This window comes from Dendropsophus ebraccatus, chromosome 1, assembly GCF_027789765.1.
Source record: "Dendropsophus ebraccatus isolate aDenEbr1 chromosome 1, aDenEbr1.pat, whole genome shotgun sequence".
Lineage (NCBI taxonomy): Eukaryota > Metazoa > Chordata > Amphibia > Anura > Hylidae > Dendropsophus > Dendropsophus ebraccatus.
Genome location: NC_091454.1, coordinates 179,950,225 through 180,094,403, shown reverse-complemented (window position 1 = coordinate 180,094,403; position 144,179 = coordinate 179,950,225). Strand labels below are relative to the sequence as shown.

Here is a 144,179-nt window from a genome sequence, read left to right as displayed (position 1 = left end):
TGTGGAACCAATTGTCTGCATATCAGTAATTTCTTATGGGAAAATTTGCTTTGGTTTAAAAGTGGATTTGGATTACAAGCACGGTCCCGGAACGAATTATGCTGGTAATCCAAGGCACCACTGTATAGGGGGGGATTTATTAATAAATCTTAGATAAAGCCCCACCCCTATTTACTCCGCCAAATTTACTAACAGGCACAGGCGGGGACAGAAATCTACCCCTGATCCTGAGCAGGTGTAGATTTCTGCCATGGTTTACACCTGTTTTCCGGCGTAAACCATGATAAATTTGGCACAGGAGGAGGCCACGCCTTCTCCTAGCCTGGCCATGCCCCCTGCCTTTCTGCATCCAATCAGGCGAACGGGCTTACACCTGGCATATGCCACAGAAAAGGGTAAAATCTGCCCCTTTTCTGTGGTGTACGACGGGGCGTAGATTCATAAATATGCCACAGAGCTAAGTAGTACCATTCCGAGCTAAGTAGTCAAGTGGGCAGTCTTAGTCAGTTATCTGTGTGTAAGTGTACATATAAAGCTGTCAGTCACTGGGTAGGACCACCCACATGTCTACTTGGCCAGTATAAGCGGACATATAAATAGATGGCTTTCTGGTGCCAGAGATTTGTAATTCTTTAGAAAAATTCTCAAGTACTTATCAGCTGCTGTATGTCCTACAGGAAGTGGAGTATTCTTTTCAGTCTGACACTGTGCTCTCTGCTGCCACCTCTGTCCATGTCAGGAACTGCCCAGACCAATACCAAAGGAAACCTTTCCTGCTCTCCAAAATGGAAAAAATACCACTTCCTGCATGACATACAGCAGCTGATAAGTACAGAATACTTGAGATTTTTCGATAGCAGTAAATTACAAATCTTTGGCACTTTCTGGCACCAGTTAATTTCAAAGAAATGTTTTTTTTTTATGCTAAACTACCCTTTTAAGCAACATGAACTACTTTGATCAATCAGGCACATTTGAAGATTGTCTTTGTTTGAAATAAGAATTAGAGGTTATTTGTAAATCCACCAAATAAATGTTGCTGCGTGTTTTTGCACAAAATGATATATTTGGGTCACACCCCTTTCCAAAAAGTAGACATCATACCAGTACTAGGGTTTTCATCAATTACACTCATCAATTATCCAGGGATAAAAAAAAAAAAAACTAGCAGGACATAGTACAAAAAAATAAACACAATAAAAACTTGATCGATATCTTTTATTCAAATTAATCTAATTTCTGAGCGTGTTTTCTGTCTCCTGTAAATATTCTGCCCTCAGTAGGAGGAAATCAATCCCTATTTTTTCCTTGATTAATGATGCCCTCAAATCTTTATGCATTAATGACCTTCAGATTTTGTCATCATTACGTAAAGCAGGAAGACGGCTTTAATTGTGGACCGAGGGGCTCCACAGGCCTCCAAATGATTTCATTTTCCTGCATACAAATGTGTGAACTAATAATTTCAAGCAACGCTTAATGGTAATGCGCACATGTAACTTCATCTTACGCCAGATCTGTGCCAACAAGGAGATAATAAAATGGCCCCTTCTTTATCTACCACAATTTTGGCTTAATAGAAGAAGGTGTTAAAAAAGAAATTATTATTGGGACCTCTGTCTAATAATTATTTGCAAAAAAAAAAAAACACAAAAAAAAAAACTTGAGTTTAAAGTTGACTTCCCTTACGTCCTGTTGGCCTCACAATAGATGGGGTGTCTCCGCCCCTGTGAGACCCCCAGGACGAGAGGAAATTTTAATAAATGTTTGCTCCACCCCCTCCCGGCTATAAGATGGCCTCCTGCCCCCATACCTCCAGTTTTTTTCTTTCGTCCTTGTGGACCCAGATGAGAGGAAGGCCGGGGGCTTGCTGCTCCTGGTCATTACTTCGGGGCCGGGCGCGGTGGTATCCGGAATCAAGCAGAGTGGATCTTCCGGTCCGCCGCGTCCAGCTTCCGGTCTCCGGATGGGCGCCGCCACTTTGTTGTGGCCGGCGTCCTCCGGTATTATCTAGCGACGGACGTCCTTGTGGACCCAGATGAGAAGAAAGCCGGGGGTTTGCTACTCCTGGACATTGCTTCGGGGCTGAGCGCGGCGGTATCCGGAATCAAGCAAGGTTGAACTTCCGGTCCGCCGCGTCCAGCTTCCGGTCTCCGGATGGGCGCCGCCATCTTGTTGTGGCCGGCGTCCTCCGGTATTATTAGCGCTGCAGCGCAGGTCAGGTAAATCGGCCGGGGTTTTTTCCGGGCAGGACCTCCCCTAAGGTGTGGCTGAGAGCGGCCGGTAGGGGGAGGGGCTTATTTTTGGCGCTGAGACGCCATTTAAAGCAGACTAAGCAAGGGGGCTGGCTTCCCTTGGGAGTGAAAGCCAGAGACTGCTGTTACCCCTACTGCGTGGAGTTACTGCGGCAACTACCTTGTAGGTATTCTTTATGCTCTGTTCTCTGAAGATTATTGTTAGGTAAAATTTTTTTTTTTTTTTATCTCTCTTGCCTGGTTATAGATGTCTTCCAGGGAAGGATCTGGGGGTAAACATCCCTCTAAGAGGAGGCACCTTACATGCATCCAGTGTGGTGAGTTTTTTTCCCCCACTATTGGATTTGTGTGTTTCTGCTGTAATTATAAGCAGATTATATGTTGCAGAAAACCCATTACCTGATGGATGGGAATACCTTAAATGTCAACTATGTCGTCAGCCACCGCCGAGCGCGCCTACCCTCTCAAATCCGGATAATGAGGAGCCCACAGTCCAAGATGTGGTCATATGGGTAAAAGACTATGTACATCACTCGGTATCCGGGATTAATAGATCCATTACTGACCTGAAGGAGACGATACTGCAAGAGTAAGTTAAATTGATGCCCTTAGGACTGGTGTAGACAGTGCTTAAAAGGGGATTATTTGTTTCTCGTAGTAGAAAACGTACAAGGAGGAGCCCGTCGCCTATGCAATATTCCCCTGCTGGACATCGCGGTGAGAAGTCTACTCAGGAGGTTTGATGAATTAACTTACCTGTAGCTTATTAGCGTTTCTTTCCAACAGAGTATACTGTTATTGATGAGGTGGAGTCCTCACTTTCTGAAGATGAGGAACCAGACCCGGGCAGATGTTATTTTCCGGTAGAAAAGTTCCCTTGGCTCGTTAGAGCCGTGAAGATTCAAAATCATCCGGATGATGGTGAGAGGCCGTCTACGTCCAAGAAAGCTTTTGAGGTCAGTGAGGAATTACTGAACTCAATGAAGGCCGAGTGGCTGAAACCTGAGAAAGCCCCAGTTCTTAGTCGGAGATTTAAGACCCTCTATACACTCTCTGAAGAGAAAGTAAAGGAATGGAAGGCGCCTCCAAAGGTTGACGTGGCGGTAGCCAAGCTCTCCAGAAGAACACTTGTTCCGTCTGATGATGGCAACAGCCTAAAAGATCCTATGGATCGCCGTATGGAAACATCACTCAAGAGAACATACTCTTCTGCCTCGGCTCAGGCTGCGGTTTCCATAGCGGCAGCGGAAGTTAGCGTGGCACTTAGGAAGTGGTTAATGACCCTTCAAGAAGATGTCGAGTCAGGAGTGAGTCGAGAAAATATTCTTTCCTCTTTCAGGTACATCAATATGGGGGTTGATTACCTGTGTGATGCTGCTCGCCAACAGGTACGCCTATCTGCTAGATCCATGTCTCTTGCCACTGCGAGCCGTAGAGCTCTGTGGCTTAGAGCTTGGAATGGGGATAACTATTCCAAGAATTTTTTAAGTAGTATAGAATATATACCTGGACGTCTCTTTGGATCCGAACTCGATAAGCTGATGCTAGATCTCTCAGATAAGAAAGGGAAATCATTACCCCAGCAACAAAGATCCTTTCGGAGGCCCTTTCGTAGGGAGAGAACCCCCCAAAGAATGCGCCAGTATAGATACTCCACCAGAGGAAGAGGAGCATACTCAGGTAGAAGAGGCTCTAATAGACAACCCCCCAAGACCCCAACTAAAAAGCCCGATTTCTGACTATGCCGTCCTACCCGTGGGGGGTCGTCTAAGTTTTTTTGCAGACGCATGGGATTCCAAAGTCAAGGATCCCTGGGTCAAGAATTTAGTTCGGGAGGGTTACTCCCTTTCTATGGATCCCATACCTCCGGAGAGATTTCTAATCTCCAAACCTCCCAGGGCTCCCAAAGACAGGATACTTCAGGTAGAGATCCAGATATTAATTTCAAAAGGGGCATTGGAGGAAGTACCCTTCAAGGACCAGGGAAGAGGTGTGTATTCTCCTGTGTTCCTTGTACCAAAGCCGTCCGCAAAGTGGAGGCTTATCATAGACCTAAGATTTCTGAATCGCTTTATAATAAAGAAGCATTTTCGAATGGACACCATTCGGTCTGTTCAATTTGTGTTACAAAAGAACGATTTTCTTGCGACCCTAGATTTGCAGGACGCTTATTTTCATGTCCCCATTTGGCAACCTCACAGGAAGTACTTGAGGATCGCAGTGACCATAGAAGGGACTCTACGCCATCTCCAGTTCAGAGTGTTACCCTTCGGAATCAGCACCGCTCCGTATGTCTTCACCAAGGTAGTCTCTTCGATAGTGGCAGAGCTCAGACTACAGGGAATCCGGGTCATTCCCTACCTGGACGACTGGTTGATCATGGCAGAAAGCATCAACCTCCTACACACACATGTTCGTACTGTCCTCCTTTTTCTTCAACAGCTGGGATGGATTGTCAACTTGGACAAATCGAACCTAATACCAGAAACCTCCAAAGTTTTCCTCGGTTTTATAATAGATTCCAGTCAGATGCGCCTTTTTCTTTCACCACAAAGAAGACTCAGAATTTATCAAGCATGTCTGTTTCTGTCCAGACCCAGACAAGTCCCCATAAGGACAATCATGAGAATCCTGGGGCTCCTATCCTCCACGGCAGACGCAGTTCATTGGGCGTTATGGCACATGCGCACCTTACAGACAGAGATGCTTCAAGCCTGGGACAGGTCCCTATTATCACTGGACACCCGGATCACCCTCTCAACCAACAGCAGGAGATCGTTACTTTGGTGGAAGGACCTAAAGGATGGGAAGGAATTGGACGAACCAGAGTGGATCTTCCTCACCACAGATGCCTCAGGGACCGGCTGGGGGGCACACTTAGAAGATCTCCAAGTTTCAGAGAGGTGGACACCAGAGGAGATACAGCTCCCCTCCAACACGAGGGAACTAAGGGCCATATCTCAGGCCCTTCGTCATTTTGCTCCTCTTCTTCGCGGGAAGGCAGTACGGGTCCGGACGGACAATATAGCATGTGTGTGGTACATCAACAAGCAGGGAGGCACCAGATCCCAATCCCTTCTGAGAGAAGTGGCAAGGATCTTCAACTGGGCAGAGGGGAGGATAACCAGGTTATCCGCGACCCACATCAAAGGGGATCTAAACATCCTAGCAGATCGCCTCAGCCGAGGACTCACCATTCCGGGAGAGTGGTCTCTGAACGAGATCCTCTTCAAGATGCTTGTGGAGAAGTGGGGTCTACCGCTGATAGACCTGATGGCAACTCGGGACAATGCCAAATTAAGCAGGTTCTGCTCCCTTTATGTCGCAGACAGCCCAGAGGTGATAGATGCCATGACAATACCATGGACTTTCAGACTGGCCTATGTGTTTCCGCCTGTTTCCATGATACCGCGAGTATTGATGAAGATCAGGCTGGACCAAGCTTCAGTCATAGCCATCATTCCGTTCTGGCCGAAGAGAGCTTGGTTCCCGGTGCTCATGGCAATGAGCAGAGGGAATTATTGGAGACTACCACTGTGGCCGAATCTCATCACTCAGAGATCACAGCCTTGCCAGAATCTGAAAGCGTTCAACCTCACAGCGTGGAGGTTAATGAGCCCATACTGACAGGAGAAGAGCTCTCACAAAGAGTACTTCAGACCTTGTCCCACTCAAGGAGTGCGGCCACAAACAGGTCTTACACAAGAGTCCATAAGGTTTTTGCTGCTTGGGCAGCAGCCAGAGATGTGGATTCACGGTCACCTTCGACAGCACAGATCCTGGAGTTCCTGCAGGACGGGTTCGACAAGGGCTTAAGACCTAGCTCTCTTAGGGTCCAGATCGCGGCCCTATCCGTCCTGTTGAAGATAAAACTGACGCAAATTCAAGAAATTAAAGATTTTTCCAGAGCCATAGATAGACTTAGACCTCCCATTATTAGACCTACTTCCCCTTGGGATCTGTCGACAGTTCTTAGGCAGCTATGTGTACAACCGTTTGAACCTCTAGAAGAAGCTGAGTTAAAATTTTTAACGCTCAAAGTTGTCTTTTTACTCGCAGTCGTCACAGCAAAAAGAGTCGGGGAACTCCAGGCACTAGGTTCAAACGAACCATATATAACTTTGTTGCCAGATAAAGTTATTTTAAGATATCTTCCGGAGTTCAGACCCAAATTTTCCTCCTTCAGTAATCTTAATCGACCCATTGTCATTCCGAACTTCGTTCCCACAGCTGAGGAGGCCTTGGAGAATTCGGCATCCCTAGATGTGGTTCGATGTTTAAGGATATACCTTACAAGAACACAGACGTTCCGGAAGGACGAGAATTTGTTGGTTCTCTTTCAGGGTCGATTTAGGGGGAAAAGAGCTTCAAAACCGTCCATATCAAGATGGATCTGCGATTGTATACGGACATGTTACACCTTAGCAGACCTACAGCTCCCGGATTTTCTAACGGCCCATTCCACGAGGGCCGTGTCTACTACATGGGCAGAAAGATGTGCTGTTCCCATAGAGGATATCTGCCTATCAGCCACATGGACTACGCCATTAACCTTTATAAAGCATTATCGCTTACACTCCCTCCTGACCGACAGGACGGCTTTTGCCAGTTCAGTCCTTAATGCTGTGGCGTTTGAGGGCCCTCCCTATGGGGGTACTGCTCGCTAACTCCCCATCTATTGTGAGGCCAACAGGACGTAAGGGAAGTTAACATTAAGTATGTTAATATGTTTTCCCTGAGTCCTGTTGGCATCACAAATTCCCCCCCTAAGTAATAGTTATTTTTATTTTTTCTCCTTGTGATATAACTGGAGGTATGGGGGCAGGAGGCCATCTTATAGCCGGGAGGGGGTGGAGCAAACATTTATTAAAATTTCCTCTCGTCCTGGGGGTCTCACAGGGGCGGAGACACCCCATCTATTGTGATGCCAACAGGACTCAGGGAAAACATATTAACATACTTAATGTTAACTTACTGACATCTATGGGATAGTGCAAAGGTTATTGCACAGGGAGGGAAAGCAGGTGTGGTATGACCATCACTTATTGTGAACTCCCTGATCCCATCCTATGTATCGGATATGTTCACATACCGTCAAAATGAAGGACGTTTTTTAATTGGAAAACCATTATTTAACGACAAATTATTAACGCCATTTTATAAGAACAGACGTTATTCGTATCATTTGGCGGCAAAATGATGGCCGCCTGAAAACACGGCCATAAAACGCCCAGGATAAGATGTTGTGTGAACATAGCCATATACTGGCATTACCTTTCTTTGTAATCCTGCAGGTAGCGAGAGTGCTGCAAAAGTCTACAAAATAGGAAGTGTCAGCTCATGTGTAAGCGTTGTGGACAATATGACTATCTGCGGCTTTAGTTTTATTTCTTGAAAAGTTGTTTTGATAGACAAAGCAGTTAGACACTTTTGCTTTCCCAATTTTTCACAAGATTTTATGGAGATAAAGATTAGGAAAATATAAGATTGACAGGGGAAGATGGGAATGATCTGGAAGAAAAAAGAGGAAACTGTCTTTACAGAGACTAGCCCCTTTCATTCCTAAATGTACTTGTCAATTTACCCAAGTAAAGAACAAACTGTTATATTCCTGAGATGAATGCAGCAGGTGACGTCCTTCACATGTTCCAAGATACAGGATCCTTCAGTAGCCACTTGTAACACAGACACAACAGCATTAGGTAGGCATCTACTACACTGTGTAGCTTAAATATTTTGCCCTAATGGAGAAAGAACTCTGTGGAATCCATAGACACTTAATGACGCACATCATGTCCATACCAGACGAAGCATAGTACCTTGTGCTTTGTCACAACCCCAGTGTCAGCTGCTATCTGCAGCTCACGTCCATTATCTGTGGCCAGCACTGTGTTTAGCTCCCTCAATGCCACAGTCAAGAGTGACTGTGGCATCTAGGGGGTTATTTGACAGGTGACATCCTGTCTGGGGTCCATCTGGTACCTTTCATTAGATGTTATGGCAGCCAAGGGCCTTCTGAATAAATTTGGGGTAACCATGCTAAATGCACTAGTACAGTCTGCTGAGCACCAATAAGATAGTACACTGCAATACAATAGTATACTGTAAAAATAATTGACTGACTGTCTTTACAAGTCCCCCAGCCTGGAGGAAATAAGGGAAAGGGGAGATAAGAATGAAACCTTTAAATATGTTAAAGGCCTAAATAAGGTTGAGGAGGAAGAGGTTTTAATAAGAAACTGAACATAAGAACAAGGGGACACAATCTGAGGTTAGTTGGTGGAAAGCATGAACCATTGCTGTATTGATGCTAGCATATGCAATAAAAGTTTGAAACTTTTTGCACACCAATGGATGCTGCTGCTCCCATCAAATCTAAAGCTTTGGTCTCCAAGCATGATAGAAGTTTTGCAACAGCTGGAGAGCCAAGGTTCCCTACCCCTGCCTTAGGGACATGTTAAAGGTTTTGATTGGCCAGGGTGTTTAGATGGAGAATTGTTGAGCTGTGTGCTTCACTCCCTGGCTTAAAGGGGTTGTCCAGCAAAAAAAAATTTCTTTCAAATCAACTGGTGTCAGAAAGTTATAAAGATTTGTCGTTTACTTCTATTTAAAAATCTCAAGTCAAGTCTTCCCATACTTATCAGCTGCTGTATGCTAGCAGAGAGGATTGTTTCTGAATGTAAATAAAACAACACTTCCTGCAGAACATACAGCAGTTGACAAGTATGGGAAGACTTGAGATTTTTAAATCAAACTAAATTACAAATCTGTGTAACTTTCTGACACCAGTTAATTTGAAAGAAAATATTTTTCGCTGGACAACTACTTTAATGCAATTTCCATCTCACTGCAGGAGATGGTCTCTATAGTGTTACAATGGAGAACGTCCACCGCAGCAAGAGAAGGCAGTGAGTTGGGGAGTGAAGTGCTTGGCTGAGTGTTTCTTCTAGCTCTATCCAATGATCGGTGGCGATCTGAACTGGGCATCAAAACTTTTGACATGTCTGTTAAACATGTCAAGTTTGTTAAAGTGACTAGAGTGAAGAGAAAACACCAAGGCGCACATTGTGCATTACCACAAGCTAGACATAAACATGAAAGTTGTGGCTAAAAAGATGCTCATGTCGGATGGTCGTGCTATGAGCGCGACACCGCCAATTGCTTGATCAATAAAAACACCACTAGTAGCCAGTAAGTTTAAGTGACAGTGCTTCACAACTATCTCATGCCTTTGTCCTAAAGTTAAGATCACAACATACAGCGCCCTCTCTACCGCCTTCCTTCAATAGAGGCTTTCAGTCAGATGGTAATTTGTATGCAGCTCCTTACGATATAACTGGAAGGTACTGTATATGCAGTTTGAATGTACCTAAATATAGTGACCAATATATCATTATGTGGTTATGTGGAGCACACAGCCAGCACTAACTGTACTGTCTGCAGACTCCTTACAGAATAAAAATAGTGCGGCCATTCATGGTTCCTAAGGTGTTTCAGTCACTGTGGTGCTACTATCCCAACATTTCCCCAAAGACAGCTTTTGATCTATGATTTGACATTTTTCAGCGGTATTTGCTTTCTGGTTGTTTTAGCATAAACCGTACGTATACCACACACATCCCGCAGGACCATTCTTTGGAAAATCTCATAGCACTGATGTATAAAAATGTCAATGAAGCAATGAACCTAATTCTGCGTACTACCCTAGTATTATGTGGAAACTCTGGACCATAATAATTTTCTGCATGGTCAGGTCTTCAATACATGACATGTCAAAAGATTTTTTTTTTATATAGGACAGTGCTGGCTGCATGCAGTCACCTGTGGGGAGGTCACCGAGCAGGGAGTTGTGCTGTTGTGAACCGTTTGAACCTGTGTTATCAGTATGTATTACCCCTCATTTTAATCCCGCTTCTGATGATAAAGGGATAATTACAAAACAGGATGCATCAGGCTAAGGGTCCATTTAGACAGAAAGATTATCTGACAGATTATCTGCCAAAAATTTGAAGCCAAAGCCAGAAACAGACTATAAACAGAGATCAGGTCATAAAGGAAAGCCTGAGATTTCTCCTCTTTTCAAATCCATTCCTGGCTTTGGCTTCAAATCTTTGGCAGATAATCTTTCTGTGAAAATGGACTCTTAGGGCGACATGCATCATCTGGCGTACTGATGATTTTTGGCGTAAAGTGCCGTTATACGAATGATTTTATTAGCAAATGGCTGATTCGCATATCAGCACTTCACGCGGAGTACGCCGGGGGGGCCGGGTAGGGGGCGCGGACTCAGTCCGTGCGATTTATCATTTTTTCAACTCAAAGATACGCCAAAAACCTACTCCACCTTTCAGGTGGTGTAGGTTTTCTGCTGTGCGCACCGATGCGCTCGGGATTTATGTAAAGGCAGTCCGCCTCTACATAAATCTCGGTAGCGCCGGAGATGCAGGGACATTTATAAATCCGGTGTAAAAAACGCTGGACTTAATAAATGTCCCCCTCAGTGGCTAAAGTAATAAATAGAGTGACATTGAAAAGTAAAAAAACAAAAAGTCATACAATGGTCCTAGTTCCATAGATTTTAAGCACCTAATGGTTTTTCCTTGGCTATTGAAGCTCAAAATCACATTCATCACAGATACTGCCATTATTTGGAATGAGCGGTTAAATAGAAGAACCGGACAATGTTTTTTTTCCCACTGGTAACCCATATTACTAAAGTGCATGCACCGATTGGCTGTACAAGTAGAGCATTGTATGGTTCTAAACTACTCACTGCCTCTAACACAGGTGATGATGCTTAAAGGGGTTATCTAGCAAAAATCTTTTTCTTTCAAATCAATTGGTTTCATAAAGTTATATAGATTTGTAATTTCATTCTATTTTAAAATCTAAAGTCTTCCAAAATTTATCAGCTGCTGTATGTCCTGCAGGATGTGGTGTATTCTTTCCTGTCTGATACAATACCACCTCTGTCCATGTCAGGAACTCTCCGGAGTAAGAGATTTTTTTCTGTGGGGATTTGCTACTGCTCTGGACAGTTCCTGACATGGACAGAGGTGGCATTGTGTCAGACAGGAAAGAATACACCACATCCTGCAGGACATACAGCAGCTGATAAGTATAGGAAGACTTTACATTTTTAAATCGAAGTAAATCACAAATCTATATAACACCCTGAAACCGCTTGATTTAAAAGAAAAAGATTTGCGATGGATAACTCCTAATTTTATTTTTTTGGTTCTGTGTTATCAATACAGGACTCCTAAGAAGTTCCTGTAGTTCTTTCTGACTTACAGATAAAGCAACTCTTTACATTTATATTACCTCTAAAGCATGTTCACACAATGTGAAAAAAGATAAGCTCTCCAGACAAAAAATTAGTCACCCTAGTGCGCAAGCACAGATGAATCAGTAAAGGCCCTAGTACACAGAACCGCATTCGGCCGATAATCGCCCCGTGTAGTAGAAGGCAACGATCAGCCAACATGAACAATGTCGGCTGAACGTTGCTGTCATTTGTCTTTCAACATGTTGAAAGATAAACGACTGTGATAGCAGCAATCTGTCCTCTATGGGCGCTCATTTGCCCCTCTATGTCACCCTGTGTAATAGGGGCTTAAGCCTGTGCAGATGGGGCAGCAGTTGAGTCACAGTGTTTGGCCGTGCCCAAGGTCATACGCTGAGTGAAGTTGCTGGATTTATTGGTGCTTTGGCAAAGAACTGTTTAACATGTCTAAAAGCAGTGGTGTAATACACATGGCCACGAAACACGTCAGAATTGTCATTGGAAAAGGATCCTAATATAAGATAGAATCCTAAGATACAATGTGCCCCATTGACTTAGAGCACTTTATATTTTTTAAATTATGGCCATTGTACGTTTTCTTATTTTAGGTGAATAATGGCTTTCCTGGAACAAATGAATAGTTAAATGGGCACTGTCACCTAAAAAAATTTCAACATGTCCTAGAGACATGCCAAAAGTTTTACTAGGATGGAGTTTGAGTGTTCAGACCCACAATAATGCTGAGATCAGCCAGGAGAAGTAATCGGCCAAGCACTTCACTCTCTGGCTTGCTGCCTTTTCCATCTCACTGTAGGAGATGGTCTCTATTATAAGTCTATAGTGACTATTCTGGATGAGCGAATTACCATAATAGTGAAGTGAAGCACTTTGCTAGTCTTGGCGGTCGGCTTTGCTATGTACAGTAAATACGCTCATCTCTAGTGACTATCTCCTGTAGGAAGATGGACACAGCAAGCTAGGGAGCAAAGTGCTTAGTGCAGGTCTCTAAACTATGGAAACCACAGAACATATAGGATTGTTCTTTTTGACAGAGCAGAAAAATGCACATGTACTTCAACTACTAAGCAGCTGAAAACTCAAATAATAACATTTGTGTCATACTACTGTACAAAGTTACGCGCACAGCATCGTAAGTTTGAAGAGTATGTACGATATGGCGTTTAGTCTCTTTACCGCTTATATAGTTAATGTGAGGTGGAAATAACTAAACAGGCTGGAGTTTCACATAAAAAGCAGCTTTATTTCAGTCCATATTTTGTTGAGAAGTTTCTGGGATGAGATCATTAGAAATGATGATCTATTCCAGTGCCTTTAATAAGATGTCTGGTCAGCAGCCATGGCGTTCTATTAACAAGCAGCGTTGAGAGATTTGCTGTCGGCACATGTGATCCAGAAAACATCTGCAACCCTTCCGATCCCAGGTAAAAGCTATGGTGTCATGACGTACATCCACACAGAGGACTCCCCTCTCTCTTAGTAGCATTGGTGATAATGGGTTTGCTTATTTGTGGCAGTGAAACAGTAAAAGTTCTAAGAAGAAGCACCATTGTTACCGTCAGGATACGGGGGATTCAAAGGCCGTCCTGGTACTAGAAACAGGGCTGACGCATTACCTGCTGGTGTTTGGTGTGCTAGTTCAGTAAAGACTTTCTTCAACCTTGTGTTCTGGTTACAGAAACATATTAAAATATCTATACTATCGAAGAGATAGTCTACTCTAGTTGTAAAAATTAAATATGTCACCATATGGCAATGTTTTTTTTTTTTAAACTTTATATCACATGAATCCTGGCCCAATTCTTCATTTAATATTTATGGTGTCAGTTTTGAGTAACGGCTAAGGCCAGCGTGGGCCTGCTTGTTAAATCACATCTTTCATAAGTATTTTGGATGGCAGATGCGACTCCCTGTGGTATGTATGATTCATCCAAAAACGCACAAGGAAAAGAGAGTCTTTATTGAAGAATCTACAGGAAATGACAGTAAAGTGTGGCTAGGAGCGTCGTCAGCATGAACCAGTCCCCAATTCACTCTAAAACTTGCACATTTAGGATATATCACTGCTGGTCGTTGATTGTAACTTGAATTATAACACAATGGGGCAAGATGGGATAGTCCAATATTGCCGGTGGAAATAAATATCAACTTAGTAGATCGAATGTCTGGAGACATTGGGTGGAGCAGCAGTATGCCACAAAACTGACAGCTGTTCTCCTGCCAGAAAAAGCATAGGATGTGTTAGGTGTCTGACATTTTAACATTACATACATATATACACTTTTCCTTATCTCTAACAAAACCTTATATAAGAAATCCTCAACTTACTATGATGTAATAAACATCGGCCCAGATTCATCAATTTGTCCGAGATAGCAACCAATCACAGCTCAGCTTTCATTTCTCAAAATGGGCTAGGGTTGGTTGCTAACTATCATAGGCAAAAGTCAGATACATTGATAAATCTGAGCCCATGTTCCCAGGTCTTTATTTAAAATTTTGCTCAGTTTCTCTTCTGCAGCCTGCATGTTTTCACATATGTGCATGCTGCTTCATCTAATTTAGAATTAAATCTGTCAGAGAAGCTTCCTGATGACTCCTGATGTTTATGAGCATATCATAGGTCAACTTTCAACTGGTCATAACTTAGCTTAGAAGCTTGTTCAGAAGCTGACAGAGAGGGGTTTGAGACTGAGCTATTGGGAAGGGTCTCTGATTAATTTAAATCTGAATGAGATAGAGGAGCCTGCCTATATGTGAAAACACACAGGCTGCAGAAGAGAAACTGAGCAAAGATCTTAATAAATTCCTAAGGGAACAATGTTTTATTTTTTAATTTTACTATTCCTCAAACCATATCCTGCACCATCTACCCTTATTCTTGCTACACTCTGACATGTATACCTTGTGGGTAAAGGTCTGAGGACCAAAACATCCTGTGGTGGTACACTAACAAACTGAATAAATTTACTAAAGCTATTATGCGTTATTTGCCGATTCTTGTGTTATAGAACTGTTAATGTTAACCTGAATAATCCTTATGGCCTAGAAGCATTTTGCAAAGAGTGCAGTTGATAATTTATTCTATTGGATTACTATAGATGTACATGGTGGACTCAGCAGACCACTCACTAAGGGCATAATAACGGTGAACGATTCAAATAGCTAACTCACATGTATAGAATCCATATACTCTTATCTTACTTCTACTTACTTCTGTACTCATTCTAATACAACTAATGACTATTACACCAAAAACCATTTGAACATCTATAGTCAACTAATATTGTGCAAAACATAGTTCTCATACTGCCCCTACACCATTGTGATGTAACTGACCACACTGTAAATTTTGGAACCATTATGGATTACCCTTGATGTAGTCCAGCCATAGGGGTCTCTCTCAGAGGGAAGAGCTTTGGATAAACAATAGTAAACATGGACTGGCTGCAGCGATGGCAGTGCCCTAGAGGACACTGTAGTAGCTGTAACAGACTTCTGGGTAATGAGATGTGGGAAAGGCAGCTTACATCTAATAAAAGAGACAAATAGTTATTATTCCTAAAAGAAAATGCAGGAAATACCGATACTGTGTTATCACTAATATTCCAAATTAGTGATATAAAGGAGTTGTACTGTCTGGAACAATGTTTTACATATTGCCTGGTCTGGAGGGAACATAACAAACAGGTATACTTACCCACAGCTCCCCCACCACCGATGGTTTGCCTGCCACCTGGTCTCTCCCGTGGTCCTTTCCCTCGCTACTTCCACTGATGTCCTGTGGGGTCAGTAAATATCCACTTAGCAGCTAATTATGCTTTCTAAGCTGAGCAGCCATTTTTTGTCTGCTTAGCATGTTTGCAGAAGTATTGAAGAAAAGGATGATGACCGAGACCAGGGTGGTCAGCAAACCAGCAGTGGCAGAGTAGAAGGGCAATTAAAGGGGTAGTGCGGCGCTAAAAAAATTATTCACAGAATAACACACATTACAAAGTTATACAACTTTGTAATGTATGTTATGTCTGTGAATCGCCCCCTTCCCCGTGTCCCACCACCCCCACCTGTGTACCCGGAAGTGTTGGTGCATTATACATTACCTGATGCGTATCGAGGGCCGTCCGTCATTTTGTGCCAAACGTCATCTTCGGACGGACGGTCGAGTTGCTGCCACCCGTCCCCCCTCCGCCTGCTCAGTCGCGATTGGCTGAGCACAGTTATGCTCAGCCAATCACGGCTGAGCATCGGATGACGTTGCAGAGGGCGGCCGGCATTCGGAACAGACGGAGCTGTTCGCCGGCCGAAGAACACGTCACTGAATGAAGATCGGAGACGGATCGGAATCGGCACGTGACAGGTGAGTATAGCGCACCACACTTCTGGGTACACGGGTGGGGGTGGTGGGACACGGGGAAGGGGGCCATTCACAGACATAACATACATTACAAAGTTGTATAACTTTGTAATGTGTGTTATTCTGTGAATAATTCTTTACCGCCGCACTACCCCTTTAAGTATACCTGTTTGTTATGTTCCCTGCAGCCCATATCATGTTTTACAGAAACCGTTCCAGGCTGGGCAACCGTATAGCATAGTGTATAATTTTTTTTCTGGCATAGTGCACAGTAAAAAATATACTGCTATTGTGTGAAACAATCAGATCCATTCAGATCTATAAATCTCTTATTCTATCATGTATAAAGTGCTACATTATGCTTCATTAGAAGTACATTGGCAATACAGGGCCTTATAATAGGTCATGCGGGAAAGTAAGAAAGTAGAAAAGGAAAGATTCGGAAGACATAATGTGAAGAAGCTGTACTTGAAGGAAAATGAAGACTAGTAGCTAGTAAGGAATATGCTCTATAATGGCTTTTAGTTACTATGGTACTTTAAAAGCAAAGCAGACTAGGACGTTATATCATTGCACTGGCCCCAGCAACAGGGTCAGTGTCCAAGGGTGACTAATGAGCAGACAGACTTTCTATGATCCTCTACACATATCTATGTCGGCCAGAGATTTGCTACATGAACACTTCCTGTGTGTGGACACGAAAACAGGAAGTGCTGCTTAGCTGGGACTGGTCGCCGTTGGGATGGACGCAGAAGAGTATCACTTGTTTTGTATTTTAATACCAGCCTTAGCTCTTACCTTAATATTATCTGGGGCCAGATGAATGGATAAATGATTGTTTACTATGTTAAGAGAACTATAATAATTTTTTTAAAACAGAATACGTTAGCTCTATATCATGCTCAGAGCTGCAGACATGGCCAGATAGGGTAATAAAGCAAACAATACCTGACTATTAACGGATGTCTGAGAGCAAAGTTATCAAGTGTTGTAGAGGTTGTGCCAAGCTGCTGCATGCATGCCTCCTACCTCTCCCATCCCTGCCCTGAGGCTCAGTTCTGAGAGCCAAATCCTGTTCATCAATTAAGCAGAGCAGGGAGGGAGAAGGCACATGCTGTAGAGCGGTACAGCCTCTGAAACTGGAATATAAAACATGATTTTAGAACAAACAGCCTAAGAAACAGGTATCATTTGTTTTGTCAGCTCTCTTTCCAGGTCTGCAGCTCTTAGCATGATATAGATCTGGCAAATTCCCTTTAAATAATAAGATTAATATGATGCACTAATATTAAATATTATAATGCACTCATGAATGTGCCAGACAAATGCGGGGTTAGGTTGACAAGAAACATCTTTGTCTCTATTGGTATCATATAATCTGATCCAAACTAGTGCTGCTGGCTGAGAAATGTTTCTTTATAACCCCCCACCCTCCCATACCAGGTCTCTTTGGGGTTCACTAAGTCAATACGGGGAGGCAACTATAAGCACTCTTCCAACTCTATTAGGGAAACATGTTAATGTTCCTAATCCTAACCTGTCACATCAATAAAATGTCATAGATTTTCATTAAAGTTGGAACAGCTGGGTGATTGAACACATGGCAGACTTTTATAGAACCACAGGGCAGTTGCTTTACAGCACTACCGTATGAGTCATCTTCTTAAAGAGCACCAGTCCTAAGCATTTGCCAAGATCTGCACACAACCACCATCCTGTCATAAACTCATTCTCAATGTTTAGCATTTAGGAACAGAAGCTCTGTTCCAGAGTGTAGGTGCTAGAACATACAGGTAGGAGCTGCCCGGAACAACCCCCATACAAAAATGGATTTGCCGTCTCAAATGAATCCCTTGTCTAATCCGCCGTAGGCAGCCATGTTTCCAGCTAAGATAATATTTGTGACCATGATTTCCTGTTTTGCTAGTAACAGTATGCAAAAAAATCACCTGGTAAGACCGAGCAGAAAGCAGCATGGAGAGAACGCAGTGCCAGTTCTTGTAGAGGCAAAACTGAGTCAGTGGCTAAACCAATGGACTTCACCTCGGCGGGGAGGTGGACACTTAGTGGCCCAGAGGTGAAAGAAAGCAGCTTTGTTTCAGACATGGGAATAGGCGAGCCACAGCTGTGAGGATGGAAGGAAGGAAACTGTTAACATCACAAGGTGTCTTTCTTTCCTGGAATTCTCTGACATAGACTTCTACATGTCTAGAGCAGCCAAACTAGAAGAAAATATAACCCAAGCCCCTAGCAGGCAGCCATTTCCTTACTTCACAATTTTTTAAGTTATTTTTTGATAAAATGGAATGGTTTTAATTAAATAACACAAGCTCCAGCTCCATAGAACAAGTCAGCAAAAGAAACTAAATATACTCGCAGGAGGCACAGGAACAGTCTTTATAAAGAGGATTAAACAACATATGTGAAGGTATAGGTATTATCCCCAAAACAATACAATACTGGTTCGGTGGAGCAATCAAAAGACTAGAGGAAGGAGGAGAGCTAAGACTAATAGGAAAGAGGGGGAGGAGACATTGGTGGAGGGCAGATCAGCAGCTAAAATAAGACAAGATAAGTATACAAATAGGTAGTTAAAGAGACTATGTCACTAGTTTATGCTACCCCTAGGCAGCATTCACACATTCCATGTTCTGCACAGAACACGATTGTGGAATGCTTGTAACCGAGTCCCCCCTGCCCAGGCAGCATCTGTGATAAGATACTGGGAGCGGGAAAACTGTATAAATATGCGCTGTGCTGTAATGACAGCGCCACACAGAACATGTGAATGCAACTTAGGGGTAGCATAAACTAGTGACAGAGAAGCTGAACAGAACGATGTATCACTTACATTGTTCTGTGCGGCTGATTCGAAGATATCCTCCTGAATAACATGGACACTAAGTAGTTCTCTCCATTATGTGCATGAGCCCAGTAGTCCTGGATATTCATGAGAAGCCGAAAACTCTGCCCACCAGCTGCTGATTGGCAGTTATCTTTCCATGCGGTGTATGGGCAACTGTCAATCAGCTGGAGGGTGAAAAGACTGGTAAAGCAAGAATGCCATTCTCTATTTTATTTAACCATTGTACAAATGTAGGGCAAGGACCTTAAAGCGACTCTGTACCCACAATCTGTCCCCCCCAAACCACTTGTACCTTCGGATAGCTGCTTTTAATCCAAGATCTGTCCTGGGGTCCGTTCGGCAGGGGATGCAGTTATTGTTCTAAAAACAACTTTTAATCCTGCAGCGCTGTGTCTAACGGCCGGGGCTTACATTTGTATATGCATTAGGCTGGCACCAACTCTCCGTCCTTTCTCCCCACCCTCCTCAACATTAGGAATACTCCAGGAACATTGTTCAATATGCACACAGCCCATTTTCAGTATGCACACAGGTGGGGAATAGGAAGCAATCTGCCTGGAGCATTCCTAATGATGAGGAGGGTGGGGAGGAAGGACAGAGAGGGTGTGCCAGCCTAATGCATATACAAATGTAAGCCTGGCCTTTAGACACAGCGCTGCTGATTAAAAGTTGTTTTTATGACAATAACTGCATCACCTGCCGAACGGACCCCAGGACAGATCTTGGATTAAAAGCAGCTATCCGAAGGTACAAGTGGTCAGATTGTGGGTACAGAGTCGCTTTAAAATTTAGAGGTAAGTGCTCTCTGACATGTTACATCTTCCAACAATCTTCTGAAACCTTGGGGAACCAAATATTATCTTTGTCTTGAGTAGTATACTACCCAGACATGAGCTTAAAGCAGGCAGCCATTTCCAATCTCTTAACAGTGGAAATTAGTGATCATATCCTGGCCTGCATCCAGAGGGCCTCGGTGCTGAGGTTTAAACAAGACAAGATATATGCAAGGAAGAAGGGTTTTATACTTTTTAGTGAAATAAAATGAATAATTTTTATTTGCTGTAACATAAAGGAACTTTTTTTTTCCTTTACCTGTCTGGTTCCTCATGTACTTTTTATTACACTGAGAATATTTGATTTATGTGGCACTTGGAGACGTCAGAGATCTGGTTAACATTTGATACAGCTTTATCTAGGAAGCGTCTTTGAACTGTGCTGTAAGCAAACAACATTACACTATTCTGTCTGATCAGAGAGCAGTCAGAGAAATGCCAGGATGAGGCTGACTGTCTACTGTTCAGCTGATCACTTGCATCAACCAATGATTTGTAGGTCAATGCAATTTTGCTATGGAAACAGGGCTGGACTTACCCACTGCAGCCAATCACTTTGTTGTACAGATAGGAGGGGAGACCCTTCAGCTGAATATTGTTGTCTACATATACGTACTGGAGCTCCCGGGATCTTCCCAAGTCTGGATTTACAAGTATATATAACAAAACTATTAACAACAAATACATAAGCAACAGTTTGTTTTTAATTTTTGCAAAAAACAATGAATAGAAATGTAAGATCAACTTTTACTTAAAGGGTGCCTGTCATTTAAAAAGATTTTTAAAAACTTGCATGGTTTCAATCAAAGTGGGGAGCTCCTAAAATCCCTTTCATGGTGTCAAGCTATTTCTCATGCAGGAAGCAGGAACAAAACTGGATTGTTTGCCACCTTTTTCTTCTCTGGCCAAGCACAACAAAGCATATAACCTACTGCTGTGCCTCAGTTTGCTGGGGTATGACGTACAGTACACTACTATAAATGGCATGTGATGGTAGAGGGGGTTACTGATGCATTGTTTTTTTCAAGTTGCTATGTGAGCAGAAATGAAAGCAACTTCAGAAGCACAACAGGATAAAAGGGAAGCTTTCCTTTACCTTTCAGGGACAGTGTAGATCCTCTGCAGGATGGAGAAAGTCTCACAGAGTCCAGAGTTGCTCTGCCCTTCTCCTGCACATACCAGAAGCTATGCCCCACCTTTTCCATGTTGCTGTCTCTGTTACTTCAGAAGTACTAACCTTACAACAAGCAGTGAACAGCAGATTGCAGAGAAGTAAGACACCTATCGGTGCAATCTTTGGAGATTTTTTTTTTTTTCCGGGCCAGTAAATATTTTTGGTAAATAAAGTGACTTACAAAATTGTTACAGACCACATATGCTATCATAGCAGGGAAGATGTTTGAAACGACAGCGACCATTTCATATTTTGATACAAAAAATACAAAAATTGTTTTCCTTTAATAAAGTGGCGTATTAATGGAGGTTGTGACCTGCCCTAATTATTAAAGGTAGACAGGTGAATTTTTAACATTCCTGGTTTATATGTCTGCTGCTTGCTGGTCCATGAGTTCACGGAATCTCAGCCAAGCAGAAACATTAATGTCATTCTCTTATACAACATTCTCTCGAAGGTATCCACCATCTTTCGGCTGGGGGGCAAAGAGTTCACTCTCTCAGCTGCTTCAAGGCACGGCACAGGCTCTCTCACCTTAGTGTCCTGTCAGCAATGATATAACATAGAATTAACCCTGTGCATACGTTTTACCAGCTCCTCCTGTACAGGGAAGGTTCCCTTGCTCTACAGCATGCTGTCACTCTGCTGGCCCCTTGGCCGTAGCCCAACACATTATTTTTTATCACCGCGGCTCAGATGTTGGCAGCTGTAGCACTATTGTCTGGAGAGTAATGCTTGTGATTTACATTGAGCCATGGACTGGACGAGCGGTGATAGCCAAACTCACACAAAGTCCAAATATGGGAACTTCTGCTAACTGTGCAGAAGGGACAAAACTGAATGATGTTTGTACAGAGGCAGCACCTTGCCAAGAGCACATTGATGTGGTACAATAGACATTTCAGGGAGAAGGAGAAGATAGCAATGAAAAATGACTCATGTGTTAACTCCTGCATTTCAGGGGAAGAGGATCACACGTCACGGTAATGGTAAACGTCATTGTTTAACCCTATCAGGACAGATAATATTGCAATCTTATGTTTTTATCATAGTATAGCATATTTTTCTCTTAATCTAAGTTTGCTTTTAGCAGCTTATGCATAGTGCAAGAAAATGAGCATAAGGCACCATACACATGCTACAGCTCTTTGTTTCAGAACTGCAGAACTAACAGAAACAGTCTCCCAAAAGCAATAGCTAGAATGTATATTTGTTGCATAATTCTTACAGTAAAAAATAAAATCACTTTGCCCCCAACATTATCCACTTTGATCCCATAGACTGATGTTCAGAGCCAAAAGTACCCATCTGTAAAAGAGTACCAAACATCCTACGGATAACATAACTGGGGGTACAGAATACAAGACACTGGTATAGTATAGTAATAATCATTACTTTTACATTAGGTTCAGTCTGAATACTGCATAGGTTAATGTCCTTGACACTCTATAGTGTATAGATGCCAAATTTTATGACTACATAAACACTATTTTAAATGACTGTTTATAGACATCTGAGGCAAGATGTCTCACATAATGTTGACATTTACAAGATTACAACTGGCAGATTAGTTTATAATGAACATATACAGTACAGGCAGAGCGTAGATAGAGTCTCTTAGTACTCATTGACTTCCATCTTTCTCCATTACACTCACCCAAAGGCAGAGATGCCAGTCGATTCCCAGCCATGGAGAGCTCGTTCAGACTAGCTAACTGGCAGAGGTGGCGAGGAATGCTGCACAGAAAGTTTCGATCCACGGTCAGGTAACGCAATGACTGGCATAGGTGCAGCTTTTCTGGTAAAGTGACCAAGTGATTGGTGGAAAGATCTAATGTCTGCAGTTCTTTCAATTTTCCAATTTCTATACATTAAACAAAAAAAGGAAATGTCACAATCCCACAGCAAAGAAGCCTGCAAGATTTAATTCACAAAAGAAGCAAATGTAACCCCTCTTGTAATCTTTTGATTCGTTCTTTGAATGTCCACCTAATGCATCCAGTGCTGGTGGTCACACATGCTTAGTAGCTCAGTTCCACCACCAGGACAGCACAGGAATGGCTTATCATGAGCACTGGATATGATAGATGAACATTGTGATAGGGGATCAAAAGAACACCAGGGGGCACAATAAAAAAAGGATCCAATATCTACTTAAGACCCAACCACTTTCATAGTGGGGTAGAAACAAGTAATAAAAAAGCAAGGCTGCACATGCACATCGGATCTATGATATATTTTAGTGCTGAAAAGTTTTGTTTATATTGCAAGCAGGAGAAAAATAAGCTAAATAAGCTGCTGCCAGAAGACTAAGCAATTAAGTATATAAAAACTATTTTTATATACACTTTAGGATGCACAAACTGCCTGCTAATAGAACCTAAGAACTAATGCCACCTTACTAATGTTTTATGGCAAGGTAAGCAAAATCCTTTTCTATGGCTACTGCTTTGGGCTGGTTTCACATCACAATTTTAGTGTATGCTTTGTGTGTATGTAAAAAGCATACCTTTAAAATTGTTAACAAACATAATTTTTTTGTATTAAAATTTTTATGCTTTTCCCATAAGGTCTTAAAGAAGAATTCTGGCCATTTTTAAGATCTAGCAGCCCGCAGGGGCAGGGGAGAATTTGATAACACGTACTTACTGAGCTCTCTGTGCCATGGTGATGGGTGAGACCGGCCCCAGGACCCCCACCGGAAGGTATTTTCCCCGAGTTGTGATGACGGAAAAATGCCGGTCCTGCTTGATTGACAGATCGTTCAGTCAGTCAGTGACTGGAGTAGCGCCCCCCCCTCGTCACTGACTGGCTCAACAGCCAGGTCATCAGCTGGGTTATGATGTGTGCAGTGTTGAGATTCGGAAGCCTGGTGGAGGTCCGGAGGCAAGTCCCACCGCTCACCGCAGGCACAAGGAGAGGTTAGTTCCTACTTGTTATCAAATTCCCCCCTGATGGCTGCCAAATTTTAAAAATGGTCGGACTTCTCCTTTAACAGCTATGTAAACATAAGCAAACCGAAGAAATATTTGGTATGCTATGCCATCCAATAAAGAATAAAGGATACAAACATTAATAAGGCAAAACACAGTCGAAAGCTACGCATTGTGTACTATGTTCTGCCAATAGAAATCTATGGGTACATCTATGTTTCAATACATTTTTCATTAACTGAAATGTATCCGTTCAACATATTGCAAAATTGTGATGTAAACCCATGCTCCATAACTCCCAAATATGTAAAAAAGTTCTCCTCTACAATGGAATTACTTCAAACCATTTAACAGAGTATTCCCTAAAATAAGGCTGATCTTAGGCTATCTTGAGCACAAGCTCTACAATCTCCAGGGGGTCTTGATGTGTGACAGCAAACGGCACCTTTTTTCTGCCTATTGGAGGACAGCTAAGCCAATGCCATTTGTAAAAGAAGAGATTCCGAGCAATAGAAATATTATTAAATAAATGAATGTAAAGCGGTTCTGAGACAAAAGACAACTTTGAGACCTTGAAAATATGTTTTAATTCCTGGTAGAAAAAAAAAGTTTCATTTTACTAAATGCTGCTATAGTTCAGTCATTTTGCATTGAATGCCCCTTTGATGTGGTTAAAACCAAATTTTTCAGAAAAATAGTATGTAAATTTTAGTACAAAGATATTACGCTATCGCTCTTTTATTCTTCTCCTGCCACAGTGAACAACATATCAGGGTTACAAGAACATCCAGGAAATCAGCCCGTACCTGGACAGTTGCAGTATTAATCACACAGCATTTCCTTTCACTACCACTTCAGCATTACAAGAAAGACTCTTGGTTCTGACTGGCAAGATGTGAGGGGTCTCAGACACCTGCTGGCTGTGCGAGACAGATGTTCACGCAGATCACAAGTTACCTGGAGGAAGGAACTTCAGGCGGTTGTTTGTTAGCCGTAAATGACGCAGTGATCGAAGTCTTCCAATGTCGGGGCATAGGATTTCAAGTGCATTATCACTGAGGTCCAAAGACTGCAGCTTCACCAGGGAACCAATGGCTGCAGAGAGCATAGATTGGTTATGTTGTGTTGCACTTCTTTTAAACTTTGCACATGCTTAAAGGGGTTATCCAGTGCTACAAAAACATGGCCACTTTATTCCAGAGACAGCCCCACTCTTGTCTCCAGCTTGGGCGGGGTTTTGCTGCTCAGTTCCTTTGAAGTGAATGGAGCTTAATTGCAAACTGCACCTGAACTGGAGACAAAAGTCTTGTTGTCTCTGAAAGAAAGTGGCCATGTTTTTGTAGCACTGGATAACCCCTTTAAACTTACATAGTAATAGTTGCATTGAGCACACCAATTCTCTGCAAACTTTGAGCCTGGAGTCCACCATATTCATGAGCTGCTAGTTATACCCAATAGTATCGGCAAAGCTGTCAATCAGCAGCTGGTGGGGGCCCGCAGCTCATGAATATGACACTCAACGGCCTCACATTTGCAATTCAAGGTCTGAAAAAAGCTGGGAGACGACCGACAGCTCTTGTGGGAGCTGAAATGGCTGCCATCGGCGGTTGTCACTTATGAAAAGGAGCAAGATTCACATACAAGAAACTGCTGTACAGAATTTATGAATAGGTGATTTTTTTTTTGAAGGTAGGTACAAGTACATTATCCAGGGTTGTCACATTAGAGACACTTACCTTCTGGGACAAAGACAATGTTATTCGAGTGGAGATACCTTCAGAAACAAGGAAAAAAAACAGAACAGCTGTTACCCTGAAGGACTTGTGCTAGGACACACATTTCCAGACATGGTAATGTACTAGAAGCATCAAGGGCAAAGAAGAGATACTGTGCCTGTATACTATGGAGAGGCAGGCAAGGAGGAATAAAAGCCGGCACTTCTTTGACTCATTTTTGTCCCTTCTTATTTTTAAGAATCAAAAGTTACGGATACAATCACTGACCTGTAACAGCATATAAACGTTTCATGTATAATGTTCAGAAAATATATACAACCAATATTTAGGTGTTGGCGCTCCCCTGACTCCTATATAGTCAACATGGTTTGATGCTGTCAGAAAAGATTATTGATCGTCCTTACTATGATACACACTAGATTCGGTTGCAGCTAAAAATATAAAGTAATAAAAAGGTAACCCTTCAGTACTTTTCTGATGCTGTAAAATAAGGGCAACAGTTAGCTTTAAGACCAGCCAACACCCAGCACATACATACATACATGTTTACCTATTTAGGTCCTAATGCTTGCAACAGAGTGAGGACCTGAGGGACTACGTATGAGGGTGGTTTGGTGCTCTCCCCACTAGAAGACACCCCTTGGCAACAGGCTTCCTTCTCTGGAGAGAGTGATATCTGGCTATTCCCGTGTTTTAAGACTCGTAACTGAGGCTCCACGGACCCCTTTTTTGCATATACAGTGGTACCTTGGTTTTAGAGTAACTTGGTTTAAGAGCGTTTTGGTTTAAGAACTCAGTTTTTCAAAATTGTGACTTGGTTTAACAGCATTGCTTTGGTTTAAAGCTCCCAGTACTGGGTGGGAGCGCGAGTGGAGAAGTGGCATGGTCTGCATTTCTTATGGTAAAATTTGCTTTGGTTTAACAGTGGATTTGAATTACAAGCACGGCCCCGGAACGAACTATGCTAGTAATCCAAGGCATCACTGTATATATATATATATATATATATATATATATATATATATATATATATATATATATATATGCATCTATAAGAAGGAGTTTACAGATACAAAACAAAAAAAAAACCCTTCCCATTTTCTATTCCATGAACACATCTAGAATGACACAGCAAAGCCAGGTAATGGGAAATGACTTTTACAGCAGTCTGTGCGTGGTGCCAGATGCGTCACAGTAACTTTTCTGCTCTGCTTACTGTTGGAGAGGGTGTCCAGACACTGTCCTCTCCCGCCCGCCTGCCTGCAGAGACCGTGCCCAACAAGATACCCAGGGAGGCTGAAGGGCACATTGAAAACCTAGTGTCTGGGAACTGGCGTACTTCCTGCTGGCGACAGTGCCATGTTCAGATACTCGATCTTGCCTGCCCTTCACTTGTCTTAGGATGGGACAAAGCTGACTGCTGTTTGTCCCACCAGTCAGAAGGACAATCTACCATCCTCAATCCCCCTTGTCTACAGTAGACTAGGATTTTAACTCCTTACTAGTCAAGACGCTAGTGTTCCAGCTCTACAGTACCTTGTCTAGACACAGCCCAGATTAGTCTCCAGCAAGTTTCATTTTTATAAACTGTAGTCTGAAAATCTAGGATTTTTCTACACTTGTGTATGGAAAGAAAAGCCCAAACTCTAGGTCTGAATGTTACAAGCCTTATAAGATCCAGAACTCATTAATAATACGCTTTATGTGTTAATGTAAAGTGAGTCACTACAAGGCGCCAATTACACCTATTCCAAGGTTATAGCCATGACCGACAATCATAATGAGCAATAAAGGGATTTTTTATAGAAGACTCAAAGTCATCAACCTTTATGCACATGGCAGGTACAATTTTGGGCTGTGTAAAAACATACTATGTAAATACTAAAAGTAAAGTAAACTTTAGACAGTTCCATATGCATGTCTGGATTATATGCCCTATGAATCTTATAGCCCAATGCATAATACTCATTTATCCAGGTGAGTAAACAAGTAGGGAAGCAGCAGTCCACAGATACAAAGCCGCACTCCTCCTTCATTCACCCATTGCTGTGCCAACCCCACAATAGGATTTCTTTTCCACCATTAATTAATGTGGTATCGAAATGTTGCACATAGATGGGTGATAAAGAAGAACTGCAATGATTTCTTACTTATTGTTTTGGACATGTGGAGTTGGTTCTTGTGGAGCTTTGCACCCAGTCTGAGCTATAAACCCCTATCACACTGCCATTCTGCTTTTGCATATTGATTTATCCAGGTACATATGGTCCCCTGATGAGATCAGAATATATAGAATGAAGACATTTCTTTTAGGGTATTCAATAAGGTCTTTTATTGTTAAGACAAGGTACTGATGCAGCGTCCCTTTTAGAGGTGATCATGCTGTACGGGAAACAAACCCCTCAACCAAAGATAACTAGGCACAGTGACAGCCCTGAAGCCAATTGCGGCCCAGTTCAGAAACTTGTAACTGGTGGATTTTGGTAAGCTCATTCTATATATCATACATTGGTTGCATGTTAGTGCGCTTACATGAAAACCTGGACATTTTTCTTTAATGGTTTCCTACATTTTTCCACATGTAATATTTCTTTGAGCTTGTAAATAAAGATTTTAAAGGGGTAGTCCAGTGAAAAAAAAATCAACTGGTCAGATCAACTGGTTTCGGAAAGTTGTACAGATTTGTAATTTCGAAAAGTTATACAGATTTCAAAACCTCAAGCCTTCCAGTACTTATCAGCTGCTGTATGCAGGAAGTGATGTATTCTTTTCAGTCTGATATAGTGCTCTCTGCTGCCATCTCTATCCATAGCAGTGAAAAATACCTTAAAAAAAACTTCTCCTGCTTTGGACAGTTCCTGTCATGGACAGGGGTGGCAGCAGTGAGCACAATGTCAGAATGGGAAGAATACACTACTTCCTGCAGGACATACAGCAGCTGATAAGTACTGGAAATTTCTAACTGGAAATAAATTGCTGATAATTTGATTTGAAAAAAAAAAACAAAACAAAAAAAAACCTCACTCTCTTTAAGGGGAGAGAAGAGACAAAAGAGAAATAGCTCTTTAAAATGTAAACTTCTCACCAGTATATAGCGCTGGCCTAGGAATTTTTTTCCTGTTTTGCATCTTATATTGAATGCTATAAAGTCTAAAAAAAACTACCTAAAACTGGATTTGTAGCTCCCAAAAAAAACATAAAAAATACTTGTATTAGTACTTAAAGGGGAACTCCGGATAAGGAAAAATTGATTTCTATTAAAAGTACATTAAAAGTTATACAGATGTGTCTATACATTTTATTACCGTATCTGTGCAGTTCTGCCACACTGGTAGCTGATAGAAATCCAGGAAGAATAATGGCCTCTGTGCAAATCCACATTGTTTCCCCTCTTAGGAGACAAAGATTCCATGCCTCTGTCTCACATTGTGTGTGTGTTTGCTGAGATCAGGCTGATGATGCAGGCAGGGGGCAGGGGGCAGGGCATGATGTCACAGGAGGCTTGGCTGGATACCCCAATCCCCTGAGTGATTCACCATCTCTGATCAGCCAGAAGCAGGTGTTGCACTGATTTCTCTGTGCAAAAGTGTGCAGTGAAATTAGGGCTGTGTTCACACATATTGGAGTGTCATTGCAGTACTGCAGCGTATTCACAAAAATAATGCAGTAACACAAGTAAATGATGCTAAACGGCAGAGAGGATCAGAGCCTTATTGTGGGGCTCAACCTCAAAGATAAAAGATGCTTGATCATAATATGTGCGTGGAAATGAAAAGAAAAAAAAATCAAAAAGTTCTTTACTTTATTCCAATATCAGCGTTACAGGGAGAGAATACAGCGTGCTGTGTGGTGCTAAAGGTAGAGAATACAGCGTGCTGTGTGGTGTTACAGGTAGAGAATACAGCGTGCTGTGTGGTGTTACAGGTAGAGAATACAGTGTGCTGTGTGGTGTTACAGGTAGAGAATACAGCGTGCTGTGTGGTGTTACAGGTAGAGAATACAGTGTGCTGTGTGGTGTTACAGGTAGAGAATACAGCGTGCTGTGTGGCGTTACAGGGAGAGAATACAGCGTGCTGTGTGGTGCTAAAGGTAGAGAATACAGCGTGCTGTGTGGTGTTACAGGTAGGGAACACAGCGTGCTGTGTGGTGTTACAGGTAGGGAATACAGCGTGCTGTGTGGTGTTACAGGTAGAGAATACAGCGTGCTGTGTGGTGTTACAGGTAGAGAATACAGCGTGCTGTGTGGTGTTACAGGTAGAGAATACAGCGTGCTGTGTGGTGTTACAGATAGAGAATACAGCGTGCTGTGTGGTGTTACAGGTAGAGAATACAGTATGCTATGTGGTGTTACAGGTAGAGAATACAGCGCTGTGTGGTATAACAGGTAGAGAATACAGTGTGCTGTGTGGTGGTACAGGTAGAGAATACAGCGTGCTGTGTGGTGTTACAGATAGAGAATACAGTGTGCTGTGTGGTGTTACAGGTAGAGAATACAGCGTGCTGTGTGGTGTTACAGATAGAGAATACAGTGTGCTGTGTGGTGTTACAGATAGAGAATACAGCGTGCTGTGTGGTGTTACAGATAGAGAATACAGCGTGCTGTATGGTGTTACAGGTAGAGAATACAGTGTGCTGTGTGGTGTTACAAGTAGAGAATACAGCGTGCTGTGTGGTGTTACAGATAAGGAATACAGTGTGCTGTGTGGTGTTACAGGTAGAGAATACAGCGTGCTGTGTGGTGTTACAAGTAGAGAATACAGCGTGCTGTGTGGTGTTACAGATAGGGAATACAGTGTGCTGTGTGGTGTTACAGGTAGAGAATACAGCGTGCTGTGTGGTGTTACAGGTAGAGAATACAGTGTGCTGTGTGGTGTTACAGGTAGAGAATACAGCGTGCTGTGTGGTGTTACAGGTAGAGAATACAGTGTGCTGTGTGGTGTTACAGGTAGAGAATATAGCGTGCTTTGGGCGGGGAATGTGCAGGGTGGGGGACTGTGATGAACAGCTGACAGAAAGCATTGCATTCTGGAACCTGTAGTACTGTGTACAACTGCTCAACCAGGAAGTGCAGAAACACAAAACAAAACAAAACCCTCCAAAACAAATGGATTTTTGGTAGTTTTGAAACTGATATAGACAAGTAATGCTTTATGCTTATGCAAAAGTTTCATTTTTTTAACCTCTACCTGGAATTCCCCTTTAATTCATTGAATTTCCATTACAGTGGACATACCACCATATGTGCAGAAGAGCACAGAGTGAAAAAGTTATTTCCAGGATCTAATTTCTCTAACTAGCTCAGTAGAATCCAGACAAGAAATGGGGTTATCTATGTCTGGGCAATGTTCTCTGCCACAGACTGAACTGGGGCATACAGTCCTTGCAGTGACAATGGCCATTCAGCATCCTCCAGCACTTTCATTGACATTCTTTCATGGCTCCTCACCAGAAAGCACATTTGTCAATTATTTAGAAAAAAATTTTTCAGTTTTTTTTTTTTTTTAAACACAAAACTTAAAATATGTAGCCTAGAATTGAAGCAATTTGTATATGTCTTGTATTGCAGTTTAACCCCGCTGACTCTGTGCCCACAAGCGACTCTGTGCCCACAATCTACCCCCCGCCCAAACTGCTTGTGCCGTCAGATAGCTGCTTTTAATCCAAGATCTGTCCTGGGGTCCGTTCGGCAGGTGATGCAATTATTGTCTTAAAAAACAACTTTTAAACTTGAATAGCAGAAAACCTGCCGGGAGCATTCCTAATAGTGAAGAGGGTGGGGAGGAGGGACGGAGAGGCGGTGCAAGCCTAATGCACAGACACTCTAGGCCACGCCAATTTGACACAGGGCTGCAAGTTTAAAAGTTGTTTTTTAGGACAATAACTGCATCACCTGCCAAACGGACCCCAGGACAGATCTTGGATTAAAATCAGCTATCCGAATTTACAAGCAGTTTTGGGGTGGGGGGTCAGATTGTGGGTACAGAGTCGCTTTAATGGAGATGAGCTGCAATACTAGACTCAGATCATAGTCAAGGGTGCCGCTGTTTTAAAAAAAGTAAAAAGTACATTTTTTTTATAATCCTAATAACGAAGGTAATGTGTTTTCAGAACAATTTTGCTTAAAGGATACCTGTCACCCCCCCCCCCCCCCCGTGTTGGGACAGAGCCCGGGCGACCCCCTGGTGGAGACCCTTATACTTACCACGTGCACGATGTCTCGCTCCTAGACCCGCTCCCGTTACCGAGATATCGCCGTCGGAAGCCCAGCGCGCGCGGTTCCATTCATTCTCTATGAGCGTCGGACTCATCTCTGGTGAGCACGCGCTAGGCTTCCGACCGCGATATCTCGGCAAAGGGAGCGGGTCCAGGAGCGGGACTTCGTGCACAGGGTAAGTATAAGGGTCTCCACCAGGGGGTCGGCCGTGCACTGCCCTGGCTCCGGGGGTGACAGGTTCCTTTAATTTTCCACTTTTATTTAAAACCTATGATCATCACATAAAGGATTGAAGTGAAAGGAACAGAGAGAGGGAAGAAACTCTCCCACATAAGCCAATGAGTCCCCTCCAGACTACAGGTTAATATAGGGCAAGGCTTCTCAATTCCAGTCCTCCTGGCCCACTAACAGGTCATGATGTGAGGATATCACATATAAAGAATACCTGTGATAGTACCTGATGCACTGATTATAATTATACCTGTGAAATACTAAGGAAATCCTCAAACATGACCTGTTGGTGGCCATAAGCACTGTTATTGAGAAGCACTGCTATAGACCATGTAGCTGCTGTAAAGCATAGCTTTAAGCCACATTTCAATGGGCAGCTTGTGTTCTATTGCAGTCCCTGAAGTAGGAAAGTCTGAGAAAGGCGGCTCTGGGGCCGAGAAGGAAAGCTGTGCACCCCTGATGTACAATGTAATATCTTGGAAGTTTATTTATAGTGACAAAATACAGTGTGGTTAACTTATCTTCTTCTTTTTACTACTATGGAATCACTTCTTGTTCCAAGACCTGACGCCTCTTCATGAACACAGCGTAGCAGACTCATCTCAGTAATACCTCTAAGAACTGCGGACCAGCACAGACTCAGCAGAGGATCCTGTTGTACTTTTTCCATTAGGATAATACTTGTCAGACGTCTGTAACATGCTACTGTCATAAGGATTAGTAGCCCCTGCACAGCTGCTTCTGCCTGTCCACTGTGATCATCCCATGTATCTAGCTAGTCTGGTAATGCTGGCCGAGCCAAGCACGTCTAGGTTAACCCAGGGATGCAGGACATTCACAATAACCGGTGCCAAGGTTAAAATATCACCATTATACAAACATTCACTTCTCTATTGATCCTATTGAAATTGTTTTAATGTTAAAATGGTGCATCTGGTGATTCTACCGCACACATTACATGAAAAGGATAAAAGCAATAATTGAGACTTACAGAATGACTTTTTTGTCCTTCATAGAGGGTAATGACTACAATGACAGTGAGCTGCTGTTAGCTTCTGGCGTTTTATCCTGCTCATGAATCTAGCCCTACGTTTTTTTTATCGCTAAATCAATGAGTTTTACATCAGCAGGACTCTACCACCCTCTAGTGGACAAAATAGAATACAACAGCTGTCTTAAAAGGAGACATTTACTTACAGTTCAACAAGATTTGGTAGCTTCTGGGCAAGATTTTCTGGCTGTAAAATACAAACGAAAGACATTATATATCTGCAGAGACTCAGAAGAAAGCTATGCATTTTTTAATCTGGGAAATTTAGAATCCAGACATACCCTTATATAGTACTGAGGAATACTGCAACAATATGGAAGGGCCTACTATGCTACATTTATAAGTAAATTAAATAAAAACAAAAACATTTAAAAAATTGCAAAAAAAAAAAAACATAACAGCAGCTAAGGTAGTGGTAAAGTTCTCAATGACCAGGTAGTAATTCATCATAATACTTTTTTTTATTAAGTATTAGATTCCTGTGTCTTTTCAAACATACATAAAGTGGGGAAAATAAGTATTTGATACACTGGAGATTTTTCAAGTTTTACCATTAACTGTAAAAAGAACACATCACCTGTAAGAGACAGAATCTATAAAGAAAAACAGAAAATTGCATTGTATGATTTTTAAATATATATTTTGCATTTTATTACATGAAATAAATATTTGATACAACAGAAAAACAGAACATTAATATTTGGTTCCAAAACCTTTGTTTGCAATTACAGAGGTCAGACGTTTCCTGAAGTTCTTGACCAAATTTGCACACACTGCAGCAGGGATTATGTCCCACTCCTCCATACAGATCTTCTCCAGATCTTTCAGGTTTTGGGGCTGTTGCTGGACAACACTGAGTTTTAGCTCCCTCCAAAGGTTTTCTATTGCGTTCAGATGTGGAGACTGGCTAGGCCATTCCAGGACCTTGAAATGCTTCTTACAGGGTCACTCCTTGATTGCCCTGTCTGTGTGTTCCAGGTCATTGTCAAGCTGGAAGACCCAGCCATGACCCATCTTCAATGCTCTTAGTGATGGAAGAAATTTGTTGGCCAAAATCTCGCAGTACGTGGCCTCACCAAGCACATTTTTTAAAACGGTGCAGTGGTCTTGTGTTTGTAGAAAAGCACCCCTTAAGCATGATGTTTCCACCTCCCATGCTTCACGGTTGGGACTTTTTCTTAGGGCTGTACTCATCCTTTTTCTTCCTTCAAACACCGAGAACATAGTTGGTTCTCTTTGGTCTCATCTGATCACATGACCTTCTCCCATGCCTCCTCTGAATCGTCCAGATGGTCGTTGGCAAATTCAAAACAGGCTTGAACATGTGCTGGTTTGAGCAGGGGAACCTTGTGTGATGGGGTAGTGTGTTACTAACGGTAATCTTTAGAGGGAATCTGTCAGCTCCTGGGCCCTGTCACTGGTCTCAGGTCTCCTACTGTAATGAAGTGTCAAAGAGGAGTTGTGGCTCATAGCTTAGTGTTTATACCTTACTCTGGCACACCTCACCACTCCTTCCACCTCCCTCTCCTTCATGAATTATCAATGCTGCCCTACTTTCTGCTCACTCAGCTGTCAGTCAGTCTCTCTGATTGCAGATCGGTCCTCTTAAGGCAGTTTATGTCTGAAAAAAGCCCTAATGTGTTGGAGCTGTGGTCTAGGGGTAAATCATCTTACAGGAGACCACCAGCAGGTCTGTCTTTGGTTCAAATCCTGTGACAGAAATAAAATAGAGTTAAATATTTTCTCTTTTTTGTCATTACTGTATCATTTTTAAAAATGCTAAGAATTCCCAATCAGGTCCAAATTAGTTTTAAAATTCCTTTTTTTTTTATACAAAAATAAAAATATAGTTACTTTTTGGGGTATTTTTTGCACTGTTAAAATTATAGTATAACGAGAAAAAAATAAAAAAACAAAACTACTAAAAGACCTATATTTCATTTCCATCAGGGGAACCAAAGAAAGACCTGCTGGTGTTCACTAGACAGATGATTTACCCCTAGACCACAGCACCAACACATTCAACTAGATCTGATTGTAGTCCTCTGTTGGCAGGCACTGACTGACAGCTGGGTGAGCAGAAGGCCGGGCAGCGTTGATTATTCATGAAGACAAGGGAAGATGAAGCAGTGGTGAGGTGTGCTAGATTGTGGCACAAAAGCTTAGCCACAACTCCTCTTTGACTCTTCATTACAGCAGGAAATGCGAGATGCATAATCCACTCCACTGACAAATTACCCAACGGTCACATGCTCACTAGGGGGCTGCCAGCTACAGCACACTGTCAAAACCAGTGGTAGGGCCATTGTGCTGACACATTCCCTTTAAGACTGTGGTTCCAGCTCTCTTCAGGGCATTGACCAGTTTCTCCTGTGTAGTTCTGGGTTGATTCCTGACCTTTTTCAAAATCAACCTTACCCCACAAGACAAGAACTTGAATGTAGCCCCAGACGGAGGACCAGTCATCTTGTGTTTCTTCCATTTTATAATAATTGCGCTACCAACAGTTGTTGCCTTCTCACAAAGCTGCTTGCCTTGTGTCCAGTTGCCCATCCCAGTCTTGTGCAGGTCTACAATTTTGTCCCTGGTGTTCTTAAACAGCTCTTTGGTCTTGGCCTTGGTGGAGAGGTTGGAGTATGATTCACTGTGTGTGGTCTGAGTTTTTTTTATACAGGTAACAGGCTCAAACAGGTGCAATTAATACAGGTAATAAGTGTACACTAGGAGGAGCTTCTAAAAGGAAAAAAATAACAGGCCTGTGAGAGACAGGTATTGCTGGTTGCTATGTGATCAAAAGTTTATTTTATGTAAAAAATCACAATTATTTAAAAATCAGTGTGATTTTCTGGATTTTTTCTTCATAGATTCTGTCTCTCAAAGAAAAGCTACAGACCTCGCCATTCTTTGTAGGTGGGAACATTTGCTAAATCAGCAGTTTATCAAATACTTATTTTACCCACTGTACATATATATTTACTTTTTTGCATAACTGGGACTCCAGGATGTGCATGTGCTGACTTAAAATACCGCACTACTATTTTTTTTTATATATACTGATCAGTGAGAACAATAAAAACTACCTGCCTAATATTGTGTAGATCCCTCTCTGGCCAAGAAAACAGCACAGACCCATTAAGGCCATGATATCTGGCACCAATATATTGATCTTTTAGCTCTTATAAGTTGTGAGGAGAGGTCTCCATGGATTGGACTTGTATCTCCAGCACATCTCACAGATGCACCTTGAACTCTCTGTCATGTTCCTCAAACAAGTTTTAAAGTGTGCCAGGGCGCATTATCCAGCTAAAAGTACGATATCGTAATATCGTTGAGGTGTGTACTTGGTCTTTACAATGTACATGTCAAAGTAACATCCACATAAATACCTGGATCTAAAGTTTCAGAGAGCATTGCCCAGAAGATTACACTGCCTTTACAAGCTTGCTTTCTCCCCATTAGTGCAATCTCTTCCCCAGGTAAGTAATGTGTCTGTACCTGGCCATCCACATGATATCAAAGAAAACATAATTCATCAGACAAGGCTGTCTTCCTTCTTTGCTGTTTTATCCAGTTCTAATGCTCTTGTGCCCACTGTAGGCACTTTCAGCATTGGACAGGGGTCAATACAGTCACTCAGGTGTGTGGCTATGCAGCTGTACAAAAAGTAAATGTAGATGTAAACCAAAAGTAGATGTGATATAAAGCAAGTTTGCAATTTACATTCATTATTTTTTTTTTTTTTTAGTTATCATTGAAAACACGGCACTTGCTGTTTTCTGACTTTTTTTTCTCTCAAAAAAACGGAAACAGTCAGAAAGCAGGAAGTCCTGTGTATCCCAGGCCATCTGAGTGCTCACAGAGAGAAGGCAGTCATGTGACTGATGGCCACATTGAGCCGTGACTCTCCGTACTGGCCTGTGTTTAGTCTGTTCTTTTCAACCAACAGAAAATCTGCCTTCAGGAGACTGGACCTGGATTTCTGGTAAGTTCAGCTTTGTTTTACAGTATGATCACAACAACAAAAATAATGACTGTATATTGCAAACTTACTTTATGTGACATCATGTCACATCTACTGTTCATTTAGATTTTGAAAGTTATAATGACAGGTACACTTGAATATTACGGCAGACCTTTATATATGTATATCTGCCCTCCTCCTCCTCCATGCGTGTGATCTGACAAACTGCAGCTCTGAGTAAGGGTGGTATTACACGGGCCGATGGGGGCCCGATAATACCTGTAAACGAGCAGCGATCTGCTAGATCGTTGCTCGTTTACTTGGCCAATTACACGGCCCGATAATCGTTAAACAAGGGCTGCAGGGACACCGTTACCGATGTCCTTGCAGCCTTTGTTCAAACTGTATACATACCTAATCCATGGTCCAGGGTTCCTCTTCTTCTTAACTTCTCCCCGGGTCCGCGCACTTCAGCTTCACAGCGGCTTGTCTCTGCTGACAGGCCGCTCGGCCAATCACTGGCTGCGGCGGTTCCGGCCTGTGATTGGCCGAGGGGCCTGTCAGCTGACACAGGCAGCTGAGAAGCCGGAGCGCACGAGACCCAGTAAGAAGCTCTGAGGAAGAGGAACCCTGGACCATGGATTAGGTATGTATTCTTCTCTGCTAATCGTCAGCGTCGGTCGCGCACCGCTATTACACGTAGCGGTGCACGGTCGGCGCCCGACGATTATAAGTCTGAACTTATATCAACGATCAGCCGATGACAACGATCATCGGCTGATCGTTGTCTTTAGTACACGGAACGATAATCGGCCGAATTAGGCCGATTCGGCAGATTATCGTTCCGTGTAATAGTACCCTAAGGCTCTATTCACACCACTATTAGAGTCTCCACTCTATGCTGACCCTCAGTCAGTAGTCCTGTCAGATTTGATGTTAACAAAAAGCACAGCATGCAATTATTTCCATCAAAATCAAGGACAACATGGAGTCTACTGAACACAGTTGTTTTCCATCATTTGATGGGTGAGTCTGGCATCTTCTGTTGTACTGGAAGCCATGACATCAGTATAAACAGAGACTTACCCTGCAGAATAGGGATTTAAAAAATCTCTCCTTTTAGTTCCATTGTCTGTACTCACCAGTGTGGTCAGAGAGTTACGCTTCATGTAAAGTCTCTCCAGATACTGAAGTCCTTCATCCTTTAGCAGTTCTAGAGGAAAATGGTTTAGGTTGCGATAATTTAAGAAGAGATTCTTGTGTCTTTCCAGCTTGGCCACAGAGATGGTCTGGCAGAGTTCAGAAGCCATGTTTGGCTGGGGTCCATCCAACTGGACAAAGTGCACGTCAACATCTCAAATCATCTAGATAGTAGGAGAAAGACAGTAGAGATTATTCACTCATATTACCAGAGAAGGTGACCAGACTGACATAAGCCGATAAGACAAGAAAAGTAGTTATATAAAAAAGAAACTAAACACAAGAACAAGTTAGGGAAAAGATCAGAAGCCACATGAGAAAATATTACTTTAAAGAAAGAATAGTAGATGCTTGGAACAAACTTCCAGCAGATGTGGTTGGTAAATCTACAGTTACCGAATATAAATAAAATACAAAACTAAAACAGGCTATTGTGGACTGCAATTGTTTAACTCCTTAAAGCGACTCTGTACCCACTTTGTGATCCCCACAACTACTTATACCTTCTTTTAGCTGATGAAAAGTTCTTTTTGCTGGTATGTTTATCCATGCTGGTGTCGCTTTCCAGAGGCCGAAATTCATACTTTATTCAGGCTACCGCCGTGCCAAAGAGGCTTGGCCTAGAGCGATGGTGCCCTAGGCCAGTGCTGCCTGTGTGGTTGTCAGTCTCCCCCTGCCCCCCAATCCGCCCTCTGTCCAGCTGCACAGTATTAGCAGTCACTGTGCATGCCTCCTGACCCCCCCAGCGCTGCTGCAATGACGTAGGCAGGTCCGCGCCGCCTTTCTGGTGTGTCCTCACAACGCCGCCCCATGTTTGTGACGAGCCCGACCTTTCCCCGCCTCTCCCCCCCGCATACCATTGTGCCGTCCGCTCCCTGAATCAGCTGATCCTCTTCTCTGCACATGTGCCGTTGTGCCGGTAGCGTCACTGCGCATGCTGGGGATCGTAGTGCAATGGTGCATGTGCGGAGAAGAGGACCAGCTGATTTAGGGAGCGGGCAGCACAATGGTATGCGGGGAGGACAGGCAGGAGAGGCGGGGAAAGGCCGGGCGTGTCACAAACACTCCATTGCAGTGGCGCCGGGGGGGGTTCAGGAGGTGATGCATGCGCAATGACTGCTAATACTGTGCGGCTGAACAGAGGGCGGATCGGTAGGCAGGGGGAGACGGACAACCACACAGGCAGCACTGGCCTAGGGCACCATCGCTCTAGGCCACGCCTCTTTGGCACGGCTACAGCCTGAATAAAGTATGAATTTCGGCCTCTGGAAAGTGACACCAGCATGGATAAACATACCAGCAAAAAGAACTCATTAGCTAAAAGAAGGTATAAGTAGTTGGGGGGAATCACAAAGTGGGTACAGAGTCGCTTTAAGGACAGAGCCTAAAATGACCACAACAATTTTACATTTTGTGTTTTCATGTTTCCCTCCTTGACTTTGAAGAGCTATAACACTTTTATTTTTCCATCTACACGGCCATCTAATGTTTTTTTTTATTTTTAGGAACATGGAGAGTTCCATCACGGAATTCCGCCTCTTTTTCTCAATGTAAACTGGCCCTAAAACTTTTTTTTTTTTTTTTTTGCAAATAGGTATATGTAAAATTGCCCTACTGTAGCTCTTAACACTTATTTTTTCACTTATGGGGCATCATTTTTTTGCGCCATGATCTCCCTCTTTTTAGTACCATATTTGTATATATCAGACATATTGATCACTTTTTATTAATTTTTTTAACCCCTAGACGACTAAGGACGTACTGGTACACCCTGAAAGTCTGTCCCCTCACCGTTAATGCAATGATCGCGCTGCAGCGTGTCATTAATTCCTTAAACGCCGCTGTCCCCTGTCACTTACCCATCGGGACCCCGGCAGTGTGACTGCGGGGGTCCCGATCGTTTTAACAGACCGGCGGAGGTCTCTCACCTTCCTCCATGCAATTCGTTCGGCGCTCTGCTGGTTAAGTCTGCCACAGGCAGGCTTAATCAGCAGAGCGCCTACCACACTGATCAATGCTATGCCTATGGCATAGCAATGATCAGTGTGTATAATCTAATAATTGCATGTAAAAGTCCCCAAGGGACTTTATAAATACCCCAAAGCCCCTCCTCCAATAAAAGTTTAAATAATCCCCCTTTCCCATTATGTAAATAAAACATATAAAAATAAACATATAATATACCGTAGCGTGCGTAATTGTCCGATCTATTAAAATATAACAAGCGCCATCACTAACAGTGAACAGCGTAGACAAAAAGAGGGAAAAAAGTGCCAGGATTAACGATTTTCTTGTTACATTATATATAAAAAATTTTATAAAAAGTGAACAAGACTTCCGATCTTCACAAATATGGTATAAATAAAAAAAAAAATGGCACCCCATACAGCCCCGTAGGTGAAAAAATAAAACTGTTATAAGTGTCACAATAGGCCCATTTTATTAATAATTAATTGCAAAAAAAAAGTATGTGTAAACCTGTATGTGGTTATGTTCGGACTGACCTATAGAATAAAGGTATCATGTCACTTTTACCATATAGTGCATTACGTAGACACAGGAACCCCCCAAACTTTACCATATTGCATTCTTTTTTACGATTTCACCAATTTATATCTTCATAAATAATCATTTTGTTATGGTAGAATGAAAGATGCCATTACAAAATACAACTACTCCTGTAAAAAACAAGCCCTCACATGGCCCTGTAGATAGAAAAATGAAAGTGCTAGAGTTCTTAGAAGGGGAGAAGGAAAGAACAAAAACACACATAATGAAAAATTTGTGCCGTCCACTGGGTCATTTTGGGCTTGATCCTGAAAGGGTTAATATAAAATGTAAAAAAAAAAAAAATCAGCAATCCTGGTGTTTTTTTTTTTATTGCTTTTTGTTTAAGCCATTTACTGTGCGGGAACAACATTGCTTTAGTTTGTCCCGATCGGACAGTGACAGGAGTGCAGCTCCTGTCACTGACATTTAAATGTTGTGATCACGGCATTGAAAGGGTTAATGGTGGGCACCCACTGGATTACCAGTCCCCACTTGCTTCATACAGCCCCTACAGACCATGACCTAAATGTATGCCATGTGTCATCTGGACTCATGGCAAACATTTACGTCCATTGTTGTTAAGGGGTTGATATCTGTGACCTTGTATAGAGACATTAATGCTGTGTCAGTAAGCCAAATATCACAAAAACTGGAAATAAGAGAGGGCAATATACAGTTTGGGTAAGCCTGATAAAGGATGATAAATAGTGTTACGCAAACCTGTCAAAATGTTCATGTTTTGCAGCGTTTTCCGAACCCTACTGCTCAGCATTTGATTACCTCGACTGCAGAAGTTGGATGCCGCCCTAGGTATGCCAGGAAAACATGGATACAGGCTATGGCTTTATCCATGTTTTTCAGGACTGCACTTTACTGGGGGAGGATTTACATAGTGTAATAATATAGGTGGCATCTTGGAATATTACATTCAGGAGCAAACACAAGTACATACAGTTGTGCAAAAAATGCTACACAGAAATCTGTCAAGAACTGATGATCGGAGAGGAAAGCCTTGATTTACCTTTTAAGAGTAGAAGCAAAGTGGCTCTCAGGTAAACAACCAAGGCTCTCTTCTTACCCCTGCACATAGCAGTAGCTAAGCCGTACCTCTGTTACTACAGACAGACTAAACTAACAACAAGCAACGAACAGCAGAATGCAGGGAAGGAAGACACCTAGTGGCCAGGACATTATAGCTGTTTTTCTGGATTAAGAAGTCAATTTTGGTAAATTAATTGATTTACAAATATGTCGGAAATCACTTAGGAGGAACAACATTGACCACTGATGTAGAAGACACTGCAGTAGAAGACATGAAGCTGCACCTTATTCGCCTCTAAATGTATTACAAATTCTACCATAATGTATATTTCATTGATCTGTTCCTAAAAGCATGATTATTTGAGTGGATGTGCTTATTAGCCCCATGCTTTTCAACAGGTTCATCAAGTCAAAGTGACATATCAATCAGAATAGCACCATTTACGTCATTATTACGGGTTTGAGGATGCAAACTCCCCCAATAAAATATTCCGTCAGGTCTCAATGACGGGTTAGAAAATGTGTAAAGTTGATCCATCACTTTAATGATAGTGTGCCAAGAAGAGAGGAGGTTATATTTCAGGATCAGCCCTGGTACCAGCAGATGAATGTCTATACCAAGTCATATCTGTCAGGTGTGAGAGATCAGCTATACATGAGATAAATATACCACAAATCACCACATACATAAAAACCAGAATAACAACAATATCTTTTATAATTCTCCATAATCAGCCCTCAACCCAGCAAAAGAAGCGGCTCAGTGGGTAAACTGAGTCTACTGTGAGCGCATAGGCACATCATTCCTGATGATTGTCTGACTGCATGACTCCTAGCTGTTTACAGAGCATCAGCCAACAAGCCAGGGAGAGGGCGAGTAGCACATGTCGACACTGGATCACAGCTGAGGAAACAGGTGCAGGTTACAATATTGTGACTGTGAGTCAGTGGACATCAATGCAAAAATGGAATGGGCTCTGTCATAAAGAGTTACTATCGCTTTACTGCTAACAGCAGGGTACAGAACAATCCTGACGCTTCCATAGAATAAAGGTCTTCAATGAAACTGAAAGAAACTAGATGACAAAACCACTGTATTGTATTCAGTGGTACTTATACGTAATGGGGACCACAAAGTGCAAGAATACAGTGTGCAATATGATTTATTATGGACCGTCCAGGCATAATGGGAATTGTAGCTATTCTAAGGCAGTGGGGTCTGCTGGCACCATTGGGGTCCATTGTGTAACAGATGCGAATTCCGTCTTTTTGCTCCTAAAATTACAAAACCACCAATTGCTAAGCTTACACTAGGAGGCAGTGTGGTGTGAGCGCACTACTCGTCTGTCTAGTTCAGGTGTCTGGTATACAGTCGCATCTCACCTAGCGATAATAAAGTGATCATCATTTACACATTGATATGTGCTCTATAGTGAAAGGCATGGGAACTCATTTGATTAACTAATTCTCGAAATATTTTATTATTACCTAATAAATGGTAATACCAACACCGCCGGGGATAGAGGGGTATCACTAAGGCCTTGTTCCTCCAATGGAAATAATAGTATTGCAACTCAGCTCCAATCCAGTCAATCAAACCGAGTTGCAAAAGGACACACATACTGGAGACGAGAGTGGTGCTGTTTCTGGTAGAAAGTAGTCCTGGTTTTCTAAGCCTGGATATACCCTTTAAAGGGGTTATCCAGCGCTACAAAAACATGGCCACTTTTCCCTCTCTCTTGTCTCCAGGTCAGGTGTGGTTTGCAATTAAGCTCCATTTACTTCAATGGAACTGAGTTTGAAACCCCACCCAATCTGGAGATGAGAGGGGGAAAAGTGGCCATGTTTTTGTAGCACTGGATAACTCCTTTAAAGGGGTTTTCCAGCCAAAATCTTTTCCTTTCAAATCAACTGGTTTTACAAAGTTATTTAGATTTGTAATGCTGCGTTTACAAACGATTATTGTGCAAATTCGCATGATAACGATCGAATTCGCACGATAATCGTAAGTGTAAACGCAGCAAACGATCAAACGACGAGCGAGAAGTCGTTTATTTTGATCTTTGAACATGTTCTTAAATCGTCGTTGATCGTTCGCAAAAAAATTCGCAGATCGTTCCGTGTGAACAGTCGTTCGCCGATTTAAACAATGTGTGAGATGGGCGTAAGCGATCGCAAAACTAATTTTCGGTATGATATATCATACTGTCTAAACGCTGATCGTTATGAAAAAAAAAAAGTTACTCCAACATCGTTAATTGTACGATCGGGCCAATTATTGTGTGTGTTACCCTACAGCACTCAGCACACCCTACACACTTACGATGGTTATATCACTCAAAATCCCTAAAGACTGCTCCTCCACATTTACACAATAGATCAGGGATGACAAACCTTGGCCCTACAGCTGTTTCAAAACTACAATTCCCATCATGCCTGTGCAACTAATGATATGGCTCTGGCTGCCCGGGTATGATGGGAATTGTAGTTTTGCAAATAGCTGGAGGGCCAAGGTTAGCCATCAGTTCTATAGATCAGCATTAACCAAAGCGTGGCTCTCCAGCTGCTGCAGAACTACAACTCTCAGCAGGCTGGGGTACACTGCCTTAGATTAACCCATGCCACCCTGGACTTATAGTGTGTGCCCATATGGGCAGTGACTGAGGACAGTGATGGCCTGTGCCCTTAGTATGTGTGGTAATCTGATAGTGATCAATACTGGACTGTTCCTATGGTGAATACAGTCAGCTGGCGCCCGAGTATGAGGTCCACGCAGGGACTGTTAACTATGTATACACAGGGACTGTAACTATCTATACACAGGGACGGTAACTATCTATACACAGGGACGGTAACTATGTATACACAGGGACGGTAACTATGTATACACAGGGACAATAACTATGTATACACAGGGACAATAACTATGTATACACAGGGACAGTAACTATCTATACACAGGGACGGTAACTATCTATACACAGGGACGGTAACTATCTATACACAGGGACGGTAACTATCTATACACAGGGACGGTAACTATCTATACACAGGGACGGTAACTATCTATACACAGGGACGGTAACTATCTATACATAGAAACATAGAAACATAGAAGATTGTCGGCAGAAAAAGACCACTGGGTCCATCTAGTCCGCCCTTTTAGTATTTTCTTCCTTATTATCTTAGGATAGATATATGTCTATCCCAGGCGTGTTTAAATTCTGTTATTGTAGATTTACCAACCACCTCTGCTGGAAGTTTGTTCCAGGTATCTACTACTCTTTCAGTAAAATAATATTTTCTTACATCTATCTATACACAGGGACTGTTAACTATGTATACACAGGGACAATAACTATGTATACACAGGGACGGTAACTATGTATACACAGGGACGGTAACTATGTATACACAGGGACGGTAACTATGTATACACAGGGACGGTAACTATGTATACACAGGGACGGTAACTATGTATACACAGGGACCGTTAACTATGTATACACAGGGACTGTAACTATGTATACACAAAGACTGTAACTATGTATACACAGGGACTGTAACTATGTATACACAAAGACGGTAACTATGTATACACAGGGACTGTAACTATGTATACACAAAGACGGTAACTATGTATACACAGGGACGGTAACTATGTATACACAGGGACGGTAACTATGCATACACAGGGACGGTAACTATGTATACACAGGGACTGTAACTATGTATACACAAAGACGGTAACTATGTATACACAGGGACGGTAACTATGTATACACAGGGACGGTAACTATGTATACACAGGGACAATAACTATGTATACACAGGGACAATAACTATGTATACACAGGGACTGTAACTATGTATACACAGGGACAATAACTATGTATACACAGGGACTGTTAACTATGTATACACAGGGACTGTAACTATGTATACACAGGGACAATAACTATGTATACACAGGGACAATAACTATGTATACACAGGGACTGTAACTATGTATACACAGGGACAATAACTATGTATACACAGGGACAATAACTATGTATACACAGGGACGGTAACTATGTATACACAGGGACGGTAACTATGTATACACAGGGACGGTAACTATGTATACACAGGGACTGTAACTAGGTATACACAGGGACAGTAACTATGTATACACAGGGACGGTAACTATCTATACACAGGGACGGTAACTATGTATACACAGGGACGGTAACTATGTATACACAGGGACTGTAACTAGGTATACACAGGGACTGTAACTATGTGTACACAGGGACGGTAACTATCTATACACAGGGACAGTAACTATGTGTACACAGGGACGGTAACTATCTATACACAGGGACAGTAACTATGTGTACACAGGGACGGTAACTATGTATACACAGGGACGGTAACTAGGTATACACAGGGACGGTAACTATCTATACACAGGGACAGTAACTATGTATACACAGGGACGGTAACTAGGTATACACAGGGACGGTAACTAGGTATACACAGGGACGGTAACTATGTACCAATACATGACCCTGAGCGCGCTGCAGTGCCCGTATGACTGAGCAGCCCGCTGCCGCACCGAGCACCGCTCATACAATAACGCGTACAGCGGATACACAGTGACCACCCGCGACTATCGCGACTCTCACATCCCTTACACATCCACTCACCTTTTTATTGCTCTCGAAGTCCTGACAGATAAATTAGCACCAGCCATGAAACCCTCATCCTGATTGGCCTTGGGGGCGGTGCCGTACTCTCATTGGTTGATGCACATAGTGGGCGGGTTTAGCTAGGAATCAATGGTGTTCACTATAACATACTGAGCGCTGATAACTAAACGCTGATTGGACGAGGCGCCTTGGATTGCCAGGTCCCTATTGGTGGCGGTGTTTAGCTTGGCGTTATGTTTCGCCGCACGTGATTGGTTGGTTTTTGTTATTTGATTGACAGCGCTTGGAGCCAATCGTAAATTACAATAATAATTAGGAAAACAAAGCGGTTTTTGTTAGGGACCTGCCGAGTCACGAGAGCGGAGATCTGTGTCCTCACACGTTTTACGTACTAATGTGGCTTTAGCCAAATACTTCCTGGCGTGAAAGGCTTGCGTATTATTAACAGTTACATGATACGTTTAGAAGTTTACAGCACTTACGTAAGGTAGCTGCCTAAAATGGCAATGGATAGCGCAGTTGGTGCTCTCCAACTGTTACAAAACTACAACTCCCTGGATGCCCTGGATTCTGGGAGTTGTAGTTAAGAACCAGCTGGAGCGTTCAAAGCTTGAAGACTGAGAAACTACTAGAGTGTAAATGAGATGTGTGACGTCACATGTCACGTGAGGCCCATACGGCCGATGTGGGAGTGGGCGGAGCTAAAGTCACGTGATTGCGATATCGCTATGCCTTGTAACAATACCACGTGACTCGTTGGAGAACACGTGAGCCACGTTCACGCTTTACGACAATGCACTACGTAGCTGCTTGTACCTGAGATCACTTGGAATAGCGCTGCTTAGTGTCGCGCGGGTTCACATCCCCACAGTGTGAGAACCAGGTGCTGTGGAGCAGAGATAGAGAACCTTTGGCCCTCCAGCTGGTGCAAAACTACAATTCCCATCATGCCTGGACAGCTTCGGCTGTCCAGGCATGATGGGAGTTGTAGTTTTGCAAAAGCCTGAGGATTGCAAGTTTGCCACCACTGCATTAAATGGAACCATAGACATCCAGACCGCATGGAGGCTTACTGCAGGACATACAGCAGCTAATAAGTATGGGAAGACTTGAGATTTTTAAATAGAAGTAAATTACAAATCTATACAACTTTCTGACACCAGTTGATTTGAAAGAAAAAGATTTTCGCTGGATAACCCCTTTAACCCTTTAAGGACGTGGCCCATTTTCGTTTTTACGTTTTCGGTTTTTCCTCCTTGTGTTTAAAAGGTCATAGCACTTGCATTTTTCCACCTAGAAACCCACACGAGCCCTTATTTTTTGCGTCACTAATTGTACTTTGCAATACAGGCTGAATTTTTGCATAAAGTACACTGCGAAACCAGAAAAAAATTCAAAGTGTGGTGAAATTGAAAAAAAAAACGCATTTCTTTTATTTGGGGGAAATGTGTTTTTACGCCGTTCGCCCTGGGGTAAAACTGACTTGTTATGCATGTTCCTCAAGTTGTTACGATTAAAACGATATATAACATGTATAACTTATATTGTATCTGATGGCCTGTAAAAAATTCAAACCGTTGTTAACCAATATACGTTCCTTAAAATCGCTCCATTCCCAGGCTTATAGCGCTTTTATCCTTTGGTCTATGGGGCTGTGCGAGGTGTCATTTTTTGCGCCATGATGTGATCTTTCTATCGGTACCTTGATTGCCCATATACGACTTTTTGATCGCTTTTTATTACATTTTTTCTGGATTTGATGCGACCAAAAATGCGCAATTTTGCACTTTGGGATTTTTTTGCGCTGACGCCGTTTACCGTACGAGATCAGGAATGTGATTAATTAATAGTTCGGGCGATTACGCACGCGGCGATAGCAAACATGTTTATTTATTTATTTACTTTTATTTAAAACCTGGGAAAAGGGGGGTGATTCAGACTTTTATTAGGGGAGGGGGCTTTTTACTATTAACAACACTTTATTTATTTTTTTTACACATATACTAGAAGCCCCCCTGGGGGACTTCTAGTATATACACTTGGATCTCTCATTGAGATCTCTGCAGCATAGATATGCTGCAGAGATCCATGAGATCGGCACTCGTTTGCTTTCGGCTGCTGCAGCCGAAAACGAACGAGTGCCGAGCCGAGGACGGCGCCATCTTGGACGCGTCCCCGGCCGGCATCAGTAACGGAGATCGCTCCTCCGGGACAAGGTCCCGGAGGAGCGATCTCCCCCACTAGACACCAGGGAAACGTTGCCTCCGGTAATCGGAGGCAGCTGTCAACTTTGACAGCTGCCTCCGATTAGCTAATTAGCGGGCACGGCGATCAGACCGTGCCCGCTAATAGCGGTCCTGGGCTACTCGCGGCACCTGGGATCGCGGCACTTCAAAGCGGGGCCGCCACGCGGCCCCGCTTTGAAGTGCAAGTGCGGACATATGACGTACCGGTACGTCATATGTCCTTAAGAGGTTAATTTTGACATGGACAAAAACATGATTGCGTTTGTGCGTGTCAAAAAGAAACCTATACGTTGGAATTAGTTTTTTCTTATAATGTTAATACAAAAGCAAATTTTGCTGTATAGCTTACAACAGCATTCATTTTTACCATCTGTTAATGTAGAGGTATATGTATATTTTTTTTATATACAGTGGTACCTTGGTTTAAGAGTAACTTGGTTTAAGAGCGTTTTGGTTTAAGAGCTCACATTTTTTTCAAAATTGTGACTTGGTTTAAGAGCATTACTTTGGTTTAAGAGCTCCCTGTACTGGGTGGGAGGGGGAGTGGGGGAGGGCATGGTGTGCATAGTGGAGTCTACAGCACTGTACTCTGACCCAGGAAGTCTCCCTCACCTTCCAAATCATAGCAGATCCACTTCAGGCTGGGGCTTACATCAGGGGACAAGACTGTGGAGGTAATCTCTTCATAGCTGTAACCCCTCTCTCCCCAGACAGAGAGTACTGCATGTATGTGCCCACATCTGCCCTGCTCATTCCTTCATGCTCCCTGCAGTCTCTGTCAGCCCTTGTGTTTCCCATCCTCTCCATTACTGTACAGTAACTTATAATATCACAATATGTTTGTTTCATTAGTTTTACATGTTATTCAGAATAATAAATCATTATTTTGGGGTGTGGAACCAATTGTCTACATTTCTATGATTTCTTATGGGAAAATTTGCTTTGGTTTAAGAGTGGATTTGGATTACAAGCACAGTCCCGGAACAAATTATGCTCGTAATCCAAGGCACCACTGTGTATGTATATTTATATATGTTAAAGGGAACCAATCACCCAGAAAATCAATGTAAAGACAAGGATATGTGCTGATAGATCACCCAGCACACTTCCCAAATATGCCCCTGTAACCTCTGTGCCCCCCTCAATTAGACAGTAATCTTACTTTGTTCAGGTCACGCGCTGTATGTAAATTTTTGCTAACTAGTCCTGGTGGGCGTATGTAGTCCTGGTGGGCGTATGTAGTCACGGTCCGGGGGCGTATCTAGTCACGGTCCGGGGGCGTATGTAGTCACGGTCTGGGGCTGTAATCACGCCCAGAGGGGCGTGATTCGGAGGCTTGCGGTCCAGTGACGTCATCCGGCGGCTTGCGTTCCGCGTCGCGGCCGCGCTGACGTGTTCGGGAACCCGCGCATGCGCAGTACGTCAGCGTCGTCTCCCGCCGTACTGCGCATGCGCGGGTTCCCGAACACGTCAGCGCGGCCGCGACGCGGAACGCAAGCCGCCGGATGACGTCACTGGACCGCAAGCCTCCGAATCACGCCCCTCTGGGCGTGATTACAGCCCCGGACCGTGACTAGATACGCCCACCAGGACTACATACGCCCACCAGGACTACTTAGCAAAAATTTACATACAGCGCGTGACCTGAACAAAGTAAGATTACTGTCTAATTGAGGGGGGCACAGAGGTTACAGGGGCATATTTGGGAAGTGTGCTGGGTGATCTATCAGCACATATCCTTGTCTTTACATTGATTTTCTGGGTGATTGGTTCCCTTTAAATATAAACCAAAAGCGCAGTGTGAACCCAATCTCATTGAACATGCCCCGTGCACTGACCTGCCACCATTATCAGGTTGAGCTTCTAATCTAAAAACAGGTCACAGAAATTGTGATCCTGAACAACATTATCCTGTGATCACAAGTGCTGCCAAGAGCTGAAAAGCTTCATGTTCTCATTTAAGGCCAGTTCTGCAACGGAACGCTGCAGGATCCCGTTTGCCTCAGTGTCACACAGTGTCTCTATGGGAGGGCTTGCCTGCCCCCCACTTCTGCCGCTCTCCACTCAAAGAATTCATGTGTCAATTCTTTGAGCCGCGGAAGCGTAGGCACGTGAGCCCTCCCATTGACACACTGAGGCAGGCGGGATCCCCCAGTAGGGAGTATCGCGTTTGCTCTGTGTGAACTGGTCCTAAGGTCACTATGATCACCTGCATTATCAGAGTAATCTAGGCTCATGGTTTGACATATGAACACATAAAGACACTGAAATGCTATTGAATCATTAAGGGTATATTCACACGGGCGGGCTCGCAGCGAGATTCTCGCTGCGAGCCCGGCAGGTCCTGGAAGTTCCCATACACTACATACTTGCTGCGGTCTAAACGACCCTTAACCCGTTCTGCTCCCCTGCTGTGTATATACTTTACCTGTCCTTGCTGCACGGGTCCGGCGTCCTGCTCTCCTGTCCGGCCAATCAGTGTGTTGCCCAGCCGCAGCCACTGATTGGCCGGGCGGGAGAGCAGGACGCCGGACCCGTGCAGCAAGGACAGGTAAAGTATATACACAGCGGGGGAGCAGAAGGGGTTAAGGGCGGTATAATTACATACTCGCTGCGGTCGTTTAGACCGCAGCAAGTATGTAGTGTATGGGAACTTCCAGGACCTGCCGGGCTCGCAGCGAGAATCTCGCTGCGAGCCCGTCCGTGTGAATATAACCTAAAGAAATAGAAAAAGCAATTGAAAATGGAAAAAGAATAAATCAAGAAAAGCCCCCCCCCCCCCCCCAAAAAAAAAAAAAACTTAAATATTGTTTGAATACATTTTCTTTATTGTGGACATATTACATTTTGGTATATATGCAGCCATTAGGGTATATGCACACTAGAAGCTTAGAAGCTGGAAGTTTTCCGCATGATTTCTGTAGTGTGCATAAAACCATATAAAGAGAAAATATTTTAACAATTGCTATGCCTAGGGCCTGCTGCAGGTTTATATGGGACTTTGGGCGCCAGACTTTTTTTGCCTCTTTGCGAGGTGATGGTAGTAAAACAGCAGAAACTATTGCTGGGCATTGCAAAGCTTAATTGAAATCAGTCATGTTCCTTACAGGATATAAGCCTTCCCCACTATCTATTGTTATTGTTGGCTTTTGGGCACAGGATTCGGACACTGTGCTGCATTTTTTAAAATAATGATATTTAGGCTATGTTCACACAACGTATAGAGACCTGCCGTTTCGTGACCTGGCTGGTCTCTGTCCGGATCATCCCGATGATCTTTCAGCCGCAGGGTTCTGATGCGGGTGCATCAGAACCTCCCATAGCACAGAGTGAAGCGAGCGGCCGGAGTCGCTCGCTTCAATGTGTGAACTGACAGGGTTTCCTATGGCCGCAATTCATTGAATAGCGGCCGCAGAAAACTGAGATGTCAGTTATTTGCGGCCCGTGCAGGGTCCAGGCCGGAACACATACAATGTGTATACGCTCCGGCCGGTATCCCACAAAACAATAGGCATCGTTCACCCGTACAAAATATGGCCGTTGTTGCCGATGGCTACAACGGCCGTACTTTTACGTAGTCTGAACATAGCCTTAATGTGTAAGTATGCATGGGGTCAAAGCTAAAACGGCATGTAGTCACGCTGCCTCTGTTCTCCTCCCAGCCAATCTGATAGTTGTGTCTGGAATTGGGGAGGGCTATATACTGTAAGGGATGTGACTAGCTGTATATACTGTCAGGGATGGCAAAGGCTATAGTGATTGAAAAAACACGTAGGATCAGCTCTCTGACCCACACATACCTCTTTAGCCCAATCACTAGCTGCTCTCACCAGACACTGTGCTGGTAGAAGTGGTGCCGCTGGCTGGGGCATGCTCCCAGCAAACATACAGTCCATTGGACTATACACCAAGCAAATCCCTGAAACATTGTGGAATACCATCTTCAAGGATTTATCACATACATACTATAACATCATTGCAACTCAATCTGCATGCATACATATGACATCTAGTGGCCAGATTGTATAACACACTTTATAGTATACAGTGGGGTGCATGATGCAATATTAAATATATCTTTATACAGCATGTTGATATGTATTCCTGGATTTGAAGTACAGTGACCCAACCATAGGGCTGTCATGCCCTATTCCTGCTACAATTAAATAAAGACTATGGGAGAGATTTATTAAAGGGTGTAAAATATAGGTGGATGTAAACTGCTCACAACAACCAATCACAGCTCAGCTTTCAGCTCTAGTAAAATAAAAGCTGAGCTGTGATTGGTTGCTGCGGGCAATTTACAACAGTCTATATTTTACACCCTTTGATAAATCTGGGCCTAAGCCCCTGACATGGTAGCATATACTGTGTATAAAATGTACCTAGAGCCAGGTGTAATCATTTACTTCAGGGGTGCATGGTGGGGGCATTTGTACGATTTTCACAGAGATCCATTGCTTGTTACAGTTTGCTGGAATCTTCCTGGAGAAGCTGAAAATAAATGTCATTATACATCAGTGACTACAACTCTGAGCTGAGCTCAAAACAAGAATCAATGCAGTAAAGCCAGAGTGTCAGGATCCCAGCGATCTCTGAGAGATCAGCGGCAGTGTTCTAGGGCACAACGGTGCACATGTATCCTAAGCCGCCTATGTATCCATGTATCCTAAGTGACTGTACCACCAGGCCCAGGCAGAAGCACTGGAGGCGGGCCGACCCACCCCCAGTGGGAAGAAACCCCAGCCCCTCCATGACATGGCTCCATTAGAATCAATGGAACCCTATCATAGAGGGGCTAGGGTTTGCTCCCACTAAGGGTGGGTCGGCCCGCCTCCAGTGCTTCAGCCTGGGCCTGGTGGTTCAGTCACTTTAAGTTAGTGATGCAATGACCAAAATTTACTAAGACTATATAATAGTGAGACAGAGTAAACTTGAACTAGATTATGTGGCAAATATTTTACAGATACTCAAGTTTTTTTTATATATATTTGGCATATCTTTATACAAGTTAGAGTTTCCTGTACATGGTATTGTGGTACCTTGGTTTAAGAGTAACTTGGATTAAAAGCGCTTTGCAAGAAGAGCTCACAGATTTTTTAAAAATTGTAACTTGGTTCAAGAGCATTGTTTGGTCTAAGAGCTTCCTGTACAGGGTGGGAGGGGGAGTGGCATGGTGGGCATAGCGGGGTCTACAGCACTCTACTCTACAGCTATGAAGAGATTACCTCCACAATCCTTTCTGACCCAGAAAGTCTCCCTCACCTTCCTAATCATAGCAGATCCACTTCAGGCTGAGGCTTGCATCAGGGGACAGGACTGTGGAGGTAATCTCTTCAAAGCTGTAACCCCTCTACGTGCCCACATATGCCCTGCTCATTCCTTAATGCTCCCTGCAGTCTCTGTCAGACCTTGTGTTTCCCATCCCTCTCCATCCCTGCTATAATGTGCCTGCACTTACACTCAGCTATACACACTGTTGCTATAATGTGCCTGCACTTACACTCAGCTATACACACCGCTGTATAGAAAAGTTTCTGTCACTGTCCCCCTGCACAGCTCTGTGATTCTTCCTGATTGGTCCATGCTGGATACACCCCTTCTTCATTGCTGTTATGTGACCACACAGACCTCTGACAGCTGCCCTGCTTCTCTATTCTAGCCTGTTGTACTACGCTACTGCATTATGGGGATCTGCAGTTCCATCCTGTATCTACAAATGGCTTCTGTTTTTTCAGGTTTATGCACATACTATACATTATACTCCACATACTGACTGCAATATTGTACAGTAACTTATAATATGACATTCAGCTGCTTTTAAATGTTTCATTTTTTTTATGTTATTCAGAATTTAAAAAATGATTATTTTGAGGTGTGGGACCAATTGTCTAAATATCAGTGATTTCTTATCGAAAAATTTGCTTTGGTTTAAGAGGGTTTTGGATTACAAGCGCGGTCCTTGAGCAAATTATGCTCGTAATCCAAGGCACCACTATATATATATATATATATATATATATATATATATATATATATACCACAGAAGTACATTTGGTGCACATCCTCAATATATGTATAATTAAAAAGTGGGGTCCAAGACGTCTGCAGGAACAACTAAATGTATACAGTATTCTTGTCTTGTTCATTATAGTTCTACTTCTAGTCTTAGTAGTCTCACTAAATCTATTGCTAGTGTTTCTAGGTGCTGTAGACATCCTCAGTGTATTTTATGTAAAATTGATCCTTTCATGACTTTTATGCTTTCTGAACCGCTAGTCATCAGGGAACATGAGTGCTGTGCTGCACCCTTTACCCTTTACAATCTGACTATGGTATAGAAAGGATTAATCTACCAGGAACTGAGGTCTCTCCATTCCTGGTACATACAGCAAGGTTAAACTGTAATCTGGTATCCACTCTAATTTCCTTACAACTTAAGGCTATGTTCACACACAGTATTTTTGCTCAGTATTATGGTCCTTGCAACCAAAAGTGGATTAAAAACACTGTTGAAACTTAGTGGATGGCCGCCATTTGATGGCAAATAATTGGCGTTATTTTAAAGTGACTGTACCACCAGGCCCAGGCTGAAGCACTGGAGGTGGCCGACCCACCCCCAGTGGGAAGAAACCCCAGCCCCTCCATGACGTGACTCCATTACAATCAATGGAACCCTATCATAGAGGGGCTAGGGTTTCCTCCCACTAAGGCGGGGTTGGCCCGCCTCCAGTGCTTCAGCCTGGGCCTGGTGGTACAGTCACTTTAAAAATAGGCCCTTGTTATGAAATAACGGCCATTATTCGTCATAAAATGACGGCCTTCTACTAAATATCAACAGTGTGTGTGAACAGAGCCTTTCTGTGTTTTTAATCCACTCCTGGACTAAAATACTGAGCAAAAATACTGTGTGTGAACATAGCCTAAAGTTGCTCAGGTTGTTAGCCTAAAACCAAGTCAAGCCACCTCTTCATCTGTAAAAGTTGGTGGAAGTCACCGCAGCTTACGTATTCCAGCCCAAGTAGAACATGCATCTTTGATGTAAAAGTAATAAGGCAGAAAACACAGTCACAAAACCACAAACAGTGACATCTACATATTTACTACATACAGCAGATCAGTTAAATTGGTACTCCAGAACGTAACCTTTTAACAAAGTATTTTTAATGCATTGTTTTAATAAAGTTATCTTTATTTGTTCTGTAACTTAATTAAAATAAATGTGTACTTTTTTGTTTATGACAATAGAGAAGTAATCACTACTGTACCTTGGTCTGGAATGTGAAGGAGATCCCAGATACCAGCTGTAGGACTCGGTGCTCCACCCTGACATCTTCCTTATTGTCAGCAGGTACCTCTTGGTGATGATCCTGATAGCATATTTCTGATAGATAGAAGCTTCCTCAGCCAGGACAATCTTTCCATAACTGTCCAGTGTAAGCATGTGGTGTAATATCAGTCTCTCTAAAGTAGGGCTGGGCGATTAATCAAATTAATTCGGCCAAAATTTTAGAATCGATTTGATTTTTTGTGAAAATGGTAAATTTGATTTTCACAAAAAATCATTGTGGGCGGTGAAGTGAGGTGTGTGGCGGCGGTGCGGGCGGCCTCCAGCCACTGAGGTTGCATAGCCGCTGCCCCCTAGCGTTCCTGCCGCACATGGAGCTCCCCGGTCTCTGGAGGAGGCCGTGGGGACTGCAGGGTAAGGTGATTGCATCGCTTCGAGTCCTGGAACTGTTCAGCAGGATTGGGCAGTGAGGTGCAGACCCCTGATGCTCCTGTACAGCCCCAGGAACTGCAGCTATGCGATCACCTTACCCTGCAGTCCCCACGGCCTCCTCCAGAGACTGATGAGCTCCATGTGCGGCACAATCTCACAGCTCCTACTGTAATGAAGAGGCAAAGAGGAGTTGTTTGCACCACACTCTGGCACACCTCTCCACTCCTTCCTCCTCCCTCTTCTTCATGAATAATCAATGCTGCCCGGCCTCCTGCTTGCTCAGCTGTCAGCCAGTGTCTCTGATTGCAGATCAGTCCTCTGTAGGCAGGTTATGTATAAAAGAAACACTCGGATATAGTTAAATCTCTGAACCCAAATTTGTTGGAGCTGTGGTCTAGGGGTAACTCACCTGTCTAGAGACCTGTCAGCAGTTTATTCCCTGTTTCAAATCCCCTGATGGAAAGAATGGTCTTTATTTTTTTTTTTTCCTTATTGTATAATTTTTAAGGCTATGTTCACACACTGTATTTTTGCTGAAAGCTAAGCCAGCAGGAGGCAGGGCAGCATTGATTATTCATGAAGAAGAAGGAGGGGTGAGGTGTGCCAGAGTGTGGCGCACAACTTCTCTTTGACTCTTCATTACAGTAGGAGATGTGAGAATGTGCATAATACGCTGCACACTACCAAAAGGCGCCATGCTCACTAGGGGACTGCCAGCTACAGCACACTGTTAGCACCTTAGGTACGGCCCAGGAGCTGACAGATTCCATACCTCCCAACCGTCCCGGATCAAGCGGGACAGTCCCGATTTCGGGGTCATGTCCCGCTGTCCCGGAACGGCCCCCGTGTGTCCTGCTTTCCAAAACATACTTGTCCCTATAACTGCGAGCGCTCGCAGAAACGGGCTGTGCACAGCTCCCTCTAGTGGCCGGAAGCTGCATTCTGCCTCCGGTCACTAGAGGCCTCTCTCATCCCCTGCGTTCCCGCGCGGAGCAGAGGAGTGATGTCTGCACAGAGCCGAGATGGAAGGAGACGCTGGAGGGCTGAAGCACAGAACTGCAGTAAGTATGTGCTTAACGAGGGATGGTGGGGGAGGCTAGCTGACAGGGAGGGTGTTCATCATGGGAGTGCTGGGGGAGGGGGGTCTTCATCACTCTGCTGTCTGTACTATGCATCCCGACTGGGGTCGGGGGGGTCGGTGCAGTCAGACAGCAGAGTGATCAGCAGTGTATCAGGCCCAGATTACCAGTGTGGGGGGGTCACTGACTGACACTGAAGGCCATCTGACACTCAGCAGCTGCGGCCTTCAGTATCAGTCAGTGGCCACTGACAGGTCACATGCTCTGTTCCTTTCAGAGCCCTGAGCAGGAAGCTCACATACCGCACAGCCCCCGAAGCTCTTATCTCCAGCCCCGCGGCACTGGCATTCATCTTCTCCCCTGCTTATCTTCTCCCCTGCTTATCTTCTCCACGCTGCTGATGACGTCACATGTTGGGGACAGACAGGAGTGAGGAGAGTGCAGGGGCCACGGGACTGGAGATAGGAGCTGCGGGGGCTGGGAGCTGTGTGTGGGGCTGTGCCACTACTGCTGAGCTTCTGCTGGAGAAAGCCTCTGTTGTGCAGCCATGTGAGTATGCTTTTTTTTATTTTTCTGGTACACAGGGGGGCTTTACTTAGATAGATAAACTATCTATCTATCTATCTATCTATCTATCTATCTCCTATCTATCTATCATCTATCTATGTATCTATCTATCTATTTATCTATCTCCTATTTATCTAGGAGATAGATGATAGATAGATAGATAGATAGATAGATAGATAATAGATAGATAGGAGATACACAGATAGATAGATAGATAGATAGATAGATAGATAGGAGATAGATAGATGGATAGATAGGAGATAGATAGATAGATAATAGATAGAGAGATAGATAGGAGATAGATAGATAGATAACAAATGTTCGCAGCACAAACCATGATGATGGTGCCAGCAAATTAAATCTTGACCAGAGATATATACCATACGGATACTTCACGGCACTCAACTTCTATGTTGCAAAAGAAGTGTTTATTTCATCAACATGCAAAGCAATAACAAATAGTGCAGCACAGCAAACAGTCACAAACGCGATGTTTCAGCGAGTCAATCACCATTTTGAAGCGTGAAAATGGCGATCGACTCGCCGAAACGCTGCGTTTATGACTTATTTAGGGGCGTGTCCATATCCCTCTTTCCTCCCAGTGACAGGCTCCCGACCCCCCGTTAGAGACCCCTATACTTACCTCATCGCGCCGGGTCCCGCTTCTGAAGATGGTCGGGTCCCGGAGATCTCAGCCGCCGCAGCCCGGTGCGTGCGCTGAGAGATGAGTCCAACGCTCATAGAGAATGACAGGAGAGTCCAGCGCTCCGTCATTCTCTATGAGCGTTGGACTCATCTCTCAGCGCGCGCGCCGGGCTGCGGCGGCTGAGATCTCCGGGACCCGACCATCTTCAGAAGCGGGACCTGGCGCGATGAGGTAAGTATAGGGGTCTCTAACGGGGGTCGGGAACCTGTCACCCCGGCACGGGGGGTGACAGGTTCCCTTTAAGAAAAGTGCACTGCTACCTGTATTTGTAAGTTACAATGCAGCATACATGACATTCTGCAGTTACAGTCCATGCACATTTGGCACATCTCAAGTTCCTCTTCCTGTGGTGGTCACATCTCTTGAATAGCTGAGTCAGGGTTTGGAAAGGGGGAAGGAGCTATAACTTTACAGGACAGCCAGGATGACCAGACCTTCAAGAATGCATAATGAGACCTGTTTACCCAACTGGTGAGCTCCTCTATTCTGCATATTTGGTTGATCTTATCCAACCATTGGGGCAGGGTGGGTGGCGAGCTGCTCTACCAATGTAGTGGGATCAGCAATTTAGCAGCTGCTATTAAGTGTGTGATCAAGTTGCGCTTTGAGGGTTTAAAGCCCTGTGTGGGTATTGCAAGGAGCATCATTTGCGCCGACAGAGTAATAGAGGGGCAGTGTATCTCCTCTGTTCACTTCTGGTCCCATGCCACCCATAAACTGGGCTGCATTGTACACTATCTGTGGTCCACTACCACCAATTACTGACCTCAGATATGATGTACAATAGATTATGATATCTGAGGCCAGTGATTGATTTTAGGAGTGCAAGCACACATGTACTTCCACCAGTCTGGTGTGGTAGTCTGGTAAAGAAAGTGAGCAGAGCAGATCTTTAGCCTCCAGCTATTGCAGTACTTTATTTCCCATCATGCCTGGACACCTTACACCAAAGCTTTGTCTGTGCAGGCATAATGGGAATTGCAGTTTTGCAACAGCTGTGGGGGTTAAAGGTTCCCCATCCCTGATTTAAAAGTTTGCTCTCTGTTATGGTCATTTGTGGGTCACAAACATATGAACCCATTTACAAATTTGCAACCCCACTTGCATTTAGTGTGACACAGCAGGATGCACAATTTGTGAAACCTGTTGCGGCCAAAGATGCTATGTATCCTCAATAGAGTGATCTCCAACCCATTCTCAAACCGTTGCCGGTGAATGCTGGAAGTTGTAGTCTTTCAATAGCTAAAGGTCAGTGATCTGTCACCTTACTTATCTACACACGTATGTAGTGCTGTAGGCAAAAGTCAGGCACTGCAAACTAAGGGGGAGATTCATCAAACATGGTGTAAAGTAAAACTACCTCAGTTGCCCCTAGCAACCAATCAGATTCCACCTAATAATAATGGTATCAGTTCAAACATGAACTTTGCCTTCCCCCTATGCTGGAAGGAAACCATGGAGGACTGCTGGACAAATAGAAATGAAGCCTTGCTGCACAAAACATATAGGGGGAGATTTATCAAACTGGTGTAAAGTAGAATCGTCTTAGTTGCCCCTAGCAACCAATCAGATTCCACCTTTTATTTTTCAAAGAGTGTGTGAGGAATGAAAAGTGGAATCTGATTGGTTGCTAGGGGCAACTGAGCCAATTCATGGTTGATAAAACTCCCCCTTAGGGTAGCTTCACAGTACCGACTCGCAGCGTTAATAACGTTGCGAGTCGGCTAGGCCCTGGCAGATCACTTTTACTACATACACGCAGCGATCTGAACGACCACTGCGTGTGTGTAATTCTGCCATCCGCTTAACCCCTTCAGCTGCCGCCCGGATCCCGCTCTGTATACATTACCTCTCCTCACTGCACGGGTCCCGGCGTACTGCTCTCCCGCCCGGACAATCAGTGGCTGCGGCAGGGCAACACACTGATTGGCCGGGCGGGAGAGCAGTACGCCGGGACCCCGTGCAGCGAGGAGAGGTAATGTATACAGAGCGGGAGCCGGGCGGGAGCTGAAGGGGTTAAGCTGCCGGCAGAATTACATACACGCAGCGGTCGTTCAGACCGCTGTGTGTATGTAGTGAAAGTGATCTGCCAGGACCTAGCCGACTCGGAGCGTTATTAACACTGCGAGTCGGTACGTGTTAAGCTACCCTTAGGGTGCCTTCACACCTAGCGACTCGCAGCGTAAATTACGCTGCGAGTCAGGTAGGTCCTGGCAGATCACTTTCACTACATACACGCAGCGGTCTGAACGACCGCTGCGTGTATGTAATTCTGCCCGCCCCTTAACCCTTTCAGCTACCGCCCGGCTCCTGCTCCGCTCCCACTCTGTATACATTACCTCTCCTCGCTGCATGGATCCCAGTGTACTGCTCTCCCGCCTGGCTAATCTGTGTGTTGCCCAGCCGCAGCCACTGATTGGCCGGGCGGGAGAGCAGTACACCGGGACCCATGCAGCGAGGAGAGGTAATGTATACAGCGGAGTGGGAGCGGGAGCTGAAGGGGTTAAGGGTCCGGCAGAATTACATACACGCAGCGGTCGTTCAGTCCGCTGCGTGTATGTAGTGAAAGTGATCTGCCAGGACCTGACAGACTTGCAGCGTAATTTACGCTGCGAGATGCTAGGTGTGGAGGCACCCTTAGTGTTAATTTACTGACAAAAAAAGTGACCTACTGCTCCCAGTGACACAGACATATTGTACCTACTGACACAATCCAAATTATACTGACCTATTGCACTCACATATTGAGACATAAAACAACATTCTGTACTGATAAACTGATATATCGTATTTACCAACACAAAAAGTGATATTCTGCATTTAGTAACAGACTTCGGCATTGCACAGGGGTGCACAGTCTTTTGTGGTCTGAGGGCTGCACTGTTATATTGTTCTACTTCAAGGGCCCACAAAAAAAGCTGAGGCCATGTTCACACACTGTATTGGGCCGTTAAACTATGGCAGTTGTTTAACAGCACTGCTTGATTGTATAGCAGTCTATGGAACCACGGCTGTAGTGTATACACTACGGCTGTGGTTCTATACGGCCACACAAAATAGTTGACAGGTCTATTTTGTGCAGCTGTTATTCAGTGAACAGCAGCCTTACAAAATAGCCTGTGCTCACAGTGTAAAGTGCGGCTCCTAGCGGAAGCTCAGTAATGCTAAAGCTGCATGTAGCAGCGTTGACGAAGTGTAACTAATCCCAGACCAGGGCTTGTGCAGCACTGTAGTTCCCAACACAGCCATTGGTGGCAGTGGAGGGGCTGTGTCATCCCTTACTGCTGCAGGTCAATGTAAAAATTTTAAACAACTGATTTTTACACACTTATATAACTTTATAATTAAAAAAAATATATATTTTATTTTCTGGAATATGCCTAACCAAACATAGTCTACTAGTGACTGTATTCTGTCCATTTTCATTGTGCAAGATAAAAAAAGAGTAATCTGATGCACTCCCAAGTCCTGCACAGAAGCTTTATATATACAGGAATCCTATTGTATGTTGTGGCTATGTTCATTCCATTAAACTCTCTTAGCCGACTGGGAGTGCTCTATAATGTATGTCCACAAATACATTTTTTAGCTTGTAATATACTGATGTATAGTAACGACATATCAGCAAAATTATTTTATTATCCAGTGCAAAGTGTCAAGTGGGCTTTCCTAAGCAACTGAAGCTCTGAGAGCTGTAACATCTCCTAGCTGCCCCTCTAAGGGTATATTCACACTAAGGAATCAGCAACATTAACGTGCATGTCAATTCTTTGGGCGGATTTAGCAAAGTCATTGAATTTCTGCTTGCATTTCGCTTGCATTCTGCAGGCACAGCCCAGTGAGCAATGATTGACAGCTTTCCCCAGTCGCTCTGTTCCACTATGTTGCCGCTGCAGCGTCAGTGACACAGGTGGCTTCTCCAAGGGAGAAAAATACGGACGAGCGAGGACCGGTATTTATGAGGTTTAATATTTTTTTACGTTCATCAGCTATTCGGCCGCACATAACAATGCGTGCCCAGCGGTCAATGATTTTTGGCTGGAATAAATGACACAATCAGCCAATGATCTTTTTTTATCGGTTGATCTTTTTTTTTTTATTACACAAAGCAATAATCTGCTAAATCGGCCTGATTCAGCAAATCATCGCTCGGTGTTATAGGGCCCTAAATCCTGGGTAGTATCTGAATAGTGGGATCCCTGTTAGGATCCAGAAAAGGTAACTGCTATAGATAAAGTTGAGTTCTTCCATCTTGTAACAAGCTGCTGTTGTTACATCTAGCCTTGTCCCCACAATGATGAGAGCCTGGGATCAGTAAATGTCACCGTTCCTACACATTGGGAATTTAGTAATAGTTTTACTCAGCAGTTTCAGTACCTAAAGCGTTCAGTAGGGGGCAGACTTGTATTGTATACCAGACTTCTAGCACTATTTATAGAGATTGCATACTTTCTTCCTGGGGTTGATGGACTTGTGCTGCTTGTTATAAACAGGCTGTTATTGTGCGTATTTCTTCTTTTATAAGAAAGCTGTTACGGTATTATTTATGGGGTAAAAATTCCTATTCCATTGCCTAATAGATTCATGTTCTGGTTCTCCTCAAATACCACACAGCATAAGCAATGTATGTATATATCCTGAATATATGTGCAGTCTAAACATGGGAGTGCCTGCATCACTAGATGTGTGAATATGCTAATACTTTTGTCTATGTCTGGAAGTTATATTGAAGCTCAGGATACACTTGTGCCATGGTCTTCATTTATTACAGGAATCACAAATCATAGTCTGACTGGTCACATGATGGAAACCACCGTCTTGAGTACAGAATGGCCTAGCCTAAGGGCTCTATTAGATGGGCCAATATTAAGGAGCAAGTGAGCGCCAACCTGTCAGGTCAGCGCTCACTTGCTCCTCGTTCCTCAATCGCTGTCTGCGCTATTACATGTGGCGACAGCAACCGGGGGTGGGGTGGGCGTGGGGAGCAGCTCGAGGGACTGCCCAGATGATTATTAGATCGTCCGGGGGGCATATAGAAGGCCATCGCTATCATTGTCATTTAAATAGAACATGTTTTAAGACAACGATCGGCCGACATTGTGCATGTCGGCTGATCGTTGTCTTAGGGTACAAACACACGCAGCAGATACGCAGCAGATACGCCGCAGATTTGATACTGTGTTCAGTTATTTAGATCTAATCTGCTGCGTATCTGCTGCGCAGTGGCGGAACTACCGCCGTAGCAACCGTAGCGGTTGCTATGGGGCCCGTCGCATCAAGGGGCCCGGCTCCGCCAGCTAGTCGTTTGTGTCTCCTCTCTTCTCAGAGTGCACTGCAGACACTTTCTCCCCGGGTGGCTGTCTGCACTCTGCACTCTGTATCTGAACTATGGACGGGCCCACACCTACCCGTATGGGGCCCGCCCCCGCATCTCTATGTCGCCGCCTCCCGCGTTGCTTCCTGGTTAATGGGCCGGCCGCCTGCGAAGTCACTGCTGAACTGTCTTCTCCTCCCCCACGTAAGTGCACGTACGCAGGTACTCTCTGTTCTGCCATACACTTGCGCTGGGGGAGGGGGCGGAGTCACAGTCCGAGGCAGGAGCCATTATTGAGGAGGAGGAGGATGGACGGACGGGAAGCAAGTGACCTGGGCCGCAGAGTTATCCCTGCTGCTGAATAGCTGCCTGTGCAGTAACAGCTACCAGGGTCAGGTAAGAAGCCCACCATGCCCCCTCCTCCTCACCCACACAGTCCCCGGCTGGTTCCGATAAGTTCCGCCCCCATCACGGCAAGCCCCGCCCCCGGCGCCCACCGCGGGTGGGATATTAGCTAACCGGAACAGGATCTGAGGAGAAGACAGCCTGAATGATGGTAACTATCACTGCCAGCTTCCCAGCATCCTGTGTAATGGGGGTCACCAGCTTCCCAGCATCCTGTGTAATGGGGGTCAGTCAGCTTCCCCGCCATCATGTGTAATGGGGGTCACCAGCTTCCCAGCATCCTGTGTAATGGGGGTCAGTCAGCTTCCCAGCATCCTGTGTAATGGGGGTCAGTCAGCTTCCCAGCATCCTGTGTAATGGGGGTCAGTCAGCTTCCCAGCATCCTGTGTAATGGGGGTCAGTCAGCTTCCCAGCATCCTGTGTAATGGGGGTCAGTCAGCTTCCCAGCATCCTGTGTAATGGGGGTCACCAGCTTCCCAGCATCCTGTGTAATGGGGGTCACCAGCTTCCCGGCATCCTGTGTAATGGGGGTCACCAGCTTCCCTGGCATCCTGTGTAATGGGGGTCAGTCAGCTTCCCAGCATCCTGTGTAATGGGGGTCAGTCAGCTTCCCAGCATCCTGTGTAATGGAGGTCAGTCAGCTTCCCAGCATCCTGTGTAATGGGGGTCAGTCAGCTTCCCAGCATCCTGTGTAATGGGGGTCACCAACTTTCCTAGCATCCTGTGTAATGGGGGTCAGTTAGCTGCCCTGGCATCCTGTATAATGGGGTCACCAGCCTCCCTGGCATCCTGTATAATGGGGTCACCAGCCTCCCTGGCATCCTGTATAATGGGGTCACCCAGCTTCCCAGCATCCTGTATAATGGGGTCACCAGCCTCCCTGGCATCCTGTATAATGGGGTCACCCAGCTTCCCTGGCATCCTGTATAATGGGGTCACTCAGCTTCCCAGCATTCTGTATAATGGGGTCACTCAGCTTTCCTTGCATCCTCTATAATGGGGTCTCTCAGCTTCCCTAGCATCCTGTATAATGGGGTCACTCAGCTTCCCAGCATCCTGTATAATGGGGTCTCTCAGCTTCCCTAGCATCCTGTATAATGGGGTCACCCAGCCTCCCTAGCATCCTGTATAATGGGGTCACTCAGCTTCCCAGCATCCTGTATAATGGGGTCACCCAGCCTCCCTAGCATCCTGTATAATGGGGTCACTCAGCTTCCCTGGCATCCTCTATAATGGGGTCTCTCAGCTTCCCTAGCATCCTCTATAATGGGGTCTCTCAGCTTCCCTAGCATCCTGTATAATGGGGTCTCTCAGCTTCCCTAGCATCCTCTATAATGGGGTCTCTCAGCTTCCCTAGCGTCCTGTTTAATGGGGTCACTCAGCTTCCCAGCATCCTGTATAATGGGGTAACTCAGCTTCCCAGCATCCTGTATAATGGGGTCACTCAGCTTCCCTAGCATCCTCTATAATGGGGTCACTCAGCTTTCCTGGCATCCTCTATAATGGGGTCACTCAGCTTCCCTGGCATCCTCTATAATGGGATCACTCAGCTTCCCTGGCATCCTATATAATGGGGTCTCTCAGCTTCCCTGGCATCCTCTATAATGGGATCACTCAGCTTTCCTTGCATCCTCTATAATGGGGTCTCTCAGCTTCCCAGGCATCCTGTATAATGGGGTCACTCAGCTTTCCTTGCATCCTCTATAATGGGGTCTCTCAGCTTCCCAGGCATCCTGTATAATGGGGTCACTCAGCTTTCCTTGCATCCTCTATAATGGGGTCTCTCAGCTTTCCTTAGCGTCTTAAAGCAGCCCACACCCCGCAGGTGTCTCAGAGCCGCCCAAACCAGCAGAGACCAGTTACCCCTCACCCCCCACCCCAGGGCACAGCGTCTCAGAGCTGCTGAAGGGGGGACAGCACCATATCGCTGGGACAGGTGAGTATGTTGGGGGGCCCCATACACTTTTTTGCTATGGGGCCCCATGAATCCTAGTTATGCCCCTGCTGCTGCGTATCGCAGCAGTAAATACGCAGCGTATAAGCCATGTGTGTTTGTACCCTTAAAACATGTTCTATCACACTGAATGAATATCAGCTGGAACAGCCAATTAACATTTGGTGTAATAGGGCCCTAAAAGTGAAGTTATCACCAGAGTAAAACCTTCAAAGTTTCCTTGTCATTAGGACATATTGTAGGGGCATGTAAAAAATTTTGTTTAGCCGGGTTCTGGTTGTTTAGGCCCCTGCATTTCCCTCCTTGGCTTGCTGGGATCCCTGTCCCATTGCCTTATGGTGCGTTTACACAGAGAGATTTATCTGACAGATTTTGGAAGCCAAAACCAGGAATGGGTTTGAAAAAAGGAGAAATCTCAGTCTCCCCTTTATGACCTGTTCCCTGTTTTATAGTCTGTTCCTGGCTTTGGCTTCAAAAATCGATCAGATAAATCTCTCTGTGTAAACACACCATTAGACAAGCTTCATTATAATTCAGTAGATGGAGAAGCGCTCAGCCAGGCTCTTCTCATGGCGATATCTAGAGATTGAACATCCAGACCAACCAATTAAATCTGTTTACATGTCAAAAGTGTTTTCTAAGACAGCATTCTCACGTTCGCAATTTTGCAGGCTTTATGGACGGGGAAGACGGGTAATTGATCGGTTCTCAGCCTGGCATGATGTATCAATATCATAAAGCCAGTGAGAAAACTCTTTGAATTACCATGGCACTGTAGTGACAGAGCTGCCCGGCTTTGTCTTAACCTGCTTTGGCCTCTCTTGCCATTGCGGTGAGCTGTTGCATTGTTTTTGTGTGTTTGCAATTTCAGCCACAGCAACATACTCCTGCCTAGTGTGAATGGTGTTGTAGGAGAGCTGACTAAATTTGTCTTTTTTCTTGTGTTCCAGATGGGGGAAGTGGCTGCCTCTACTTGGTCGTGCACTCTACCCATCCCACCCAGGTGGTTAGTATTATTTTTACCCGCATTAGTTAGATCCTGCAAGGCCAGAACATAGGCTTATTATATGCCATAGAGAGGCCAAAGTACAGTGTAGGGTCCATCCCGAGCATGAGGCCACCTTGTCCTGGTGGGATGGTACACACTATTTGCAAATGGCGTGCCAAGAGATTTTTTTTTTTTAGCAGTTAGGGGGCGGTTTTTAGCGATTTTCATATCTGTATTGTGTCTGTGTCTTGCCATAATGTGAGGTAGGACAGCGCATGGTTAAGATAAGTAAACAAAGCACCAATTTTGAACCTGGAGTGCCACAGCTGGACCAGCATACTTTACTGCTCTATTGAGTGGTACAACTTCATAATATATTCTTTGTCAGTTGCTCAAGATATGGTATTTATTTGCTGACAGTGAATGACTAAATACATGTCTCTTATAATGTATTACTACAGGTATGTCTCATTCTGCAAATCAGGATGTTTAGTTTATTGAGCATTGACTAGACTGGATACATGTATCCACCTCTCAGCTGAGTGCAGAACTAGGGATGTACAGGTTTGAATCTTGTGAATGTAAATTATTATTATTTTCTTCTTTTTATTACAGAAAAAAAACACAAAAAAACTTGACAGTGGCAAGAAGTTGGAGAAAAATTTAAAAGAAAAATTTATAAGTATAACCTGATATACGACATTTAAAAATATATCCAAAGAAGTATCTGCAAAAAGACTAGATCCTGGGAGAGTGCCTATAAGTGGATGTACGGATAACTAAACCCTACACTGAGCCTACTGTCTCGGTGACCCTGCCTGACATAACAGGATGTCCGCCCTAACAAGGGCAATCCTGTACTCGTACCGAGCATCCCTTTAAAACACCCAGGGATAGACCGAAATATGACAGGTATCAGTCAAGGGGTACAGAAGTGCGATGCCCTGGCCCCTAGGGGCCACTCCGCTATACAGATGTTGGATGGGTGCAGGAATCGGGGCAGCTGTAGGAAGTAGTGGTCACGGTTTAGGCACGAGGGTGCTACAGCTGGAAGCCGGGCTCCTGACCATGCGGGAATACTGGGCATGCGATTCTTCGTTGTCCTTAGTCAGGGCACCAATGATCACACCAATGCCAAGGTTCAGAAACAACGGTAGTTGTGTATTTATTGTAACGGTGGTAACTAGTAGTAACAGTCTCTCCGGATGCAACCGGGAATAAGGCAATCTTGAATAAAGCAGAATAATGGGTGATGCTGCAATAGGCTGTGAGATTAGCGTGCTGAATAATGGGAGTAGTAGTGATACTGAAGCAGAGATGCTGGGTGGAATGAGACTTGAATTGAATACTTGCTGTTGATGAATTGAGAAGATGATGATGAGAGGAACTGAAGAATGACTGAAGAATCGACACCCAGATGAGCATCTTGAGACTTGAGACAGGAACACAGCCAGTGGACTGGAGCAGCAGAGCACACGCAGGTCTCTCTCTCTTAGCAGGGAGAGAGGACAAACACAACTTGTCTGCTGAAGGTGGAGGACAAGACTTGACTCACGACCTACCCCCTATGTGGCAGGGAATAGACTGAGGTAGCACAGGAAGTCACATGGTAACCCCAGCCAAAAGCTCGATGACCATTGGTGTTACCATGGAAGCAGGGCACAGTCACGTGACATCCAGCCATTGCATCATCACACCATTAGGCATATACAGAGGAATATACATGAGGAGTACCATCCTTGAACACTAGGAGGCGACATAATACCTTTTGACACTGATACCTGAATACACATGCAATAAATGACTGAAATGGCAGACTTAAATACTGAGAAGGGGGACACAATACACGCAGTTTGCAGTGGACCATAGCTTTCCAGAACAGAACTGTTTATAATGAAAGTGTGAGCATAAGAAGGGCTGTTCTGGGACACTGCATACCTCCCTACTAGAAATGAGCTGACCTCGGCGAACCACAAGCTGAGGTAGATGTGGCCGAAAGAACATAGAGGACCAGGACAACAAGACAAGAGGAAGGAATGTTAGTGTGAGTGAATCTGTAGATGTGTGTTTCCCACGCTCAAGGCACAGGTGACAAGAGAGAGAGAGAAAGAAAAACCCTAGTGGCAGGACTTCACCTAGGGGTGCCTAACGTACTCTGGTTACAGGTAGTTAGTGCGTGGACCATCTGACATGGAAGTCAGGACAACTTAACTGCTGGCGGGCGACCCTCCATATTCCAGTCAGTTTGACAGTAGGTTTCCTGTATAAAGTGTTACCCTACTGGAGGAGAACTGTGAAGACCTGTGTATTCCCTTGGCGTGTTTGTGAAATGTCTTGGATACCTGGAAGAGAATAGAACAAAATAATAAAAGCAAGCATACATCTGGGCGCCCATGCATACGGGTCAATCATACAACACAATTACTCAATAGGCCAAACACACGAAAGGGTATCCAAGGTGCAATATGTATGGACCAGTGTGAATGTTAGGTATGACTATGTGTGATAACTACTGTGTTGGGAAAAGACAGAGGTGAACAAATACTGGAAACAAAAGGAAGGGAAATACAAAAGACAACAAATACTGCGAGGTCTTGAGGAGAACTGGCTCACATGACTCTGAAGGAAACCTTGAGAGAAATCTGAATGAAAATCTGAAGAAAATCTGCATACGAACTGGCTCAACTAAATCTTTCCAGCTATAGATATGATAATAATACACAATGAGATTATGCATGGAGAAAATAGAAGATTCTTCTGAAAAATACACTTTTTAGAAAATACACTTTCTCTGAGGCTATAGATATAAATATGTAGACTGACTTCTTTACTCAGAGGAGGAGGAAACTGTCTGACTCTGACATGAAAACATACACTGTGAGAAGAAATACTTTTTCAAAAGACACACTTTACTCTGAGACTATCTAAATGACTTTTCTGCTTACTCAGAGGTAGGAAAATATATATATACGACTCTGACATGAAAATAGACTTTTGACTACTGAAGTGCAATACTGAAGTGCAATACTGAAGTACAATAATAAACCTCTGACAATCACATACTCTGGAAAATGCTTTAGGAAGGAATGGATAAGTGTCTGTGTGGTAGAGTCTCTTTAGGCAACATAGAACATCGTCCATGTAAAGGCTCTGGGACAGGCACTGAAGAACAGTTTGGTCAAGGAGTGTCCATCAGCACATAGCTGGTTAGTACAGGGACTTGGTCAGGAGGACCAGGCACGAACCTTGAACGTTGCAAAACAGTGAACAAAACTGAAAAGGAAAACAGTTTAAGGATTTTGGTCTCTGTAGCGGATTGGTAGTGTTCCCCGAGTTGAGCGCTCAGACCGTCTCAGCATGAGGTTGGCTTCATGAGTAGCTTGCTCTGGAACAGATTGGGAGTCATTGACAGCAGCTGGTTGAGGAGAAGGGACCGCAGGAGGTGGAGCCGCAGGAGGCGGAGCCGCAGGAGGCAGGGCAACTGGAGTGCTCTTCGGAATCCCCTGATAGCCAACAGCCATGAGGAATGGTTCAGTTTGGAGCATATCTTCAAGAGAGATGGAGCCTCTGGAACTGGCAGAAGTGCCTGTACAGGTGCTGGACAGAATGCTGTGAGGCCTTGCAGATCCTCTCTTACACAGCGCTTTATCCTATTCCGGTGTACAGTTTGAGGGGCCAGACCTGGCTTCTTGACCTCATACACATCAGTCTCTGGATAGGGAATAGCAGAAATGACATAGGGTTCAGGCTCCCATAAACTCTCCAACTTGTGAGTGCGGTGATATTTTTTTAGCCAGACTCTGTCCCCCACTCTTAGTGGTGTGGCATGCGCCCCCTGATTATAAGCATCTTCCTGACGCTGGTGGGCCTCTCCCATCCTCTGGTCGACAATCTCTCGGGCGTCTTGAATCCTCCTCTGATGCTCTTGGACCCAGTCGGTATCAGGCAGAGGGTTGACAGTGTCAGTTACTTGAACTCCCAGCGCGCGGTCTTGAGGAAGCTGACCTTGGCGCCCAAACATCAGATAGAAAGGGGAGTAGCCTGTAGAGCAATGGGTGGTGTTGTTGTAGATCTCCACCAGCTCATCCAACAGGTGAGGCCATTCCACCCGCTTGGCCACTGAAGCTGTTCGGAGCATATTGATGAAAACCTGGTTGATTTTCTCGCAGAGACCATTGCCTTGCGGGTGATAGGCTGTGGTACGAAGCTTTTTGCATTCGTGATAAGTGCACAGCTCATGGAAGAGTTGAGATTCGAAAGCCGGGCCTCGGTCTGTGAGCAGGGACTCAGGACAGCCGTAGTGTTTCACATACTCCTTGTAGAAAGTGATGGCTGTGGTCCTTGCAGTCAAGTCTCGGACGGGTACCACGACTACCCACTTGGAATAGTGATCGACCATGGTCAGGGCATATGTGTATCCACATGTCGTCGGGGACAACTTCACATGGTCTAAGGCAACGAGCTGATTTGGCCGGTGGGACACAATGGAATGCAAGGGGGCTCTAGCCTCTCTTCCTCCCGCCTTGGAGATGTTACAGGCGGGGCATTCAGCACACCAGTTCTCAATGTCAGCCCGCATCCCGATCCAATAGAACCGTTGACGGATGGTCGCCTCAGTCTTATGGACCCCGAAATGGCCGGAACGATAGTGAACACCAATTTGGCATCTCGCCGGGGAATCAAGATCTGATGGCATCGCTCTCCAGAGACGGGGTCCAATGAATTCCTCAGAAGTAGGCCCTTATGGAGGAAGAGCCGATTCCTCTGCCTCCAGAGACGCCTCAGTTCGACGTCTGGATAGGGCCTCTTGATTCTCATGGGGACTCTCCCAGTGGACAAGTAGTCGTAGATTTCTCCCAAGACTCTGAACTCATTCTGGATGGTTTGCCATCGGGACAAATCTTGATAAGGCCCTGGGTCAGGGGTCGCCTCGCCCGCTTTGACCGCCGTGGTAGTACTCTGGGTAGCGAATCTCTGATAGAAAGGAGGCATCTCCACATCTTCCCAGTCGTCATCCTCCGGGGCTTCCTCCCCTCTAGGCAATCGAGACAGCAGGTCAGCATTCACATTGGCCTTGCCGCTTGTCGCGCGGTATTGAGGTGAGCTAGCGGGTTGTTATCCGTATAGACAGTGAATGGTGTAGCCGCAAGGTAATCTTTGAACTTTTCTGTAACGGCCCACACCAGCGCAAGCAACTCCAATTTGAACGAGCTGTAGTTACTGTCATTCTTCTCAGCACCTCTTAAACATCGGCTGGCATAGGCAATAACTCTTTCTTGGTTACCTTGGACTTGAGACAGGACAGCCCCTAGGCCTTGGAAGCTGGCGTCTGTGTAGAGACGGAAGGGCTGACTATAGTCAGGGTAAGCCAGGATGGGAGGCGAGATCAACAGGGCCTTCAGGGTTTGAAACGCCGTCTCCTGGCGTTCAGACCACTCTATGCGTAGCCGTCGATTATAGTTCTCTCGGGGACAGCCACGGAGTAGTTCATTGAGTGGTTCAGCCAGCTGGGCGAAGTGGGGTATGAAGCGGCGGTAATAGCCCGCAAATCCAAGGAAGCTTCTCACCTCTTTCACCGTTTTGGGAATGCCCCAGCTTTCCACAGCCGAAATCTTCTCGGGGTCAGGTTGTATCCCCGCGGCACTGACGACATGGCCCAAATAGTTCACCTGCGGTTTGAGGAGATGGCACTTTGACGGTTTAATCTTGAGGCCATGGTCAATAAGAACTTGAAACACTTCGGCTAAGTGATGAATATGGTCCTCATAAGTGCGAGAGTAGACAATGACGTCGTCCAGGTAGAGCAATACACTTTGGAAGTTGACGTGACCGAGGCACCTCTCCATTAACCGCTGGAATGTGGCAGGGGCATTGCAGAGCCCAAACGGCATACTGGTGAACTCATAGAGTCCCATGGGGGTAGTGAATGCCGTCTTCTCCCGGTCTTCCGGAGCCATTGGCACCTGCCAATACCCATTGGTGAGATCCAACGTGGAGAAGTAGGCAGCTGAACCCAGAGCAGCAATAGATTCCTCTATACGAGGCAGCGGATAGGCATCCTTGTGAGTAATGGTGTTCAGCTTCCGGTAGTCAACACAGAACCTGATGTTGCCGTCCTTCTTTTTAACGAGGACAATAGGGGCAGCCCGTGGACTTTGGCTCTCCTGGATGACGTTGGTGTCCTTCATTTCCTGGAGCAGTCTCTTCACCTGCTGATAGCTGGCAGGCGGAATAGGCCGGTGCTTCTCCTTGATAGAAGGATGATCTTTGGTGTTGATTCGATGCTGGACCAGACCAGTTTTACCAAAGTCAAGTGAATGCTTGCTGAAGGCCTCGTGATGGCGCTTGGCAACTTTGAGTACCCCCTGAACATACTCGATTGGGGTGTTGGCATCCCCGATGTTGAGGGCATCCCACCAAGGAGCGCGGGACTATTGGGATTCTCCTGATGATGTCCTAATCGACCTCTGGTGGGCAATAGTCTCTTCACATATGAGGTCCTCAGGGTCGAGTTGGTGGAGCATGGCAACCGTAGTAAACTTAGGTAAGTCGACTGAAGATGTACTGAGGTTGACCAGCCGTACCGGAACCTGACCATTGGAGACGGTCACTAGACTTCGGGCAGCCATGACAAGGGGTTGTCCCTCAATCTCGATGGAATCCAGTAGAGCCTCGTAGTCGGCGTTGTCTAGGCCCGGTCGAGCCCTGCACCAGATAAGGGTCTCGCTGTTAGCTGGGATAGTGATGGGGCGAGCATCTTTAGTACGGACACGGCAAATCTCCCCACGGTGATTGACAAACCTCTGCTGAGCGGTGAGCGCTTTGATAGTCTTCTGGATGGCCTGTCTGTAGGGGGAAGAAGCTTGAGACAGAGAGTTATGCAGGGCAGCAACTAATTCAGAGAATACATGGCGAATGACATTCATGCCCAAGACTGTAACACCACTGTCCCCTTGAGCCTCAGTGACTATAACACCCTGCTGGGCTAACCTCCGGTTACCGATACATATAGTGGGTTCCCAGTACCCTAGTTGTGAGATTGGCCGACCATTACTAGCAATCAGTTTTAACCTGGCCTTCTCCACTGGACACAACACCCTGCGGTTCCAATGTGCGTCAAAAACATGTTTAGGGATGGTAGTAACCTGGGACCCAGTGTCCACCAAGGCCTCGAGAGGCACACCGTCTATCCAGAGTCACATGCGGGCATTGCAATAGGAATTTTGAGAGCCATTGTGACTCCTGCGGGCCTGAGATTCTACCTCCCAGGTGTTGGCCCTCGGACCCGGGGGTGGCCCGTTTAACTGAAAGCACTGAGATTGGTAGTGTCCATGTCGTCGACAATAGTCACAGTAGGGCCGCTCTCGTGGTGTGGCCCTGTGAGGCATGGAGGGGGCAGAGCGTGGGTGCCTGGGAGGTGACTCTAGGGACAGGTCCTGACTGGAGGTAGAGCGGGAGGAGGAGATGGACGCGGTCCCCTTTAGCTCTTGAATGGCTTGACATAGAGAGCTAACTACGTGAGTAAGAAGGTCAGGAGTAACCAGGGGGCTGGTGAGAGAAGCTTGCATGGCCTGAACGGCTGGAACAGGTGAAATAGCAGGCGTGGGGACAGGCCCAGGGGTCACACCTGTCAGTACTGGCTGACTCGAGGTCGGGGGAGAGTTATGGCAGGGGGAGTCAGTTCCGATTACCCTCAGAGCCAGAGTTTTGAAATCCAGGAAGGACATACTAGGGTTCTGTGCAGCCAACATGCGCAGCTGGCTTTGAATGAGCCTAGAGTCTATGCCCTCTATGAAGCGGTCGGTGATTATGTTTTCTGCCGCAGAGGGGTCAATGACATCCACCTGTTGTAGGGCCCGATAGGCAGACTGGAGGGCAAGGGCATAGTCTCTCAGGGTCTCACCTGGTTTCTGGCGCCGATCATAGAACTGGAGGCGAACTTCTGTGGGGGACTGCACCTCAAATTCCCTCCGGAGGCGATCAAGAATCTGCTGCACCCCGGCTTTTTCTGTAGCGGGCCATGACCGAACCTCCTCTGCAGCAGGACCTTCTAGTTGTCCGAGTAGGAGCTGGACCTGCTGAGTAGGGGAGAGAGAAACCAGTTCTAGAGTACGGGAAATTTTTTCTTTAAAAGCAGCCAAGGTGTGGGGCTCTCCCTTATAGCTGGGCAGGTGATTGGGCCCAATGAAAAACGGCACTCCGGCGGCACTGGCAGATGAAGGGGGGGCAGCTGGAGGAACGGGTGCGCCAGCGGGTGAGGGGGGTGGACTGCTTGACCCGCCGACGGCGTCATCCTCGGAGCTGGACATGCTGGGGAATTCTCACTTATCTGGCTGTCCCAGCGCAGCAGACGGGATCCCTGGATGAGCTGCTCAAGCGGTCCGGACGACTGGCGGTGAGCTGAGCTGACCGCAGCAGGAGCAGCGGCTTGCAGGAGACAGCGGTGGAGCGGGCGGAAGCTGGGCCCAGCGACTTCCGGTAGGCGCAGCAGGGATCTTCTTCCCCCGGCAACAGAGACAATGGCGGAAGGGCCGGGGGCGGAGCTTGAGCGGCGCGCGCGGGAACCTGGGAAATGCGGCCTTAACCCCTTCCTGGGCCGCCGGGACAGGTACAAAGTCTCTTTGGGGGGGGGTTTCGGCACAGTCTTGGGGGCACACAAGGTAAATGTAATCCTGTTCGTGACGCCAAATGCGATGCCCTGGCCCCTAGGGGCCACTCCGCTATACAGATGTTGGATGGGTGCAGGAATCGGGGCAGCTGTAGGAAGTAGTGGTCACGGTTTAGGCACGAGGGTGCTACAGCTGGAAGCCGGGCTCCTGACCATGCGGGAATACTGGGCATGCGATTCTTCGTTGTCCTTAGTCAGGGCACCAATGATCACACCAATGCCAAGGTTCAGAAACAACGGTAGTTGTGTATTTATTGTAACGGTGGTAACTAGTAGTAACAGTCTCTCCGGATGCAACCGGGAATAAGGCAATCTTGAATAAAGCAGAATAATGGGTGATGCTGCAATAGGCTGTGAGATTAGCATGCTGAATAATGGGAGTAGTAGTGATACTGAAGCAGAGATGCTGGGTGGAATGAGACTTGAATTGAATACTTGCTGTTGATGAATTGAGAAGATGATGATGAGTGTAACTGAAGAATGACTGAAGAATCGACACCCAGATGAGAATCTTGAGACTTGAGACAGGAACACAGCCAGTGGACTGGAGCAGCAGAGCACACGCAGGTCTCTCTCTCTTAGCAGGGAGAGAGGACAAACACAACTTGTCTCCTGAAGGTGGAGGACAAGACTTGACTCCCTACCCCCTATGTGGCAGGGAATAGACTGAGGTAGCACAGGAAGTCACATGGTAACCCCAGCCAAAAGCTCGATGACCATTGGTGTTACCATGGAAGCAGGGCACAGTCACGTGACATCCAGCCATTGCATCATCACACCATTAGGCATATACAGAGGAATATACATGAGGAGTACCATCCTTGAACACTAGGAGGCGACATAATACCTTTTGACACTGATACCTGAATACACATGCAATAAATGACTGAAATGGCAGACTTAAATACTGAGAAGGGGGACACAATACACGCAGTTTGCAGTGGACCATAGCTTTCCAGAACAGAACTGTTTATAATGAAAGTGTGAGCATAAGAAGGGCTGTTCTGGGACACTGCAGAGGTATTGGAATTAAGTATTATTCCTGAAACTGATACAATCCCGCCTGATTAGGATGTGTTTCCTTGTGCGTCAATTGCCACTCTCAATTCATCAGGGACATACTGGTAGTTAATTCAATAACAAGTATTGCCAAAGTAATGATCCACATATAAAACCAAGATAAGGCCACATGACCTGTGTGCATACACATAGCCTAATGGAAGAAGCCTGTAGAGGGAACACTGTATACTTATACACACTTGTGTTCCCAAAACCATAGCAGCAGTAAAGAGATATGTGCAAAGGCATAAGCTACAACTTTGTGGCATACATGACGTATAGTGACCCAGGTATCTGATAAGGATGCAGACTGGATATGTCAGTCACACTTTGAATGATTCCCTGATAGCCGACACTTTCATATACCTGTACTTTTGCTCCACACTGACCCAAATCATGTTGCATGGACACCCGATGTAGCAATCCTGCTGTAACGGGACCTAATGTGCCTATAATGCCAGTTTCCCATCTTATGTTACATAGACACCTGATGTGCTGTAGCAGTCCTGGTTTAATGGGGCTTGATGAGCTTATGATGGCGGTTCAGGTCTCGCAGTTCCCTTAGTTATCACTGTAATGTGTTATGTGATGGATGTATAAGTCACAACAATTTACACAATGACAAGGAATTAAAATATAGTATATAAGAAATTTAGGGGGAATTCACGAAAACTCACAAAAATTTAGATTTAAGTATTGTATTGCCCCACAAAAGTTATACAAATCATCAATATACACTTATAACTGAAAATGATTATAAAGTGCTTTTTTCCCTGCACTTACTACTGCATCAAGGCTTCACTTCCTGGATAAAATGGTGATATCACTTCCTGAATAACATGGTGATATCACTTTCTGGATTAAATGGTGATGTCACGACCCGACTCCCAGAGCTGTGCGGGCTGTGGCTGCTGGAGAGGATGATGGCAGGGGGATGCTCAGTGTCCCTCCAGTGCCCTGTGTCCCTCAGTGTCTCCCTGCCATCATCCTCTCCAGCAGCCACAGCCAGCACAGCTCTGGGAGTCAGGTCGTGATATCACCATTTTATCCAGGAAGTGAAGCCTTGATGCAGTAGTAAGTGCAGGGAAGAAAGCACTTTGTGTGCATTTCCCATAATAAGTGTATTTTGGGGATTTGTATAACTTTTGGGGGGCAATACAATACTTGGATAAAAATTTTCGCTGGACTTCTCCTTTAAGTCCTCTAGGACCTCTAACAGGCCATGATTTGTGGGTTTCCCATAGAAAGAACACCTGGGGTAATTATATCTAAAGATGAGCAAATTTACAGTAATAACAAAGAAAATTGCTTTGTTTTCTTGGAAATCTGCTCATCAGCCGGCTGTTTTTAAAATTGGTGCTGCTTCGGGTGCTCGGAAACTCTGGATCCAGCTTTTCCAGGCACCTGGGGAGGAGCGACAGGGAGCGGTACCAAGTTCAAAGGCAAACAGTTGATGAGGAGATTTCTAAGATTACTGTAAATTTCTAATTATATCACCTGTGAAGTACTAAGGAAATTATTAGCACATGACCTGTAGGGTGTACTTGAGGACCAGTTGTGAAACACTGCTTTAGGCTATGTTTACACTACGTATTTTTTGTTGTTGTAAATCTACGGCCGTTTTTGCACAGTGCAACAATGGCCGTGATTATTACGAAAAAAAATATGTTACATTGCTGTCTATGGGATTCCGGCCGGAGCGTATACATATGGTATACGCCTTGGCTGGGATCCATAGCAGCGCTGCAAAGGAAGAAAACCATGTCAGTGCACACTATGGAGCCAACCGCTGCGGCCGCAAGCTCCATAGTGTGCTGTGGGGAGTTCTGATGCGGGCGCGCACGGATGCGCCCGCATTAGAAATCTGCAGCCCGAAAGACTGCAGTACCGGCCGGGATGAGCTTTTCAGAGATTGGCCGTTCTGTAACCCAGCCAGGTAACAGAAAGGCCGGTCTCATACATATTATGAACATGGCCTTAGACGTACAGCCTGACCTACAAGATTTATCACAGTGGCTCAGGCTGTTTTATGATTCTGCTTCATCTGTAGACTGTCTAGTCCAAGCTTAGTGTAGACAGGATAGTCAGCACTCTAAAGTTCTCGTGAATAGACAGGCAAAACTTGAAAAAAGCATTCTGCTCACTCACCAATCATCTGCAGTTTATTTATATATACAGGCTCTGCATACAAGAGCCTGTATATATGTATGCAGAGCCTAGAAGACTCTAACCTGCCGCGCCCCGATCCACCTTGTTCCTCCTCATGGCTTCCTGCAGTGACGTCACTCCGCGCTCATCACTGCAGAGCACCAGATAATATTTATATGAGGGGTGGGGCGGATCGGTGCAGTGAGGATGGTAACCCTGACGCCTAAGTGCCTACTAACTGACAGCCCATGCTGAGAATGAAGGTAGAAACATTTGCTTCATCCTCAGTGTTCCGTGTGCTGTGGAAGGAGAACAGCAGGTTAGCGTCTTGTAACATGCCGTTAGTTTCCCTTTAAACCTATAGAGGTGCAAAGAAATCTGTCATTTATGGTGTTTTGTCTTGTATAACATTGCTACAAATATAGCGTCACAGGGAGGAGTGGATAAGTATCAAAAGCTTATGTAAGTTCTGCCCCAGTCTTTTTCTTTTTAGTAAGTAATAAGTTTCACAGTCTGAATGTCGCAGTCTGTTTTTGATCCACAGCAGCAACCTTCACTTCATATATCCTTCGTGAAAAAAATCAGTTTTGGTCTCACTTTTCATTTTCCTTTCCAGTTTAAATGGGCCCTACCTCTTATTGTTCCTGTTTTACATAAAACCCAGATACTAGATATTAAAAATAATACTTATATTGTAGTGGTCTGACCATGATCAAAGAGAAACAAGCAGCTGTTCTACCGTCATTATACACCAGTAACCACACTGCTTATTGTGCCGCACACTCCCTCTATCAGAAACTTGGCACAGAAAAGTAAGCATGCTTTAAACTTCCATTCATGTCATAGGCTATGTTCCCACTTCAGGAACATATTGTGCAAAGGCGACTATCTCATTAGGTATAAACAAGATGGCCTCTGTTGTTTAATATGTTCCTGAAGTGGGAACATAGTCATACAGCCATAATAATAATAATTTTATCCAAAACGGGCAGTGGAACCAACACAAAGTAAGGCTACGTTCATACTTCGTATTAGACAAGTCGTTCCGTGTCCCGGCCGGGTCACAGAACGGCCGGTCTCTGAAAAGATCATCCCAGACGGTACTGCAGTAACTGGCCAAATGATCTTTTCTGCCGCAGAGTTCTAATGTGGGCGCATCCATGCGTGCCCGCATCAGAACTCTCCACTGCACGCTATGGAGCGAGCGTCTGGTACCGCTTGCACCATAGTGTGCACTGACATGATTCTCTGCGGCCGCTATTCAATTGAATAGCGGACACAGAAAACTGACATGTCAGTTGTTTGCGGCGCCGCAAGAGATTCCGACTGGAGCGTATAGTATGGGGGACATTTATTACATCCGGCGTTTTCTGCGTCAGACTTAAAAAAGTCCCCGCAGCTCCGATAGTACGGAGGTTTATGTAGAGGCGCACTGCCTCCACATAAATCCCATGCGCACCAGTGCGTGCGCCAGGAAACCTACGCCAGCTCAGAGGTGAGTAGGCTTTCTGACTATTTTTTAGCTAAACAAATGATGAATAGAGCGTACTCTGAGTCCGCGCCCCCTGTTCCGCCCCTCCCTGCCCCTCCTGGCGTACCGGGTGGAAAGTGTCCAGATGCGAATATTTTATTCGCTAAACGGCCATTCGCAAATAAATTTATTTGCATCTGGCCCATTTCCGCCGAACAATATGCATTTTTTCCTTAATAAATGTCCCCCTATGTGTATACCCTCCGGCCGGGATCCCATAGAAGATAAGGCAGCATGTCCTTTCGTATAAAGAACGGCCATTGTTGCCGATTGCAACAACGGCCATACTTTTACGAAAAGATACGCTGTGGGAACATAGCATAAAACTGTAATGGAAAGATTTTTCCTTTATTCATACTGTAGATTCCCTCATCTCCAGTGAGAACCAAACCCTAAAAAAAGGAGAGAGGAGGAGATACATCTGTTATCGTAATATGGTTTAGGCTATGTTCACACACCGTTAGAGACCAGCCGTTCCGTGTCGGCCGGATGATCCGTCTGGCTACGGAACTCTGATGCGGGCGCATCAGCGTGCGCCCGCATCAGAGCTTCCCATAGCACACAGTGAAGCAAGCAGCCGGAGCCGCTCGCTTCACTGTGTGAACTTACAGGTCTTTCTGCAACCGGAATTCATTAAATCTATCTATCTATCTATCTATCTATCTATCTATCTATCTATCTATCTATCTATCTATCTATCTTCTATCTATAGTATGTTTTACATCGTACAAGTCTCTAGCACACCACTACCACATTGGGAGATTATCCAGCTGTACTTACGTGCCAGACACTTTTTTCCCCAACATCTTTTATCCAGTTTTCATCTCCTGGAATCTTTCTGACAGATGCAAAATGCTGTTTTCATAGAACTGATGATTATCTTCATGCTTTAAGTCTACTTCCCATCTGCTGCAAATAGGCAGCCCCTGAAATATTTAACTCTTTATTTTATAAATTATACAATTGCTGAATAATTTTAGGCACTGAATGGACCTTGTACTGCTAATTTGCCTGTTAAATAGTTTATTTATACTTCGTTAAAGTCTATGGCAAAATGTCAGTCTGTGCACATATTGTAAAAAAAACAAAAAAGAAAGTGTTAGCGAAGATGGGGTGCAGCCCAAACCAGCCCGATGTTCCCAGGGGTGTCTCGGTAACCAGAACTGCAATGGTTATAACTAGAAATCTTGGAGAAATTAAGTGCTTGTCTGGAACAACCCCAATGAAGAATTTGTGTGCAGTATAATAGATCATGATAACGGATCTATTATAATAAATAATTTATTTAGGCAATGCACAGAAAACTTTCTCCACTACTACTACTTTCTCCAGGGTTTTAGGTTATAGCCTTTGCAATTAAAGTGAATTTATTGCCTAGATTTTTTTTTACTGATTAGCGTCAGATATTGAAATGTTTTTGTCTTTTACTTGGTTTTTATCTTTTTTTATTTCATTTTTTGTACACTGATATGAGGGCACTTCTCTTGCCTGGCTGTATTTAACAGCATTTAGAATTGTGCTTTACATCAAGACCAATATTCAGTGGTCCTTCAACATACAATATTAATTGGTTCGGAGAGGACCATTGTATGTTGAGGCCATACATCTATTAAAACCTGGTAATTGGTTCTGAAGCTCCCAATGTGTCATCCCAAAATAAGAAAAAATTAAAATGTACCTGTCGTTATAACTTTCAAAATCTAAATCAACAGTATGATTGAAATAGAGCAAGTTTGCAATATATATTCTTTCTTTGTTTTGTTATTATGCTGTAAAACAAAGCTGAACTTACCAGAAATCAAGGTCCAGTCTCACGAAGGCAGATTTTCTGACTTGTGCTGGGTGTAAAAAAGAAACTAAACTTATGAAGTCTGGCCAGTACAGAGAGTCACGGCTCAATGTGTCCATAAATTACATGACTGCCTTCTCTCTGTGAGCGCTCAGATGGCCTGGGATACACAGGACTTCCTGTGTTTAGACAGTTTTCTCCATGATAACTAAAATAAAATAAAATAATGAATGCAAACTTGCTTTATATCACATCTACTGTTGATTTGTTTTAAAAGTTAAAATGACATTGACGCTAAGATTTAAAAAAACAAAAAAACAAAAAAAAAAAAACAAGACCTTACATACAACAGTCAGAAACAGTGACTGGTGACTGTAAATTACTTTCTTTGTAGACAATTGAAACATTTTCAGGGTCCTGTACAGGTCAAACAGGGTCCCAGAAAAAAAAATTAAGCCACCATCACGTGGTGCCCAAGGGAGCAGCTCATCCTGGTACAGGTAAAGAGCAACACAGGACATGTAGTATCACACTGTACTGTAGAGAGGAGATACGAGACACACGCAGCAGTACAGGACATGTAGTATCACACTGTACTGTAGAGAGGAGATACGAGACACACGCAGCAGTACAGGACATGTAGTATCACACTGTACTGTAGAGAGGAGATACGAGACACACACAGCAGTACAGGACATGTAGTATCACACTGTACTGTAGAGAGGAGATACGAGACACACACAGCAGTACAGGACATGTAGTATCACACTGTACTGTAGAGAGGAGATACGAGAAACACAGCAGTACAGGACATGTAGTATCACACTGTACTGTAGAGAGGACATACGAGACACACATAGCAGTACAGGACATGTAGTATCACACTGTACTGTAGGGAGGAGATACCAGACACACACAGCAGTACAGGACATGTAGTATCACACTGTACTGTAGAGAGGAGATACGAGACACACACAGCAGTACAGGACATGTAGTATCACACTGTACTGTAGGGAGGAGATACCAGACACACACAGCAGTACAGGACATGTAGTATCACACTGTACTGTAGAGAGAAGGTACTAGACACACACAGCAGTACAGGACATGTAGTATCACACTGTACTGTAGAGAGGAGATACTCACTACATGAATTTTAGTTATACTGGGTGGCCGTTAGTATGGACAGACTCACCACAGAGCAGGACAGCACAGCCTTTAGGAGGGGAATATGATTTTAGCTCTATGAGGTACACAGGGAGCTGCTGTCAGTAAGTTATGTGCATACACTTACTAATACTGTACACTGAATAATTATACTATAAAGTGGCCAACTCCTTTAAAGCTGCTTTCCGAACCTATCGTAAAACCTATTATACTGCTGAGGGGTTGGTGAGGAATAGAAAAATAACCAAACTTACTTACCAAGCATAGTCCCCTGCTGCTCACTGACAGCTCTTGCTTGCCTCAATCTGGTCTCTCAATCATCTCTCTTCTTCTTGGAACGCTAGGGGAACACTAGACAAGAGAGGAAGGCAGTACCAGCTAAGACAAAACATAGGCAGCCGGTCACTGGCTGAGACAGCACACCACTAAGGCTACCCATTCCAGAACTGTTACTTCACATAAGTCCACACTAGTAACCTGTTTCTCAAGGTATGTATTTGAGGCACATCTCAGACCTTGCTTCAGCTATTTATCAATGTGTTGGACAGGGATCTTCTTTTGCGGCAACAGGTTTGAGCACACCACAGCCCACCCCCTACTGGTTCCCTTGCCAGGCTGATTTTATCATCACAGCTATCTCCTTTCAGTTGCTCCTCTGGTCTCTGCTCATTCACATGTCCAGTGAGATGGGAGCGGGGGAGATAGGAGTGGTGAGAGACAGGAGCCAGGGAGATGGAAGCCAGTGGCGGGTGCAGGGGAGATGGGAGCTGGTGACGGGAGCAGGGGAGATGGGTGACGGGAGCGGGGGAGATGGGTGACGGGAGCGAGGGAGATACGAGCCACTGACAGAAGCTGGGGGAGGCATCTGTGCCGCCACCCACACTATGACCTGTCCTACTTTTTTGCAGCAAGGATCACGGCACGTATGGTGTGAATGCACGCATAGGATTTATTGGGCCCTAAAATTGTCCGTGGTCGTAGATCTGCAACCATGGACAATTTATAAGGACGTGTGAATAAGGCCTTACAGTGCTGTCTAGTTAAAAAAAAAGATACACGTACATAATACATATATACAGTGCGATGCAACAGTATATATACATGACAGAAATAAACCTCTAAACACTCTCTTAGATAAAGGGGTAGTGCGGCGCGAAACAATTATTCACTAAATAACACACATTACAAAGTTATACAACTTTGTAATGTATGTTATGTTAGTGAATGGCCCCCTTGCCCGTGTTCCCCCCACCCACGCTAGACCCGGAAGTGTAGTGCTCTATACTCACCTAATTCGTATCGACCCCCGTCTCCCATCTTGGGACAATGATGTCACCTTCGGGAGGCCAGCCGAACCGCTCTGACCGTCCTTCGTGCCGGCCCCCCTCTGCCGCATCATCAGCTGCTCAGCCGCGATTGGCTGAGCATAACTGTGCTCAGCCAATCGCGGCTGAGCAGCTGATGACGCCGCAGAGGGGGGCCGGCATGAAGGAGGGCTGGTGCAGTCCGGCCAGTCTCCCGAAGATGACATCATTGTCACAAAATGGCGGACGGGGGTCGACACAAATCAGGTGAGTATAGAGCACTACACTTCCGGGTCTAGCGTGGGTGGGGGGAACACGGGCAAGGGGGCCATTCACTAACATAACATACATTACAAAGTTGTATAACTTTGTAATGTGTGTTATTTAGTGAATAATTGTTTAGCGCCGCACTACCCCTTTAACAGCACAGACCATTCAATCAAAAAAGGAAACTTATTGGCACATATAGAATAGGATGCAGGAAAGAGCATAAAGTTTACCCCATCCTTTACATGTGAGATACACAGTAAATGTAGTGTATTCTCCATGCACTGTAGCTTCCCTTGTCATGAATGACCTAATAAATTAAGCTTGACATTTTACCACCATCCCACCCATAAATTACCTGACATGCTGGGGACAGGTGGGCTCCACGATTATAAATAGTTTGCCCTGTTGTTTAGTATCTGTCATTGTAGAAGACATTAGTGGACATTCAGTGCAGTGTTTGATGTTCTTGAATGCTTGAGCTTGATTCTGAAAAGTTATTCGAGGATTTGCTTTAAAATCTATTGGCTGTAGCTGTGTTCACTATACACTATGGTTTGCTGCCAAGAAACTTGATGCATGGAGTGTATAGTGCAATGGATAGGCATTCCCTAAGTTCTTCTGTTGTTACATATTCGATAGACATTGTCTGACTGTAATAATATTAAACAGGAGTTCAGACATAATGAAAGGGAGGTGCCTGGTTTTGGCCCTCACCTTATGGCATATTGTGGACAACTCTGTACTCCATTGGATATTATATCAAATAAGTATAGTAAATTTATTGTTAGAAATTCTGTAAAGGAGAAGTCCGGCGAAAAATTTTATTGTATTTTATTGTATTGCGCCCCAAAAGTTATACAAATCACCAATATACACTTATTACGGGAAATGCTTATAAAGTGCTTTTTTCCCTGCACTTACTACTGCATCAAGGCTTCACTTCCTGGATAAAATGGTGATGTCACGACCCGACTCCCAGAGCTGTGCGGGCTGTGGCTGCTGGAGAGCATGATGGCAGGGGGACACTAAGGGACACAGGGCACTGGAGGGACACTGAGCATCCCCCTGCCATCATCCTCTCCAGCAGCCACAGCCCGCACAGCTCTGGGAGTCGGGTCGGGACATCACCATTTTATCCAGGAAGTGGCATCACCATTTTATCCAGGAAGTGAAACCTTGATGCAGTAAAAAGTGCAGGGAAAAAAACACGTTATAAGCATTTCCCATAATAAGTGTATATTGGTGATTTGTATAATTTTTCGCTGGACTTTTTCTTTAAACACATCACCATTATAAACCAGTGCAACATTTTAAGCTTAAATTGTTTATTTAAAGAAAATAGTAGCAGGGGTTTCCATGGAAGCCACACAAAAGTTAGGGGAAAATATCATTAGGAATGGAAAAGACAAGCAAGCCTTCAGGAAAAGGAGTCAGAGTGCATCACTTCATTCTGTCAATGAGTTTGCAAGGATTCATTGCTTAAAAGTTTCCAGTATCCCACATTGCCTATTATTTTCCAAGTGTGTGCGCCTGGATGGGGCGTCATTGGTGCTCTGAGAGACAAACAAAGGATTGCATTGATTCAGGCTGGCGTAGTGCTGGCAATGCTAACAAAGTCTTGGTGGAAATGGGAGCTATGGCCATTTTTTCCCACCTAGATCAAATGGACTGGAATGGGGCCAGGTCCAGAGAGGAAAATATGAACTGTGGAGGCTGACAGCCCACAAGACATTCCGGTACTTTTTTTTAATATGCTTATGAGCCATCAAAATTGAAAAAGTTAAACTATTGGAGTTACTGCTTAGGGCATATTAATAAAGCACATCTGTACTGTATAGTGCTTCTCTATGCTATACAGCAAATAGAGCTGTATACCAAGCTGTAACACAGTTGTGAGATATTATGTCCAGGATATTTTTTTACAGTGCCATTTAATGTACTTTTTTTTTGGGGGGGGGGGGTGGGGGATTGCTTCTATTATTTCTGGATAGTTGTAATATATAATTTAAGCACTAAGCGAATGTAAAGCGCTAGACATATGTTGACTTTCCCTCCACTCTCTAAGTATTATGTACTAGTTTATAATTTGTAGAATTTTGTATGACGTTATGTAAATATTGTACTGTTTAAATTTTTGCTTAAAGGAGAACTCCAGCCAAAAGCCAAACCTAAAAATCCAGTGTGGGTAGGTGCAGGTGTCAAAAGAAACAGGAGACTGGCAGCTGTCAGAGAGTTGGTGGGGGCACAAGGATGGGGAAGTAGACTTTTTATTATGGTCCTCCCACCCCCTACCTGCACTGGATTTTTAGATTTTCAGTGTCATACAGTCTGTCTATTGGAGGGATCACGCACCTACACTCAAAGAATTGACATGTCAATTCTTTATACCGAGGCGCACGAGCCTTCCCATAGACAGACTGTGTGACAATGAGGCAGACGGGATTCCGCGGCGGAGAGTTCCATTGTGGAATCACGCCTCTTTTACTCTGTGTGAACTGGCCCTAAAGGCCCTATTCCACCAACAGATCTGACGACAGATTATCTGCCAAAGATTTGAAGCCAAACCCAGGAACAGACTATAAACTGAGATCAGGTCATAAAGGAAAGACTGGATTTCTCCTCTTTTCAAATCCACTCCTGGGTTTGGCTTCAAATCTTCAGCAGATAATCTGTCGTCAGATCTGTTGGTGGAATAGGGCCCTAAGGCTCCCCTTGTAGACTGCCCCTCATGCAGGTCATCCCCCTGTAAGAGCCCCCCCATAGGGATAGGGGAAGAATAAGTTGATGTTTACTAATATTGCCTGCCAGACAATAGCATGGGTCTTGTGTATTTGTGCAAGTTGTCAGATCTGTTGCAGGTTTGCTTGGATGAACTCACTTTATAAGAACGCAACAGAGCTAGCTCACAAGAATATACATGCGGCCTCTCTCACAGCTCCCTGCTGTCCAGTACATGTTGTAGCTGATGACATAGGCTACGTTTTGAGCACACTATATATTACAAAGTGGTACTACTTAATGTGCGAATACTTCTTACTGTATATTTACATGAGCTCAGAACCCCTTTAAAGTTCGCTTTATGTCCGCTGGGACCCAGGCTTCTTATATATCTCTGAAAACAAACAATAAACTTTAACATTACATCAAAGAGGATAACCAAGGATCTGTTCACTGAGATTTCTATCTTCTCCACAGAGGCAGCAAACAGTTTTGAGCTAATGTCATGTAATGCTTCTTCTTGAGGAGAGCAGCAAGCGGGCATGTAGAATCATATAGGCCATGCAATGCTTTTCAATGCTCTTAAAGGGGCCCAGCATAGACTTACAGGTATGCTAGTTTCAAGATCTCTATCTTCTGGACAAAAGCTAATTTGCACATTTTGTCACCAGAGAAGCACTGCATAGCCTAACAGACTCCACATGCTACTTTAGTACCCTCCGTAAGTAGACACATTGGGGGAGATTTATCAAACGTGGTGTAAAGTAAAACTGGCTCAGTTGCCCCTAGCAACCAATCAGATTCCAGCTTTCATTTTCCAAAGAGTCTGTGAGGAATGAAAAATGGAATCTGATTGGTTGCTAGGGGCAACTAAGCCACTTTTACTTTACACCATGTTTGATAAATCTCCCCCATTACCTACTTAGTCCTACAACAAAGTCACTGTGCTTCGTGCTGGTGAGTGCAAGAACTTATTGTAGATAAATTATGGCATTGGTTAAAGGAGTAGAAACTCATAGCTGCTTTCTTCCAAAAACAGCGCCACCCCTGTCCTCAGGTTGTCTTTGTTATTACAAGTTGGCTCCATTCACTTCAATGGAACTGAACTGCAATACCACACACAGCCTGAGCACAAGAGTAACACTTTTTTTTAGAAGAAATCAGCCATGTTTTTCTTATCCTGGATTACCCCTTTAATGTACACTGGAATGGCTGTTAAATTTAACAATTCATATTGTTATAATTTAATAAAAAATCTCAGAAGTTTGATACTAATAAATTTACCAGGAAAGAGGAGTTACCTTCCGTCTGTGCAAGCATCTCTCAGTGTTACATCTATGGCTCGAAGCAAAGCAGAAGACATCTATGCAGCCATGAGAACCATGTTTGGTAGTTCTCTCTTTCTCCTTGATGCAGACTTTGGGCCCCTTCCAAGATTTCCCTCGCACTAACTACAGTCGCACACAAACATACCCCCCTCCAGCAAGTCTGGTCTGTGTGAACATCACAATCACTGTATGTCTATAAGAGATATGATATTAAAATACCTCTATCTAGTCTCAAATGGGAAATATATGGCTTCATCTTTATCACGAACCAGAATGAGTTTTGCTGAAGCTCAGACTACAACAGACAGATTACTTATTCCAGAAAGCAGTGCCACCTGATCACATATGGCTTGTTCACTTTTAGCGGATTACCATTATTATTTTTCTATTCACATTAGAAGAAAAGAAGATCGTAGAGGTAAAAGATACCAGTTTTCTGAAATGCTATCAACTTCTTCCTTCTATGCAATCTGATCATTTTTATATTTGTATTTTAAAGGGGAAGTCCAGGTAGAGGTTAAAAAAATGAAACTTCTGCAGAAGCATAAAGCATTACTTACATATCTATCCCAGTTTTAAAACTACCAAAAATTCATTTGTTTGGGTTTTTTTTGTTCTATATTGTGTTTCTGTACTTCCTAGTTGAGCAGTTCCCAGAATGCAGTACTGGTTCCAGAATGCAATGCTTTCCCTCAGCTGTTCATCACAGTCCACAGTCCTTGCAGCAGCTCCTTCTGGGCTGTCAGAGATGGTGAATCAGTCAGGGGAATGGGGGATCCAGCCAAGCCTCCTGTGACATCACGCCCTGCCCCCTGTCTGCATCATCAGCCTGTGCTCAGCAAACACACACAATGTGAGACAGAGGCATGGAATATTGGTCTCCTGAGGTGGGAGAGCAGAGAAAGCAGGAGACAATGTGGATTGGCACAGGGGCCATTATTCTTCACTTCCTGGATTTCTATCAGCTACCAGTGTGGCAGAACCGCACAGATATGGTAATACATTGTATAGACATCTCTATATAATTTTTAATGTACTTTTAATAGAAAACAAATTTTCCTTATGTGGAGTTCCCCTTTAAATACAAAAAAACATGTAGATAAGTTGTGATGAACCATTGAGGCAGAACAGGAAGAATCAATGGATCAAAGAGTGGTACCAAGGGCTTACAGTATGTGGTACCATAGTAGAAGACCATGCGGGTGCAATGTCTGAGCATGCCCTGTATGAGCCGTTGCTTTTTCTATTGAATCATGAGATCCTTCATAGAACTCCCAGGGAAGGGGGGTTGTCCCAAGGGTCATTGACAGGGTATGTGGCAAACAGGCACATGGTGGCAAAACCAGGCACCATAATGAAGGGCCCATTTTAATATATAATGGTATAACTTTTTAATGTGCACTTCCTCTGCTGTAAAGGACTGTGGACCGATATGTTGGCGGAGGTACGTGGTACCTTCAATATGACACTTCGGTGTAATGTTTTTATGTAATAGGAATTTAATGAATATGCTGATTAGCCTTTTACCACTCAGTGCATCGAAATGGCCCCCCCTGCATATCTAGGAACACCTTCTAATACTGACTGATAGCCTTGGGCTGCGTTCACACTACGTATATTTCAGTCAGTATATTTCAGTCAGTATTGTCGTCCTCATATTGCAACCAAAACCAGGAGTGGATTAAAAACACAGAAAGGATCTGTTCACACAATGTTGAAATTGAGTGGATGGCTGTCATATAACAGTAAATAACTGTATTATTTCAATATAACAGCCGTTGTTCTAAAATAACAGCAAATATTTGCCATTAAATGGCGGCCATCCACTCAATTTCAACATTGTGTGAACAGATCCTTTCTGTGTTTTTAATCCACTCCTGGTTTTGGTTGCAATACTGACTGAAATATACTGACTGAAATATACGTAGTGTGAACGCAGCCTTAGGGTAAATTCAAATGGGCGGATACTTCAATGGAACTGAGCTGCAAAACACACACGCAAAAGAACAAGAGCAGTGCTGTTTATGGAAAAAAGTGGCCATGTTTTTCTAAGGGTAAATTTACACGGGCGGATGCGTTGGGAGTCTCACGCACAAAATCCGCAGCTAATCCGCAATACACGTATTAATAATAATAATACGTGTATTGCGGATTAGCTGGGGATTTTGTGCGTGAGACTCCCAACGCATCCGCCCGTGTAAATTTACCCTTAGAAAAACATGGCCACTTTTTTCCATAAACAGCACTGCTCTTGTTCTTTTGCATGTGTGTTTTGCAGCTCAGTTCCATTGAAGTACATATAGATGAATTGTAATACCACACACAACTTGGAAGAGGGATGAAGCTGTTTTTGCAAAAAAAAAAAAAAATAGTTGTGCTTTTTCTAAACTTTGTTATTTAAGTGTAACTAGTGTAAGATAGCATGTCATCTGACTTGGAATATACCTTTAAGTACCTTTGGTTTTGACCAACATATGTATTGCTTTATAGGGATACTCTAGCAGAAAAAAAAATTCTTTCAAATCAACTGGTGTCAAGAAGTTATATAGATTTCTATTTAAAAATCACAAGTCTTCCAGTACTTAACAGCTGCTGTATGTCCTGCATGAAGTGTTGCTTTTTTTCAGTCTGACACAGTGCTCTCTGCTGTCACTTCTGTCTGTGACAGGAACTGTCCAAAGCAGGAAAGGTTTTCTATTTGCTACTGCTTTGGACAGTTCCTGTGACAGACAGAGGTGGCAGCAGAGAGCTCTGTTTCAGACTAGAAAGAAAACCCCACTTTCTGCAGGACATACAGCAGCTGATAAGTAGAGGAAGACTTGAGATTACAAAGTAAATTACAAATCTATTTAACTTTCTGAAACAAGTTGATCTCAAAGATTTTTTTCCCACTGGAGTGGGAATTATTCACAAAATAACACACATTACAAAGTTATACAATTTTGTAATGTATGTTATGTATGTGAATGGCCCCCTTCCCCGTGTTCCCGACCCCCGCCCGTGGACCCGGAAGTGTGGTGTACTATACACACCTGATGTGTGTCAACCGACCCCGTCTGTAATCTTCTGTCAGTCGACACAGATCAGGTGTGTATAATAGACCACACTTCCGTGTCCAAGGGCGGGGGGCGGGGAACATGGGGAAGGGGGCCATTCATATACATAACATACATTACAAAGTTGTATAACTTTGTAATGTGTGTTATTTTGTGAATAATTGCTTAGCGCCGAACTACAACTTTAACTGTTTTAATACTATTTATTTTAGTACTGGGTGTGGGGCCTAGTGTGCACTTCCTGTGCCCCATGGGACTGCGGGCCTCAGTGTTGGCAGTGCCACCTTTCCCTGCCTTGCTCTTCTGACCCCAGTATTTATTAGGATAGAATAGTAAACTTCCCTTTTAAGAACATGTTGAAGACCGCAATGCTTCTGGGATTCAATAAACCTGATTTTGTCTGTGCAGTGTATTTTATATGGCACTTTAATATACCGAGCACAAAAGACACTATTATTTGTATCTCTGCTGGTGGTTTAATTTAGAATTAATATGGTTGTGTTATGCTTGGCGGATAAACGTCCCGGCTTCCTTTCTTGATGTGATTTAAAGGCCCGGGTGCTAAAATTTAAACAAGAACTAAAGCTGCTGCCTTTTAAAATAATCCTGACCTTTCGAGCTGTCAGTGGGAGCATTCCTGGGTGAAGAGCTATTCCCATGTGGTGTCCTGTGCTGCTGGGAAGATGTCATTTGTTACCATTTTTTAACTAGTTCACAGCCTGATGGGGACACGGTGTACATGTACTGCCGCAAATCACCTGCCACCCACCACACATACCTTGGGAGTCATGGATTAAAGAATGGGAGGTAGTAAATTAATAATCTTCTGCAATGACATGCACTAAAATTTTTTGAAGAATACCTATGGTTTTATTATTTTAGACAATCCTTTTGATCCATGAGATCGGCTGCAGCCGGAAGTAAACGAGTGCCGAGCCGGAGACGGCGCCATCTTGGAGCAGTTCCCGTTCGGCTTCAGACAAGGAGATCGCTCCTCCGGGATAACGTCCCGAGGGAGTGATCTCCGCCACTAGACACCAGGGATAAGCTGAATCCGGTAATCGGATGCAGCTGTCATGTTACTGTCTGATTACTGTATTAGCGGGCACGGCGATTGGACCGTGCCCGCTAATACCTGCGGTCCCGGGCTACAAGCGGCACCCAGGACCGCCGCGGTTCAGAGCGGGGTCGCCGCGCGGCCCCGCTCTGAACACCCTTACCGGCAATAGGGTGTAAATATATGCCCTTTGTCATTAAGGGGTTAAGGGAAATAGCCCTATATGTGCATTTGCCATAATTAATGCACATTAGGAATTTGTCTAACTTTCCATAAGCAATAACATGTCAAAAAATACTTTTGGCTGGACTTCTCCTTTAATGTGGCCCTGTGGGAAACTTGGGCTCACCATATGTCTTTCCTAAGTTTCCTATGGACTGTTCTTATGTGCTCCCTCCATAGTTACAATAATACTAGCAAGCACATGAGAGTGAAAACCAGTGTGTATCTTCTCCTACAATGGGTATGGGGTAGGGGACAACAACTCAATGTCCTCCTGTCCTGGGAGGGTGGGGTATGATCAGGGCAGTTATTTGGGCAGTTGTTCAGGTCCCACATCTGATTGGGACCTCAAGATCAACCTGAAGATACCATTGACCTTCACTGCCCTAGAAAACAAGGGAATGTAAAATTATCTATTTTACTGCCCACTAGACCCAACAGCGATTTTTAAAACATTATACTACACCAGCCCAGGGTGTGTTATGTTTGCCAAAGTTACAGACAGAATAATTAAGAAAAGGACACCAAATTATGATTTTACATCTTTAATAGTCAAACAGAAAGAAGTGCAAACATAAATAATTTATTCACTGTATGAAAATACCAGGGAAAATCCAAACCAATCTAATAGCAATGTATAGTGACACAGTAAAAGAAGCCATTCTTAACAGGAGTTTCTGTTCAAGATGTGACATTTATATTACTTAGCACTTAAAGGGATGTCCTGTATTTTTTGAAAATTTTCCACAGACTGGACCGGCATGAAATAAAAAAACTTCTCTCACCCCTAAATCCACTGCTGCCCCAGGTTTCCCCACTATGACTTTCTGTGATGACCTCACGTACATTATTCACATGAAACCAAAGCTATTTGTTAGCCTTAGTGGCCTCTGCCGGCAAGCATAGCATATGACCATACAGGTCATTGGCTCAAACATATAGGGGGCGATTTATCAAAAGGTGTAAAATATAGACTGGTGTAAACCGCCCACGGCAACCAATCACAGCTCACCTTATAGGTGAAATGAAAGAGAAGCTGTGATTGGCTGCTGTGAGCAGTTTACACCAGTCTATATTTTACACCCTTTAAAAAATCTGGGCCTATGTAAACAATCTGCTGTATGTGACATTACTGCAGGCTCTGAAGGGGGAACTGAAGCAGCAAGGTTGGATTAATGGGTAAAGGCCCTATAACACGGAACGATTATCAGCCGTTACGGATAATAGAAGGCAATGATCAGCCGACAAAACCGATGTCGGCTGATCGTTGCAGTCATTTGTCTTTCAACATGTTGGCATAGGCAAAGCGACAACAGACCGCCAATATCGTCTATGGGCAGGGGAGGGCGCAGCTCCCCGCAGCCTCCCCTGCACTCACCCGCTTGCTGCCGCTACATGCAATGGCGGCGGCAGCGAGCGGGGAACAAGGAGCAAACGAGCGCTGACAGCGCTTGTTTGCTCCTCTATGTCGGCCCGTGTAATAGGGGCTTAAGTAAAGGTTTTTTTATGTTCTACAACTTACTGCCTGTGATTTTCAGATGTTAGATACCAACATATTGGAATATACAAGCTTTGAACACTAGATCTTTAGGCCTGTATTTTTATGGATTGTTTGGTTTTGTTATACATACTTTACACAATACATAAAATAAAACTACTTTCTACATTTCTTCAATCCAGAGAACCCCTTTAAGCTCAAATGGTATAAATCAGTATAAAAGAGAGCAATTCACTCCCCCCTGTGATTATACTGTATGTTCGTGTACATATTGCCTACAAATACATACACAAACTTCTAGGCTTTATATCAGCTGCTTATACTATACGTGCAAGAAAGACTTTGTTATGCAAGCTACTCAAATAGTAATTGTGTGCTGCAAATCCATTCACATTACAAAAATAAGTCTTATTTACTCATTGTAGACAAAAAATATTCAACACTGTGGCCCGTTCAAAATTTCGGCTTATTTCGTATGACTCTATATGTATGAAGTTATTCTCCCCGTAAAGCATTGTGTCTAGGGAAGGATACCTCTATACATTTAGCATTTGGGCCTTGTATGAATGTGCACTAAGGATGCTATGATTTGACCTGTGTGTGGGTCCTTAAAAACAAGACAAAATGCTTCAATGTCCTTTACAGGGAAAGTGTTAATCAAGGATTATGGATTTGTTGGTGTCCTAGACTGGGGCTGGTAACTACATTTTTCACCATGCAAAAATGGGCCTCTTGCATCAAAACGTTGACAATATGTCTCTCATGCCCATAGAAACCAATCAGAACTTTAGTTTTATTTTTGAAGGGCTCATGGACTGTTCCTATACTCATCCGGGCCATGCTTTCACTTTGTAAATGTTTTGATACATGAGGTCTAATGTGTTCTATAAATGGTGATGGTATGTGCAGGAAAATATCATTAATCCCTATAGAGTTAGGTGCCGTGTGCATTGTTGAGTATTATACAATAAAAACAAGCTTTTTAAACATGTCATATGCAAAGCCCACCCATGTAAAACAAGAGATGTAAAATAAGCAAGTGATCCAGATTGAGAATTAAAGGGTTATCCAGGATTAGAAAAACACATCTGCTTTTTTTCAGATACAGCACCATTTTTGTCCTCAGGTTGTGTGTGGTATTGCAGCTAAGCTCTATTAACTCTTTAAGGACAGAGCCAGTTTTCATTTTTGTGCTTTTTATTTTATTTGATGGCTTTTAAAAAATTAAAACCTTTTAAAAAAAAACTAAATGTGTTTAAATTTGCTATATTTCCATCCTTATAACGCTTTTATTGTTTGGTGTATGGGGCTATGTGAGGTGTCATTTTTGAGCCATGATGTGTTCTTTTTTTCAGTACCTTGTTTGCATACATGCAACTTATTGATCCCTTTTTATCAAATTTTTTTCTGGATTTGATGTAAACAAAAATGCGCAATTTCGCACTTTGGCGGGTTTTTGCGCTTATGCCGTTTACCATTCAAGATCAGGAATGTGATAATTCAATATTTCGGGCAATTACGAACACTGTGATACCAAATATGTTAAGTAATTAATTTATTTATTTTTATTTATTTATAAAATGGGGAAAGGGGGGTGATTTAAAGTTTTATAAGGGGATGGGATTTTTTATTAATTAAAAAAAACTTTTTTTTTTACATACATTAATTAGAGGTCCCCCTAGGGGACTTCTATATACACAGCACTGATCTCCCATTGAGATCAATGCTTTGTATATAATAGAGCACTGATGTATCAGATCAGTGCTCTTTTATTCTGGTCTGCAGCAGATACACTGATTGCCGTACCAGATACACTGATCCCTTCTACTGGCTCAGTAGAAGGGATCTCCCTCCATGATCCCATTGCAGGGGGTAGATCTCCCCACTTGACCCCAGGGACAGGGGGACACAGGCTATTTAAATGCAGCTGTCAGCTTTGACAGCTGCATTTAAATGATTAATAAGCTGGGAGCGGCGATATGCCGCACTGGCTAATACATGTGGTACCTGGCTGCACATAGCAACCGGGGACCGCACACTGCAGAGAGGGCTCGCGCCGGGAGCCATCTCTGTTTACCGTCAATGGCCTCAAGACAAGTGTACTCTTCCTGTGTCGTTAGAAGGTTAAAGTGCTTAAAATACCACATACAAACTGAGGACAAGTGTGGCTCTATTTTTATAAAGAAGGCAGCTATGTTTTTCTAACTATGAAATACATCTTAACTGAAATGATATATTATATTTTTGTTTCTATTTGCAAAGTTCACCCAAATTTAGTAAAGCTCTTCACTTTATTAGTAAAATTGGCCCCCTTCTGTAAGAAAATTGTTGTTACATCAATAATGCCCCCCCCAATCCAAATATGCTGTAGGCTTGAGACAGAGAGCATCAGGTAAACAGCATTAGGTAACTCTATCTAGGGATAAAGAAAGAGCACTGGAAACCGATGAGCACATCTTGCAGGTGGAGCTCTGTGATCCTATGCTACTGCCCATACAAAGCTAAGTACGGGCAGTAGCAACTGTTCCTGATGCTATACTGTTACCCATTGCTATACCCAGTGCTCTCTCTACACAGCTACTGTGTATGGACAGAACATAGCAACTGCACTTTAGGAATAGGGGGAGTTCTAGTTAAAGAAAAATGTATACACAGATGGGGACCAATTTGACAAGTATATAGAGAAAAACATAGTAAAATTGGTTAGACTTTAAATTCAGGCAAGAAAAGCATAAAATAAAGAATACAAAAGTATCTGTAATAATTACACTGTTAGCCCTTTTTGGTTTTGCTAAGCTGTGGAGTTGGCAGCAAATAAAAAAAAAACTGTAGTGCTATAGCCTGATCAGTCTTTAAAACTGTACTTTTTATAAGCATATTTAAAGACCAAAAATGAGTAAAACAGAGAAAATGTATCTGTTATGTATTTGGCAAGGCAAGGCACAATCTTGGATTCCCATGATGTCCTATGTCCCTGAGTTCCATCAGATTTTTAATGGAAAAGCTACATACCCACAAAAGTTTGCTGATTTTAAATGGCAGAGCTTTAACGTGTAACATCAACGATGAAGCTTCTTTGGAGGAAGAGCCTATTTAACCATGACATTCGCTGCTCTTCTTATCATTTTATCATTTGTGATACTTATTTAATAATCTTATTGTGTCTTTTTTATAATAAAAAATAGAAATCTAATGTCCTCCCTTGGCCATAATTATTAGTTCTATTTGGCAATACATTCTAAGATTCATAAAATTCTGTTCTTTGGCACAGTAGATAGTGTATGCCACTTGACGTGAGTGATCATTTATATAACGTCACTATGTGATAAATGGGAATCACTGACATCAGGAAAAAAGAAATTTAAGGAAAGACTCATCCACACCTGTAGTAATGTCGAGAGACTTGGCCATAAAGTAACAGCTCCTTTAAGGCCCCTTTACATTGGCTGTCGGAAACAGTATAAGTGCTGATCTCTGTGATTGCTGCTCGTTTACTGATCCTTTACAAAGATTCCCCGGATCCGGTCCCTATATTTCAGCTACAAAAGATGCAATCAGCCAATAAATTTTCTGGTTTGCCAGCCAACTGCTGGACCTTTCATATGGGCCAGTATCGGGATCCAGCCTTCCTACAAGTATGTACCAGTATACACTAAAATATACAGAGTAGCTGACTGAATGCCTTCAGGGGCTACAAGAAAGTCAGAGCTAACTAGTTGTGAGAGTGTAATATCTGCTAGTCGTTGGATTGACAGTTCTGAGGTAAAGTAATGAAGCTATTTTCAGATACTTTGGTTGCAAAGCTTTTGACTGATCAAGCTATAGAGTGACTATTGTATTATATAAGACTGTCTTATGTATAGAACAGCCCTAAATACTCTTGTCAGTGGGTTATGCAATGCACATGTCACCAAACATATATATAGATTCCTCAGCATTGATGCTCCTTGCATAAGGTGATTTTAAAATGAGCGCCGTAAATAATCTTGATCAGGCTCCTCTTCATCTTCATTATCATCAAGGTAAACAACGGCCACTTTCTTATCATCAGAGACTATGTGACCTTGGTGGACTATTCTTTGCAGCTGTACAGTTTTATCAACTTCTGACATATCACCTATGACCTGGTGGGTTGTGATATTATATGGGAGCTGAGAGACACCAGCAATTTCTTCCTCACCGTATCCACTTTCTGCCACTTCTGAATCATCCTTTAATTCACCATATGATTGACTAAATTCTTGCTGTCCTTCAGTCTTACTAGACGTAATCACCATACTTCTGTCTTGACCTCCTTCTTCTCCCATATGCCTTGTGGCAATTTTAGTTATATCCATTTGAAATGTGAATGACTTCTCTGTTGGACCCAGTTTAATGTGTTTGATAGACCTCTCACTCTCAGCGGAATCTCCAGATGGAGATGAAACAATATATTCTGATGATTCATAGGATTCCCTAGTTGGCCCTTCAAAGGTGATACATTCTGATTCATGACTATCAGGAGAACTCAGCTGTATATGTCTTATATATCTGTTTCTATCGTCCATATGCGAACCATCTTCTCTAATTTGAAAATTGGGTGACACGCGGCCTTCAAAAACTATTTGTTCTCTGTTTGGGCTTAATTTAATATGGTGGACAGATGTATTGATGCCGGGCTGATCTGTTGGCTGAACACAACTTGCAGTTGACTGTGCTTCTGAAACATATCCCTGGTACTTGATTTGTTTAGCTACATGGACTTTCTGAGTAGCAAAGTTGTATTCAATAGGAGCACTGTCATCAGTGGTATCTAAAGTGATGCTTAGATCTTTGGGTCTTGGAATAGATCCTTCTAATAAAATGTCCTTACTTGTTTCACCAGAGTTGATCTTAACATTTGAAACAGTTTCACTTGCACCAGCAATATAATTGTCCTGGTCTATTTTCTTTTGATCTCCACTCTTGTTTTCCTTGTAAACCAATGTTTGATTTACCTGGCTTACATTGTCAGCAGAGTCATTTTTAGCTGATAGCTGATTTTGTCCCATGTCAACTGTTTTGAAAATGGGTCCATGAAATATAATCTGTTCTGTTGGGAAGTTTTCTGTTGGACTTATTTTAATATGTCTGATAGACCTGTTCTGATCTAAGCTATCTTCTGTACTTTGTACTGTCCAATTACTGTCTAGTTTCATTGTTTCTGAGACAGGGCCCTCAAAGATTATCTGCTTCGTAGAAAGCATTTCCCTAGGTCCAATCTTGATGTGATGCTCAGACCTGTTTATTTCTGTTGAAGACACTTCACCCGTCGAGCCATGTTGAGATTCGGTTTCCTCTTGCCTGACTTTCTTATTGGTGCTAAGTTCAATGTGTTTTATGAATTTACCTATATCTGAGGAGATATTTCCAATGGATAATTCTCTTGTAGGATTAAAATGGATGCTTGTGGTAGTTGGCCCTTTGACGCTAACCTCTTCAGTGTAATGCTCCTCAGTATTATTTGTTCCCATGGAGTCATATGATTCTTGGTGCTTTTCAGATTCCTTTGCAAATGTAAGATTTTCAATTTGTGCTTGGAGGTAAGATGTTAAATCTTTAGATGATATATTTGATTTTTGTATGGTTGTCACCTCACTCTGAACCTCTTTACCTAGCTGCGACATATCTATATCGTCAGCATCTACTGTTTGTGACACGTTAATTTCCGCCACAATTGTAACTACACCACTCTCTCCAGTTTGTCCCACTTTTTTTATATCCACTGCTAAACTGCTGCTCTGTGTTTGTTCTTCTCCAGCTAGTGCTGACAGTTCATCCATAAGGTCTTGTGGAAGTTTCCCTTGTAGGCAGTCTAATGCTCCTTTTAATTTTTCCTGCGGATCTTTTACATCTTTCGACAAAAGATCCATAATTGATGACTTCATTTCTTGTGGCACCTCGATTTTTTTCTCAATTACAATACTTTCAGTGTGTGTCTGTACTTCTTCGTCTTTACTGTCGGATGCTTTTTGTATTTTATCAGAATCATCTTTGCCACTAGAGTTTTGCTCAGTTGCCAATGCATTTTTTAGAAGCTCACTCAAACTCTTACGACCTTGGGATCCTTGTAGAAATTCATCTTGCCAAGAATACTTAAGAGTAGATTCTTCTTCAGTATGGATTTGTCCTCGTAAAGTCTCTTCTTCATCCTCTTCTTCTAGGAATGGATTATCATCAGGAACATAAACAAAGTAATCTATTTCCTCATCAACATGCTCCCCTTCTGTTACTTCTTCAACTTGAGATGGACCTTCTTTGACCGGAGTCTCCTCTTGCAGCTTTTCTGTTGCTATTGAGGAATGTAGTTTAGAAAAGACCAATTCTTCTACATTAAAATAATCTTCTGCTTCTTCTACATGAAATGGAGTAGGAAATTCCCCCTTATCATATTCAAAGGTTCCAAATGATTCTTCAACTATCTCAACATTAATTGACTTTCCTGTGCCTGCCTTTAACCCAGAGTGGATTACATTTCCTATCCATTCTTCTGCTTGTTCTCCAGTCACGTCCTTCAAGACTGTTTTCTTTGTTGTTCTGCTTTCTATTTCCTCAGGTAAACCACCAGTTGGTCCTGGCACAGTTTTTGGTGGCAGCTTAGTGGTTGTTGTGTTCCATAGATCTGTAAGGTCAGGTTCATCAAACAAATCTATTTCTTCCTTAGTTTTAGATTCCACAAAAATATGGGTTTTTAGAAAGCCATCACCACATTGTTCCTCCTTTTCCGTGTAGGTTACATTAGAATCGTTCAGAGATGTGGGTTGACCTAGTTGTCTTAGAATATCTGTGACTATAGATTTCTTCCCACTATGCTCTGATGAACTATTGTCCACATTAGAATCCATGGTGTACTTTATTTTGTCTTCATAATTTTCATTTGCTTTCATCTCCTCTTTATTTTTTAGAATGGTAGCATCTTCCCTCACATTAGTTTGTTTAGAGTCCCCTGAAAGCCTGCTGTGTTCTGTATGTTCTACCTTCTCTGTTTCTGACCTAACCTCCCTTTTCCTGTCTTTATACTGTATTGGTATATCCAGGACAATTTGTTCTTCCTGCATACTGTCCCTAAATATAGTTGTTCTAGCTCCACTGTCCTGTTGTTTCTTCTCAGTGTAGAGTATGCCAGGCTTACTCTCGTCCAAAACAGAAGAGTGACCTAAATGTCTAAGAATATCATCAACTAGTGTTCCTGATTTCATTCTCATTTCATATTCCTCAGTAATGCTGCTTTTATGGCTCTCTACATTTTCTCCAAACATGCCTCTATCATTCACATACGTAGGACTAACATTTCTTTGTGCATTATCCTCCTTATAACTTTTTTGTGTACTATTCTCTGTTTTTCGTGCTTCCAGTTGTATCGGTATTTCCAACACAATATGCTGGTTTTCTGATCCAGCTGAATCTTTTTCCCCAAGTAAAGATGTTTTTTGTACATGAGTGGTCTCATGGACTTCAACCTTTGATCCTTCTGCTACATTCGTTTCACCCATTTCAACTTTTTCTAACTCCTCTTTTCTTTTTTTAGCTTCATCTCTTTTCTTCCTTTCTTTTTTGACAGGAAGCTCTTGAGGTTTAGGCTCTTGTATACTATCTTTCTTCACTGATTCTGTTACAGTTGTTGCTTCTTCACTGAGTACATGATCTTTTTTGACATACTGAAGATTAGGTTCTGAGATTTGTTGTATAGGCTTTGGAGTTACTTTATTTTTCTCAGTTACTTTTGTTTCTAAAGTTCTTTGGAGGATGGAATCCTGTTTTCTGTTTTCTGTCCTAACATTTAAATCTAGTTTTCTGGCCTCTTTAGAATGAGTTCTTGGACGAGCCACTGGTTTAAGATCTTGACGCTCTTTTCTTGTTTCAGTGATGAGTGTGGATTGGGTTGATGAAATTGGTGTAATAATCACAGGTGGCGCTGGGCGATATATAGTTGGTGGGAATTCAGTCCTGCTGGATATCTCATATCTTGAAGGAAAACCTGTGTTCCATTTTTCATTTTTGTTTTGGCTTGTGTTTTCATATACACGCGATACATAAGAACTACTTGTAGTATCCAGGTTTGAATATTTTGGTCTGATTTGTTGTGGCGGTACTGTGCGAGTTGTGAATCTGTCTACTTCTTTGCTTCTTGTAATTGGGTATTCAGTTCCTCTGGGAGAGTATTTTGTTGTTTCCTCAAAAGCAGATTTTATGTATCCTAGATAAAATAGAACACATGTATGTTATACAAAAATGAGTCATATATATAATTTTATCTATCTATCTCTCTATCTATCATCTATCTATCTATCTATCTATCTATCTATCTAATTTTAGCAGTTGCTTACAAGAGCATAGAATCCAGCATACAGCAATGAATTATCATAAGCACTAAAGAGTAAGTTAGTTATACTGGAGAGCGGAGTGTTTTTATTTGTTTGTTTTTTTAGCAAAGGCATATTACACTTATATTATTCTTATAAGAAAGTTCATCAGATTTCTGCCCTGCCTGAGATCACCATGTACTATGCCAAGTACTGTCTGTAGTACTGTCAAATACACATTCATTGAACTCTGGAGTGTCTAAAACAGGTTCTTATGGCATTGCATAACAGTCCTGTAGTTCAGCTACCAACTCCATCCTCCTACTTGAGCTTCTTATTCAGGGACTTAAGACTCTTTTCCCCCCTTTATTCCATCTTTTCAGTCCTGTCTGTCCCAGACTATCAAACACATGCTTATCCTTTCAGTTATGAAATCTAATTTCTTTAAGGAGATTAATGCAATTTAACAATAGTCTATGGCCCATATATGGTTGCAGATATTTCCATTCTGCTTTGCTATGTACTGCACTTGCTAGGTTTGTTGCATCACTATGCTTTTTATATCTGTATTGGCTCAGATACTGGCTGGGTCACTGGTTTATGCAGCTTTACTAACACAGGGGACTGGCCCCTGGACAATATTATCACCATATACCTATTGGACCATTACTGTTTATGTATTTTGTAGTTTCATGGAAATATCTGATGTCAGAAACTTGCCTGTCTCTGCTACAGCAATACCCGGCAACATTACATTGATAGCCCTTTTTGACAGGTTGAGCAGGCCCCAATAACAAGCATTGATCTCTGTGATCTGTCCTTGTTTACTGGGCCACCACACAGCTCAATAATGTGGCCTATCCTATGCTTACATACAAAGATGTGCGGCCAGTAAGAATGATTTTATACTGTGAACATGTCAAAATGCATAATTATTCTGGGACTTTTTTTTTTTTTTTTAGACACAAACGTTCCAAAAATGTCACCTTTGCAAAAAGTAGTTTTTACACTATGGGGTTGACCGACTCCAAATTAATGCACTTAGGCCCAGATTTCTCAAACCTGTAACCCGATGAAGAGATATCCACCTCAAGGCGGGTTGTTATTAGAGTATAATAAATCATTTCACCTATGAGGTCTGTGCACAGAGTCACCTGTTGTTTAATCACGTTTTTGCGTCTGTAAAACGGATCCGTTTTGATCGTTTTTTTTGTTTGTTTTTTTTTATAATGGAAGCCAATGGAAAAACGGATGCACACAGTTGCATCAGTTTTTTCCATCCATTTTTCATTTGTTTTTGCAAAAAACGGATTGCAAACAGCACTGAACCCAGCCTTAATGGTTGTGGATATGCACAACTAAACCAGGTGAGCGTACACCCATACACTACTTTATACCCCTTCAGTTGTTATGCGGTTTTATTTCTATTTTGTCAAACTGAAATGGAAACTGCTGTGAACTCTTTATAGCAACCAATCACAGCTCAGCTCATGGGTTGCACCAGTTCACACCAGTTTATAAACTTTATAAACCAATCACATGAAAATTCGCTATAACGCTAAGTTAATGTGCTGGTACATGACCCAGCACATTTCCTAAACATATTTCTGAAGCCCATATCCCTGCCCGGTGTTTAGAAAAACATACATTAATCAAGTCCCACGCTGTATGTAAATCACCCTGAGGTAGTCATCTGGGCGTCTTCCTATTTTCAAGTAGTCAAGGTCCCTTGGGCTTTTTGGCACTGTAATCACGCCCCTCTGATTGAAAGCACTGTCATGTCATTATGTCACATGGGGGGGGGGGGGGGGGGGGGGGCGGCGCTCAGATGTCTTCCTCATGCCGGATATAGGCAGTACTGCATGGATAGGAGGCTGCTGTCCTGCATTGCAAGACTTGATTAGTGTATTTTTTCTCAAAACACCAGATCCTGACACACTACGAGATCAGGGTCAGCACTATAAATTGCCTGCTAAAAAGGTGGAAAAGCAGGCAATGTCTAATGCCTATCCTCATCCTGGAAGTGCTGTGTATGCGAATTGGGGCTTTAATGCAGCGGGAAGGAAGGTAAGTACAGTACAGATGTCAGCTCGCTGAGCATATGAAAAGAAATTCCCTGGACAACCCCTTTAACTCCTAGTTTTGACTTAAAGAGGATGTACTATCAGGTACATCCTCTTTAATCTGAACCACGGATAGAACGGCGCCGTCACGGGGAAGCTGGTGCCATGGTGCACCAGTTTCCCAGTGACGGCGCCGTTCTATCCGTGGGTCAGATTAAAGAGGATGAACCTGATGGTACATGCTCTTTAAAAATACTGTAAAATACTGCAGTGTGAAAAAAAAAAACAGTTTCCAGAGTGCTTCTTTAAAGTTAAAATTCCTATTGTTATTACATCTGTATCTTACCTGCAGGCCTGTCCCTCACTAAATGTTCTGTCACGATCACCGTACCTTTGCTTTCCGCCTCCAATAGGGCTCTGTTAGAAAAAGACAACAATAAATCTGGTGTAAAACAGAGAAACCAAAACTATGCAATACTGTATCTAAAACGATGAAAACATTTGTTCAAAAGCTGCACTTCTCATCCATTGAGAAGTGGCCTTGTTTTGTATGTTGATTTTGCCTGTGAATGGCATTAGGAAAATTGATGGTAAATTCAGAAAGGATTAGTAACAGGGCATTGAAAAGATGCAGCATTCCCTCAAATCCATGAAGACTTTTCCTTTTTATGTAAAAACCTGAGTCATATGAATTCATGGACAAAGCTATATGGGATGCAGAAGTATGGTTGAAGTACAGTGTGCCACACAGCAAGACACTGTGATAGTTGGCAACCTTGTTACAGTTTTTTCCAGGACTCTACGAACAATGGATAGATTGTTTGCTTGTTTGCAGGCAGATCGCTGGCTTTATTATACAGGGCAATATCGGCAGGTTTAGCCAATAATTGGCCCGTGTAATAGTTTTTTTTTTCTTTTCTTTTTTTTTTTTTGTAATATGTTGCTTTAATAACGTTATATACCTTTATAATCTAACTTCATTAAAATAAATGTCTTTTTTTTATTTATATGTCATTTTAGCAGCAGTAAGGGGCAACACAGGCCTCTCAGCTGCTACCATCCTTAGTGTTGGGAACTGCAGGGCTCCAGTGCTGACACACACATAGTGCTGTTAAAGGGACTGTACCATCAGGCCTGGGCTGAAGCACTGGAGGAGGGCTGACTCAGCCCTAGTGGGAGGAAACCGCCGCCCCTCTATGACATTGCTCCATTAGAATCAATGGAGCTGTATCATATAGGAACGGGGGTTTCCTCCCATTGGGGGTGGGTCAGCCCGCCTCCAGTGCTTCAGCCCAGGCCTGATGGTACAGTCCCTTTAATACTAGCAGCCCCCTTCCAAGGGTATTGTATATTCTTATTAGCCGAGCAACCCGTGATAAGTAAGGGTGCCATGCATGATTGATACTATTTTAGAATATTAATTGCACACCATAATATAGTGTGCAATTAATATTCTAAAATAGTACATTGGCGTTCTAATTGCACCCTTACATGAACGTTGATGGCAGCAGTTGGTGGCACAGTGTCACCCCTTACTGCTGCCACTTAATGTAACATGATTAAATATACATTTATTGTAATTTAGTTATATTCCTAAGTAATTGCAAAAAAGAAGTTACTCTAATAGATGCAACAAGAAAAATTATTCTACCAGGTTACATATTGGAGATAGAAACTTGGCACAGAAGGCATTCACCTTGCTAAAATCACAAAGTTTGTTAATAGTTGAAGGGTTAGGAATTTTTTTCACATTTTAAAAAATTTTCATCGTGTTTTCTCCCCCAGAATGTAGAAGCATTGTGTAATGGAGCCAGTCGTCCCATCTTAGCTGCAGGCAGCACAGTCTGACTGTCTGCTAAGTGATTGGACAGATGGCGGGGGAGATCCGCGCTGTTGTCAGTATTGTGCAGCCATAGAGAACTCTAAATAAGCAGCGGGACAGGGGCTCAGAATTAATCTGAAGCTTTAAGTCCTGAGAATGTAGACCAAAAATAAAAGCAGGACTCATATCTGGCACCATTCTGCTGGGATTCGGAAACTGACTCACTGCTCTCTGACTAGAGATAATGTTTTTCCAGTATGTGAGGTGTGAATAAAAAATGATAGCAAACATATCAACCACACCCAGTGGGAAAGGGAGCCATTGGCAGTGTAATATGAACTTAAGGACAGGTGGTTTTAGAAGTCGGCAGATTCAATTTACGTTTGTCTCATGCAACTTCACCACTGAGTGCATATAAATAAAGTTACTTAATAAAGATCATGTAAAACAGTAGCAGAGAATAAATAAGAGCAACACGATACTAATAAACAAGAAGAGAAACAAACCTATAACTAGCTTTAAACAGTATAGCAGGATCCTCGCACATCGCTATCTGCTTCATTGCTTATATTTAGTTCTATGCATCATGATCCAGGGTTAGGATCATGAAAATAGCAGCGAAGGTTGAGACTGAATCCTGGCATAAATTGTCCCGTCAGGGATATATACATACCTTATTTATTGTTGCTTAAGATAATTTACTGTAGAGTCCATTGTGGACAAGGGGATTATGGGAGAAAACCTTTCACTTGGTGTCAGAGGAGTATTTGGGATCCAATGCAAAATTTGTATTATGACCCCCCTCACCTACTATGTACACGTCTGAGCTGGCAGAAGCTTCATTTATATTATCGTGAAGGATTGTGGGGAGATATTGTATGCCCTAAAGAATCTCTTAAAAATGTAAAAATGCATATTGTATACCATTTTTGAAGAAGTCCCACAATTATTTAGGAATACCTCTTGCACCTCCATTACAAGGGGTTGAGCACCTTTCACTGCTAAAATCATGGTGCCCTTGCACACACATTCAGTGTTATGGAAGTGCACCATTGTATTTGCTTTTTTTTTAAACTCTTTGGGGGGATTTATGAAGACCGGCGTACAAGTACAAAAGAAAACCCCCGTCCCCTTTTCCCCTGCAGGATTCACTAAGAGGCCATGCCTCTAAGTGAATCCGGCTAGCCTGGTGCCTGACCCTGCATCCAGCATACTAAATCTACACCTGCTTCCAAGCAGGTGTAGATTTGGATCATGATTAACGCCTGCGAGCAGGCGTAAATCATGATAAATGAGGCCCAGGAGGCTACACCTCCTCCCCGCCTCATCACGCTCCACCAGCCCGGCCATCAGGCAAGCGGGGCGTACCGGAGGCGTGCACCAGGGAGAAGGGGCGAATCTGCACCTTCTCCCTGGCGTACGCCTCAGGCGCATCATTCATAAATGTCTCCCTTTGTGTGCATTGCATAGTAGCCTCTTTTATTTACTGCTGACTGACCTAGAATGAACAGGCAGGAATTCTCCCTTGGGTCCTCTAAAGCAAACCCTGGATGAAAATGGTTGGGTTTACAGTTGAAGAGGTATTCCAGGAAAAGAGCCAAGTACGCCTACTTTCCCCCTATGCTGTGAATAGGGGAAAAGTGATTTTTCCCCATCGAATACCTCTTTAAAGTGGCCTTACGTTTTTTCGTCTCCATTTTTGAAACGAAAAAAATTACTGTCCGTCCGTTAAATGACGGCTGTTGGTACATTTTCCTAGTTCAGGTGGACTAATTGGCCTTTGGGTCCTTAATTGAAAAGTCCATTGAATTAAAAACGGACAAAGGATGGTAAAAAAGGAAAACTGTGTGTGAGCAACTGTAAAATAACATCCAGTGTTTGCAAAAGACATCCAAGAATAATTGGCATGACCATTGACATCCACACAGATAGCGTCCTATATTTTATACACTGTGTGCATTGGACATCTGTCATTCCATTGACTTCAATGTATTGCATTGAAGTAAATTAAATCGTGGCACAATTGGATGTCTGGTTTTTGTACGTAGTATGAATGTAGCCAGGGCCGATTCCAGGTTTTCTGCCTCCCCATCACACCTCAGATGCTCATCCCTGCGACATGCTAACTACCCCCCCACCTCTGATGATCAACCCCCTCTATCACCCCCTCATCCACCTTTCCGAACCAGAATCTAACCACCCGTCAGATCACCAATGCCCCCCACCCCCGGCACGACCCCTACTCTCCTGGTACTCACCAAGGAGCAAGGCAGAGGCGAGTGATGCGTGCAACGTCACAATCGGACCTTGCAGGACGTGCGGACGTCAGTGAGTGTGGGCGTTGGGACGGCAGGGACAGAGGTGAGCGGTTGCTGAGCAGGGCTGTGGCTGCTGTCATTTTTGTTCGGTTAAACTTAACAAAAATTGACAACAGCAGGGAAGACTTTGCAACCCCCTCAGGGACCGCAGATACTAATTCCGCCTCATGGCAGAAGCGGCCCTGAACGTAGGCCCTTATCTGTGTTCCCTTGGTGTCCTCCTGCGGTGTGTCCAGGTCCCCTGCTCAGCGCAGACGCTGCCACTTCAGGGACAATCCTGTCCCCACAGTGATAGCCTGCTCAGTCAATCACTGAATGAGATGGGACAGCACCACAGCCAGTGATTGGCTGTGCAGGCTGCCACTGCTGAGACGACTTTCAAAAATGACAGGGGCTGCAGTCATCTGGGGAGTGCGGAGAGGTATAAATAGGATATTTGTTATGTTTTAAAATAGAGCAACAACATATAAAAAATTTATTTTATTTTATTTTATTTTAATACCCGATAAAGAGTAGTAAAAGTGGAATGAAGCCCAGGCCTGTAAGGTCAGGATTCCTCCACCTGGAGGGTACCAGTTTATTTTGAGGTCCACTGGCCTCACATGCACATGGTAAAGGCTGGCACAGCTGTGAAGGATAGAGGCTATGACCTGACAGCCCAAATTTCACACTCTGGATGATGGGAGAGGCACTGTCTGCTCTGCAAACCCACCAGATTGTGGTCACCATACAGATGTAGCCAGGGTTAACATGATCCCTGACGCAACAATTGTGTCAGGGAGCTGTGTTAAGTCAATTAGAGTGTCGAGTTAAATGCGTCATTGTGATCAAGTTAACACAGGCTACATCTGTACATATACATAAACAATATAATATAACATGTGGTTTCATTCACATGTAAAGAGATAAAGTTGGCAAAGTTGATCCTAGATGTACCCTTATTGTGTGCACCTGTCTACTAGTATTGCAAGAAAATCATCTGTTACATAGCATACAGTGGGATGCTGTGTGTTACAAACCAGTTGGCTGAATCATAATCACAAATAATTTAAAAATAAAACATGCACATTTTATTCTGTTACGAGAACAGAGTATCCACTGCCTGACATGATACTATAGGCACCATGTGTCTCCTTGACTTAACAGCTGTCTAACAGGGTCAGCAGTTTGGAACCTAAATTGCAGCTGACAGATTCAATTTAAGTGGGTCTACTTTGAGATACTAGGATTCACGAGGCCCCATAGCAATCCTCCCCTACGCACAACACAAAGCTCTGCGCATATATATATATATATATATATATATATATATATATATTGTATGCTATGTGGCCAAAAAATAAAACCTCTTATGGCCAGAGGCAGAGTCCTTGCTGCAGCCACAAGAGTGACTGGCAGAGCAGAGATCCAATGGCTGCTTGCTATGACAGTCCACTCTTTTTACCTATAAGGGCCCAGGAGCAGGGTGCAGGAGCAGACTACATTCTGCTGACAGGCCGCTCTGGAGCTAGAGCACGCGGGACCCGGGGAGAAGCAGACCGCAGGAGCAGCCCTGGAGCGTGGATAGGTAAAGTATATCGCTTAAGCAAGGGCGCCAAGGACATTAGTAACGGTGTCCTTGCAGTCTTTGCTAAACAATTATCGGGCCGTGTTATAGGCCCTGTAAACGAGCGCCGATCTAGCAGATCAGCGCTCGTTTACAGGTGTTATAGGGCCCCCATCGGCCCGTGTAATACCACCCTAAGTGACCAAAAGTTTCTTTTCCTTTTTGCACATTCTTCTTTTCTACTTGATTGCGCAGCTGGAGAACAGAGGTCAGAGGTTATCAGTGCAGTGAAGCAGAGATCTCAGCATGTAAGTTATCATTGGGTCACTTACATACTGCAGTACATAAGGGGTTAAGCAGAAGGACAAACGCTCTTACCTTCTCCCCCAGGCCCCCCTCCTGCACGGGCCCCATAGCAACTGCCTACCCTGCCTCTATGGTAGCTACGCCACTGCTTCAGCGCTATTTGCTGCTGTATGCCTTCTCAATAGAGCATTCTGTTGTGAGGTATAGTATGGCACTGTATACTTTGTTCCATTTCTGTACCACTCCAGATTGTACTGAGTAGTTAAGCTAATGAATGCATAATGGCTTTTAGTGCAATAATTGGTAGGCCGGATAGTCATAATACTGTCTGCCGAGAACCAAAAAGATTAGTGTATTTTATAGTGTATTTCCTCTATTTATTTTGGCTTTGATTAGAACTCTGGTATACTGTTAAAGTTGAAAAACTTTGGTAAAAAAATTTAATAAAATAAAAAAAATCAAAATTGGTGCACATGAAAAGTATAGCATCTGCTTATAATAACCAGTCAGGTTCCTGCCTTTATTTTTTCAATGATGTCTATAGGTGGTTGGTATTGAAAACTACTTCCTACTACTAATTTTTTGTAGCATTTTATAGCCTATGGGGGAGCTGAGGGGGATCAGTGAGCATGGAGTGCTGAGAAACAACCTGTGCAATTGTTCTAAAAATAAAAGAAGGGGGACAATCTTTTTAGAGTAAAATATGTCCTATTAAAGATATATGCTATTCATAGTGCACATTACCTATAAGCAGCTACTTCCAGGCCAAGTCCTGTCTTTACTTGCATGAGGTCATGAAAATCCTTCAGACGCTCAGTGATGGTTAATGTGATCGTCTGTTTTTCCTTCTCCAGCTCTTCTATTATAATCTGTAGGAACAAATTATGGAGAAATTATTTGTTATTATAGTGAAATAATAGTTCTTAAGTTGTTATATGATCAAAATCAGATGTATGAATGTGTCTCCACCAGAATTCTGTCCAAACACAGAATTCCACCACACAGGACTTCCATCTGCACATTTGATATGTTTTTTAGACACTTCTAAGATACTTTTCTGCTTGGTCCAAAAAGAAATTGTGGTTTCAATAAAAAAAAAGGGGGGGGGCATTGTGGCCTAAGATTTCAGCAAACTAATAGTTGGCCTAAACGTAAAGGATTTTTTTTAGCAAAAACATGCGGTCTGGAGACCAGTAGAGGTTTTCTATGGGGATTTGCTGCTGCTCTAGACAGTTCCTGTCACAAACAGGAGGTGGCAGCAGAGAGCACTGTGTCACACTGGAAAGAAAACACCACTTCCTGGTGGGCATACAGCAGTTGATAAGTACTGGAAGACTTAAGATTTTTTAATAGAAGTCAATTACAAATCTCTGGCAATTTCTGCCACCAGCTGATTGGAAAGAAAACTTTTTTGTTGAAACTACCCCTTTAAAGTAGACCGTCTTCAGATGCAACAGGTTTATCAAAGGTGGCTTTTCTGCCCTAAAAACTGCCAAACAAAATTTGTGTCTGTTGGCAGCCAAAGACAGTGAATATACTAGTAGCCAAGAAAATAAGCCAAACAAGGCTGCATGCTGAGTGATATCTGAAGGTCCTCGAGAAATTTAGAAGGAGCAGAATATTTATAATTTTTGTTCACCAGGATCTGGGAACATCATGACACAAGGTTAAATTACTAATGTTGCATCACACCTAGGCTGATCTGGCCCATTAAGGGGGACACAGCCTGCCTACTGCCTGTAATTCTGCCCCCTGGAGGTTCTTCTCTTTTCTTTTACTCCTTTCCAGGACTTTATTATTGATTCCCTATCTTCAGGATAGGTCATCAATAGTATAGCAACACTCAACACCACACCAATCATGCGTTTGTCACCGAGGCCCATGCATATACACAGAACACACCGCACTGTACATTGTGTAGTGGCCATGCTGGGTTACTGCAGCTCACCTCCCATCAGTGGCGTAGCGGCCGTGGTCGCGGCGGTCGCCGCCGCGACCAGGACCGCCACAGAGGGGGGCCTGCGGCCCCCCTTCCTACCTCTACTGTGCCGGCCCACCTCTCTCCTCCCTACCTCCACTGCGCCGGCCCGCCGCTCTGCTCTCCCAGGCCCCCGGTCGATGCTCCCTGGGGGTGTCCCCGGGATTTCCCGGCAGCACACGCACCAGGGAGCGGTGTACGCTAGGGCAATTACTTCCGGGTCAGAGAGCGCGTCACTTCCCGTGCCGGAAGTAACAGCCTCGGCCTACACAGCTCCCTGGTGCGTGTGCTGCCGGGCAATCCCGGGGACACCCCCAGGGAAAGGAGCATCGGCCAGGGGCCAGTCCAACTACAGAAGACCATAGAAGAAGACATGAGAGAAGGGAGCTGCGACGGGGGAATGAGGTGTTAGTTGAGCTTTTTTTTTTTTTTTTAAATCTGCTTGACAAGAGGGGAATGTATAAGGGGACAACACAGTGGGGGCATCTATATGGGGGGCAACATAAGGGAGGCATCTAAATGGGGGGCATGTATAAGGGCACAGCACAGGGAAGGCATCTACAAAGGAGGTATCTATATGGGGGCATGTGTAAGGGGAAAGCACAGGGGGGGCAACATAAGGGGGACAACACGAGGGGGGCATCTATAAGGGGACAACACAGGGGGTCACCACAGGGGGCCATCTATAGGGGGGGCAACATAAGGGGGCCACCTATAATGGGAGGCAACATAAGGGGGGCATCTATAAAGGGGACAACACAGGGGGGCATCTAAAAGAGGGGCAGAGGGGGACAATAAAGGGGGCATCTGTAAGGGGGGCTACACAAAGGGGGCCATCTATAAGAGGGAAAACACAGAGATGGGCAGTCTGTAAGGGACACTACACAGAGGGGGGCATCTATAAGGGGGACTACACTGAGAGAGGCTCACAAGGAGATGCACATGGGGCCATCTCTATGAAAGATTGAACAAGGGGCCATCTCTACACAGAGGGGCACATATACTGTAAGGGGGTCACATAGTGTCAGGACTACCCACTAAATGAGTAAAGGGTAATGTGTAAAGGGGCCAATACAGATTTGCAGTGTGTAGAGAGATGAGGATGGTGCCAGAGTGAGGAGACTAATATGTCTGTCTGGCAGATTCTGTGGATTTGTGGCTCGGAGAAGTTCTCATAACGGTCCAGGACGGATGGAGAAAATGATGAAAAGGAATGAACTCCGATCAGAGAAGACGTCCCCTGTGAGTCACCTGATATAACTGCACTGTGATGTATATGGTGTATAGAACCTGTGTAGAGCTGGGTACCTCTATGTGACTGGATGAGGTCATAGTTATCTGTGTACAGTGGTTGTTGTTCATTAGCAGCAGTGACATTAGTCAGTAGCAGCAGTGGTGTTAGTCAGTATGTGGTGGGATTATTTGTTACTTGTAATCTGGTACAGTATTTTATTGGATTCAGTATACAGGTTTTGGTCAGTAACAATATTGTGGTGATGGTAGTGGTTGTGGTGGCAATATTTGCCCCTTGTATACTGGTTGGTATTATTGGTCAGTATACAGGATTTGGTCTGTAACAGTAAGGCGATAATATGTATGGTGATATTTCCTTCCTATATACTGGTATTATTGGTAATATTGGTCTTGATATATCTATCTCCTATCTATCTATCTATCTATCTATCTATCTATCTATCTATCTATCTATCTATCTATCGCATCGCTTGGTCACGGAAGTTGAACTCTTGTACCAGGGCCCAAGAGACATTAGCTATGCCCCTGCCTCCCATAATACAGGTTCTTAGGTACTTGGTATACAGACATACCAGGTTTGTGCATGTTTGAGCCTGTAGAACCCTTTTACATCTGAGTAGTTTTTTAGCCATTTCCAAATCTAATAATATAAATAAAAAATTCCTTAAAAAGTCTGCTGTGTTTATATGTAGTTATCACATTAGCTCTGTGTTTAAAACTGATCCATGTACAGTATAGCAAAGTTTTTGCATGAGAAAGCATGTCACCCACTGCTGCCCCTTGCTGGTGTTATTCAGCTCTCAGTCCACTGTGATGAAATCTCCTTCACTGGTTCTTGTTGAATATCAACAAACTACTAAGTGGATCCACTTTTCCAAATATGAACAACCAAATCCACTTAAGCTATACTTAAGCTAGATTCTTCAACCCCCCCCCCCCCCCCAAAAAAAAAAAAGAAAATAGCCACAAAAATAGTTGTTAACATTGTTGTTAAAAAATCTCATATAAAGACAGTCATATTTTGAGCCATAAATTTACAGCTGTGATATAAACTTTAGCCAAAACCGGGAATGGAACTGACACAGAGGAAAAACTATATTGAAAATATTGGCACTTTTAGGAATTTTATGGCTTCCTATTGAGGGAGCTACAGCAATCAGTATGCTGGTATTTGCTTCCTCATTATTATCCATCAATACAATAGTTATATATTGGACCATAGTTTATTATAATCTGGCGGGTTTTTGTCATTTTTACATCCATTTACCTTTATCAGAGTAACTTATGAAACAGGATGAGGCAGAACAGGCAGAACAGGGAGACAGCCAGTGGCGTAACTACCAGGGTCGCAGCAGTCGCCGCTGCAACCCAGCCCGCCATCAATCACTCTTGTGACCGCAAGCTTGGTTTGCCTTGTGGTCACAAGAGTCCGGATCCGTCTGCCCCCGGCTGATGCGCGGCTGCTGGGGGTGTTCTGTCCTATCCCCAGCAGCGCATGCATCAGAGAACTCTCTGTGTGCGTGGGGCCCTGACCCGGCGCACAGGGAGTTCTCTGATGCGCGCGCTGCCGGGGATAGGATGGAAGCTGCAGGAGGAGAGAGGCTCGACAGGGGAGCGTGTTGTGAGGTGAGTTGTGTGGTTTTTCTTTTAGTTTTTTTATCTGCCTGCACGGGGGGAGAGGGGGCCATCTATAAGGGGAGGGAGAGGGGGCCATCTATAAGGAGGGAGGGGAAAGAGGGGGCCATCTATAGGGGGAGAAAGGGGGCCATCTATAAGGAGGGTGTGAAAGAGGGGGCCACCTATAAGGAGGGAGGGGAAAGAGGGGCCATCTATAAGGGGGGAGAGGGGGCCATCTATAAGGAGGGGGGGAAAGAGGGGGCCATCTATAAGGGGGGAGAGGGGGTCATCTATAAGGAGGGGGGGAGAGGGGGCCATCTATAAGGATGTAGGGGAAAGAGGAGGCCATCTATAAGGGGGGGAAGAGGGGGCCATCTATAAGGAGGGGGGGAAGAAGGGGAAAGGGGGAGCCATCTATAAGGAGGGGGAAAGTGGAGCCATCTGTAAGGAGGGGGAAAGAGGGGGCCATCTATAAGGAGGGGGGAAAGAGGGTGCCATCTATAAGGAGGGGGGGAGATGGGGCTATCTATAAAGAGGGGTGGGGCCATCGATAAGGAGGGGGGAAGAGGAGGTCATCTATAAGGGGGGAGAGGGGGCCATCTATAAGGCGGGGCATCTACAAGGGGTGGGGAGAGGGGGCGATCTACAAGGAGGGAGAGAGGGGGCCATCTACAAAGGGGGGAGAGGGGGCCATCTACAAGGGGGGAACAGGGGGGCCAACTATAGGGGGGGAGGCGGCAACATAGGGGGAGAGGGGACCATCTATAAGGGGGACAACACAGGGGGCCATCTATAAGGAGGCTACATAGAGACGGTGGCATATATTATTAGGAGGTCACATAGAGTCAGCCAACCCACTAAATGAGGGTGTAAAGGGGCCAATACAGATGTGCAGTTTGTAGAAGTGAGGATGGTGCCAGACTGAGGAGCCTCATATGTCTGTCTGGCAGATAATGTGGATTCGTGGCTCGGAGAAGTTCTTATAATGGCCCAGGACGGATGGAGAAGAAGATGAAAAGGGAAGAACTCTGATCAGAGAAGACGCCCCCTGTGAATCACCTGATATAACTGCACTGTAATATATATGGAGTATAGAACCTGGGTCAACCTCTATATGACTGTATGAGGTGATAGTGATCTGTGTACAGTGGATCTTATTCAGTAGCAGCGGTGGTGTTAGTCAGTATGTGGTGATGTTAGTCAGTAGCAGCCGTGGTGGTGTTAGTATGTGGTGGTATAAGTCAGTAGCAGCAGTGGTGTTAGTATGTGGTGGTATTAGAAAGTAGCAGCAGTGTTGTTAGTCAGTATGTGGTGGTATTATTCAGTAGCAGCAGTGGTGTTAGTCAGTATATGGTGGTATTAGTCAGTATGTGGTGTGTTAATCAGTATGTGGTGTGTTAATCAGTATGTGATGGTGTTATTTGTTACTTGTTATCTGGTACTGTGTTATATTGGTCTTAGTATACTGGATTTGGTCAGTAACAATATGATGGTGATGATAGTGGTTGTGGTGTGGTGGTAATATTTCCTTCCTATATACTGGTATTATTGGTAATATTGGTCTCAGTGTACAGGATTTGGTCAGTAACAGTATGGCGGTAATATGTATGGTGATAATACTCTCTCTTCCAATAGCAAAGGAGGGGGGGGGGGGGGCAAGGGCACAGGAGACATTATCTACACCCCTGGAGAAAGCCTCTTTTTTTCTGTCCAAACAACAAGACCTAGACAGATAATAATATAATCCATATAATAAGAGTCAATGGCTAAAGGATCCAGCAGGGTAGGTTTTTGGTAAATTTATTTCTGTATTTTTAGAATGATACAATTTCTCCTTGACAATATTTTTAGCCTGTAACAATACAAACAACCTTGATCTTTTTGTCCTGAATTCCATGGATGTGCTACTTTAGTGGTTGCACTAACTGGCTTGCTCATCCTCGTAGTCCTGCACCTAGGTATAGATTACATATACTGCAGCATTTTTTATACATTAATGGAATACATTTAACTTCTTGTCAAGTTTTAGACTTCAATGATTCCCTAACGTGGCCCATATAGAACCCACATTTGCCGCACAGTCTATAATACAACAACGAACTGTTAAAATGCATTAACACAATTTAATTCATGAGGGTGAAATGTCTCTGCATAAAATTCTTATCACATAAGCCATGACTTGTCAAGCTGGAGCAGACTGATAAGTGACCCAGTAGATGTGTGTTGTGTATAACCATGTTGACTGCCTGCAGTGCATAAGTGACATATGATGTCTCTGGTGTTTATATAGACAGATATGACATTCCATTTTTCCTGGTTTATGTAATTATCTAATTTTTGTCATGTTGAAGTGATTCTTATTAGATGTTGCTACCAAGAATTGGGCCATTGGACTTCTCATAGAAGTTTGGCTTGGATACTATCAGTGCTTAAAGATATTCCAGGAGAAAATAAATTTTTCCCTATCCACAGGATAGGGAAAAATTGGAGATTGTAGGGGGTCCAGCCCCTGTGGATAGGGGAAAAGTTGATTTTCCTGGAATACCTCTTTAGGCCATGTTCCCACGTAGTATTAGACCAACCGTTCCATGACCCGGCCGTGTCACGGGACGGCCGGTCTCTGAAATGATCATCCAGTACCGAACGGATGATCTTTCACGCCGCAGAGTTCTGATGTGGGCGCACCCATGCGTGCCTGCATCAGAACTCCCCACAGCATCCATAGTGTGCACTGACAGGGCTTTCTGCGGCCGCTATTTACTGAATAGCGGCCGCAGAAAACTGACAAGTCAGTTTTCTACGGCTCCGCGAGAGATCCCGGCCGGAGCGTATACTATGGGGGACATTTTTTAGGTCCGGCATTTTCTGCGCCAGACTTAAAAATGTCCCTGCAGCGCCGGCACTACGGAGATTTATGTACAGGCGGACTGCCTCTACATAAATCCAGTGCGCGGCAGGAAACCTTTGCCAGCTAAGAGCTGGAGAAGGTTTCCTGCTTATTTTTATGAGGAAAAAAAATGAATCGCGTGGATTCTGAGTCCGCGCCCCCCCGTGCCGTCCCCTGTACAGGGCGGAAAGTGGCCATTTGCGAATATTTTATTTCGCTAATTTTTTATTTTATGTACCCCCTATGTGTATACGCTCCAGCCAGGATCCCATAGAAGATAAGGTAGCGTGACCTTTTGTACAAAGTATGGCTGTTGTTGCCGATTGCATCAATGGCCATACTTTTATGAAAAGATACACTGTGGGAACAGAGCCTTAAAGGTTGTAACACTGGTAGCTGCTGCCTCATCATTAATAATTACATTTGCTCCAATTAATTATTTTATACCATAATGTAAAAGCAATCATTATTTAACTATTGGACCCTAGACTCAAGTTGGACTAAGAGGCCTGTCTGCACTAAAGGGAGCAAAGGTCATATGTCATGATATACTTAAACCAGAATACATTGCACTTAAGACAAACTTGGCTTCCGTTTTTTTTTTTTAAATATTGTGAACTTTAACCAGAGCTGGATCTGGCTAAGAAACTGTAATCCTCCACTGCCCATGGTCACTGCCAGAATGGTCAGTCATCACAACATTAACTGCACATTGCGCAGAAACAGAAGTCCTCATAGGGTTACATTTTTTAGTATAATTCTAAATATTTATCAAGAACAAATATGTATGACTGGAGAGGACGCATGCAAGCTGGAGCTGGATGATAAGAAACTCAGTAGATGATGCAAAACGGTACTCTCACAGTCATTTAATTTTATTAAAAGGAAAAGTTCAGGACAAAATGATACATTGTGTTCTGCCTAGTGCTGGCCAGAGGCACTGATGCAGAACCCAGGGATACTCTCTTTTGTGTTCTTTGTATCCCCGTGCCATGTACTACCCACTCTTGGCCTGCACTGTGCATTACACAGAGAATAACTGTAGCCAGGGGGGTTCCTTTTACCCCAACACATGCCAGCTTGCTTACAACACAATTTACAAGGGTTGTCTCAATAAACATATTGATGGCATTTCACCAGGATATGACTTTAGTGTCCAGCCATCATTGTTAACCTCACTGGATGCTGGAAAACCTCATATGGCTAAATCAAAGGGGAAAAAAAATGTTAAAAGTTGTGGAATGTTGCAAAACAAAAATAAATGCTAATAAATGCAAATGTACTAAAAGTAAAAAAAAAAAAAAAAAAAAGTAAAAATATATATATATATATATATATATTTGGGGTCTTGCAGTTTTTTCCCCATCTGCCCATATAACACCAGTACTCCCAGAGAGCGACCCAGCAGTCACATAACTTATAACATTGCTTCTTATTGTAAATGTCAACGAGGAAAGCTGAAGCCTGTGGACAAAGTCTGTTTTGTACAGTTTCCATGCTTCTGTTCAAAATATAAGGAAAAAATCTGAAATTCTATGTCACAGGAAATTACAACATCAATTACTTATCCAGATGATGTAATCCCATAGGGAAATGATGTCAGGTTAGTACTTTAGAAGCTTGTTAGCATTTTTAGTCTCTTGACCAGGGGAAGCAGAAAGGCTACAAACCCGAGCTGACATTTTTTATGTTAGCCCTTAAAGGAGTTATCCAGCATTAGAAAAACATGGCCACTTTCTTCCAGAGACAGCACCACTCTTGTGTCTAGTTCAGGTGTGGTTTGCAATTAAGCTCAATTGACTTTAATACAACGGCGTTGCAAAACCCCACCCAATCTGGAGAGAAGAGGGGTGCTGTCTGTGGAAGAAAATGGCCATGTTTTCCTAATGCTGGAAAACCCTTTAAGCCTAAATAAAGATGCTCTAAGACCAGTGCCCCATTCTCTTGTATGGGATTTTCTTCAGAAACGATTAGACAATGTTCACACCGTTAGCATTTTGTTCAGTAGGAATGGTATTAATAGATATACAGTATGTCTGTTCAACTGCATATGCCAGCCTATGATTCCCACTGCAAAAACTTTTAGGGCTTTTACAGCTATATTGATATACTGTATACTTGCCAAATGTATGGCTATTGATAGTCTATGGGAAAGTTATATGTTAAGAGAATTCCCTTGCACGTGCAAAACATAAAGTGCCCAAGTACTAGGACCCTAACTAAAACCAGCTAATATGGCCAGTGTTACAGCTCTAGCAATTTTCCTGAACATATGGGTCTACATTTTACATGAATGTGTCCTGAGCTTGCCAGACATATAAAGCACTTGCTAACTGTTGCTCTCTGTTATCAGCCATTATCACAGCCTGTCCTCTATAGGCATTCAAAAGTCTGAACAGTATAGCCCATAGTTTGGCACATATGTACATAAGAAGGTTTTCAGAAAGGTCCTGACTATGCTGGTTTTATACAGCTTTACGGCTAAGTTTTTGTCCCAGTTTTGATAAATTTGCCCAATGTGTAACTACTGGGATATATATGGCTACTGGTGATATTCCTGTAAACAATAAGACAAGGGCATGGATTGGCCTCCTGGGCTTCCTTGAAACAAATCCAATGAGCACCCAAACAGGTGGATACCCAGGCAGCACCAGGCACTTTTATAGTATGATCCAGATATAAATCCTCGATGCATCATTTCTTTTTCCAAGTTAATTTATGAACTTATTTGTTAAATCTCTTTCCGGACAATGTGGGTGACAGCCAATATGGTTGCCAATGTAGCCTTCCACTGTAGAACATTATTGAGCTCTCTCCTATTCCAGAATCATATAATTGCACAGTTGTTAATGGGATATTTCTATGGGTGCACTTTTGACATATCCATAGGATCTGCAGGCCTATCTCTGATTTTGAGATGGTGCTGCGGGAGGTTGTCAGAAAACAGATGACTGCCAAGGCAGCTGTTTTACACAGTTTTCATAGCTCAGGTTTCTAGCTACCTGACCTCCTCTGGAGGCCCCCAAAAGTCTGGAGGAATCCTCCATCTCAAGATAGGGATGAGGGACCCCTATCTATAGGAGATTTATAGCATATTCAGTAAATATGTCCAGATGGGAATAATTCTTTAAAGGAGAAGTCCGGCGGAAATTTTAATTAAAGTATTGTATTGCCCCCCAAAAGTTATACAAATCCCCAATATACACCGCTCTGGGAGTCGGGTCGTGACATCACCATGTTACCCAGGAAGTGACATCACCATGTTATCCAGGAAGTGACATCACCATGTTATCCAGGAAGTGAAGTCTTGATGCAGTAGTAAGTGCACGGGAAAAAAGGACTTATGTGCATTTCCCATAATAAGTGTATATTGATGATTTGTATAACTTTTGGGGGGCAATACATTACTTTAATGAAAAATTTTGCCTGACTTCTCCTTTAATAACACACATGTATGCCTGCATATTATAGCTTTTATGCCATTCAGGACTTCAGAAAATTCAACCCATTTAGAAGCTGCAATGACAATCCTTGTGGCCACCATGAATCTAAGACCTAAATACTGACACTGGACCCCCAACTTACACCAAAATACCCCCTTTCCACACACACACACACACACACACACACACACACACACACTGTCCCCATGACCCTGCTCTCTTGTATCCCTACACTCACCCAGACTGGTCACCCTGTATCCTCCTGCCTCCAACCCAGACTGATCACCCTGCATCCTCCTGCCTCCAACCCAGACTGGTCACCCTGTATTCTCCTGCCTCCAACCCAGACTGGTCATCCTGTATCCTCCTGCCTCCAACCCAGACTGGTCACCCTGCATCCTCCTGCCTCCAACCCAGACTGGTCACCCTGCATCCTCCTGCCTCCAACCCAGACTGGTCACCCTGTATCCTCCTGCCCCCAATCCAGACTGGTCACCCTGTATCCTCCTGCCTCCAACCCAGACTGGTCACCCTGCATCCTCCTGCCTCCAACCCAGACTGGTCACCCTGCATCCTCCTGCCTCCAACCCAGACTGGTCAACCTGCATCCTCCTGCCTCCAACCCAGACTGGTCACCCTGCATTCTCCTGCCTCCAACCCAGACTGGTCACCCTGTATCCTCCTTCCCCCAACCCAGACTGGTCACCCTGCATCCTCCTGCCTCCAACCCAGACTGGTCACCATGCATCCTCCTGCCTCCAACCCAGACTGGTCACCCTGTATTGGCCCGATTTGGCCAACTAATGCTCCATGTAATAGGGTCCTAAGTCTTCCTCCTTCATAGTGAAGACTCTAAAGGACCTGTGGTGATATCATAGTCATGTGTTAAGGTCCTTCAGTTGCCCTGATTTGTGCAAGATTTCAGCAAAAAAGCAGCGTTTTTGCAAATTATGGCAGACTTGTAGCCAGCAGACATTACAGCACTGAAAATATTAGTCTGTTTGGGTGCCCATGAGCCCCCCAGGAGCTCAGGGACCTATTATAATCCACGACTGATTTCTCCTTCTAAAAAGTGGCTAAATAACCTCAATGAAATGGTGAATATCAGGGAACAGGCACTATGGGATCAGCAGTGGGTCTCTATTTATTTAGGCTGATCTGGATAAAAAATTGCTGCCATGGGTGCTGCCATGCTGCCATGGGGGCCATTGGATACATGGATATACTCTTATGAAGATATCCCAACATATACTAGTGGCATAGTCTTGAAACATTGAGAGCCATATACTGTAGCACATATACTGTACAGTTCTTGAACAATATTACGTTTTACCACCACTCTGCGTCTCTCCTTAGTACCTGCCATTCGCTGTGCAAACAAGTGGCATAAAGGCACTGGGCATCACATAATAGGCGTCATGTAATGTCGTTTTCTTATGCAGGGTAATTTAACCTTCATTTCAGAAGCACTGCTAATGGTATATACTTAACACACAAGCTTTCACCAGTCACCGGCTTTTAAATGTGAGGGATTATATATAGCGGAGGAATTGTTCAATTACTGTAACGGCCCCCACAGGGGTCACGTCTTCTGTCATTCATCACCTGTTTAGTGGTGCTGGTAAAAATACTTATGGAAGCTGTCATTAACATAAAGTAATCTATAAGGTAGCTCATGTGAGGATATCAGGTTTTGGCTATGTACACACACTGTAAAAATTATAGCTGTTTTTTTGAATGGTTGTCATTTAACAACAGATAACTCATTAATTGTCATTAAATGACGGCCGCCTGATAAAAATGGTCGTCATTTTGACAGTGTGTGAAAGTAGCCTTTAGGTGCTGAATGGACATGAAGCCATGTGATCTATAGAGTTCATTCATGCTGATATTAGTTTGTATAAACCTCCTTAAATGATTCTTATAGGATTGTAAGCACAAGTACAGGTAATATACCAGGGGTCCTAATATACTAGGGGCTCTGCTGCTGAATGTTGAGCGGGTCTGCCAACTTTTGTCTCCAGTCCAGTCATGAGTGGCCGGGGGACCCAAGCAGCATGATGAGGGCCCAAGCGCTGGAGCCAGGGAGGTAGGTGGATGGCATTGTCTTCATCCACCCCTCCCCGGCGATACTGAAAAGATGTTAAAGCGAATGTACCATCAGGTACATTTGCTTTAAGTTCTTCACATGGGTAGAACGGCGCTGGCCCGGGAAGCCAGTGCTGCAGGCCTTTTTTTGAACCGTGGTCCGGTTTCAACGTACAGCGCCATTCTATTCCCGTGCACCAGCTGGGGGTGAGGCACTGGAGGCGGGCCGAACTGCCCCCAGTGGGAGGAAAACCTGGACACGGCTCCATTACAATCAATAAAACTGCGTCATAGAGGGGCAGGGGATCCCCCCACTGAGGGCGGGTCAGCCCGCCTCCAGTGCTTCACCCCCGGCTGGTGCATGGGAATAGAACAGCGCCATTCTATCCATGTGAAGAACTTAAAGCGAATGTTCCTGATGTACCTGATGCAGCTGCAATACAATCATCAGCTGCATGCTCATGGGTAGTGCTGTGTTGAGATCCACACCACCACAGCCCCTTCAGTCTAGTGATGGGTCTGGGTCCTACATTATTGGTCTATACTCTGTAAGTGTAGACCAGCAAATTTATTTCCAAGTAGACCCATTTAAAAACTACAAAGAAGAAAGTTATAGAGTAAGTGAAGCTATTTCTGTCTACATCTACTATTACACAGGCCCAGTCTGAATGTCTGTGTATACGGCAGGTGCATGAGCATTTTAATAATGTCACTACAGATTGTGGACGGATTAAAGTTCATTGCAATGTTTTAATAGGTCACATAACTGTAAACCTTGTCTGGAAATACAATCCAATATGTATTAATGTCATAGCTTATGTGAAATCTTGGGGTATTCAGCTGTGAAAACTGAGGCTGATGCTAAGGACTAAAATATATCTACGTCATTCATTTAATTGTTCTGGGACTTGCACAGAAAAGTGTCCATATTAAGCTCTATAGTGACAGCTCACAGGGGTGCCATCCAACTAGTTGTATCTAGTTGTACAGATATACCACCTCTATCACAGTATCACTGTGTCTAGGCAGATTTGCTATTTATGCAGGGATAGGAATAGAGGTAGGTTGATGCCTAGGGGCCATTATAGAGTGGGGAAAAGTGTATGGACTTTAAAAATACCACGCAGAACATCTCAGCAACTCATAATGTCTGTCTGTTTTAGTGTTTATCCATCTGACTGCTAGGATACCGGGGTGCTGAGAATGGACAATGGAATCTCTAGGGGCTGAAAATGGAGATATGCATCCTGAAATTTCTACCTAGGGCTTCAAAAGAGCTACCACCGTGTTCAGGCCTTTAGGAAAGCTGGGTGAGAATCGCTGTGGGGACTTTAGTTAGTGTTTTTTTTCATTGTTCATAATTCATGAAAGTATAATAGGGTTTGGTTAGACCCTTCTAAGTGATCACAATTAGCAATAAGCGAACATCCCGATGTTCGGTTCGGATCCCGAACACAAACATAAAAAAAATGATCGTGATCGCCGAATATTCACAAACAAATAACGAAGATACAGTAGAAGTGTACGTTTCGGTCTACGCACATGCGTACAGATTATAAGGTGCAAAGTGTAAATAACGCAGTTGCGTACACATTTTTGTACAGATTGCGTACATTTTGATCTAGAGGTACCCAAATGTATACATATCATTAGATGCAAAGCGAAAATTATACAGTTGCGTATGTTCACAAGTTCAAATATGTTCGCAAATGATTGTTATAACCATTCTGATCATCAAACAAATTGTTCATGATCAGTAAACACAAACAATTAGCGTCATGTTTGTACAAACATACGAACATTTACGAACATGTTCGCTCATCACTAATCACAACGTGATTTTAGTGTTCCCGCTGTTGTTATAGAACCCTTGAGCATCTCTTTCATGGTGCACGCCTTTTTTTTTGTCGTAAGGGACCACAGACCACAGCTGAACTGCTTGCTAACAATATTCACACCTGTACTTTCTTTGCCTCACTTCTCTAGCCACTCATAGGATAGCTCCTACTCCTCTCTGCATAGGCATGTCAAAGTGCTACAGAAAGTATGCTGGACTGAACAATCTGGTAGTGTTCTGGTGGATGATATGGCATGCGACAGAAAGGAACCAGCAAGCAGCCTGGTTGCATCACAAAAGCAGCCTAGTCTAGGCAACGAAAGGGGTACATCATAAGAATTGTAAATTGCTGCTGATAATGATGACAGGGGACCGCTGCCTGGAACTTTTTTGGTGGTTGGAGATATGAAGGAAGCTTTGATTTACCTTTCATGCACTGTGTAGTCTCCCTGGGGAAAGCACGAGCTAAGCCCCACCCCCACTCTCTGTGTTCCATCTTGGTCTCTATTGCTAAATATAGAATTTACATAATAGACAGTGGAAAGCGGTTTGGTCATTTTTTAGTAAATGAAGTGACTTACAAATATGTTACAGATCACATGGGAGGGGACATTGCTGAAACAGTTACCATTTAAGTTGATAGGATTTTTATCTTTACTGTTTCCCTTGATACCCATGGTACTGTATATGCTGCCACTGTACATCTAGATGCAAGTTATAAAACACAGAGTAATTCCTGTATGCCTTGGACCTACCTGGTATTCCTCCACCTCCAGTACATACTTCTCTTTCATCTTCAACAGTTCTTTTTCCAAAATCTCCTGAATTCTTAGAAGCTCCTCGTGCTCTTTGCGCAATTCCTCTATTTGTAGTTTCTGTAGTCTGACCTCCTCCTCCACCCCAAGTCGTTCTTCTACATCCACCTCCAGTCTGGTCTCTAATTTTTCAATCTTTTGCTGGTAGACAAGGAAAGCCTCCTTCCAAGACTCTGAAATCTCCAGTGACAAGGTCTGTACATCCTCCAGAGTTAGCCTGGGTAGCACAACCTCCTGCACGGTCATCTGCACAGGCATCTGAAGAGCCTGATCTCTCAAGGCAAACATTTCCTCTTGTTGAGAAGTTTTAAGCATCTGACATTCTTGTTGGAGGCGAAAATACAATTCTTCCAATGCCGCCTGGTTAACTTTTGCTTGGTGCAGATCTTTCTTGTAAAGTTCTAGCTGTTGGTCAATTCTGAGTCTGGTGGACCTCACCTGCTCCCATAATTCCTGTAAATCCTGAAGTTCTAGTAAGAGATTGTCCTTCTGTAGTTCTGCTTCACATTTTTGTACACTGAGCTCTTCCACTTGTCTCCTCAGCTGGCATAATTCATTGTAGTAAACCTGGGTCCATTCTGCTCCTCTTTCCTGGCGAAGTCTGTGGATCTCTTCTACCAGTACCTGGTTCTCCGCTTCTAGCTGCCTAACTCTAGATAGGTACTGGTCCAAACGTTTATTTAATTCATTTAGTTGGGCTTTCTCATCCCCAATACCTCTCCTTACATACAACATGTTTAGAGCCAATTCTGATCCCCGTATTATCCTACAATTAGGTCTCCTATCCTCAAGCTGCCCATAGAGATCTGAGACTCTATGTGAAGTGACACAGCCTTCAAAGCGGTAGGGAGTGACAATTTAAGAAGGAGGAGTTTATAGACAGGCAGATAACTTCTGACAAGTACTTCTGAAAGGATGAAGGTTTTTTTTTTTTTTTTTTTTTTACAGTGCAAAGTAAGAGAGCGCCATCTGCTGGACAATGTTGTTAAAGAAAGTTATCAGAAGAAGGCTAGAGGTCACAGAACTCTGATGCGACTATTATTATCCTTAATAATCGCATTATTCCTAATATGTACTCCAGCTACTGCAGAACCCCCTTTTGGAAGAAAAAGCAGAAGCAACCTACAGTATCAAGCCCCTATTACACGGGGCGACTAGAGGAGCAAACGAGCGCTATTACATGCGTGGGCAGCGAGCAGGTGAGTGCAGGGGATCGCTAGATAGCAGATAGCAGCGGTCTGCTGCCACCGCTCCAATCCCATCGAGCGACGGCAGCAGATCGTTCCTATATTATTCATTTGTCTTTCAACACGTTAAAAGACAAACGACTGCAACAATCAGCCAACATCGTTCATGTCGGCTGATCATTGCCTTCTATTACACAAGACCATTATCGGCCATAACGGCCAATATTGGCTGAATACGGCCGATAATCCTTTTGTGTAATAGGGCCTTCAGCCACAATGCTCCCAAGCGATGTTTGCCACAGAGACACCTTTTTTCACAACCACCGTCCAAGAGAGGTTCCTTCTTTTTATTTAGCAAACAATATATAGCTGAATTGGGGCTTTTTTTGCGCAAAATTAATAGCCTTTTTTTTGCCTTGTGTTACCTCATTCACTCATCACTCATTTTGAGGCGCATTTGGCTTTCTGACTATGGGGCACATTACCAGAATATTTTAATAGCTTGGATATTTTCAGGATCTGGTAATGTCAATTATAAATTTTTATTTTTTAGAATTTTTATGTAATTAATAGGGTTTTTGGAATTTTTCATATTTGTGTTAAATATTTGTTGGAATTTTCTACTCTTAAAAAAGAAAAATGTTGTCGCTCTATTACTTGTACAAGATTTTAACACTTCTGTATTGCAGTGTATTGTTCTTTTTACTGTTACTGATATTGCAATCAGATGACAGAGCTGCCCCCTAACCCTCTAACCTTTCAGATTAGTGGTGGGTGCAATGTTCAGGGCCAACCTCCACGGACCTTTTGGACAACCTCACATAGAATTCAGCCCCCGCCTATATTTAAAACAGGTCGTTTGCCCACACACACACATATTATGCATCACTTTTTGAATATATATATATATATATATAGACAGTAAGGACATACCGAAATAGCTTTGCAAGGTAGAGATCGCCATCTACTGTAAAACAACAGAAACAGCAGTCTTAGCCTGATGCATAACATTTTTATTTAATAAAAAAAAAAAAAAAAAAAAAAAGGAATTTTGGGATAGGGTTAATGGTGTTAAAACTGTAGTGAAATGTTAAGACTATTGACAGTTTTCTTTAAAATGAGTGTTTCCGCCCGGGATCGAACCGGGGACCTTTCGCGTGTGAGGCGAACGTGATAACCACTACACTACGGAAACTTGGCTATTCAATGAGAATTCCTCTCTGTGTGTAATGTTAGTTCCCTCCTCTACAGCTGTTGGAGAAATCTCATCTTGTTATCAGGGGCTTTGTGTTTCTTGAACCAATACCAGAAGAGTGCACATGAATAGTGTGACCCGGCACAGCCATTGCCTGGGGCTTCAGAAGAGATCCGGAATAAACGAGCTGCAGTGGAAACTAAAGCGTATATGTGTTGATACTCCAGCAGGGGGCAGCAGAACTCTCCTGCAGGGGATCGTAGATTGCGGCTGCTCTAGGATGGTAAATATAAATATGTATATGTATGCAGAATATGGCATTAGCTAATGAACGGAAGTAACTTTCACACTGTATGTAGCAGGGTTGTGTAGTGCGGGCACTGCCTGAGTGCTATCTGGTACTCTCTAAAGTCCTTACAGCAGTGTTTCCCAACCTGAGTCTCTGCAGCTGTTGCAAAACTACAACCCCCATCATGCATTGTCATTCTTTCATTCTTTGGCTGTAGTATGTAGTAAGTAGCTCGTATGTCGTTGATGGCATCTTTTGAGCTGACCTCAAAATCATTGTTAATCGTTCAAGTCTTTCAGTGTAAACACTTATTGTCTACAGTATATATATACAATGACAATTGCGAATATTCACAGAATATATATAAATGCAATTACAATTGCAACAACTTTTCATAACAATTTGTCTTCTTGTCTAAATGCCTATGAGTTAAAAGAAAAAAAAAAGCGATTTATCTGTGCATGTAAAATTACCCTTACAGGTAATGTCTTCTCCAATCAGACTAGGCTGCCATAAAGACTTCTTCTGGTCACATCTCATCTATGTAGAGTTTGTTGCCCAGATGTCATTGGATCCTTACTCTTTATACTATCACCTACTATTGTCACATAGTGCGGCATGTGTGATTTCTGATCTGAATAATTATGCCACCATGATCCCTTAAACGGTGCCACTGTTCTAACCAATGTAGTGTACCACTGTCCTCTAATGTTCTGTACCACTGTCCTCTTATGTACTGTGCCACTGCCCCCTCTAATGTACTGTGCCACTGTCCCCTCTAATGTACTGTGCCACTGTGTCCTCTAATGTACTGTACTGTACCACTGTCCTCTCTAATGTACTGTGCCACTGCCCCCTCTAATGTACTGTAATGTACCACTGTTCCTCTAATATACTGTACTGTACCACTGTCCTCTCTAATGTACTGTACCAATGTCCTCTCTAATGTACTGTAATGTACCACTGTTCCTCTAATATACTGTACTGTACCACTGTTCTCTCTAATGTACTGTACCAATGTCCTCTGTAATATACTGTACCACAGTCCCCTCTAGTATACTGTACTGTACCACTGTTCTCTCTAATGTTCTGTACCAATATCCTCTCTAATGTACTGTACCACTGTTCCCTCTAATATACTGTGCCACTGCCCCCTCTAATGTACTGTATTGTACCACTGTTCTCTCTAATGTACTGTACCAATGTCCTCTCTAATGTACTGTACCACTGTCCCCTCTAGTATACTGTACTGTACCACTGTTCTCTCTAATGTTCTGTACCAATGTCCTCTCTAATGTACTGTACCACTGTCCCCTCTAATATACTGTGCCTCTGCCCCCTCTAATGTACTGTACTGTACCACTGTCCCCTCTAATATACTGTACTGTACCACTGTTCTCTCTAATGTTCTGTACCAATGTCCTCTCTAATGTACTGTACCACTGTCCCCTCTAATATACTGTGCCACTGCCCCCTCTAATGTACTGTACTGTACCACTGTCCTCTCTAATGTACTATACCAATGTCCTCTCTAATGTATTGTACCATTGTTACCTCTAATATACTGTGCCACTGTCCTCTCTAATGTACTGTGCCACTGCCCCCTCTTATGTACTGTACCATTGTCCCCTCTAATGTACTGTGCCACTGCCCCCTTTAATGTACTGCACCACTGTCCCCTCCAATGTACTCTACCACTGTCCTTTAATGTACTGTACCACTGTCCTCTAATGTACTGTGCCACTGTGTCCTCTAATGTACTGTACTGTACCATTGTCCCCCTCTAATGTACTGTACTGTACCACTGTCCTCTCTAATGTACTGTGCCACTGCCCCCTCTAATGTACTGTACCACTGTCCCCTCTAATATACTGTACTCTACCACTGTTCTCTCTAATGTACTGTACCAATGTCCTCTCTAATAAACTGTGCCACTGTTCCCTCTAATGTACTGTGCCACTGCCCCCTTTTATGTACTGTACCATTGTCCCCTCTAATGTACTGTGCCACTGCCCCCTTTAATGTACTGCACCACTGTCCCCTCCAATGTACTCTACCACTGTCCTCTAATGTACTGTGCCACTGTCCCCTCTAATGTATTCTACCACTGTTCCCTTTATTATACAGTACAACTGTCCTCTAATGTACTGTGCCACTTACCTTTAATGTACTGTACCACTATCCTCTAATTACACTGTGCTACATTACACACACATTACACCTCCTGCCACTCAGTTATTTAATTAAATCAATTGCTACAATTGAACTGGCATATAGCTGCTCACTGCAGTTCTCCCGAACCAGCTGTTATTTTCACAGCCATGGCGGGCAGACCAATTTGCAGTATTGATCGTTGCGACCCCTCTCGCTATGCCACTGCCATTCCTGTATGTGATGATATTTTTCTGATTTTGCTGATTCATCACACTAGCTGGGCATATGGTTGTCCTGGCATGCCCACAGAATCACATCACTTCTGCAACCAAGGCCTGTGCAGAGTGATCTGCTATCTTACCATGTTACTTTTGTAGCCTCTTGTGCCAGTCTTGGGCCTGAATCAGAAGAGGAAAGGACTTCAGAATCACACTCCGTGCAACATAATGATTATTTCTGCCACTTTTCATTTTGACTGTATTAGAGTGTTTTTGAGAGTATTAGAGCATGTTAAAATGGGCATTAACCACGTGCTTTTTGATGTGGAAACACAAACATTTCCACATGAAAAATCATGCAGTTTTTCCCATGATCTGTTGGGGTCATTCTCACCTGCTGGAAGTCATCAGCCATCGCCCTTTACGACTCCAAGTGTAACAGGATGTGTGGCCTTTGGCCTACACGACCAGTAGTGCATTCTGAAGGCTGTGTGAATGAGTGCCAATCACCAAGATATGTTGACAGATGTGTTTTGCCATCAGGCACAGGTCAGGATACATGGGAATTCAGCAGACAGACTCCTTTGCTATGTGTGCAGGAATGCAACAACGCTCAGGCAAGGCAGAGCAGGTGGAGCTAGCTTAAGTAGGTGCAAGCAGAGACAAGCTGCCCCTATAAATCCAGAGCAAGCTGTAGTTGCCAGAGGCATCATTGCAGCGGAAGGAGATGCCAAAAGACACAAGGATGCTGATGAAGACAAGCAGCCCCTGCAGCCCTTAGTATGGAGTACACAGCAAAGGAGCAAACAGGGCGACGGTTGCAAGTAGGTACGGGACCTGGGCGGGGTTAAATTATGACAGTGCTCTTTTAAGCATCCACACAGTATATGATACATGTATAAAGGAAAAAATATTATTAGGGTCCGTTCACTCTACGGAATCGGCACAGAATCCTGCCTGCTATATGTTTTAATGGGAGGCCTTGCGCACCTCTGCTCTCCTCGTCTCTCCACTTAAAGAATTGACATTGTCTGATTCCGTAGGTGAACGAACCCTTAATGTGTTATTTGTTTCTCTGAATCTATTTTAAATTGCATTGATATACAACAAACGTCTACATTGCTGAGCAGGTACTTAACCAGTGTAACACAGTCAACAGCATGGAATGTGAGAAGAACTTTGGGAGACATATGACAGCATGCGAAAAATTCTCTTATATCCCACTGTGTGACATTATGTGGTTAAACTCCATGTCACTCCATTACACCACACCACTATAAATATACAGGCTCACACTGCCCTGATGATGAACTATCAGTTACTGGGTACACAACACTCAGGGGCGCCGCAATCATGAGGCGACCTGAGTCGTCTGCCTCAGGCGGCGCCACCAGCTGTCTTCATGGGGGCGGCATTCAGTGGCAGATTATAATATGAGCGGTTCGGGCGTCCGCCCACATTATAATCCGCCACTGATCGTACCATGTACCGGAGTCCCCCCGCGCCCGGACAGCATCTGTAATGAGATGCTGTGAGCAGGGGAGACTGTACTCATAAGCGCCGCGCTGTAATGAATCAGTCGCGCGGCGCTTATGAATACAGTCTCCCCCGCTCGGCGCTCACAGCATCTCATTACAGATGCTGTCCGGGCGCGGGGGGACTCCGGTAAATGCATTCCACGTCCGTGATCCGTCAGGATCACGGAACGTGGGAATGCAGCCTTAGTCCCCCGGCTGATGTGCGGCTGCCGGAGGTGTCCCATCCTGTCTCCGGCAGCGCGCGCATCAGAGAGATCCCCGTGCGCCGGAAGTCACAGCCACAGGCGCACGGGGAGCTCTCTGATGCGCGCGCTGCCGGGGACAGGACGGGACACCCCGGGCAGCCGCACATCAGCCGGGACCAGACCAGAGAGGCTCGACGGGGGAACGGAGGGCAGGTGAGTTGTGTGCTGTTTGTTGTTTTTGTTTTATCTGCTGTGCAGGGGGGGGGGGGGGGGACCATCTATAAGGTAGGGGGGGAAGGGGACCATCTATAAGGGAGGGGGGAAAGAGGGGGACGATCTATAAGGTAGGGGGAGAGGGAAGAGGGGGACCATCTATAGGGGGGGGGGGAAGGGGACCATCTATAAGGGAGGGGGGAAAGAGGGGGACCATCTATAAGGGGGGGACCATCTATAAGGGAGGGGGGAAAGAGGGGGACCATCTATAAGGGAGGGGGGAGAGGGGACCATCTATAAGGGAGGGGGGAGAGGGGACCATCTATAAGGGAGGGGGGAGAGGGAAGAGGGGGACCATCTATAGGGGGGGAAGGGGACCATCTATAAGGGGGGGAGAGGGGACCATCTATAAGGGAGGGGGGGAGAGGGGGACCATCTATAAGGGAGGGGGGAGAGGGGGACCATCTATAAGGGGGGGGGGAGAGGGGGGACCATCTATAAGGGGGGGGGAGAGGGGGACCATCTATAAGGGAGGGGGGGAGAGGGGGGGACCATCTATAAGGGAGGGGGAGAGGGAAGAGGGGGACCATCTATAGGGGGGGGGAAGGGGACCATCTATAAGGGGGGGAGAGGGGACCATCTATAAGGGAGGGGGGGAGAGGGGGGCCATCTATAAGGGAGGGGGGAAAGAGGGGGACCATCTATAAGGGGGGGGACCATCTATAAGGGAGGGGGGAAAGAGGGGGACCATCTATAAGGGAGGGGCAGGAGGGGGACTGTCTATAAGGGGGGGGGGAAGAGGGGGACCATCTATAAGGGGGGGAGAGAGGGAAGAGGGGGACCATCTATAAGGGGGGGGAGAGGGGGACCATCTATAAGGGGGGGGGAGAGAGGGAAGAGGGGGACCATCTATAAGGGGGGGGGAAGAGGGGGACCATCTATAAGGGAGGGGAAAGAGGGGGACCATCTATAAGGGAGGGGGGAGAGGGGGACCATCTATAAGGTAGGGGGGGGGAAGAGGGGGACCATCTATAAGGGGGGACCATCTATAAGGGAGGGGGAGAGGGAAGAGGGGGACCATCTATAGGGGGGGGGAAGGGGACCATCTATAAGGGAGGGGGGAAAGAGGGGGACCATCTATAAGGGGGGGCCATCTATAAGGGAGGGGGGAAAGAGGGCGACCATCTATAAGGGGGGGACCATCTATAAGGGAGGGGCGGGAGGGGGACTGTCTATAAGGGGGGGGGGAAGAGGGGGACCATCTATAAGGGGGGGAAGAGGGGGACCATCTATAAGGGAGGGGGAAAGAGGGGGACCATCTATAAGGGGGCATCTATAAGGGAGGGGGGAGAGGGGGACCATCTATAAGGGAGAGGGGACCATCTATAAGGGGGGGGGGAAGAGGGGGGACCATCTATAAGGGGGGGGGAGAGGGGGGACCATCTATAAGGGGGGGGAGAGAGGGAAGAGGGGGACCATCTATAAGGGGGGGGAGAGGGGGACCATCTATAAGGGGGGGGAGAGAGGGAAGAGGGGGACCATCTATAAGGGGGGGGGGAGAGGGGGACCATCTATAAGGGGGGGGGGAGAGGGAAGAGGGGGACCATCTATAAGGGGGGGGGGAAGAGGGGGACCATCTATAAGGGAGGGGAAAGAGGGGGACCATCTATAAGGGAGGGGGGAGAGGGGGACCATCTATAAGGTAGGGGGGGAAGAGGGGGACCATCTATAAGGGGGGACCATCTATAAGGGAGGGGGAGAGGGAAGAGGGGGACCATCTATAGGGGGGGGAAGGGGACCATCTATAAGGGAGGGGGGAAAGAGGGGGACCATCTATAAGGGGGGGGCCATCTATAAGGGAGGGGGGAAAGAGGGCGACCATCTATAAGGGAGGGGAAAGAGGGGGACCATCTATAAGGGAGGGGGGGAGAGGGGGACCATCTATAAGGGAGGGGAAAGAGGGGGACCATCTATAAGGGAGGGGGGGAGAGGGGGACCATCTATAAGGGAGGGGGGAGAGGGGGACCATCTATAAGGGAGGGGGGAGAGGGGGACCATCTATAAGGGAGGGGGGAGAGGGGGACCATCTATAAGGGAGGGGGGAGAGGGGGACCATCTATAAGGGAGGGGGGAGAGGGGGACCATCTATAAGGGAGGGGGGGAGAGGGGGACCATCTATAAGGGAGGGGGGAGAGGGGGACCATCTATAAGGGGGGGGGGAGAGGGGGACCATCTATAAGGGGGGGGACCATCTATAAGGGGGGGAAAGAGGGGGACCATCTATAAGGGGGGAAGAGGGGGACCATCTCCTAAAAGATTAGCACCCTCCTCTCCTGACATCCTCTGTGCTGCTGTGACCTCTCCTAAAAGATCAGCACCCTCCTCTCCTGACATCCTCTGTGCTGCTGGGACTTCTCCTATAGGATTAGCACCCTCCTCTCCTGACATCCTCTGTGCTGCTGGGACCTCTCCTATAGGATTAGCACCCTCATCTCCTGACATCCTCTGTGCTGCTGGGACCTCTCCTATAGGATTAGCCCCCTCCTCTCCTGACATCCTCTGTGCTGCTGGGACCTCTCCTATAGGATTAGCCCCCTCCTCTCCTGACATCCTCTGTGCTGCTGGGACCTCTCCTATAAAGTCAGCCCCCTCCTCTCCTGACATCCTCTGTGCAGAAAGGGACCAAACATTATGTTTATTGGGGACAGCAGTGGGGGGGGGGGCAGTAGTGGATTATAATGTGGGCAGATTGACGGGGGGGGGGGGGGCGTCATTCTATAGTTCGCCTCGGGCAGCAGAGAGGCTAGAATCACCCCTGACAACACTAATGCTTTACTTCCTTGTTAATTCACTGTAATACGTCTTTGGTGATAGAAGAGCCTTAATGGGGTTCCTCTAGAACAGTGATCTACAAACAGTGATAACTACAAATCCCAGCATAGCCTGACAGCAATCACTTATCAAAGCTTACAGCAGCAAGGCTACATGAAGAAAGAGAGCTGTAGGGTAAAACTAAGGTGTTGGGTTTGTATTTATTCAGAGAGTTTAGGTTGGGTTGTAGGTTGAGTCTGTATTTGGGGGAGGTTCGGTATCGCTCTATATTGATTGAAGGGGTCAGGTCTTCATCTAAATTTAAGAGGATAAGTTTTCGGGCATTGTATTTATTTAGGGGGGTCACGTCTGGGCTATCCATTTATTTTGAAGATCAGGTTGGTGTCTGTATTTAGGTCAGGTGTAGTTCTGAATCTACTTTAGGGAATCTGTCTTTGTTTAACCCCTTAAGGTCAAAGCCAATTTTCGTTTTTTGCGCTTTTGCTTTTTCCATTTTATGTTTAAAAGGCCATAGCGCTTGCATTTTTTCACCTAGAGACTTATATGAGCACTTATTTTTTGCGAAACCAATTGCAATGACAGGCTTTATTTTTCCATAAAATATGCTGCGAAACTGGAAAAAAATCATTTGCGCTGTCAAATTGAAAAAAAAAACGAATTTGTTTTGATTTCGGGGAGTTTTGCATTTACGCCATTCGCCCTATGGTAAAACTGACTTATTATGCATGTTCGTCAAGTTGTTACGATTACAATGATATGTAACATGTAACTTTTATATTATCTGATGGCTTTTAAGAAATTCAAACCATTGTTAACAAATATATGCTCCTTAAAGGGGAACTCCGGGTAGAGGTTAAAAAAAATGAAACTTCTGCAGAAGCATATAACAATACTTACCTGTCTATCCCAGTTTTGAAACTACCAAAAATCCATTTGTTTTGGGGGGTTTTGTTCTGTTTTGTGTTTCTGCACTTCCTGGTTGAGCAGATGTACTCAGTACTACAGGTTCCAGAATGCAATGCTTCCCCTCAGCTGTTCCATCACAGTCCTCCACCCTGCCTATTCCCCAACCAAATCTATTACAGAACATCTAGGCTGTGTTCACACATTGCAGTTTCATTGTGTTACTGAATTATTTGCAGTACTTTATAATTTCATTGGGGTCCCACCCGCACAGCACACTGTATTCTCTACCTGTAATGCTAAAAATTGGAATAAAGCAAAGAACTTTTTAAATTTAATTAAATTTTTTTTTTCTTTTCATCTCCACTCACATATTATGATTAAGCATCTTTTATCTTTGAAGTTGATTCCCATAAAAAGGACTTTATCCGATATTATCTTACATGGGATATACTGTTTATGCCTTGTTTTTTTGTGCAGGTGGGATTGTCAGTGTTGGCTCTTATCCTCTCTGCTGTTTAGCATTATCTATTTGTGTTGCTGTATCATTTTTGTGCAGATGCTGCAGTACTGCAATGACACTCCAACATGTGTGAACACAGCCCTAATTTCTCTGTAGACTTTTGCACAATCAGTGAAAGCTGAAACACCTGCTGAGACGAGCAGACTGAGACTAGCAGACACACACAATGTGAGACAAAGGCATGGAATATTTGTCTCCTAGGGGGGATAGCAGAAAGAGCAGGAGACAATGTGGACTGACAGAGGCAATTTTTTTTCACTTCCTGGATTTCTATCAGCTACCAGTGTGGCAAAACCGTACAGATATAGTAATACAATGTATAGACACATCTATATAATTTTTAATGTACATTTAATAGAAAACAAGTTTTTCTTATCCGGAGTTCCCCTTTAAAATCGCCCTATTCCCATGCTTATAGCACTTTTATCCTTTGGTCTATGGGGCTGTGTGAGGTCTCATTTTTTTGCGCCATGATATTTACTTGCTATCGGTACCTTGGTTGCGCATATACAACTTTTTGATCACTTTTTATTACATTTTTTTCTGGATTTGATGCGACCAAAAATGCGCAATTTTGCACTTTGGAATTTTTTTGCGCTGACACCGTTTACCATGCTAGATCAGGAAGGTGATAATTTAGTAGTTCAGGCGATTACGTGCGCGGCGATGCCAAAAATGTTTATTTATTTATTAATTTATATTTATAAAATGGGAAAAGGGGGGTGATTTGGACTTTTATTAGGGGAGAGGATTTTTTATTAATAAAAACACGTTTTTACTTTTTTTTTTTACATAAACTAGAAGTCCCCCTGGGGGACTTGTATATACACAGCACTGATCTATTGCCTAGCCGGGATCAGCGTCTTTGCGACGCTGAGTGCCGGGCCGGCCAGAAGAACGGATCTCCCCCCCGCAATGCGACCCGTCCCACTAGACACCAGGGATATGAAGTGTAAAGCACTTCAATGCAGCTGGCAGAATTGACAGCTGCATTGAAGTGCTTAATTAGCTGGCGTGGCAACGGAGCGGTGCCGTTCAGAGCGGGGTCCCGGCGGGACCCCTGTCTGAACACCCGCCGCGGCACCATGACGTACCAGGTACGTCATGGGTCGCTAAGGGGTTAAAGAGACTCTGACTCTAGTGAGAGAAGCTGAACAGAATGATGTATCACTTACATTGTTCTGTGAAGCTGATTCAGAGAGATCCTCCTGAATAACATGGACAATAAGTAGTTATCTCCATTATGTGCATGAGCTCAGTAGTCCTCAATATTCATGAGATGCAGAAACCTCTGTCCATTGACAGTTCAGAGTTAGGTTTGGGATATGAATTAATATATTTTGGGGTGTGGTTTTGAGTGGGAGGCTGAGTTGCTATAGAGGCTGGGTATAACTACAGAAGCTGGAGCCTAATGGTGCGTTTACATGGAGTGATTATCATTCGAATTTTTGCAATAACGTCTGCATTTGAGCGATAATGTGTTTTCAAATCGCTGTTGGTCGTTCACTAAAAATTCACAGATCGTTTCAAATAAACAGTCTTTCAAAGATTCACCCTATGTGTAAGATGGGCTTAAGCAATCTTATAAAAACCAAATTGTTGCTTCAAAATCATTAAACGATCGATTGGGCGAATTATCGCTTCATGTAAACGGACCATTACAATGCCTCAGCAGTAAATGTTGCAGGTGTGTTAAAAGTTTTCATGGCATTGTGGGGCAGATAGAAGTAAAAACTTTTGTATTGATGCTTACTTTAATTTAAACATTGTAAAGAATATGTCACATCCTATTAATTGGTGGTGGGAAATAGTGAGTTACATATTGAGGACGCTAAAAAATGTTTTTTCCCTGGCATTACAACAATTAAAGGGGTTATCCAGCGCTACAAAAACATGGCCACTTTTCCTCCTACTGTTGTCTCCAGTTCAGGTGCGGTTTGCAATTAAGCTCTATTTACTTCAATGGAACTGAGTTTCAAAACCCCACCCAAACTGGAGACAACAGTAGGGGGAAAGTGGCCATGTTTTTGTAGCGCTGGATAACCCCTTTAATAGATGTAGGTTTTAATTAATAAAAATGTTTTTTGGTTAGAGTTCTTCCCTGGCACAGGGCACCATCTTTTGCTGTATGTTATTCACAGTATGTTATAGATGTTCTTACTTTCTTTTCTTTAGCAATGAGAGATTTGTGATCCCCGGTGCGGTCAGATGTGTGTATTGTTTGACACCATCCTTGTTGCAATGTGATGTTCCTGTGAAAATCATTTTATTGTTACCTCCTCTTCTTCTTTGCAGGGCTCCTAGATGATAGGTGGAAATGTGTGAGTCCCGGGGAACAGCAGAGATCAGGAGGTGAGAAAACACACTCTTACTTCTTTCCCGTTCCCTGCAAGGTGTTGATTTTTTTTATTTTTTATTTTATGAAAGATCTTGATACTTGAGCTGACTTCCTAGCGCTAAGTCAACAAAGAAGCACTTAGATATATGCGATTATAAATTGTGTAACTGCCATATTTTATTGAGTGCTGTGTCACATGGGTGTTCTACCGCAGGGAATATAAACCCTACGTCTGCATGCCATTGCCCATAGCATTTTTCCAGGAAGAGTTGTTTTTCCACATCCTGGTTTCCCTATTGGGACAACGCATTAATAGCACTGAACGTGTCACATGTATCAAGGGGGTTTTGCCTAGTTGCTTAGGGAGTATTGTTCCCAGGCAACTGAGCATTACAACCTATTAAGTTGGTTCTGTTACGCGCAGAATTAAAATACTGGCACGTTTCATTAACTGGTTAATGCCATGAAATGACATGCCTGGTATACAGCTATTCTTCAGTCTAGACAATTGACGTGAACTCTATCTGACATGTAGGACAACTTCTCTGGAGCTAGTAAAGAACACTTGAATACATATTGTCCTATTTTATTGGGGATTGTTTTGTTCTTTGTGTTAATGTTTCCTACTACTGTACAGAAACATTCAGTTAGTCACATAAAAGCTACAGAACTCTATTGTTTGTTTAAAGGTGTTTGTTATATCACTATTGTAAACTAATAACTTTTCATAATAGGATCTATGGTTTGCATTGTATTGCCATCCCTATCCATTTTACTCTGCCAGTTTTATTGTTTATTGCACATTTATTTGATGTGCACCTTCTTTGTACAGCTCTGATTCGGACTCCTATTAGTGTTCATCTTTGCTGGCTAGTTAACTATTTAAATGATGCAGTCAAAACTGACAGCGGAATTTAAATGTCTTAAAAATGCCATCCCACTGTGCGATCCTTTATACTTATAGTCCTCTTAGGCTTCCAGGTGCTCTCCCCAGCTCGGTGGTTAATACAGGCTGCTTTCAGTGAAGATAACATTGATCAATGCAGTACATATGTTTTGCATTAATCCCTATGAGCAATTATGGTGTTGCTCATAGGAGTCCTCTGTGGGAACTAAAATAAATGTAAAAAAAAAAAAAAAACTGTAAAGATGACCCCCCCTTCTCCTCACCCCAATATATATTCTTTTAATCTCACAACGCAGATTAAAATTAAGTGTGTCATTGCAAAGTACAATTGGTGTCGCAAAAAATAAGAGCTCATATGGGTCTGTAAGTAAAAAAAATGCAAACGCATTTTTGATTTGATTTAGCAAAACTAGTTAGCATAACTAGTAATAGAGGGAAATAAGTGTTTGCCATTTGTAGAGGATATCATCAAATTCCAAATGCCACTATACTATATATACCATCATTATAAAAAGTGTGTACTCCGTGGAGATGCACACTGATCGGCGCTGCACTGCAGGAGATTTCTGACGAGGGCGACCGTAAGCTCGCTGAAACGCGTTGGATGTTTTTTATTCCACATCGGCCTCCGTATCCACTATAGTGACGTCACGTAAACGTGGACTCCTTCGGACTTACTTTATCACGCCGGGTGTCAGGTAGTAGGAGAGCCGCCGGCCGGGGGTCGCTCCCAACCTCGACAGCAAGAACATTTTTATAGATTATACATGAAAGGGGTATTCTTTCTATAAGCATTTATGGCACATTCTTAGGCTGCATTTACGCGCTCAATGTTTTTCCTAGTCCGTGATTGTAGTCTGCTAGTAACCTCTGTGATCTGTGCAAAACCGTCCATGTTATCGTCCGTTTTGCAGCTCTGTTTTTCATGTATCTGTTTAAAACATTTTAAATTACATTGATTACATCAGATCTGTGTTTTTCACGGATCCGTGTTCATCCGTGAAAAACACGGATATCATGGAATGGACTGGAGATTTGTGAAAACACTGAACATGTCAATAGCCCAATACATAGCAATGGGCTATAAATTTGTCCGTGCGCACGGACAAGTTCATGGAACGTGTGAATGCAGCCTTAGGATATGTCATTACTGTCCATTTGTTGGTGGGCGTCCTGTTATTGGTTTGCCAACGAAGAGATGAGTCGTCCTATGTCCCCCGTGTTGCTTTAGAAGCCAGCACAATGTGGATGCACAAGGAGGGGAGGAAGGGTGGAAAGTCAGCAGTACAAGTAAAACATCCAACTATAGGTAAGACATGACTGTCTATCTTTGGAATACAACTACCATATTTCACCTGCTTTTATGTTGTTTCAGAATTGTTGGTGATGTTTTTTCTAATTTTCCATTTCACATCTGTATTTTAAACTAATCCTTAAATCTTACAGTTTTCATTCTGGATCCTAAGCCTAAATATGAGGTGAAATTTCCTGTCAAGTAAATTCCTGTCAAGGAAGCTTTACAGAAATCTCCTCACTATCATTAGATTGCGAATTTACAATCAAAGGTAACATCAGTAGACAATAGAATCAGGTTGTTTACAAGAGGTTATAGCCCGAGCCTCCCTCTTCCTGTTCCTACACACTGTGTCCTCTACACCGATCACGACTAGAAAACTTTTGCACAGGAAACAAGTGCCCCCCCCCCCCAGTTTTATCTAACATGGTGTAAAGTAAAACGGGCTCAGTTGCCCCTAGCAACCAATCAGATTCCACCTTTTATTCCTCACAGACTGTTTGGAAAATGAAAGATAGAATCTGATTGGTTGCTAGGGGCAACTGAGCCAGTTTCACTTTACACCATGTTTGATAAATCTCCCCCTATATCTCTAAATGCTGTGAAGAAGATCAGGCAATATGGCTGCCCCAGAATAATGTGCAACAAAATAAAATAAAATAGAATTACATTCGAAAAAAAAAGAATGGGATTCAGTATCTAATCATTAATAAGAATCTAGGTGAATATTGTTTTTAAATTATAGACCTGCCAATTATTTACCCTGCCAAATCCTTAAGGTGTCATTCACGCGCCTGTGGAATTCCATCTATACACTGTCGGTGTTCTGCAGACTGGACCTGAATCATGAATAATTATGATGTCGAGATCTCCTAAACAGTTTAAAATTTCCCACTAGTGGACTGACACAGCTGCAT

The 144,179-nt window shown here is 43.9% G+C and overlaps 2 protein-coding genes and 1 non-coding gene across 3 annotated transcripts; all 3 read right to left on the bottom strand.

The window, feature by feature from the left end:
- Positions 1-12,781: 12,781 nt before the first annotated feature.
- LRRC28 (leucine rich repeat containing 28) lies at positions 12,782-46,577 on the bottom strand. Its single transcript, XM_069985108.1, has 10 exons — positions 46,395-46,577; positions 38,055-38,276; positions 33,098-33,138; positions 25,456-25,493; positions 24,677-24,814; positions 22,444-22,650; positions 20,151-20,253; positions 17,863-18,038; positions 14,932-15,091; positions 12,782-13,776 (listed from the first exon to the last, which is right to left on the bottom strand). Exons 2-10 carry the CDS (start codon positions 38,220-38,222, stop codon positions 13,704-13,706), a joined length of 1,104 nt encoding a protein of 367 aa, XP_069841209.1. The 5' UTR covers positions 38,223-38,276; positions 46,395-46,577; the 3' UTR covers positions 12,782-13,703.
- A 48,415-nt stretch (positions 46,578-94,992) lies between these two features.
- On the bottom strand, positions 94,993-128,316 carry SYNM (synemin). The gene is made up of 4 exons (XM_069985098.1): positions 127,427-128,316; positions 112,312-112,436; positions 105,922-105,992; positions 94,993-103,406 (listed from the first exon to the last, which is right to left on the bottom strand). Exons 1-4 carry the CDS (start codon positions 128,219-128,221, stop codon positions 99,154-99,156), a joined length of 5,244 nt encoding a protein of 1,747 aa, XP_069841199.1. The 5' UTR covers positions 128,222-128,316; the 3' UTR covers positions 94,993-99,153.
- Positions 128,317-129,795: 1,479 nt separating this feature from the next.
- TRNAV-CAC (transfer RNA valine (anticodon CAC)) lies at positions 129,796-129,868 on the bottom strand. The gene has a single exon. It is a non-coding gene; the product is annotated as a tRNA-Val (tRNA).
- Between the last annotated feature and the right edge of the window lie 14,311 nt (positions 129,869-144,179).

Coding starts and splice junctions, on each gene's coding strand:
- SYNM (XM_069985098.1), bottom strand. CDS start 128,221: ATGTTGTATGTAAGGAGAGGTATTGGGGATGAGAAAGCCCAACTAAAT. Junction 112,437..127,426: donor TGGAGGTGGAGGAATACCAG/GTAGGTCCAAGG, acceptor TTGTTCCTACAG/ATTATAATAGAAGAGCTGGA. Junction 105,993..112,311: donor CTGGAAGTAGCTGCTTATAG/GTAATGTGCACT, acceptor TTTTTCTAACAG/AGCCCTATTGGAGGCGGAAA.
- LRRC28 (XM_069985108.1), bottom strand. CDS start 38,222: ATGGCTTCTGAACTCTGCCAGACCATCTCTGTGGCCAAGCTGGAAAGA. Junction 24,815..25,455: donor CATTGTCTTTGTCCCAGAAG/GTAAGTGTCTCT, acceptor TGCTCTCTGCAG/CCATTGGTTCCCTGGTGAAG. Junction 22,651..24,676: donor CCTGAAGTTCCTTCCTCCAG/GTAACTTGTGAT, acceptor TTTAATGTATAG/AAATTGGAAAATTGAAAGAA.